At 39.2% G+C, this 102500-nt stretch overlaps 7 protein-coding genes across 9 annotated transcripts; 3 read left to right on the plus strand and 4 right to left on the minus strand.

Annotated features, from left to right (window-relative positions):
• Positions 1-7691: 7691 nt before the first annotated feature.
• Positions 7692-21187, minus strand: taf4 (TATA-box binding protein associated factor 4). Of its 2 annotated transcripts, XM_022739267.1 has the most exons (16): positions 20963-21187; positions 19985-20800; positions 18578-18732; positions 17380-17499; positions 16061-16216; positions 15769-15891; positions 15489-15578; positions 14051-14287; positions 13789-13924; positions 13216-13333; positions 10711-10880; positions 10487-10617; positions 10253-10378; positions 9926-9982; positions 9704-9823; positions 7692-9584 (listed from the first exon to the last, which is right to left on the minus strand). In XM_022739267.1, exons 1-16 carry the CDS (start codon positions 20994-20996, stop codon positions 9417-9419), a joined length of 2757 nt encoding a protein of 918 aa, XP_022594988.1. In that variant the 5' UTR covers positions 20997-21187; the 3' UTR covers positions 7692-9416. The 2 variants fall into 2 exon arrangements, with proteins under 2 accessions (XP_022594988.1, XP_022594987.1); XM_022739266.1 differs by having other exon boundaries at positions 19985-21187.
• Positions 21188-22034: 847 nt separating this feature from the next.
• On the plus strand, positions 22035-22991 carry LOC111217274 (protein LSM14 homolog B-like). Its single transcript, XM_022739056.1, has 4 exons — positions 22035-22155; positions 22253-22416; positions 22521-22650; positions 22786-22991. Exons 1-4 carry the CDS (start codon positions 22035-22037, stop codon positions 22989-22991), a joined length of 621 nt encoding a protein of 206 aa, XP_022594777.1.
• A 2833-nt stretch (positions 22992-25824) lies between these two features.
• On the plus strand, positions 25825-32416 carry ss18l1 (SS18L1, nBAF chromatin remodeling complex subunit). The gene is made up of 11 exons (XM_022739278.1): positions 25825-25893; positions 26745-26821; positions 26922-27006; positions 27323-27455; positions 27928-28176; positions 28938-29102; positions 30575-30676; positions 31205-31297; positions 31403-31522; positions 31620-31747; positions 31918-32416. The coding sequence occupies exons 1-11, from the start codon at positions 25825-25827 to the stop codon at positions 31942-31944; spliced, it is 1248 nt and encodes a 415-aa protein (XP_022594999.1). The 3' UTR covers positions 31945-32416.
• A 3315-nt stretch (positions 32417-35731) lies between these two features.
• mtg2 (mitochondrial ribosome associated GTPase 2) lies at positions 35732-38357 on the plus strand. Its single transcript, XM_022739275.1, has 6 exons — positions 35732-36174; positions 36631-36778; positions 37042-37157; positions 37270-37488; positions 37590-37728; positions 37872-38357. The coding sequence occupies exons 1-6, from the start codon at positions 35953-35955 to the stop codon at positions 38264-38266; spliced, it is 1239 nt and encodes a 412-aa protein (XP_022594996.1). The 5' UTR covers positions 35732-35952; the 3' UTR covers positions 38267-38357.
• Positions 38358-42309: 3952 nt separating this feature from the next.
• LOC111217408 (cadherin-13-like) lies at positions 42310-50267 on the minus strand. The gene is made up of 19 exons (XM_022739265.1): positions 50177-50267; positions 49868-49987; positions 49618-49764; positions 49386-49530; positions 49059-49231; positions 48788-48919; positions 48496-48678; positions 47514-47851; positions 47258-47400; positions 46935-47159; positions 46574-46801; positions 46227-46345; positions 45977-46039; positions 45754-45855; positions 44865-44957; positions 44306-44398; positions 44085-44144; positions 43861-43941; positions 42310-43751 (listed from the first exon to the last, which is right to left on the minus strand). Exons 1-19 carry the CDS (start codon positions 50210-50212, stop codon positions 43452-43454), a joined length of 2781 nt encoding a protein of 926 aa, XP_022594986.1. The 5' UTR covers positions 50213-50267; the 3' UTR covers positions 42310-43451.
• Positions 50268-52901: 2634 nt separating this feature from the next.
• LOC111217410 (cadherin-like protein 26) lies at positions 52902-68350 on the minus strand. 2 transcript variants are annotated; one of them, XM_022739269.1, is made up of 19 exons: positions 68305-68350; positions 65063-65122; positions 64881-64973; positions 64608-64769; positions 64361-64508; positions 63963-64132; positions 63727-63855; positions 63450-63635; positions 62846-63111; positions 62098-62243; positions 61761-61991; positions 61453-61674; positions 60713-60837; positions 60498-60572; positions 59857-59922; positions 58920-58994; positions 56384-56422; positions 56155-56226; positions 52902-54883 (listed from the first exon to the last, which is right to left on the minus strand). In XM_022739269.1, exons 1-19 carry the CDS (start codon positions 68329-68331, stop codon positions 54665-54667), a joined length of 2511 nt encoding a protein of 836 aa, XP_022594990.1. In that variant the 5' UTR covers positions 68332-68350; the 3' UTR covers positions 52902-54664. The 2 variants fall into 2 exon arrangements, with proteins under 2 accessions (XP_022594990.1, XP_022594989.1); XM_022739268.1 differs by having other exon boundaries at positions 56155-56229.
• A 6130-nt stretch (positions 68351-74480) lies between these two features.
• On the minus strand, positions 74481-84071 carry LOC111217275 (dysbindin-like). Its single transcript, XM_022739057.1, has 4 exons — positions 83894-84071; positions 75989-76138; positions 75481-75630; positions 74481-74776 (listed from the first exon to the last, which is right to left on the minus strand). The coding sequence occupies exons 1-4, from the start codon at positions 83934-83936 to the stop codon at positions 74481-74483; spliced, it is 639 nt and encodes a 212-aa protein (XP_022594778.1). The 5' UTR covers positions 83937-84071.
• Between the last annotated feature and the right edge of the window lie 18429 nt (positions 84072-102500).

Below are 102500 nucleotides of genomic sequence, written 5' to 3' on the forward strand. Positions count from 1 at the left end.
GTCATAGTATAGTATGGCATAAAACCTCAAAAAACGTCACAGTATAGTAAGGCAAAAAATTGTCAAAAAGCTTCGTAGTATAGTATGGCATAAAAATGGCAAAAAACGTCATAGTATAGTATGGCAAAAAATATCATAGTATAGTAAGGCATAAAACCTCAAAAACGTCAAACTATAGTAAGGCAAAAAATTGTCAAAAAACGTCACAGTATAGTATGTCAAAAAACGTTATAATATAGTATGGCATGAAAATTGTCAAATAATGTCATAGTATCGTATGGCATAAAAATGGCAAAAAACGTCATAGTATAGTATGGCAAAAAATATCATAGTATAGTAAGGCATAAACCCTCAAAAACGTCAAACTATAGTAAGGCAAAAAATTGGCAAAAAACGTCACAGTATAGTATGTCAAAAAACGTTATAATATAGTATGGCATGAAAATTGTCAAATAATGTCATAGTATCGTATGGCATAAAAATGGCAAAAAACGTCATAGTATAGTATGGCAAAAAATATCATAGTATAGTAAGGCATAAACCCTCAAAAACGTCAAACTATAGTAAGGCAAAAAATTGGCAAAAAACGTCACAGTATAGTATGTCAAAAAACGTTATAATATAGTATGGCATGAAAATTGTCAAATAATGTCATAGTATCGTATGGCATAAAAATGGCAAAAAACGTCATAGTATAGTATGGCAAAAAATATCATAGTATAGTAAGGCATAAACCCTCAAAAACGTCAAACTATAGTAAGGCAAAAAATTGGCAAAAAACGTCACAGTATAGTATGTCAAAAAACGTTATAATATAGTATGGCATGAAAATTGTCAAATAATGTCATAGTATCGTATGGCATAAAAATGGCAAAAAACGTCATAGTATAGTATGGCAAAAAATATCATAGTATAGTAAGGCATAAACCCTCAAAAACGTCAAACTATAGTAAGGCAAAAAATTGGCAAAAAACGTCACAGTATAGTATGTCAAAAAACGTTATAATATAGTATGGCATGAAAATTGTCAAATAATGTCATAGTATCGTATGGCATAAAAATGGCAAAAAACGTCATAGTATAGTATGGCAAAAAATATCATAGTATAGTAAGGCATAAACCCTCAAAAACGTCAAACTATAGTAAGGCAAAAAATTGGCAAAAAACGTCACAGTATAGTATGTCAAAAAACGTTATAATATAGTATGGCATGAAAATTGTCAAATAATGTCATAGTATCGTATGGCATAAAAATGGCAAAAAACGTCATAGTATAGTATGGCAAAAAATATCATAGTATAGTAAGGCATAAACCCTCAAAAACGTCAAACTATAGTAAGGCAAAAAATTGGCAAAAAACGTCACAGTATAGTATGTCAAAAAACGTTATAATATAGTATGGCATGAAAATTGTCAAATAATGTCATAGTATCGTATGGCATAAAAATGGCAAAAAACGTCATAGTATAGTATGGCAAAAAATATCATAGTATAGTAAGGCATAAACCCTCAAAAACGTCAAACTATAGTAAGGCAAAAAATTGGCAAAAAACGTCACAGTATAGTATGTCAAAAAACGTTATAATATAGTATGGCATGAAAATTGTCAAATAATGTCATAGTATCGTATGGCATAAAAATGGCAAAAAACGTCATAGTATAGTATGGCAAAAAATTGTCAATTAACGTCTTAGCATAGTATGGATTAAAACGTCATAGTACAGTATGGCAAAAAATGGCAAAAAAACGTCATAGTATAGTATGGCAAAAAATGTCATAGTATAGTATGGCATAAATCCTCAAAAAACGTCATAGTATAGTAAGGCAAAAAATTGTCAAAAAGCTTCGTAGTATAGTATGGCATAAAAATGGCAAAAAACGTCATAGTATAGTATGGCAAAAAATGTCATAGTATAGTATGGCATAAATCCTCAAAAAACGTCATAGTATAGTAAGGCAAAAAATCGTCAAAAAACGTCACAGTATAGTATGTCAAAAAACGTTATAATATAGTATGGCATGAAAATTGTCAAATAATGACATAGTATAGTATGGCATAAAAATGGCAAAAAATGTCAAAGTATAGTATGGCAAAAAATTGCCAATAAACGTCATAGTATAGTATGGCATAAAAATGGCAAAAAACATGATATTATAGTATGGCATAAAAATTGCCAAATAATGTCATAGTATAGTAAGGCATAAAAATGGCAAAAAACATGATATTATAGTATGGCATAAAAATTGCCAAATAATGTCATAGTATAGTAAGGCATAAATTTGTCAAAAAACATCATAGTATAGTTTGGAAAAAATTATAGTATAGTAAGGCATAAAAATGGCAAAAAACATGATATTATAGTATGGCATAAAAATTGCCAAATAATGTCATAGTATAGTAAGGCATAAATTTGTCAAAAAACATCATAGTATAGTTTGGAAAAAATTATAGTATAGTAAGGCATAAAAATGGCAAAAAACATGATATTATAGTATGGCATAAAAATTGCCAAATAATGTCATAGTATAGTAAGGCATAAATTTGTCAAAAAACATCATAGTATAGTTTGGAAAAAATTATAGTATAGTAAGGCATAAAAATGGCAAAAAACATGATATTATAGTATGGCATAAAAATTGCCAAATAATGTCATAGTATAGTAAGGCATAAATTTGTCAAAAAACATCATAGTATAGTTTGGAAAAAATTATAGTATAGTAAGGCATAAAAATGGCAAAAAACATGATATTATAGTATGGCATAAAAATTGCCAAATAATGTCATAGTATAGTAAGGCATAAATTTGTCAAAAAACATCATAGTATAGTTTGGAAAAAATTATAGTATAGTAAGGCATAAAAATGGCAAAAAACATGATATTATAGTATGGCATAAAAATTGCCAAATAATGTCATAGTATAGTAAGGCATAAATTTGTCAAAAAACATCATAGTATAGTTTGGAAAAAATTATAGTATAGTAAGGCATAAAAATGGCAAAAAACATGATATTATAGTATGGCATAAAAATTGCCAAATAATGTCATAGTATAGTAAGGCATAAATTTGTCAAAAAACATCATAGTATAGTTTGGAAAAAATTATAGTATAGTAAGGCATAAAAATGGCAAAAAACATGATATTATAGTATGGCATAAAAATTGCCAAATAATGTCATAGTATAGTAAGGCATAAATTTGTCAAAAAACATCATAGTATAGTTTGGAAAAAATTATAGTATAGTAAGGCATAAAAATGGCAAAAAACATGATATTATAGTATGGCATAAAAATTGCCAAATAATGTCATAGTATAGTAAGGCATAAATTTGTCAAAAAACATCATAGTATAGTTTGGAAAAAATTATAGTATAGTAAGGCATAAAAATGGCAAAAAACATGATATTATAGTATGGCATAAAAATTGCCAAATAATGTCATAGTATAGTAAGGCATAAATTTGTCAAAAAACATCATAGTATAGTTTGGAAAAAATTATAGTATAGTAAGGCATAAAAATGGCAAAAAACATGATATTATAGTATGGCATAAAAATTGCCAAATAATGTCATAGTATAGTAAGGCATAAATTTGTCAAAAAACATCATAGTATAGTTTGGAAAAAATTATAGTATAGTAAGGCATAAAAATGGCAAAAAACATGATATTATAGTATGGCATAAAAATTGCCAAATAATGTCATAGTATAGTAAGGCATAAATTTGTCAAAAAACATCATAGTATAGTTTGGAAAAAATTATAGTATAGTAAGGCATAAAAATGGCAAAAAACATGATATTATAGTATGGCATAAAAATTGCCAAATAATGTCATAGTATAGTAAGGCATAAATTTGTCAAAAAACATCATAGTATAGTTTGGAAAAAATTATAGTATAGTAAGGCATAAAAATGGCAAAAAACATCATATTATAGTATGGCATAAAAATTGCCAAATAATGTCATAGTATAGTAAGGCATAAATTTGTCAAAAAACATCATAGTATAGTGTGTCATAAAAATGGCAAAAAACGTCATAGTACAGTATGGCAAAAAATTGTCACAAAACGTCACAGTATAGTATGGATTAAAACGTCATAGTATAGGAAGGCATGAAAATGGCAAAAAACGTCATAGTATAGTAAGGCATAAATTTGTCAAAAAACATCATAGTATAGTTTGGAAAAAATTATAGTATAGTAAGGCATAAATTTGTCAAAAAACATCATAGTATAGTTTGGAAAAAATTATAGTATAGTAAGGCATAAATTTGTCAAAAAACATCATAGTATAGTTTGGAAAAAATTATAGTATAGTAAGGCATAAATTTGTCAAAAAACATCATAGTATAGTTTGGAAAAAATTATAGTATAGTAAGGCATAAATTTGTCAAAAAACATCATAGTATAGTTTGGAAAAAATTATAGTATAGTAAGGCATAAATTTGTCAAAAAACATCATAGTATAGTTTGGAAAAAATTATAGTATAGTAAGGCATAAATTTGTCAAAAAACATCATAGTATAGTTTGGAAAAAATTATAGTATAGTAAGGCATAAATTTGTCAAAAAACATCATAGTATAGTTTGGAAAAAATTATAGTATAGTAAGGCATAAATTTGTCAAAAAACATCATAGTATAGTTTGGAAAAAATTATAGTATAGTAAGGCATAAAAATGGCAAAAAACATCATATTATAGTTTGTCATAAAAATGGCCTAAAACGTCATAGTACAGTATGGCAAAAAACTGTCACAAAACGTCACAGTATAGTATGGATTAAAACGTCATAGTATAGTAAGGCATTAAACGTACGTCATAGTATAGTATGGCATAAAAATTGCCAAATAATGTCATAGTATAGTAAGGCCTAAAACGTCAAAAAACGTCATAGTATAGTAAGGCATAAAATTGTTGAAAATCGTCATAGTATAGAATGGCAAAAAATGTCATAGTATAGTAAGGCACAAAACCTCAAAAAATGTCATAGTATAGTGTGGCATAAAATTGTGAAAAAAGTCATAGTATAGTGAGCCATAAAAATGTGATAAAACATCATAGTATAGTAAGGCATAAAAGAGTCAAGAACGTCATAGTGTAACATGGCATAAAAAGTCCTATAAACCACATAGGATATTACGGCATAAGAACGTCATGGTATAGCATGTCATCAAAATTTGAAAAAAGTCACAGTACAGTATGGCATAAAAATATCCAAAAAGTCATGGTATAGTATCGCACAAAAATGTGAAAAAGAAGTCATAGTAAAGCATTGCATAAAAAAGTAGAATAACATTCTAGTATGTTAAGGCATAAAACATCATAGTATAGCATAAAAATTAAGCTTAGTGAAAGTTAAGTCAGAAAGACTATCTCCTTGCGAATGCCTTCCAAGTGAGTAGCACAATTCCCGCTATATAAAATCTCCACCCACTAATTCACATCTTCACCCAATCACAACCTTACATGTCGGCCTTCAGCCAATCACCTGTAAGCTTACAAACTCTAAAATTGTCTCTCTCTCTGCTGTCATTCAACTGTCATTTCAGCACAGCGAATAATCTGCAACCCACCTCCACCCCTTCTCCACTTCAACCATGGACACCACACCATCTCCAATCAAACCATCCAATCAGAAGTTCCCACATCAAGACATTCCCATTCCCAAGCTCCATTCCTCATCACCAGCACCAGTGTCTAGACTCCAGGGGAAGATTCCTCTTATTGGAAGGACCTTAAACCTATAGATCTTGTTCATAGTGATCCACTTCCTGCCGGGGTTTAAGCGCCAAACTCTGTTCCTTCTGTTCACAATAAATTTCATTTTACTTTAATTCTCATACTCTCTTGTTCTTCTTATTAGTCTTTCCTGAAATGTGAAAAAACATAGTATAGTATGTCAAAGAAAACTCATTGTATAGTAAGGCATAAATATGTCAAAAAACATCATAGTATAATAAGCCATAAAATTTCAAAAAACGTCGTAGTATACTATGGCATAAAAATGTGAAAAAAAAGTCATAGGATAGTATGGTATATAAACGTCATAGTATAGTAAGGCATAAAATGTAATGAAAATATCATAGTATCTTAAGGCATAAAAACATCATAAAAATGCCATAGTATAGTAAGGCATAAAAATGTCAGAGTATAGTAAGGCATTAGAGTCACCAATAAACCTAATGTGCATGTCTTTGGACTGCCATTAGAAGCCAGAGTACCTAGAGGGAACCCACACAGACACAGGGAGAACATGGAAACTCAACACAGAAAGGCCACAGCCTGGGGTTTGAACCCAGAACCTTTTCACTGTGAGGCAACAGTTCTTAACACTGTATCACCAAGCCATCCCATGAATAAATCATCGTATAGTAAGGCATAAAAACGTCATAGTATAGTAAGGCATTAAACGTCATAGTAAGTCATAAAAAAGTCATTAAGGCATTAAAATGACAATATTAAAATTAATTAAAATGAGGCATAAAAACATATTTGTCATCTTTTTTCAACATTAGCCAGGGTTTGGTGTGCTTCTGAATTCCTCTGCTGGTAACAGAAATGTTTGGGGTGAAATATTTGAAAAGAAAAAGTCAACAAAAATTCAAAATGTTAAGTTTAGATTGTCAGAGCATTTACCATGAAAAAGTATCTGTTTCAGTATGGATTGTCCAATTAAAATCTACCTCTGAGATGTATGATAATGTCAATGTCAAATGAAATAGCTTAAAAATAACCATAAGGTGTAAACCTGAAAATAGGAATACTTTCAAATCTGCAAACATAACAAGGTATGAATTACTGGCTGGTAGTGAGACACAGCCCAAAACACAGCCCTCAAAGTGTTAACAAACCATAAGAGATACATAACCTTTAGCATATTTCTGCTGCTTGTTTCTACTCAGACATCTTTGTATATCATGAAGGTGTTTTACTGTTCACTTCACTTTCATGAGATGATCATCATCGCTACCAGTGAGCAACCCATACCACCTCCTGAATGTTTCCTTTTAATCGACAAGAAGCTACAGTAATGTCTGCATTCTAACCTTTAAGGACAAATCTTAAAAAGAAATACCACTGAAGTCTAAAAGTTAAGAAAGAAAAAAGAAAGATCAAAGCATTGCCCAGTTTTAATGTGCTTCAAGACTAGAGTTGTTTGAACTACTTTAGCCCATTTCCCATTACAATGGATTCATTGTAAACAGTAGAAAAAATTATTTAATCAATTATGTCTTCGTCTCTCTCTATTTGGGCCATCTGATACAGTCCTCTTTCTAACTCAATTTGACTATGTCAGTTTGTTCACAAACGCTGCTGAAAGGTGGCAGAAAATACAGGACAAAGCCTCAGTGAAGATAGTGCTGACATCACTTGCTTGACTTCTTAGTATTTTAGGCTGAACTTGGAAGACCTGCAAGACCAGATCTGCCACAATAATTAAGACAATCAAAATAGAGATATTTGTTTTAATAGAGATCATTCTCTGTCAATCCATTATAAAATAGCAATTAAAAACTTTTAAATTCAGATATTTACATATAAACAAGTGGCTGTGCAAAATTTACAAGATATTGGCAAAAAGCATCATATTTTGACATATTTATATACATGAAAAATAAGACAAATTTTCTCAATTTGAACTTGTCAATTGATAAATCTACAAATAGCAAACTTAAGTATATACAGTAATAAAATTTGTCCATAAACATTCTTTCATAAAATGACAAAAGGTATAAAGACCAAATTAGTATGTGCACTAAAAATACAAAAAGTTATAAAGTGGGTATGTTCATATGATCGACTAGTTTTAGAAAACTGATCTGTCAAAGTGCAATCCTTGTTCTGCATTTCATGCCCATGTTTTCCAAACATGACCAACATCATTTATTAAAATGTAAAAATGTGGATGCACAACTTAAAAATGCGTGATTCACTTAAAGGACTGGGTTTCATTTCTCCATATTCCCATTTCTTAAAATTCACATTATAGCACATATGTGACACAGCATGAAGACTTTACATCACTAAGAGCAACTTCAGTTCCAATTTAGACCATATTGATATATTTTTATTTGTTGAAGTAACATTAGGCAGCCACCTATGTCCATTCTTCTTTTTTTTTTCTTTTTAAAATGGTACAAAAAGCAAAGAACAAATGTGTTTGAGATGGACGATCCATCACAGAAAATGTCCTGCCCAAATACATTTTAACCAGAAGTTACTTCAACATCTTAATTGAAACAAGTCTTTGTCTGACATTTGTAAAAGGCAGGAAAATGACTTGATAGCGTGGCTTCTTGGTAACATTATGCAAGAAGCACAGAGCCAAATCCAGATAATTATTTTCATAATGTGAATGTTTCATTATTCTTGGATTTTCTAAATAACAATATCAGATAGCTTGCCACCAGGATATTGACAGAAAGCCAGTTGAATTTTTTACCATTGCTGAAGAAATTACTGGAAACAGAACAAAATGATTTAAAAATGTTTGATAGGGATGTAAAGTATACTAAGTCTGTGTAGCAAATGTGCTAGAACCTGAATAACAGCCTGTGTCAGGAGCTCTCACTGTTCAAATACCAACACCTGCTATAACACCATGCACAACACATATAAATAATAATTTTTGTTTCCAATCAAGCAAAGACAAAAAAAAAAGAAAAAAAAAACACACATCCTACAAATCTGGAGAGAACTGTTGGATAGATGAAGTTACTTAAAATGAACAACACATTCTAATCCATATGGCTTAATCTGAAGAAGGCAACTGATCAGAAGACAAGACTTGTCAAGATTAATCTCTGTAAAACAATCCACAGGCATTGAAACGGTGCTCTAATATAGTAGAAATGTGTGATAAATTAAAATCTCTGTTAAAAACTTAAATAAACAGAGTGTTTACGTTAACATGGTCAAGAAAATTAGCATTACTGCAGTTTTGTAAAATCAGGCTGCACCTGAATGTTGCACATTAATCTAACATGGAACCAATTCGCAGAGATTTGCTGCTACAACCCAGATATCAGTGCAAGGACACTGACAAGGTTTTCAAATCTGAAGTGCCCAGTTCAGTTAGAGATTTTTCTTCTGTGCAGCATGAGGCAGTGCATGAGGGAAGTGTGGTTGAGTGCAACTGGTCTCTGAAGAGCAAACTGAGCTGAGAGGCACACTGAAATCAGGGCCAAGTTCCAATATTTGCTCCATTTCTGCGCTGAAAATACAAAAGGCTTGTGCTCGAAGAGGCTTTTAGAAGCTGACGTCCCTTCAGTGTTCCACATAATTCTCTTCCCATAGACAAACGTCTCTTCATTCAGCAGTGGGCAATCAAAGAATGTACCGGTAGAGAGGATCTGAGCTGACAGTCAACTCTGCTTCCTTAATGCCACTGAGTGAGGTTAGTCATTTTAATGTGGATGTTATTTCAGGAAGCCTTTATAGAGCAGGTGTGAGTGACTGGTCCCTCTTTCATTCTCCAGGCAGAAGAGCAGGTCCCTGAGGTTGACTCTGGTGATACGCTGTCGCATAAACTGTCTGGACCCTGCTCCACCAGAGACTCCAGGCTGGGAGGGCCCTGACCCTGAGCCCTGGACGGTGAATTGAAGCAAACACAAGATAGATATTTAGTCTTTTATTGAGCTTTGAGAATTTGAAAAAAAAAAAAAAAGCACAACTTGTCTGTGTCCAAAGGTTCCATATTCCTCACCTCTGCACTGTCACCTCTAACAGGAGAGTACATTTTCCGTTTTTTCCTGGGGCCAATTGCTGCCAATGCCGTTAGGTTGGCTTCTCTCTGCCTGATCTGAGCCAGCTCCTGCTGCTGCATCTGGAGCACAGGTAATAACATAGATGAGTCTCACAGTCCACCTCATCATAATACTTCACAACGAAAGCAATCACACAGTGACTCATGGCAGCATATGTTTACCTCTTTGGCCTTCTGTTTAAGTCGGAGCTGCTCGGGGTCCTCTTGCCGAGACCGAGACTGCAATAATGTAGAGGACATTTTAATATTTCAAGACGGATATGTTCAATTCATTCAATCAATTGTTTTATTTATTCACTCACTCAAAGTTAGCATACCTGCTCTCTAGCAGGTGAGGAAATGTATACTAATGACACTGTCCTGAGATCACTCGCCCACCTTCTCTATGCAGTTATGATAGTACGTCAGTGATATTGCATGTCCTTGCCTATAGACAGTGGGGACTTTACGCAACACTACTTAAAGTCTAGGCTAGCCTAGGATTGTTACCTTGGCAGCCTTCAACAGGATCTCTCTCTCCTGCTCTTCCTTCCTTTGCTTCTCCATCTGATCCAGCTGCTCGAAGAATTTGAGCTGGGCTCGCACATCGCTCACCTGCTCACACCGCTCATCCTCCTGAATGTTGAATGAAGTTAAGGACAGAAAGATACAATAAGAGACGCTGGAACAGAGTAAATTTCAATGGGTCTTGCCAACTCTAAAATTACAGTGATTAATTATCACCTTGAAGGTTAAGTTCTTCTGCTGTGCCACTTGTGACACCTTTTCTAGCAGGTTTTGTAGTCGATGCTGTGTAGCATGGGAAATGAAGTTGATCACATCTGTTCCCAATTCGCTGACACCAAACTTCTTTCCTGTAACAACAGGAGTGTGGGTAAAGATTTAGTGAGTGAGACAGTGTCAACCTTTAAAACCAAGAACATGCTGTACGTGTTCACGTGTCTCACCAATCTCAAGAGCTCTCCGAGTGAGTGAAGAGGTGGACAGGAAGGCCTCATCCTTACAGGAACGAGTCATTGTGCCAACAAGCTCAGAGTTGGTTGCTAAGATACGGGCACTCTCCTCTGACAAGTTGACTCCTGCCATGGAGGCCACATCATTGATATCATCATCATCCCTGGATGAAATGGAAAGTGATGAGAGACATAGTAACATGAACACAATTTGCACCTTTTTTTTGTCTGACATTTCTGAGATACTGAGATCTCTTTTTTGTTTCTGTACATTTATACAAAATGATCTCAACAGGTTTGTTCAGTTGCAGCTGTGTCCTATAACTACAAAAATTCCAAAACAGCTAGAAAAATGTAAATACTGAGATAATTCATCACGCACCCTAAAAACTGTCTGACCAAAAAACTGCACTTATAAAAACATCAGTGCAGTTCATATATCAAAGCAAGACACACAAATGCTAAGTGCCCTCTAGTCATAACATAAAAAATATATTGGACAAAAGGATTGTACCATGGGACATGAATGTAATGAAAGCAACAAGGACTGCACCAATTTAAGACCATCTACTTTTTCTGAAGATCCTAGAATCAAGTATGTGCACACAGTGGTTTTAAAGTGGAACAAAACGTCCATATCAACAGTCATCTGGTGAGACGAAGAATTGAAAGAAAACATCTTTCAGAGAGACGCTGTGGTCACTCTGATTTGTCTCAGCAGTTTAAAAGTCTGTGCCGTGACACTTCCTGTTTTTTTTCAGTATATCCAAACACACAATAAAATTGTTCTCATATATATTTACATGCTACCATCCTGGGCACCTCGATCACATCATAATGTTATGCTCACATTTTTGTCTGACTGTATAAACTAGTTTTTTAGTTACACCTGTACAATCTAGTGCAATCCACAAAACTGCCCTATAATAAATCCAATCTGTGTCTGTATTTATTATTAGTGATTTCTCTCTGGGACATTAATGCTTTACTCTGTCTTTGTAAATGCAGAAATATGTTCAGTTTTTCTTGACAGAGAGGAGTAACTACCACAATATATTACGCATAACCGCTTATGTTTAAGAAGTCATTATTTAAGAGAATTGCTGCATTAATTAGCAAATGTGACTACAAACACAAGGGTGGCAAAATAGGAACAAAAACCACGACAATAAACTGACATACTGAAATTGACCAAAGACAGTTTTCAAGTACAGTTTTTAAACTGACTGATTTACATTACAGCCTACATCAGTAGTTAAAGCTGTACTGCTGAATGAATTCAGGACACAAATGTACAAATGTTTGGCTCAACACTCAAGAAAATCACAAGGACTTCTGGTTTTCAGTGAACAGGTTGTAGAATATTCAGATTATATTACAATGTTTGATTGAGAAAACCTTGAACCTGGTTAGATCATGTTACACAGCTCCTGAAAATGCAACACTTCATGTTGGTTTTCCATTTCTTTTAGCACTATATGGCTGAGGCTGGATGCTTTCTTCTAATTTCCAATTTTACTGTCTCAGTTTTACATTGTGCACAGTGAATCTGTTTGTGCAGTTGCTTGAACAGCTTTCTGCTGCGTTTTTGTTATCTTTTCTCCCCATGCCAATGCACAAGGCCCTACCAGGGTGACTTTATCATATCACTGTGTAATTTTTATTGCAAGAAAATGGGTTTTGCCTCAACATGAAAATTTATGCAGCAAGGTTAACCAAAATCGAATGTCATCTTCCGCTGTGTGGAGGTGTCTGTGGTATGTTTGTAGTACATGTGTTTCTGCTGTTCAGATGTTATGTTAAAAAAAAATGAATCCAGACACACAAAACAGATGAGAGTAGGATGACATGTTGATTGTATAAAGTGTACCATGATGGTGAGAGTGATATGACTGTAAATGTAAATCTGACTCTTGCTCTGGTATTGATAAATAAAGCATGACTACCTATGCTTTATAAGAAAAACAACTTCTTTTGATATCCCTGAAAATACAAGGGATACAACTCATAATTACTTCAGTTCTTTATTAATCTGATTAAACAATTTATAGTTTGGGCTATAAAATGTCAGAAATTACTGGAAAAAAATCTGATATTTTATAATGTTCACAATCATATAAGATAAATACATGCTGCAAATCTTCACAATTTCTAACTGTGAAGTAGTGAATGTTGAAAAATGACTCAATGACTTAATTATCAAAATGCTTGTCGATTAATTTTCTGTTCTGTTTGAAAAACCAATAACACTAATCATTCCAGTTCTAAAACACGTGCCAAATTTATGTTGTACAATGTAGAAAAGTGTAGGTTTGCAATTGCTAACCACTGGATGATAGTTCCAACGTCAAATATAATAATAAGATAATTATGTAAATTCTCAGTTGGTTTTGAAAATGTAAAGTACTGAAAATATGTTACTAAACCTCTAAAACTCCTTCAATACAGACTATCTGGACACTGATATTTACGCAACATTTATCTGAATGTGTCACAGACCTGAAGGTTCCCCCTCCTGCTTCCTTCAGCTTGTTCTTCTGAGCAGCAGTGAGAGGGGCCTGACTGACTACTTGTACTCCTTTGGCCCCTGGAGCCAACGTCTGCTTCACTGCTGAAACTAACAGTGACAGAAGCAAGTTCAGATTTTTGCAGCTATCTGAGCAGAACACAATGTAATTGCAGTTAAAATTGTAAGTATGCAGTTTAAAACATGCACTGTAGCATTAATGAAATTTGTCTTGTTTTCAGAATCAATTTTGGCATCTTTGTACAAGTGTAGAGTCCTGCAATTACATACAGTATCCAGAAGGTGGCAGCACTTCCATACTGTATATAGTGAATGTGTGAAAGACCAAATACAGACATGCTGAGGTGGAACCATTGTATTTTTGTGTTGTTCAGTGACTTTCTTCAATGGATTTGTTTAGCATCTAGGTCTGTCCACCAATTCTCACTGGACACTGTATGATGCACCAAATAAAGAAAATAACAATATACAACATTAAGAGCATTAGTATTGATTTTCCAAGCCCACTGAGATACAATGGAAGCTGGAAACTGTTGAACACACACCTGTCTGCAGCTGTTTGACCACCTGTGGCTGGCCCACAATGATGCGGCTGTGCGGTTGTCCTCTGAGTGTTACCATTGGAGACTGAGCCAGCGTCACCTGTGGCCTCACCATCGCCCCCTGTTGTTGTGGCACAATCTGTGCACATTCAGTGACAAAGAATGAGAAACAAAATCATAGCACAAACAAAAATAAGAGATTAAACTCATGCCAATTGCTGAAGTCAGACACAGGTAAAAAAAAAAAAAAAAAAACACATATTACCAGTCCTGGTTTACTGTGAGGTGCCTGAGTGAGGCTGATGACTGTGGTTTTGGTCACGGCAGTGCTGGTGGCTGTGGTGGTGGCAGTGGAGAGAGGAGGTCGCAGTACCACAGCGGTGAGGGCCGTGGAAGCTGCTGCAGCTGCTGCAGCAGGCTGAGTGCTGGGCTGAGGCAGCAGGCTCTGCTGAATGAAGGCCTCGGAGTCTGGGGTCATCTGACGCAGCGCTGGGAGACTTCTCTGAGGACAGAAAGAAAAAACATACAATACTTGGATTAAGTCATTGACTCATTTCCACACATAATAGATTTGGTTATTATAAAACAAAAGTAGCAGCATTTCATGACATGTGGTGCAGTCTCTATGATATACTGTACTCTGAAAAAACACACAATGTACTGGTTGAACTCCCTGTGTGTTTGGATGAGGCCATGCAGAGCGGATTGTTGGACCAGGAGGTCCTAAGAACTTTGGGTGATGGAGAGAAAAAATTCCTGAGGATATCACCATATGTGCACATATGCTCAGTTTAGTGTGAACAATAGCATTGATGTGTGTTCACATATTTTTCAAAAGCAGACACAAAATACCTCTTTTTATAAAGAGGAGTTTCAGGAAGCAATAGCATTAGTTTGTAGACAACATGCAGACTTCTGTGTGGATAAAGAGAAAAAGCTCCTTTTCTCCCTCTTTGAAACCTTTGGGTGCCTACTAGCTCTTCACAATAGCTTCCAAAACAGTTTCAGCATGTTGGTGTTATACCACCTTAACACATAAACCTCGTATTTGATGTAGGATAATAAACCCATTGTTGAACCCATTCATAACACACTGCTGTCACAGTTTAATTCCCTGGTTATAACCGTTTAAAAGAGACCTGGTCGGCAACTTCAGTTCCACGCACAGCTATTAAAACCACACGATTATATTAGTCCGTGTTTGCTAGATGGAGTCGTTGACTTTCAGTTACTGCCCCAGTGTTTACACTGAAGGAGAAACAGTGTCATTTTACAGGATTTTATCATCTTATGGAAAGTAAATGCAACAACCTACACTCTTTAACAATGATGATGTTCATGTGCTGAATCTCTGACATTAAAGAGGGTAGATTATGTGGTTTAGATGACAAGAGGTGTGCAAACCTATATTCATTTAATAGTATCGCTATAGAAACCAACACTTTTTATAAAAATGTATTGATTTGAGCAGTCTTTGTGAGCACTGGTTAGAAGCAGAGTTGTGAAGCCATGTCATCATGTCAGTCTAAACGAGGTACAAGTTGCCTTCAGTTTGCATGTAGCAAAAGTGCAAAATATCACTAGAGCTTGTGCCTTGTCCTAACACAAGCTGTGAGTCCTGCACTCACCTGCATATCTACAATGTGGACCATGCTGCATCAGCCATTATATTTGGATATAAACTGGTTTATTGCTGATCTCACCTTCAGGAAAGGCACAAGGTACGGCTGTGGTGAGGAGTTGAGCTCCCGGTATAACCTGCTGGTGAAATCTTCAGGCTCTATCTTTGCTTCCTGTTGTACAATAGACACAGAGGATGAATCAGAACAGAAAAAATGTAAGTTAATAAAACAGACTGAATGAATGGAAAGAGAGGTATGAAAATGAAGACAGACAGATTTTTAACAGAGATGGTGAGAGAGAGAGAGATGAAGGATAAGATGGAAAAGCAAGAAAAAGAAGACACGAAGGAGAGAAATGTACCAGCAAGTTCTTGACCAGTTCCTTAACGCTGGCTGTAGTCTCAGAGGACTGTTTCCCGCTGGATGCCAGCTTGATCAGCGTGGACAGAAAGTTTCTACACTTTTTTACATTCTCCAGTGTCTCCTGCGAGCACAGACAAACAACACTTTTCTTAAATATACACATTGGATTTACAGTAGAAATGTAGAGCAGAACACAAAATACCCTAAAATCAAATGTCTGTGTAGTTCATTATTTTATTTGAGACAGATTACTCAGACAAAAGCATTCGAGGTTAGTACTTCTCTCTTACAGCTGTGACAGCTGTCGGAGTGACAGGGGTCCCAGTGGCTCCAAGGGGCCCTACCCTCTGTGTTACTGCTGTGGCTGCAGATCCAGGCTGTACTGTGGTGGGCGTTCCTAGTGGCTGACCCGGGGTGGTGGCAGTTCCCCCCAGCATGATGGTGTTCTATATGAGTCAGTGAATTTGCAGTCATGAGATGAGACGTAGGAAAATGACAAGGTCAGATTAACAGTTTTGACAAGTCTGTTTCCAGGGCACAGTACATTCAATTTTACTAGGACATAATTAATTGTTATTCTGCCAAGAAAGAGCAAGACATTGTGTTTGCTGTCACAGATATCTGTATACTTTGTAAACAACATTCACTTTTCAGAGCTTCACAATTCTCTTCTTCCACCCCTAAATTAGAGCATGTTATAAAAATGTGATGTACAAATCAGACAATGAAAACGAATGATGTTTAGTAAAAATGTATTAACCTTTAAGGGGACTTCCATGGCAACCAGAACAATCATAATTCACAAGAAAGAGTAATACAACCAGCAGTGTTCTCGAAGTGAGCAAACAAAAGGCCAAGCAGAGAAGACAGAGAAATTAAAACGAATGTGCCTGCCTTGACGCAAAAACCTAGCCCTTCATAGCAGTTATTTAGCAGAACAAGATGACCGTACAATCTATGAAACAGGTCGGAGCCTGTTTTTTTAACAAGCATTCAGATTAGGAAATCCATCCTATCTGTTCAAAGAGGCATGGATTTAACCCTATTTTAGGCATGGGAGTAAAAGCATTATATTAACTTTCCCATTCAAGGAAACTTCTCCTATCTTCTCCAAGATTTATGAGAGCTAGAGAGCTGTTCCCAGGAGGTGGACAGTTACGGACAAACGTGCATGTTAAATGAGAAATGCAAACGTGAAGAACAATTTATCTAAAACAAGAAGCTTCCCCAAACACACAGACTGCATTCAATCCTCCTCCTGATTTTGTTCATGGAATAATCTTTTTTTTTTTTTTATACTGTTGGCAGTCCTAACCCAAGCAACACCAAACCACGATGAGGGAAGCAACATTGGTGGGCTATCTGTGGGAGTTTAGTGGACACAGGGCAAATAGAGCAAATGGTTTGCTTTAACTCAATCATCCAATAGTTACAGAGTGTTCAGTGTCGGCAGAAACAAGGTTTGGTGTAACAGAACTGAGTCGTTATTAGTTAACATTCTTTGTGGTGAATGAGCCTGACAGATGGATTTTTAATGACATTTGGTGTTTCATAACTTTATACCCTACGCTGGGAAATAAATACCTAAAGGGATGTGTGGTGGAGTTACCTGCAGCACAGGAGGCCTCTGCAGTTTGGTGGCGGCCGTCACAGTAGTCTGGACTGTGGGACCTTGTTTAATAATAGTGGTGGGGGTAACCGAACGAGCCAGCAGTGACGCACCTGGAGCCTGCAGAGCAGCAGGGGATTTGAAAGGAGGTGTCACACATGACACTTTATGTAAAAGTTAAGCAATCCTGAGAAAAATAACATTGCGCTAGTGTCTCGAATAAACAGTGCAAAAACATTTTTTTCAGTTACATAATTTCACTGTGCATATGCTACTTTAAACTTCCACAGCTCCCTCAAGAAAGATTCTTGCTTTGCTCCATGTCATCTTTTTTAAAGCAAAATATTTTCAAACAGCAGCTGCAGCATTTTTTCCACTCACAATTCTCTTTTTTGAGCATCCTTTCTGTTTCTTTACTTATTTTGAAGTTGGATGCAAAACTCGTCACACACTAAATAAAAGCAGTCCATTTTGACTGGTCATTTACCATTCAGCCACAGCGTGCATATGAAAGCAGCACCCAAAACGTAATTAAATAAGACTGCAATACAAAATACATAAAATCGCCTTTAGGTTTTGCTGTTTACAATATGTAACAAAAAAGACAAAGTTGGTTAGCTTTTTCTATCAAACAGTGAAATTGTATGTACTGTATAACACAATGTGCCTAACTTTACCTATGACACTGAAATATTTGCAGGATGACTATTGAAAATGTGTTCATTATTGTGATTGCATACACTGTTGTTGTGACGGGATGCAAATGACATATTGTTCAGGCCTGGTATTATGGATGCAGAGATCCCACCTTTTCTTTCTTGACACCTAAACTCAGGGTATCAGCCAATGTTGACAACACATCTAATATGCCTGCTCTTTTTTACTGTTTCAGTTTAAAATCTGCATACTTCACAGTGTGGAACTGATTGGTTATCATCCCTCTGTAGCTACACATCATTTCCTAACTGATACTAAGTTCATTTTAACTTTAATTATATTGTTCTTGAAGGTTTACAGAATTGTGCCATTACAGTTATATAATAACAGTGACAAAGAAAGTATTTAAATTGAATCAGTCACATCTGGCTGATACTCAGCCTACTCAATAAGGTCAGTATCTGCGGTATCTGCGTAAAGATCATGTATGAGTCACATTTTCTGTTTGTGAGTGTGGCCTTGTGTCCAGCAGTCCCGGTACCTGTAGAGATGTGATCTGGACAGGTGGAGTGCTTGTGGGGGCTGCAGGTCGCGGAGTCATGGCGCTTTGGGACTGCGACTGAGCCTGCATCTGAGCCAAGGTCTGCTGGTGAATCACCAGCAGCTGCCCACTCTCACTGCGAACCAAGACCATGCCTGCAAGAGGCAAATGTCAAGGTGGTTAAGATGTCAAATGTCAGGGCTTTTCTATCCTGATAAACCTCATCAATATACTGTATATATGTATGTATACACTTTCTGACATGAGGGTGTATGAATTACTCATCTGTAGGTCTATTAATGCACAGATATTACCTTGGCTGGGAGGTTTATGTAGAGAGATTTCCAGCCATTCACAATCAGAACAAAATGAGCCATAAACATGATATTAATCAAGAGCATCTCAAGCCACAACACAATGTGTAATTATAGGTTGTTCAGCATCCTCAACACAGCACAACTCAAAGTAAAATTTTTTTACTTGCTTTCCAGACTTTATTGGAGGCCACTGCATTACAGTGCACTGGTGTTTTGCCTGCCCATTCAGTGAAAAAGCTTGGCTCCAGTGCACAGTAATACACTGATCTACAAGTTGCAGCGAGGACATTCAGGAGAATTAAGCATCAAGAGAAAAAAATGTTTTGCTTAGATGTAGGGGGGTACATGTCACTAAATGTTGTGGCTGAAATGTTGTTGTTCAGTGATGATGTTTGCTGTGGCTTATTGGTCTGTCCGGCCATTCTCTGGTTGAAATAGCTCTATACACAGGACTCTCACCCACAGAAAATTTCCATGCATTGGCCTTTCTATATTTGAGCAATTCATACTGCTTTATGTAAAAAGAATCTAAATTATCCCATTAATACCCTGAAGTTTAAATCAAAATCTGCCAGTACAAAACATTAGCGTATTATATGAGGTCAGAGACTAGTCTAACCATTAGCCTTTGCAAACTGTTTAAAACACACACAGGGGATAGATACTTAGTTATGCAACAGATAGCTGCTTCTATAAGAACAGTTTGCTAGTGTCTCCGACAAGGCAAAGTAAAAAGAATCAATAGATTGCAACAGAATGCTACTTCGATATACTGTGGGAGGAATATGAGTGCTGACTGCCCTCAAGGCTTTTCATCTGGTCTGCAGTTAGTACCTTGACCATCTCTAATCTGATGTCTGTGGCCCCAGAAGACAATCAACTGTGTCCTCTCTGGTAAATTACTACAAAACGCGTCAAACCATTTCTTGTCTGTTCACACAAGAGCAGCTAAAACAAAGTAGGGTTTGCGTTTGATAGCAACAACTTTCTGACTTTTCAACTTTCTCTCTGCATGAAGAGTTAATATTGCCACATCTAACTTGTTGGAGAAAACTGCCTGATGCTCTTAAACTAAACTAAACTAAATTACCTGGTGGGAGCTGAATGTTTTGGATATTTGGTGCGTTTTGCTGAGGCTGGGTGAGTCGAGGGGCCAACACCTGTGGAGCAATAGTTCGTATTCCACCGGGAGTAGTGGCAGCGATCGTTGACGGCACTGAAGTCCTCAAGTTTTGCAAAACAGTAGGACTCCTCATGGTTGCGGTTGTCCCTGTCGCAACAGTTGAAGCCACGACACCAGTCTGCATTATAGTCTTTGTGAAGTCGACTTTGTTGACGAGAGGGCCAGCCGTGCTGGTGACACTGACGGCTGGTGATGTTGAGACTGTGGCAGAGTTGCCTCCGCTTTGTGAGGTGTTAGTTGGAGTTTGCATAGGTGGCCTCACAAGCGTGACCGTGGGTACACTTTTCACAGAGGGTTGAGACGAAATCACAGGCGAAGTCACGGCATTGTGTACACTAGCCGATGTAGTCCGAATAATAGTACTTGGTGCAGCAGACAAAACTGCCGTGTTTCCTTTGCTCACAGATATAGGTCCGTTGTTTACAAACGTGACAGCGGGCTGGGAGTTGCTGCCGCTGCTGTCAGCAGACGCACCTCCGGGGATATGACAGTTCATCACCACAGAACTTCCATTTAAAGTTTGAACACCAGTTTTTCCAGCTTTCCCGGCACAAGACGTTGCATCTGATACTACCGTAACGACTCCGCTAGCTGTCCCCGACTTGGACTGACTCTGAGCGGCTGTCATGCTCGCTCCAGCCGCCGATGTGGTCCCTGCTGCTCCATCCATGCTCGAACCGAGGGATCCCGTACTGTTAATGATACCTCCTTGCACTCCTGTCCCTACAGCAGCGGAAACACGTGAAAACAAGGGGGTGTCGAACAACTCTCCGATTCGCATTAGTTTCGGGAAACACACAAGTGAAGCTAAGTTAGCTATAATCAGTTTAACAACGTGACCAAAATAAGCTAATGTTAGCTAACCGGAGTGGGCAGCTATCTTACCTGCTTTAGCAAGCTCTTGTTGTGAAAGTCCCATTTTGCTGCCCTGAACATTGGAATTACTACCTACAGCTGAATTGCCGACGTGATTTGCTGCAGACTGGATCTTTGCTTTTGTGTTGATGTGACTTGCTCCTATCAGCTTAGACTCCAGAGACCCGACCAGATCACTAACTACTTTTTCGTCTACCTCTGTGTTGAAGAAAACATCATCCAGCAAATCGGAGCCCGCCGCCATCTTTGCACAGCTACGCTCGTTCTTGAGACGCATGCGCCGATTGGATGCACCCTGGGTGACGCAACCTCACCGGGTGCTGTGATTGGTTCGTCGAAGAAAATAAAATCTGGAACAAATGGTTGCGAGCCGCAGTTTGGAGTGCCAGCGGTGGGTCTTAGCTCCACGGGAAAACAAAGCCTACCTCTCACAGAGGTGTTCCTGGTGGGACTTTATCACATTGAAGAAACTGTCTGGGAAAGTTTCTGTGTAGTTTAACATTTCTTTGTAGATTCACGCACAGTATCGAAGCATTTTGTATCCATTTGACTTTATCGTAGACGACTCAAAATGGCTGCGTTGTTGCTATTTTTCCAGGAGACCCACAGAAGCTACCGTAGCGCTCTCAGACACACAGCAGTGTTGTTTGGCTATCTGGATGTCTAACTCCTGAGAGCGCCGATGAGCAATTACTAGAGAGAGTATGTTCAGGTTTCTTGACGCCACAGGAGTACATATATGTGGCTTGTACGTTGAGAAACATGAGAAATGTTGCCAGAACAAGTAACAATATCACACCACACACCCTCCAAATAAATGTTCCAAATAATCACAACTGTAAATTATGCCACATATCAGACAAAATGAGTCACATATTAAAAGTTAAGCGGCTAAAGGGGACTGACAGTGGATAAGTGCATGTTTCATTGCCAGGTGCGTTTCAGCCAATCAGTGGGCGTAGTTTCACGTCACCTGTGGACGCCTATAAATTGTTTCTGGTTGCTCCATGGTTTGGGTTGTGGCATGTGATGTGCGTTCTTGTGGACATTTGTAAGGAGCTGGCCTGGATATTGTGTAACCATGAGTTCAGCAAAGCCGTACATTGGATGTAAAATAGGGTTAATTTCAAAAGCCCAAAATCGTTATGAGGGGATTTTGTACACAATTGATAAAGTAAACTCTACAGTAGTGCTGGCAAAAGGTGAGTGATCTAGGCCCATGCACATGGGGATGATAGCAGTGCTATTGAAACATGGATGTCACTTTGTTTGTTTTCTCAAACATTGTCTTTTTACTAGTGAAGTGTTTTGGAACGGAGGGGCGACCCACTGACAGACCAACACCACCCAAAGATGATATCTATGAGTACATCACTTTCCGGGGAAGTGATATTAAAGATATCACACTGTGTGAACCTCCAAGATCTCACCATGGCCTGCCCCCAGATCCTGCAATAGTACAGGTATATTAGAACTGCATGGCTCACAACCCACAGTAAGAGAATCTTAAAGTGGGAAAAAAAATCCAGATAATGTGAGTTCAATTGTTTTAATGTATTTTGTTCAGTCCTCCAGTGCAGGGGCTTCAGGTGTCTACTCAGCTCTTGGCCCATTCAGCCCCCTAAGGATGCCTGCCTATAACCAGCTTTCTGCCTCCTCTCTACTTAATCAACAGTATGCTGCAGCTCTAGGCCTTGGTAAGCAAATGAGCATAAATTAATTCATAGTAAACTGACCACAGACTCACACCCTTAGTCTAGCTGTATGCTTTTAAGTAAGTTGTTTACATGCTACAGTATTTAGTTGTGTTCATGCAGGATCTGTGCTTCCAGGGTTACATGTTAGAAGGGGTCCCATGGTGGAAAAGGCTGTTCAAACCCTCCAAATGGAAAGGTCTAGGCAGTGGAGAGGCTTGAATCCATCCCAAGAGCAGGAGCAGAGGTGGGAGAGGAGGCGGCTCCAGAGGACAAGAGGAGACAGTTCCCAGACCAGAAGGGGCTCTGGAACCATCAGTAAGCATGTAGAGTTCCAGGGATGAAAGGCAATATAAACTACTGTCCTCTAATTAATTTTGAACAGTCCTAAAACATTTTACAATTGTGTGCCAGCTTATGGAAATTCTGCATATCTATCTGTGCAATCGCAAGCAAGCTTAAAAGTGAGCGTGAATGTTTTTTTTTTTTTTTATTTTTTTTTTTATTTAAGTGAAGTCAGGCCCAGTTGTGCCCAAAGCTCAGCAGGAAGCTCGACAGCAGAATGATGAAAACAGGCCACCACCCCGAAGAAGACAAGGTAATTGGTACCATACAGGTTTGTTGTGATTATTTATTTTTTTGACACAAATAACAGGAGAAACTGCTATTAACAATCAATGCATTTTTTTTTTGTTTTGTTATGTTTTAATTATTCCCAGGAGCTCGGAGGCGCAGGAACCGTAGTAGAGGCCAGTTGATGGTGGCTAATGCTCCATCTGCCACCCTTAAGTTTGACACAGACTTTGATTTCGATTCCTCAAATGCACAGTTTATTAAGGAGGAACTGGAGAGGGAAGGGCAGGACAGGATGAATATGAAAGGTTGGTTCATCAGCTCAAGTGATCACAAATGCATCACTGCATTTTCATCTTTTGCTTTATCATTATTATTATTATTATTATTATTATTATTTTTATTAATTTTTTTTTTTTTTTTTTACACTCAATTCTTGTTGAGGGGTCAGCTTAACCCTTACTGTGTCATACTATGATGTACAGTTATGAATGCTCTGTCTTGCAGGTCAGCTCTAAATCCCTTTTTTAAATTGTAGGTAGTAGCTTAGCATCAGCAGCAAGGCAGATTCTGGTGCTCAACATAGTGGCAGTGATTATAGCACTTTAATGATGATTATCTTCTCTTTCCATGTGTGCAAATATTTTTCCATTTTGATGTTACCCTTGTGAGGTTTTCCAGAGCATATCCCTCCAGGTTACATAAAGTGCATGTTTCTGTCTGTAGATGGAAATCATGAGGTAGAAAAGAAAGAAAAAGAGAAATTGCACTCGACTGCTGAGGATGATCATTTTGGACCAAAATGCTACTATAACAAAGCAAAGTCCTTCTTTGACAACATCTCGTCTGATAATAAATTCAGGTAAACTAGTGGCATTTTTTATTTATTATTTTTTTATCCCCAATAGTCAAACATTAATGTCTCCAGTATGTAGAGCTACAAGCTTCTGCCTCTTTTGCTTTCAACCAACTGTTTCAGACTAACATGGGCAGAGGAGCGGAAGCGCAATCTGGAGACTTTTGGGGTCCCTGGACGGTTTCTGCGGGGCCAGGGCTTCAGAGGTGGATATACTGGACGAAGAGGACGGGGCGCTGCTCAGAGTCTACCTTCTTTCAGAACCAGGAGTGGACAGCTGTAAAGGTCAGCATTTGATACAGGGCACTAAAGCAACCCCTGTCCCTGCAAACTCCACTGATTATTTCCCTTATGTATATAACAAATGGGGTTGTGTTACCCATTTACCTGTCTCTGTGTCTTTTGTCATGGTGATGAGCAAAAGCAGCTCTGTTGGTGCTGTAGGAAGGATCTTTTTTGTTTTTCTCCCCTAGGCAGTAACCCTGCACCCATATAGCCAGGATTTTATTTTTTATTTTTATTTTCTTTTTTTTTCTCATTTAGCTTCATTTTTTGATTATGGATGCATGGCACACTAAATGGTCCATTTGTGTGATAATTTTCTTTTTCCTTGGGATATTTGCCTGAAGAGTATTATTCTTTTTTTCTATTAGATGGCAGTGAATATTGAAGTTTGGTGTCTTCTACTTGAGAAATTTCACTCCTAATGTTTGTTTCATGTTCAGTATTTGGCTGTGCAGCTTGGGAGTATCATAATTTGTATTTATATTTAATTAACAAATGTTGTAAACTAATGAACTAAAATGTATTTAAATGTTAAATCTTGTGCATTGCTTTATTCTATCATATTGAAGCAACAAGTGAGAATAATGGAAATAAACTGGAAATTGCTCATGCACTTGACTCATGTTCTCTGTCGCTACCACACATTGTATTGTGTTCTTATATAGTCTTTGACATGTGTTAGAGTGATCAAAATATATGGAAACCTTGGGTGGAACCATCCAACTCACACATAGGTGATCACACATCCTAGTGTCGGTGTGTTAACAGGGAGACTGCTTCCTTGTATTTTTAATATGGAACTAGTGTTTTTATTCTTCAGCATATTTATGGGGGGCGGTGTCAAATTCTAAGGCAACAAAAGTCTTAGATGGGTCGCTTGATTTATGAAGACTGCAGCCATCCCTGATTTTAACAATAGCCTAACCATGGAGCTGGTCTATATGCGTGTCAGGTGCATGGTGGTATGCTCACATATGTGAGCAGGAGACTGTGGTATCATAATGTGGAGTTTTTCTCAGTTTGCCTAAAACAACTTTTGCAATCACACTTCTCAATTGCTCCTGGGGGTTTTGGGGCACTCAGCAGCGTGTACAACGTGGACTGATTGGCTTTCATGAATCAAAGGATACCTCGTCTACAGTGAGGGAAAGTGGTAGGCTACTCACTGCCTGGGCTGTACCAAAAGATGAGGGAGAGGGATTTTCCCCTATCATGTAAGAGTTTATTATACGTGTCGTCATTTGCATGCAAACTATAAATAATACATTCAGCAAAATCGCATGTTTAATCACGCTCAGAGATATCCAGTGTTTTCTAATTTGGCTTCCTTGGCGACAGCGCGCTGGCTTTGTCAATACCCCTATTTCCTAGTAATGGAGAAACTATGGAACCAAATAGAGGGCAGCGCTCAAGATAATAAATATTAGAATAAAAGAAGCGCTTTTTATTTCACATATGACAAAATGTCTGTGGCATTTTCATCGGCGCGCCCCAGGAGTAAAGGGGAGGTGACACAGCAAACGATTCAAAAGGTAAAAAAAAATCTTGATGCGTCGCTGCGTTTGTTATTAAATATTCTAGTCTGGATGGGAGTGTGCGGTCCGCCGCTAGTGCAGGGAAAGTAGCCTGTGGTGAATATCAGAAGAAATGGCAACTGGTATTGTAACGGTACAGTCAGTTGAAGGTGCGAACCAAACAAAGCCATGGCGGTGATGTAGGCGACCGCTGTTACACGCGCAACACTGGCAGAGTCCCTGTGTCCTTGTGATGCTCTTCTTCTCGTTTCTTTTTCCCGACTAACAATGAATGTTGCTTTTTTTTGTATGTGAAACAGATCAGCTTTAGATTTTCTGACTTGTTTCCACGAATTTTAAAGCACAACACCTTCTCTGGGTTTTATTAGTTAGAGGTGCCGGTTCCTTGGCAGACAGTGTCCCATTAGGTTTGAATGGTTGTTGTGGACAGCCGCTTTGTTGCAAAAAAGAAAAACAACACATATAGGCTATATAGACACTGAAAAGGACAGGGTGGTGTAGGATGGAGGGAAACTGAGCAGCAGGACAGTTATCTGCTGCTGCTTTTATCCTTGACTGAACCGTTTATACGAATGTTAAACGCACTACTCATCTTTAAAACAGGGACTTTCCAGCGATGTCCTAAATAAACTGAGAAGCTGTGCTGCTTCATTTGGCTCCAGAATAAAAGAAAGAAGAAGAAGAAAAAAAACAAGATAAAACTGACCCAGAAAAAAAAGGTTCCAGGCTTGAAGTTCTGAGAATCCAGGACAACATAATGTCTTAATGGGACATATTATTGTGCATAATTTACCATGCACTGTGATTTGAGATCCTGTGAAATGAGATTGTTCTGTTGTCTCCCAAAGATGTTGGATGAAAATCATCATTTAATACAATGTATAATGGATTACCAAAGCAAAGGGAAGACAGCCGAATGCACACAGTAAGTCTTTTTTTTTCTTCCTGACCAATGCCTTGTACATGTTATATCAAAGCAATTGTGATAAAGTAAAGCTGTGTTTAATTTCCCCCTTTTTTGACAGGTATCAGCAGATCCTGCACAGAAATCTTGTTTACTTGGCCACAATAGCAGATTCAAATCAGAACATGCAGTCACTACTTCCTGCGGTGAGTCCCTCTTGAGGTTTCAGGAAAATGTAGTAGATTTCCCATCATTCTGCTCCTGCCATCCAACCAATTCCATCATCTTCAACCCTTTCTGTCGGGGGTGTTTTTGAGTACCAAAAGAGGATACGTTTGTATGGCACAAAAATTTGCTTTCCGTTCTGCATGTAATTTTCCACTGATCAAACTATATCAAAATGTTGTCTTTTATTTCAATCAGTGCACCATATGAGATTATGTCAATATGAAGTACGGGGATCAGCAGCAAATATAGATCATGTATAGTCTGAAAAGAAATCTTCTGCGTCTCACCTTTTAGCCTCCCACTCCCAATATGTCAATGGGCTCTGGAGGGATGGGTCAGAGTGGAGGACATGCTCCAAGCAACCTCAGTGACACCATGGCACCTGGATTGCCCCCCACATCGATGATGCAGAGCCAAATGAACAATGGTGAGAGTGCATCAAAAATGTGCATTTTATAGATCACCAGAGAACTCTGGTCCATGTGAACATAATTTACTGCACAAACCCAGACTTGGTACAGCTCCATTTTGTCGTCTGTCCTCTGTCTTGAGTGCTTGTCTGATTGTGACTTTGCTGCATGTTTGTCTGCAGATATGATACCATGTCCTGTCTGTCACAGTGCCTCTCTTTTCTGTCTTATTGCCTGCAAGTGTCTGTGCTCTTATGCTCAGCTAATAGTCCCATAGTCCACATTTGTTTGCAGCTATAGCAACTTTTGTTTTTTTAATTTATTTTCCTGATCCATTTATACACACATCATTATCACTCATGACTCTATCCTTGTATAACCACGCAAGCTTCCTGTAGAGATGAACTGAATGTGGGTCCATGATTAACATGACATGGTAGCACATGGGAATGTGTGCTGGCTGCTCTGACTGTGCGTGTGTGTCGTCAGGCCCCAGCCATGCCCCCATGCAGCAGCAGTCTGTTCAGGTGCAGTCGGCTATTCCCTCCACATCCCTCAGCCTGCCAGCCAGCAGCTACGGTAGCTCAGCCTCAGCCTCCGGCTACAGCCATGCTGCACCTTCCTCCCAGGGCAGCATGATCCAGGGCCCTGGTCCTGGTTATGGCTCTTCCTCTTCCTCCACATCCTCCTCTTCCTCCTCCTCCTCCCGCAGCAACCTCAACATGCAGTCCAACCAAGGTGAGCCAGAAGAGCCCGGTGAAACAGAAATCTGAATTTTTTTGGAAAGGAATACTTTCAGGGTTATGGAATTAACACTCCAAAACCATACTCGGTGCAAGATGCCTAATATGTTTTTTACTTTGTTACTTGGGTATAATGCCTTTCAAGTGTTCAGGGTAAGGTAGAAACCACATGGTAAAACAGTTGGATGATTTCTGAAATATCTCTGAATGTGTTCCTGACAATCTCCGCCTTGATCTTGCTTAAAAGAATTTACTTACATGCATATCTGCATTCATCGATATGTAAATTCCCTCCTTGTCCAGTGTAACTGTGCGAATAACCAGACACATTCAGTTCATCAGAGGGGGGTCCTGCCTCCTCCATTCTTTCTTCTGCTGCAGGCTTTACCTCTCCTAATCTCTGACCCCTGACCCTGAGATGCAGCCCTTCTCTCCCTGGATGTCTGTTCGTATTTACTGTACCTCTGTTTATGCAATGACTTCACTGGCTTTGTTTGCATTTATACTTCAGAGCGGCATCTTGAAAGAGTCTTGTCAAATAGATTTTTCTTTATGAGACCCCTGACTGCTGTGGACCCGTTTTGGCTTTTTCGTGTGCCCTTATCGCTATGGACCTCCCTTTACATTTGTTTATTTGTCAGTTTGATTATGTACATTTCTTATGCTGCTGAATGCTGATACTGATGCATGCCTAGAGTTTATCTGTGTATATTAATGTATGAGATCTCTCCCTCCATAATCCCACCTCCTCCCTAGTCTCCATGATGCACCAACAATCTGCCACTCCGCACTACTCCTCAGCCCAGGCTGGGGGCCAACACTATCAGGGACAGCAGGCCATGGGCATGATGGGTCAGGGCAGTCAAGGAAACAGTATGATGTCTCAGAGGCCCATTGGGTCCTACCGCTCTTCACAGCAAGGTAGGTGGTAAGACTTCTCCATGCTACTTTGGTTTAGCAGTGAGCTCAGTGAGTTTGTTTGTGGTGTGTTTGAGTGCTAAAGTGCATAGATGGATGTGTGAGTGTGTGCATGCGTGCGTGTGTGTGTGTGTGTGTGTGTGTGTGTGTGTGTGTGTGTGTGTGTGGGGGACTGCTTGGACTGTCTACCAGTTTCCAAGTGTTCCAAGTGTGGTTCTTGATGCCAGTCTCTTAAGTTTCCAGATTGTTAGAGCTGCTAAGTTTGCTGTGGAAGCCCCTGATAAGTACTTTCATGGCACCATAGTATTAACTAATGATCATAAAGTGAGAGTGATATTTAAAATATGCAAATGAATCCGGGTTGCCTTCCTGCAACTTTAAGAGGCAGACTGGAGATGTATCACTCCAGTCACATTAGGTTCCTGTCTCTGTAAATCACTTAACTTGTGCTGTGTCAGCATGTGCCTAATAATAGTTCCACCCTGTCTGTTATGTCTTTTGAAGACTAGGCACCCAGTAACTCTGATATATAAAAAGGATGGGATACTGTTTCCAGGGCAACAGGCCATGGTTGTAAGTCCTCATTCAACCTGGTACACTATTATCCTTGCATGACTGGGTGAAGTATTTCCAGATAGAACAGCGTTATGGAATTGTTGTGTCCATAGTTAAGCCGGGTGACTCGCCCAGCGACTCCTTGATTGGCTGTGGGGCTGTTGCTAGGGCTCCTCTATCATCTGGATGTCCTTTTTCATACTGGGAAATATGTGATATGTTGCAATGAGATTGTTTTGAAATTGTTCGCAGAAGTGAAGATGAAAATGTTCTCCATGCTAGAGCTCATTTCTGTATTTGGAAACTTTTGGGTCTATTGTGGTTTGAAAAGAAGATTAGACTGTTCACGGTTCTTCGATGCATCTTCCAGAGAGTTTTTGTTCTGTTGGTCCTGTAGATAATGTTCGATAAAACTGAAAGGGAAAGGGAAGGAGTGGAATCTGGAGTTTCTGCACACCACCATCAAGCAGAGATCAGATTCTCCCTGATAACTGGCTTTCTGTAATCCTCATTTTCTCTTCAAAATTACATCTCGTGTATTTGTTGGAATTGCTCCACTTTAAATAGTGTTTCTAAAATTTGAGTTGGCCTGAAATAGCTTTCTTCATATTATTTCTCCCCCTTGGAAAATCATCACCACTAAAATGCTACATTATCCAATTATAATTATAAACATCTAATATTAATTCACTTTATCAAATGTTTTTTTTTCTTTCTTTTTGCCTCACAGCTTAAAGATGACTTCCATGAAGGTTGTCTATAACACTGTCTGTTATAGTCTTTACTCTCTGTCTTTTATTATTCTTAATATACACGTATGCTCACACACCCCTTCAGACTGCCTAAATCGCCCAAGTGTTCTGGCGCAGCCCCATTAGTCTCCAACTGTTTAACCAATCGTGGTGTCGCCTGTCTTGCAGGATCTGCACAGCAGTACATGGGACAAGACGAGTTCTACGGAGAGCAGTATGGACACACTCAGAGCTCCAGCGAGCCCATAAACCAGCAGTATTACCCTGATGGTAATCATGCACGTCCATAAACTTTATACACACAGCTCTCAAACACACAAATCCCCATTACAGGTCATGCCATTTCCTTTTAGCACTATCCCACAGGCCTGAGCCATATTTACTGGAGTGCTGAAGCTTCAGCTCTTCTGCCCAGTCACTGTCTTTTTACCTAAGTGTGGGAGATGAAAAGTATTGAAAGAAATTGCAAAAGACTAACATTGGTCTCAATTCTCCTTCCTCCCACTGTGTCTGTGTCCATACTGTCCCCTTTGGTGTGCCGAAATTTCAGATTTCAGAGAGTGCTATAGCAGTGTGTTGAGGAGAGAGCGCAAACCTCTTCCAGGGTGTTTCTTTGTGCTTTGTGCATAATGTTGAAGTGAGAAGCCTTGAAAGTGTTTGTGCTTGTAATTTTGCTGTTCCACATGTATTATGAATGTTTCAGCTTCAAACTATGAATAATAATTTCTCTGCTGTATCTAAGTCTGTTTCGCCTTTTGGAGAGGAGTTTTTGCATGTGTTGAATCGTGTTCTCCACAGGTCATGGGGAGTACTCTTATCAACAGTCCTCATATGGTGAGCAAGGCTACGACAGGTCCTTTGACGAATCTTCACAGCATTATTATGAAGGAGGTAACAGTTATTCACTTTGCAGTATCAAACCATGTGTTTTAGGTATAGTTTCCTAACTCACAGACGTAATAGCTGACAGATCCATCTGTGCATGTATGCCTCCAGGTAACTCTCAGTACAGTCAACAGCAGGCCCAGTATCAGCAGAGCTCTGGCCAGCAGCAGCCCTTCAGCCAGCAGCAGTACTCCTCTCAACAAGGCTACACAGGGCAGCCACAGGGATATGGTTAGAACAATCCCTAACCTACAGTACTGTATGCATTCACACAAACATACGCATAACACAATGAACAAATATATTAAGTGAAACCTCTCTACCACAGGACCTGGCCAGGGTGGATCATCCCAGTATTCTCAGTATCAACAGGGTCAAAGCCAACAGTATGGCTCCTACCGCTCCTCCCAGGTAGGCCCTGGAGCACAGACGCAGAGGCCCTATGCCTATGAACAGGTACCTGACTAATGCCTTTAAAATATTCATGGAAATATGTATATAATTTGTGTAAATAGGTTCAAAAAGTCCAAGTGTACACTAGCACACATTACACTTTACAAAAAGGTATGGTACACAGTCTATGGGCTCCAGTCCAACCTCTCGGTGTAAATCTTTTCACATTGCAGGGTCAGTATGGAAATTATCAGCAATAAAGTACCACATCGTTCTCCTGTTGGAAGAAAATGAGATGTGCTGGGCTCAGCTGTGGATTAGAAGATCTGGCTGCATTTGATTTATCATCCTTTCATAAATCATTAATCATCATTTTTGCTGAGAAAAAAAAAGTCAGATGTGATGCTTTTTTAAAAAAAAAATTGTACCTGATAGATGAAGTGCTACTGGTCACCCTGCGAACAGTCAAGGTGCTTGTAGAATCAAGGCAGTTGATGTAAACCTTCCATATGGATTAAATAACGTACTGAAAAAGGAGCAGTAAAGCCTCAGCAACCTGCCTATATCCTGATCTTTTTCTGTCTTTGCCTTTCTCTTGTCTTTGTCCTATCCCCTGCTTTTATTGTTTACTTTACTTTACAAGCCTCTTTTTTATTCTTCCTTATTTTTTGGTGCACAGAGAATGTCTGTGGTTTGTGAGACCAGGGCTATAAAAAGCAAATTGGCCTTGAGGGAAATGCTCCTTGATATTTATCTAATAGACAAGGTCCAGCTTTTGCTTTAATTGCTAGTAGAGACACTGTTATATCTCACAATAATAGAAATTCATTTTATGAAGGTGAAAATGTTGGTCCTTAAACCTGACTTGATCAGGGAGGTTTGTCTGTGTTAGTCAAACTGTGATGTGTTGCTGTGTGGTCTAACATTATGTGTTTTCACTCTCTACATATGTCTACACAATAGATAGCTGACTGATCAGGATTTAAAAGTGTTTATCATTGTCCATGATAATCATACATTGTGGTAGTATTTTTGACACTATATTTTCAGTGGCATTGCTCCGCACAGACATACAGCATAGTTATTGTGCAGAGCCAAGAGGAGTTACACTGCTCTGATGCCATTCAGTGAGGTTTCTACATAAAAAGACATTGCCACTTTGTCTGCACTTTATTTTGCAGTGACAGTATATGTATTGTTTGATATTTCATATTGTAGTGCAATTCAGGCTGTTTTTTTTTTTTTTTACAAATGATCCTCAAAAAGCCAAAGTAACACAGGAACAGAACAGTATCGTGTCCTGCACCTCTACTTCAATAAGTGCAATACACTCAGTCAGTCATGTTGAGGTTGGTTCTTATGGTGAACTTACATTTTATGTCATTATTTGTAGTTTCTTGACATATAATGATGGCAAAGACTATGGCTGGTTTGTCTTATGTTATCAAATGTTATGTTGTGGGTTTCAGCTGACATATCATATTTAAGAAAATTATTTTATGTATTTATGTGACATGAACAGATTATTCGAAGTCTTTCGTCACAAACATAAAGTGTACTACTTCATTTTTTTCAGTGCAGATTTTATTATCAACTATCTGTATTGTATTAGATGAATGAAATAATGTTAAAAATAAGACAAAGGGTATAGAAGGTTTGTTTTTAATTGGTATACAAGCACACTTGCCTTATTTTTACATATTTATTTGTTAGTTCATTATCTATCTATCTATCTATCTATCTATCTATCTATCTATCTATCTATCTATCTATCTATCTATAATAGGTCAGACACACCTCTGGTCATTTCATTTATCACTGTTTCTTACAGTTTGATCAGTAATAAGGATTATCAGTGTGACTGTGAGGGTTCAGCTTTGCAGTATATCCTGTTGTAACTCAACTTACCTCAGAGGGGTAACTTAACACAATAGTTGCAGTCATGTTGCAGGGTTAATCAGGAATGGGAGATATCTGGCTGTCAAACAGCTAAATAACTATGTACCACTCAACAGTGACAATCAGTGACAGGCTTCTCTATACTACAATGAATCTGTGTCAGTGTTTCATTTTACTGTGACCTGAACATGTATGGCAATTCTTTTCCAGTTCTCTGTAGTGTGTAATCACTGATGTGAGTGGTACGCCTTGTTTGTTTGTGCGCGTGCGTGCGTGCGTGCGTGTGCGCGTGTGTGTGTGTGTGTGTTTGTGTATGTATGTTTGCAGGTATGCCAGGGAGAGCGAAAGAGAGACAGTGAGCAAGAGGAAGTTAAGCTTGCTGTGTATAGTCCAAATATGAATGTTATCTACTCATCTATTGTAAGACTGCATTGCCTGATCTTTTCTGCTGTCTTTTGTTACTGTTTGTTATATAAAAATAAACTGACATTCACCTTTTGTATGTTTGCATTTTGTGTATCTATTATTGAAAACATCCTTACAAAGGTTTCCCACTTACCAATTTTGCTAACACCTTCAGCAAACGCTGGCTAGTGCTGAAAATACGATTTCCACAAAAACTAAATATGACATTCTGCATTCTTATTTTATAATGTTGTAACGGCTGGCGAACTTATATTTGCTTAAAAGCACTTTTCGGCAGGTCCAGTTCATTTGCCTGTTCACTTTCCCTGAACACGTCATCCACCTTCCCTTTGACTTTCAACCACATCCACAATGATGATGGCTGACTACCGAGTGACAGGCAGTGTTGTGGCACGATTTCAGGATAAATACAAATTGGTTCCCATAAAACAAGGCAATACATAAATGTCCCACTTTTTCTAAACCCAGGTCAGTTATTATAATGTTTATTGAGACTGCATTTAAAAAGGTCTTCAGGTCTTACCTCAAAAACATTAACCCTCCTGTTATGTTCGTTTCTCAGGAACAGCAATGATGTTCCTGGGTCAATTTGACCCGGGGCATGTTTAATTATCCAGAAGTGTCAGAAACCAAAAAATCCCAATAAACATTGTTTATATCTCATCATTAACTCCATTACTAACCATTTCAATCAATATTTAGTGTAATGGTGTTCTTTACCTCTCACAGATCATGATTCAATGAGGATAATTCACTCGTTTTTCATTAAAAAATGCATCTTAAAACTTTTTTTTAATGTAGTTTGGAAAGACCTACATATAAAATACAAGACTTTTACATGACATTAATTTTTTTTAAATTTTATTTTACATTTTGAAATTTTTTTATGGAGTGATGTTGATAAATTAACACGAGACACCTCTTCTGTTCATCCAGTGTGACATTAGGGCCTGGGTTATAGAGTAGTGGAAGTTGCTCTACCCACTTGTCCTACACTGTCCTGATAGCTGCCAGCTTGTCTCTTGTCTCTCTCCCATCTGACAGCCCTTGTCTCTCGATTATCAAATCAGATTACTCTGGAGAAAATATGAAAAGTCTCCGGAGACATTGTGGCACGAAATATAGCCCTGCCTGTCTCTGCATCCCACGGACTGGCTGTTAACTCATCCTTTGATTTATAGACGCCAGCCAGGATGAGGACCCCCAGATATGCATGTAAATGCATTTTATCCTGCTCCTTCCGCTTCTCCCCTAAAACACACCTTCCTTCTAGATTAGCCATTTCGATAATGATTTTCTGTATTGAGTTGGGCATGACCAGCTCAAAAGCTGACTTGATGTCTGTCACACTAGTCACTGCCATCCTAGTGGGCCCTGGCACTGTCTTTATTATGTTTTCTGCAGACAGGTTGCAAATATTCGAAATTAACCATTTTAATTTTACATGTTGATTACACTTATTAAGCCAAGCAGAAGACGTTTCATACCCAAACAATACTTTTAACTATTTTTTTTAGATTTTTTAATTTTAAAATGGGTCAATTTGACCCGGAACATAACAGGAGGGTTAAATCATTGAAACGTTCTTTATATTTTCTTTTCTTTATATTTCATGCTGCCCAACTCTCCCTGCAGGACAGGGGGGGCTAGAGGACCAAAAGTATACCGTAATTAACAATCGCGTATACAAACTGTCCTTTCACGGATTCCGTAGCTGCTAGGGGTAGCTGTGGCATTTGTACATGAGAGCTAAGCAAATATAACGTGTTATTGGGTTTTCTTTTATTATTCTATTTAAAGAAATGTATGTCCATCCGGAATTGACAGTATTAATAACAGTATTTTTCAGACAGTATACTGTTTTGCTCTCTACTCGTGATGTGTAAAAACGGTCGAGGTCACATTGTTAAACAGTTTGCCAACCAACTTGTTACCTTAGAATAATGTTGGCCACGTTGTCGAGAGTTAAAACCCCTCGGTGGCTTTCTCCGGACATACTTTCAGGGTACATACCAAGAGGAAACGAACTGAGCTTGTTCAGTCGCAGTAGTTCTCCAGTATCAGCGGCGTGGAGACTGAGAGTCAGAGATGTCAGCACCTCCTCCTCGCTGTGCGCCAAAGTCCGAGGAAACCAGAAGAAGGGAGAGCTGTCAGAAAAGAAGCTGGTATGTATTTGGGCTACTTGTAACTTATTTGTTTTCTTCAACCTGGTGTTTTTTAAAACGGATTTATAAAAGGGATATAGTCAGAGAGTGTGAAAGAGTAAATTAATATAAATACTAAAGAACGACGTTACATCATTTGTAATTGTGGGGCCATATTCAGTGTTCAAAGTTAGGTTTGGAGTCAGTTCTCTGCTTTTGATGCATGTATGTATGTAATGTGGAACTACCTCATTATTTTTTCCACCTCACTGCCTCGATGATAAAGAAAAATGTCTTCATATAGATGGATCATTTTCTCAATCTGTCTCCTTATAAAATGCTCAAATTATACCCTTGATATTCTTATATGAATGGAAATCAAATATATCTACAGCTGATCCACCATCGGTAGTACACCTCTTGGCTTTGAAATGTGTGTCACCCAACTGTCTAATTATTTCTTGATGTTGCCCATAGACCCGTCACTTTGTAGACCAGCGCCGTGTGAAGCTGGTGGCTGGTTCAGGCGGTAAAGGTGCCTGCTGCTTTCACAGTGAGCCCCGAAAAGAGTGGGGTGGACCGGATGGAGGGAATGGAGGTGATGGAGGAAGCGTCATTATCAAGGGTAAGTGGGGCCTTCATCTGGTCTATGGAATGTGAACTCACATTGGTGTGTTTGCCATCCTGTCTTTACACACCATGTATTAATTACATTTAAAGGACTAGCCATCCTACTGTCTACTGTCCATGTTTTGTCAAGAATCACAAACATTAAGGAATTTTCCTCTCTAAGAATTTCTTTAAAAAAGGTGCCAAGTTAACACACTCTCCATTCTACATAATGTCAAAATGTGCTTCCTTCTATATTCTTTATTTGTGCGTTTTCAGCTGATCGGTTTGTCAAATCATTGGCACAAATAATTCCGATTTACAAGGGAGAGGATGGGCAATCAGGGGGCAGTAAAAACTGTTACGGCCGGAACGGCAGCCCAACTTATGTTTGTGTAAGTTTATGCATTTGATCATAAATAACATGTAATTTATGAACACTTTTGTCATATTCGTGTCATTAACCTACTGCCTAACCACGCCTGTTTTATTTTTCCATTTGTAAAGGTACCATTAGGCACCGCTGTGAAGGAAGAGGGCAAAACTATAGTGGACCTTTCTGAGCATGGTCAAGAGTATCTGGCTGCATTTGGAGGAGCTGGAGGAAAAGGGAATCGATTCTTTCTGTCCAATGAGAACCGTGCCCCCATGACAGCAACCTCAGGAATGCTGGGCGAGGAGAGGGTCCTTCAGCTGGAGCTACGCACCATGGCCCATGCTGGACTGGTGAGAAAAAGCTGTTTAAAATTGGAAATAACTCCTTTGCATTACTGCTTTTTAACAGCACAAATATAATGAACAGATTTTTAAAATCTATATCCCATCAGGTAGGGTTTCCTAATGCTGGAAAATCATCATTATTGAGAGCCATCTCCAATGCCAGGCCTGCTGTTGCTGCTTACCCTTTTACAACACTCAACCCACATGTAGGAATTGTCAATTACAGGGATCATGAGCAAGTTGCAGGTAGTTGGTTTTAAGCAAACCATTAATATATTATTTCTTATTTTACAACAGAATAATAAAGTTTTAATAGGAACTTGCTTTGGATTATGTTTACAACATACAGTATAACGTGTATTTTCCTCTTTTACTCTTGCTCTTTTTAGTTGCTGACATCCCAGGCATTATTCGAGGAGCCCATCTAAATCGAGGCCTGGGCATCTCTTTCCTGCGTCACATAGAGCGCTGTCGTTTCATCCTCTTTGTTCTGGACCTGTCGACTCCGGAGCCCTGGACTCAGCTCCAACACTTGCGTTATGAACTGGACCAGTATGAGCCTGGTTTGTCCCAGCGCCCTCAGGCCATCATAGCCAACAAAATGGACCTGCCTGAGGCCCAGGAGAAGCTTGAGACTCTCAGGAGCCAGGTCATTGAGCGGATCATCCCTGTGTCAGCTCTCACTGGACAGAACACAGAGGAGCTCATCCTCCACCTCAGAGAGCTGTATGATGGCTACCGCCAAGGACAAGGTAGTGGGAAAGGTAAACCCACCAGGTCATAGTGAAAACTATTTCCTCTTGCTCTGTTGATATCCCTACATTGTATATTTATACTGGAAGATATAAAATGTATTTAATAAATATGAATATATAAACAAGACAATTTTAAACGTTTGTGTTTTATTGACTTTCAGTATATTGCTCAATACACTGAAATATTTTTTTTTTGGATATGTTGAAATCTTTTAATGTAGTTTATAACAGCTTTATGCCTCACAGCATGTAGGCCTACAGATTTTGACAATGGTGACATACAGTACCAGTCAAAAGTTTGGACACACTTTCCCATTCATGTCAAACTTTTGACTAGTACTGTACATACTACATGTAAAATATAGATGGTATACTTTTACACTCTTAAATTGAGGGTCAGCCTATTAAGACAAATAAATCATAAAAATTCAGTCTATATAAAGATATTTGCGCAGATTAAGATATCATGGATGATTTTGAGAAAAAGTCTGGACATCAAAACTGTAGAGGCAGCAGGTTGACTGGGGAAAAGCCATATTTTTAAGTCCTAAATTAACCAGCAGAGGGCGTGCTCAATCAATCAGTGCCTAATTCAGCGACATCAGAAAATAAATGTTATTGGAGAAATAGTGGGGAGTAGCACACATTTCAATTCATATGCAAAGTTTGTAGATAAGCAGAGCAGGAGCATGCTGTTTTGTTTGTGCATTGTCATTCCAAATGGGTGGTATGTTCTGTTTGAGGTTGAAAACTAACAGGAGTTAGTGTGATGCACAACTGCCCTCTGACCCTGTGTTGTTGTTTTCTGTGTGCAGTAGGTTTTGGGTGTTTACTGCGCCCTGCTCTTAACTTTATTCCCTGCCTACACAAGCACAGTGACTCATATGTATTCATGGAGTGATTTGCCAGCAGCCCTTAATTGATGTGTGTCTAATGGCTTAAATCCTACATGCGTATATTGTGTTTATGGAGCTCTTGATTCAAAAAGGACCACTTAAGGCAAAGTTGCTTGGACGCTGATGTTGTATTATGAAGCAGTCCTTAAAAATGTCAGGAAAGGAGTAAAGGAGTACAGGAGCACTACAATCAGTAAAAGAATAATAACACCTTTGTGATTTTTGCATTTAGGTTAGAATTAGTATTAAACAACTGGAAGAAGAGATAGTTCATATATAAGAGTGGATGGATGAGCAGAGACAGATAAAAGAACCTGTTGCCCTTTAGACAATTGGAAGAGAAGGTTAATGAATGGGAACATTGGAGAATAAATGGCCTGCACTGCTGTTCTGTTATACTTAAGAGGTAAGAGCGTCAGTGGAAACCTACCACTGTTGTGGTTTCCTGTTCTTTTCATTGATGGCCTACGTCAGCCTCCTCCCCTGGGGCTGGTGTTGTTGTGGAGGCTGCTGTGGCACAAATTTGGTGTTAGTTGACCATTGAATAACTGATGTAAGTTGGCTTCACTGATATTATGACAAATGCTTTCTTTACACTTAAAACGTTAACCTGACAGCCAATAGGATGCAGCTTGTATTGGAGAGAGTTGTTGTGGCATCTTGTAGCTTGTTTGCTGAAAACAACTGTTGAACAGTTTGTCTCCATACAAAATGTTTACAAAAGACTAATATGGGCTAAAAGATCTGTATAGCTTCAGAGTGCATAATGCTCTGTGGGTAACCTTAAGCTACTACCTTTGCATTACATGTAGTCATTAGATTCATCGTTAATATACATATTTGATTAATGCACATTTAATATCCTTGATATGTGATTAAAATGTTTCAAACTGAGATTTTTTATTTGTTCACAGGGTGATGTGATAATTGGCTTGCTGGTTGGTGAGAGGTCAGCTGCTTTCTTCTTGGAAGGATGAGCTCCCAGGCTGCTCTTCACTGGCAACTTGGGCACAACAGACTGCAGGTCAGTGTTGGGTTAGCTGGGTACTTAGGTTTTCTTTCGTTCTTTTGTGTTGTATTGTATTGTATAGCGCTACCCACTGCAACATTTATAGCCAAAGCTAGTTTGCAATGCCCAAACAAATATTCACAACAGAAAAACACACAGGGCACAAATATCAATAGAAAAAAAGCATAAAAACATATCAAGAAGCATCTGATCATGACCAACATCTTCCTATTCTGAGCTCTGTAGGTAAGTTCCAAATATCGCTCCCCAGAACAGAGACGTTTATTCTTTCTTTCTTTTACACACATACCTACACACTCACATCTTTACTATATTATGTTCGTGATGAGCAGTGCACATTTCAGGTGTGTGGACCAGACAAGAAGCTAATGTGTTTTTTTGGTTTTTTTGTGTGAACCAATGAAGGTTCCTTGGAGGAACATGTTGTTGAAGACTGAGGCCATGAACAGTGGAGAGAATATTCACTTCTCCCACAAACTCTACCTCATCCCAGGTGGGAGCTCTCTAGCTGTGCCTGTAAATCATTGCTGTAGTGTTTTTCAAAACAAAAGGAACAGCAGAATATGACCACCTGGTATATACTGCACCTTTGTCTGAGTCTTGGAACTCAGTTCTCAGTTTCATCAGTTCCATTCATTTTTGTTGTTTTTTTTTTACCCTTTGCACAGCTTCCAGGGTGATCCTGGTGCAGCAGCCCTTCATGGAGCGTCGGGCGTATGCCGCCTTTCTGCGTCTGTTGCCCCAGGTGGAGCTCACACACGCTATCATGACCTCACCCCAGTCAGGCATCTTTGAATACCCTCCCCCAACTGTTGGCACAGCTTCTCTTGCATGCTTGGTACTATCATTTTATCTTTTATCGCTGTGTGTGATCACAACAACTGTTGTTTACTTTTACATGCTATTTCATGAATGTGATCTTATTATTTTGTTTTTTTTTATGGCCAGGTGTGGTAATGAGAATTCAGGACTATCCCCTTAAAGGCCTCCAAATGGAACAGCTACTCCCACGCATTCTGCACACTGGTTCCTCCAGGCTGGGTACAGCCTCAGGTAAACAACACACACCTTATTTGCTGGTGCAATTATTTAATGAATCATTGTTTTGGTGATTTCTCCAGTGACCACATGCAATTATGTTATTCTTTCCACTTTCAGTTCCATCTTTCAGTTGCCCTTTACATTTATTGTGTATTGAGCCCACACCATGAAAGAAACCTCACAATGTGTTTGTTATTATAGACACAGTATATGTTTAGGTACATGAATTCATACTCCCTGGTTTAAAAAAAAAAATCCTGTTACAGTTCATTTAGATCACTGCTTCCTGAAGGTTAAGATCATTTGCCTAATAAGGTATCGCCCCCAAATAAATTCAGCCTTGCTTTCAGCCATGAGACAGAATTAAAACCTTGTTTACATTTAGGAATCACAAAATGATATGAGTTAGTAAAGTCAAATCAGCCACGTAGTCACTATCCATACAGCAAATTACACCAGATTTGAATTCATTATATAGGTGACACTGCTATTTAGAGAGCATAAATATAAATACTACAGTAAATGGTGTGTTGAAAAGTATTATATAATGTTACTGTAATTTCTTCATGGCTAGTTAAGGCAATGATCATAGATTCAAGTAGTGTCATTTTTTGTATAACCACAAGAAGTCAGTATTTCATAGGAAACATTTATAACCTTGATAGTGTCAGATTGTTTTATGCTGAGAACATTAGGCATGGTGCGCATCAGGCGTATCGGTAGACAAGTATTTGCATATGTGAGTGTGTTTGAATATGTCTATGTGTGTACAGTAGCTGTGTGTATGTGAAAGTTTAGTTTAACAAAGACAATTGTTTGTAAAGTATCAAAGATGACTTCTGATCTTTGCTGAACCTGCACATAATATATTTCATATTCCATTCAGACATTTCCTATATGTAGAAGGAAATAACACAGCTTCACATCATCCTTTACATAATATAGACTACTTCATATGATTCTATAATTCATTTGATGTGTGGATATGTACCCACATTCAATTTCACGCATATACACACACACAAACACACAAATGCCTGACAGTGTAAAAGAACAAACACAAAACCAGCTTGAAAATGCTGATAGTGGCTGACTGGAATCACCATTCGTCCTTCAAAAGTATTTTATTTACATAGTGACATACCTGCATATTTTTGACAGTCATATTGAAAACAGTGAAAGCACGACAAACTTATACTGTTTTATGTGACCATAGCAAATGCTAAAACAACACATCAAAAAACATCCCAAAAAAGTGAAAGCAAAAACTTTGCCTAACATACATTTTTAAGAACCCCAAACACACTGAGACACCCATTTCCCTGTCATTACAATAGATCATCATTGTATGAATACTAAATGTAACCTGTAGTGAAAGAAACTTTTTTTCACTATACACCATATTGACTTGACTATTGAAAGTATATACTAAAATTCAATTTTTGATTTTTCTCAACTGTTCCCACAACCCGGCTTTCATTGTTAATACTGTGTTATGATAACCTATCTCGCCAAACCGTGTTCTCATGCCCCTGACTACATAACCATGGTTCTGTGTGGCTTGCATTTTATCATGCTAACGTTTGTATCAAGTGCTGCTGTGTAGAAAAAGGCCTTCCAACAGGAGAGTGTACTTTTTGTGAGCATTTAAGTGACACATTTGTTGCCTCTTGTTCCTGGAATTTTTTGTCTTAGATTTGTTTGACCTTCAGTAGGAATGACATTTTATCTTTCACGCACTGGACTTAAAAACAGGTCCAGTAACATTCTATGATGCAACATCTCAGTTGCTAACAACCGTCTCTGTAGCAATCCTGACTGAACTCTTCTTGCCTTGTCCTGTTACAACAGCAAAAGTTGTTTGTTTTTCATCTCAAAATTTCAGCACAGAAATCAGATGAATTATATGACCAACAAAGAGATAACGCAAAGTTAAATGGAATCAGTGCAGTTTTGATTAACAGACATATTCAGCTTTGTATGCGCAAGCTTCTTTCTTTCCAGAGAATATAGTCCCTTATCTTATAATGATAAACAAACATAACAACAACATAATTTCAGCATCTGACTTTGAACATGCATCAAAAATCCATATCTTAGAATTGCGATAACCTGTGCCTGGTATTATCTAAGTTCTAATGTTCAAATTTTCCCAGACAGTCATTCATGAAGCCAAATGTAGCTGAAGGTAGCATAAGAGTATGCTCAAAGCCCCTGTAACATTTAGAATTCAAAATTACCTACAACTCACAAATATGGTGGAGTGTTCATTTTAGTTTCATGGCTTTCAACTTGGATCAGAGTTCCTGTCTTAAGTTTTTCTGTTACATAAGAGGTTTTCGTACTGTAGACAGTGCTTTCATTAGGCATGCAGATTGAGGCCAGGGTACTAAACCTTAAATCCAGGTCCATGTCTGGGTCAAAGGAAATATCGGAGATGGAGATTGCATCAAGCTCAAAGTTGTGCCTTGTCTCTCCCTCCTCAGCATACACATGAGGAGTATAATCACACAGCTCCACTCCGGGTGCCTGGAGAGAGTACAGCCTCTACAGCACACACAGCAGAAAGAAAAGAAAAGGAGAACATTTTTAAAAATAAAAAGAGAAACAGAATTACCTCTAGGCTTTGTAGGATTGATGGAATTGTTGTCATTACCTTATTTAGTATTTGGAGCAGAATCTCACGTCTGATTTCAATATTCTCTTGAACTGAGTATTTACTGTGTCCTCCCCAAGTCTGGGAAATCAATAGCAGATATTTGTATGAATTCAGCTTTTTTAAATCTTATCAGAAGTCCAACATAAATTGTCACAGTTAAATTGTATGAATTTAAAAAAATAAAGTAATAAAATGAGGGATCATAGTGTAGATAACAGTACCTTATACATTAACTGTCCCTGCAGCTGTTTCATTCTCATGGTTGATGATGCACCCTTTGACTGGAAAATCAAACGTTACAATGGTCAGACTTCACATTACAACAGTTTTTGTAATATGATATAAATTTAAATAACTGCAGAATGTTGTGGATTAACAACAACAACAATAAAAATAATAATAATAATAATAATAATAATGATAAAAATCATAATTTCAGTACCCAACGCGCAGAGTTGTTGCGTGAAAAAGTTTGTTCCATTAAGTTCTGTCTCTGTGATAAATCTATACAGCCACCCCGTGATTCAGCCGTGACCTGGGGGACAAAAAGCATGTTGAGCCTTGACAACACTTAAAAAATGTTAAAGGATAAGGTTGGCAATTTATTTTACATTTTCCTAGCTGTCAACAAATCTCATGAAAAGACTACAAACCATCAGTGTGTTAGTTTGTCTGTTCAACTTTCTCAGCCAATCTTTGACTTTAACTCAAGCTAATTTGTTTCAATATATAACAAAATGCTTGAAACCTGTCACAAATATACATTTTTGTTTTTATAAAAGACTAAATTATTTATTTGGTTTGTTCATGGATGTATGTGTTGACAATAAAATAAAATTAGAAAAAAAAAAGATTATAACAAGATTCATCCCTTAATCTAGACTATGCTGCCACTTGTGACACAACAACAACAACAACAACAACAACAACAACAACAACAACAACAACAACAATAATAATAATAATAATAATAATAATAATAATAATAACAATAATAATACCCAATGCTTAGAGTTCTTGCGTGAAAAACTTTGTTCCATTAAGTTCTGGCTCTGGGATAAATCTATACAGCCCCCCCGTGATTCAGCCGTGACCTGGGGGACAAAAAGCATGTTGAGCCTTGACAACACTTATTATATTTACACCTTATATATTATTTGAATTGGTGTCCATTTATCACTATGCGACATTAAAAAATGTTAAAGGATAAGGTTGGCAATTTATTTTACATTTTCCTAGCTGTCAACAAATCTCATGAAAAGACTACAAACCATCAGTGTGTTAGTTTGTCTGTTCAACTTTCTCAGCCAATCTTTGACTTTAACTCAAGCTAATTTGTTTCAATATATAACAAAATGCTTGAAACCTGTCACAAATATACATTTTTGTTTTTATAAAAGACTAAATTATTTATTTGGTTTGTTCATGGATGTATTTGTTGACAATAAAAAAAAAAAAAAAAGAATAATAAAAGATCATCCCTTAAATCTAGACTCATGCTGCCATTTGTGAACAATAATAATAATAATAATAATTTAATAATAATAATAATAATAATAATAATACCCAATCCTCAGAGTTGTTGCATGATAAACTTTGTTCCATTAATCTTTGTCTCCGGAATAAATCTGTACAGCCACTAGTTTTAAAAAAGGGTAAATAATTTTTTTTTAATGGATGTATTTGTTGACAATTAAAAAAAATTGAATATCACAAGACCCTTAAATCAAGAGTATGCTGCCACTAGTGTAACAACAACAACAACAACAACAACAACAACAACTACACAAATAATAATAATAATAATGATAATAATAATAATCGTAATAGTAATACTAATACTAATACTGCTACTAATAATAATGATAATAATAATGATAACCTCCGTACCCAGTGTAAATTGTTCATTTGCTGTTGAATTTTAGCTTGGGACATGTCGTACCCTGAAGTGGAATGGTCAGTCACTGTTAGACCTGGTAGCTTAGGGATTGACTGCAAAACAAAAAACAAAAACATTTCAAGGCAAGTCATGACTGCACAAAAGTAAGAAATTGAATTACAGCACTTTTGTCATGATTCACGTTGAAGTAAATGTATACTTTACATGACTCACTTGCTTTGTTTCGATTTGTTCCACAGTCTGACTGTCTACTTCGTTTAATGCACCAATAGCCACCTGTTGAAAATGTGAAGACAGTCTTAAGCTTTTACAGCAACACATCATGGTTTTTTTACTTTATAACAACTACTTTTTAAACATGATTTTATAGGCACTAGCACATACAGTGTGTGTGTTAGCATGTATGCTAGAGTGAGTGAAAGAGAGCCTACAGTAATAATCAAGTACAAATAAAAGTATTTACTTTGCAGTCAGTTCCTGGCTCCTCAGTGTTACAGTTCTTCAGATATTGTCCCAAACCGTAATCTGGGCTTGGTTTGAATTGTTTCTTACATGTCACGAGACCAGCCAAAAGTAGCATAGCTGGTATATAAAGACCACACACACACAAATCAAATCATTGACCAAAGGAGGGGCTCAAAACAAAAATCTAAAACTGCTATTTCATATTGTATACTGTATGTAATACATGTAATTTAGAATATTTGAATGAAAATTGAAATGAAATATGTTGTATTTTTTTCAACTTTCAACATAAAAATAAGGCAATCTCATTAACAATAATCAAAGTATTTCAGACCTGTGACCTACCTGAAAGAAATAATATGCTGAAAATGATGATGAAAAATGCTCCTGGTCCTGCTGAGGAGGTAAAAGATTTGCGGTTGCGACAGTTTGGCTTCTCTGTGTCTAAGCAGTTACACACAGTAACTGACAGGTTGTGGACAGCGGCCTCGCCTTGAGCGTCAGAGACTTCTACCACCAACTCATGGTGTCCAGAATGAACTGTCATCTCTTTCACCAGGTTGACTGAATGCCCTGTATATCCAAAAGAAATTTTTGTGTTACTCAGAGTCATTGTGACAAACTTGATAAACTAGACTATTAGAAACTAGAGTTTGATTTGACAGCAGTGACGATGATCTTGGCTCCTGTCAGAATTAGAACTCCCCTTGCAAAGGGTCGATCTTCCATTTGCCATCAACATCTCCGTGGAGCTTGAAGCTGAAAGGCCCACTGTAGGGCTCTTCATCCAGGTCCAAGGCTGTGATTTTGGCCCATGAGGGTCGATCGGACTGGCACATTTCAATTATAGTTTCAGTCAGGGAAGGAACATTGTCATTCTCATCTTTAATGTGGATGGTGAGGGTTGCAGTGCCTGTCATTGGAGGTTTACCTGGTGACCAAACATATGTGTTGTAAATTTTCATTCATGTAATAAATAAATTGGAATCAATAACATAAACAGTATGTGAATAGTCCTCCAGATCATACCATCGTCAACGGCATATATGTTGACCACATAGATACTTTGATTCACAAAGACTGACTCTCGGTCTGTCATCTTTGATGTGGTTACTTTCCCAGTTTTGGGGTCCACTGTAACCCAGCCAGCGGGGTCCTCTCCTTTTATGTATCTGAAACACATATGTGTGTTGTGTTAGACATTTGCAAGTTCTCTAGTGGAATACTTATATAGAATATTGTTGTCCTGTAAGCTGGACATGTAGCTAGTATCTTCATGACTTACACAAATGTGTTTTTGCTGCTGACATCAGGGTCTTTAGCTGTAAATGTAACCAGATACTGTCCCCCCTCAATATTCTCAAACAATGGAACTTCTTTGTTGAATTCGTCGAAGATCGGAGACTCATTGACATCCTCCACAGACACTGTCAATTGGTATATGGATGATCCTTCTCTCAGCCCTGTCACAGCCCCACCACCACCACCACTAGCAGCACTAATAGTAGTGACTTTCCAAAGACCAGCGGCACTTTTACTCTCCACTCTGCACGAATAATAGGGGAGTTCATTCTCCACACTGATAGTCACATTCCATGCAGGACCATCCTCATAGTTCAGATGCTGTAAAAGAAGCAAAGATCGAATGCTGGTTTGAAGACAAAAATTGAAATTCATGCCATGATGTAATTTCACATCATACATCGAAGGACTTTTTAAGAGGCATAATGCTCATTATACAATAGTAGTCAGTGATTTCTGTGATACAATACTAAAATCCCTAGAAATATTATGTATTACAGCATGTCAAAGAGGCCCAAACATAAAAACATGTTTTAGCTTGTTTACAGTAAAATGGAAAAGAGGATGTTTTATGAGTATCTCAGATTTTTAGACAATAATGTCTGAAGGAAAAAAACAACGGTGGAAATGGTTGCATTAACATTTTAAATAAAAGGTACAGTGGAACACAGTTATTGTGGGTCAAGCATTTATCCCTGAGCAGGATGTAGCCATAATTGAGACTTCATGATAGCTAAAGGACAGACATCAACTGAGGTCATCTGTGGGTACAACAGCACACAGGAAATCAAGTCCACTGTAAAGTGCGATCCAAGGTGCTTTAGCATAAACCATAGTCCTTACTGTATCTGGTATAGTAAGCCTGGCACAATTTTTGTGGCGTCAGAGTTTGATATATTTTCACCAATAATCTGTATCTGACTGTAGCTTGAAAAGAATATGTAGTATGAACGCAGACCAAATACCTTCTTCACATAGAGTAGTCCCTCGTTTGTGTCAGGATCAGTACTGATTCTGAAGTAGTTGCCTGCCTCTCCTTGGATTTGATATTTCACTCTCCAGGCATCTGTACCTTTGCCGTCTTCATCTTTAACTTGCAGCCGTGAAACAAGGACATTTTTCTCTCCTTCTTTCACTTTCCCTGGACCCTAGAGTCAAAAAAATAAAAGAAACTTTAATTATTAAAAGAGGCTGTTGTACTGTAGGCAACAGCTGTCTTTTCCTTACTCAAGGTAATTGAATGAATGAATTGCTCACTCTTTGTCCTGTGATCTCAGGACTGTGGTTATTTCCATCTTCTATGTTGATTATGACAGTGCAGGAGCTGGAGAGCTGTAGTTTTTCTCCACGGTCTTTGGCCTCTACTATAATGATGTGTTTCTCTGCTTTCTGATGGGTTATAAAGAACAGTCACTTTCCAAAATGGAAAAAAAAATCACAACATATTTGACTTGGTCATGTTATTGAAATAAAAAGAAGGAAGAGGGAAATTCCAAGATCAACAGATATGATATTTTTTTCCTCTTACTTCATGGTCCAGACACCCTTTAAACGAAATGGTTCCAGTTTGAGTACCAGCCATCTGAGTTATGTAGAACTCCACTTCCTCTGATTTATAACTGGTGGAGACTATTCGTAAAGTAAATAGTTTGTTCTTCCCGTTGTCACTATCTGTTGCTTGAATAGTAATCAAGTTAGTGCCTGTCAGTATCAGAAGAAAAAGAGCAGTTTGTTTTTATTTTATGTTATTTTGGTCCTTGTGGCATTCACAACAACTTTGATTCATACAAATGATCACTTCATAATAATAGCCGTGAAGATTACATCCGGAAGTTGTTCAAAATGAGTAAGTTACCTTGTAACGTAGATTCTTTTATGTTGATCACATAGATTTCACGGTCAAACTTTGGAGGGTGATCATTTGCGTCAATAACTGATATCTCAATGCCCAGCCGTGTGTCTATTATTCTACTGTCTCTATCAAGAGCCAGAAACACCAGCTGTAATGCAAAGGCAAGAATTGTGAAATAATGAAACCACTGACCACGTCCCACACCCCAAGTGCACTCTCTTACACACACACTAACCTTAAGCTCCTGGTATGTCTCATAGTCAACAGGGCCGTGGACAGTAATCTCCCCTGTGCGGTTGTTGATATGTAATATGCCTTTGGGGTCCTCATCAACACCTTGACCATGTATCTGGAAGAGGGTGAGGGTCTTCTCAACTTTAACCTGTAGCGAGTCACAACAGCAGCACATTTGTAATGATCTTCCTTCAGCTTGTCATTTGTGCTGCTGTCATATCCATGTATTGTGACTCTCGGTAGATACTCACTGTGCCAAGTGAATATGGGTAACTTCCCCTATAGCCTTCGTCTATACTAAAGGAATCTATGATCCAGTTTCTTTTTTGTCGCTGCAAAATTTCTGAAGACGACCCGTCGATTCCCAGACACTGCAAAAACATTACATTACATCACTTATATAGTGGAAGTTAAATAATAAATCCTTATGTTACATGTTGCTATAGAGTCATTTGGATGATTCTAAAAATGTCAGTCGTATTGAGGCAGATGTATGTATTAAGTAAGCGCCATATTATTAATTTTTCATCCTTATGTCCAGACAAAAGATAAATTCTTACCAGTGCCATGAAAAGACAGAGTTGTATTGTCTCCATATTATATCCAGATGATGTGTTGTTTCAAAAGTTAATCCCTCAGATAATAGACTGTTCCCTGTATGAACCTGAATGAAGGCTGAGCTGCATGCCAGGGCTGCTTTATCTCTGTCTGTCAGAGTGGGAGGGATATAATAAAGGAGATTTCACATGAACCTGAAAGTTGGCAAAAGTCATAGCATCAGGGTGTAACACTTTCTGAGGAACATGGTGACAATGAAGGTGCTTATTTTACTGTTTGTTACAGAGCATATTATGTACTATTGTCTTTATTTCTCTAGAGCCTTTAATAACATGGTTACAAAGTGCTTCATATTGGTGCACAAACAAGAAATTGTACTCGTAAAAGAAAGCTTTAGTAAAACAGTTGTAAACAGCCAAAGTACATAAAATACATTAAAAACACAATGAATGAATGAAAGTTTTTTTAGGTTTTCAAAAGTGATTTAAAAGCAGGTAGCTTGTTTGATGAAATAATCTATTATAAATAAATATATGATATTGAGATTGGAAAATGATAATGTTGTAAAGTTTAATATTGTGAAATAATATTTAACCCTGCTTCTTTTCACTGTAACAGAGATTATGAAAGGTAATTTTTATTTAATTCCAGCATTTCTGATCCAATATATCCTTCTTGAAAATTTATTTTTATTCTTAAAAGTCCATTTTTCACAATTTTATTTTATAATGCCATGCTTCATGGTGGTACTTGTTACTCTTATCTTCCCTATATTCACCTCCAGTTTTTTTTTTTACACTTATAGGTAGCACTTATACTTAAAGTTTTGTTCAGTAACTGTTGCTGTTGTATTCCTTTTAGGGAAATTGAGACATGTACATGATAATGGATAAACAAATAACCTTGGGCAGACTTTAGTAATCAGTTTACTGGAATAATCAGATCTGGCAGAATTGAGAGGCCCACTTTGTAACTCCTTACAAACTTTTTTTCTGTCACTGACTTACACACAAATTATTTTGGCCCATTATTGCAATCCAATTAGAAATAACACATGTTGAATTTAGCAATTCAAAAATAAGATATGCAGTGAAAACTGGATTATTGCGTGCAGTTGGGCACAGCACATTCTTTATTAGACAAAGAGCAAAAAAATATTGGGTTCATGATCAAATATTGTGAACAAAACTTCAAATGTCATCGTAGCTCCAAACTAATACAGAAATGTTAAGACTTTTTATTCTCTGTTAGCTCATTTTAGAAAAAATCAACTCAAACTTTGTTTCATTGATGATAATTTAACAGTAGACTTAAAGCTACTTTGAATGCTTGCACATATTTCCTTTCTTCAGTTCATCAACCTAGTCTGATTCATTAAGTATCTCCTCCCTTTGATTGTGTGCTTTGTCTCTGTCATTATAGCACCTCTGTTACATCTTAAGCAATTCACAGCAGAAAAGATAACAGATTTGGTAACTAGAATAACATTGCAGGCCCCACGTTAGGACAGTAGAATTAGAACAATCTAATGGCTCAACACTGGCTTGCTTAACAAACCTAGCTTCTATAGAATGGGAAGATAAGGCACATGCTTTCGTAAGTCTTTACATGTTCCAGCTGGTACCGTATGAAAGCGCTTCAATCATTTTGCACTCAAGCGAGGCAGCTTTGAAGCTGTTTACCGGCAGCCCTGATGAATCGACTTCTCAGGAAAAATGATGTGAAGTGTAATTGCGTAGGTGATTAAAACCTGTTTGTCATGTCAAGGAACTGATAAATCTAGCTGCTGATGTCGTGGGCAATTAAGATGGGCACTTTGGCATTCATAGAATTAAACTAAAACATGACTTTCTATTACTTTGAATTACTGTCATGCTACCTTGTGTCCTTTGGTGTTCATCAGTCCTTTTTTTTAATTGTTTTTATTTCCTATTCCCTGCTGTAGCATGAAATAACGGCACTTTTAATGCCTTGAATTGTCTTATTTTGTTTTTACTGTGTTTGTGTTTCATGGTTTTGTATGTTTATGCAGGTAAAAAATGACGTGATATATCAGTATATTCAGATAGTTTTCGGGTTATGCGCGTATGTCAGGCAAGGTCACAGGTTCATATTTGCATATAAGCTATATGAGTCTGCGCCACACCTGAACAACCTCTGGCTCCTCTGCTGAGAACATATCTAGCTTAGTGCATTTACTATTTGAAAAACAAGCTTTACAGCATGTGCTGTACCAGAAAGGGACACAAAGCAAAACATCAAATGTCACCATGTGTCAAATAAAACTGCACAGGCTGATATTGTTTTTGCAGCAATACAGGGAGTTGATGACATGAAATGGTCATAGCACATCTTCAAACAAAACTGTAGACAGCTGCTGTCATTGGTTTTAAAAAACAGTGTTCAAAAATTGGCTACACTGTACACTACACAGCATTAGGAGGGATTATCACATGAATTATATGCAGGGTGGGACAACAGTCAAAACAAGTCAAACTTTTACCTTTTTGACATAATGCCAGCGACATTTCAGCCAGTGACCACTCCCTCGGTTACAACCTCTTTATCATCTACAATTAATGTCACAGTGTTTAGATTATAGGCTATTAGTGTGCAATTGTAAAAGTAATATAAGTAATTATAGTTGTTAAAAGCTGTCAACTTATAATATGCATAATCTTAACATTTGAACATAGTGGTACAGTTTGTTGCTAGTTTTGTATAATTTTATTATAATAACTTCAACAAATGAACATCTCTTTTTCCCCCCAACCCACGTAAAAAAATGTTTTTTTTAATTCCCCCAGAAATTGCTACCAACATATCATTTAGTAATGGCAAATGCATTTTTTTTTCTAAATACTACATTTGTTTTCGAAAAAGAATACATATTTAAGACAACAGATGCAAAAATGCACATAAGAAAACAACAAAAAGCAAGGATCATAAACAACAGCCCGCATACATTTACATTAGCACTGTCCAATTTCTGCAGGTACTTGTGAAGGATCTTTTACAAAAGGGCGCCCTTGGAGAAGTTGCTTGTTTTCTTCTTCTGTTAAGTTACAGTTTAAACCATCAAAAATAATTATATCCTTACAAAACCTCCACCTGACTTGGCAGCAATCACTCTTGTTGCAGCAAAGTACAAAATAAACAAACACACCCAGTCACTGCCAATATGCTAGATTTCACCATCACCAGAGCATGACAGTTTGTGCTGTGCATTAATTCCATCTTCAAGTAAGCAACATACAGCTGCTACACTTGGATGGATTCTGATTTGGGCACCCCTGGGCAAATTCTGTATTTTGTAGCATACAGACAGTAAAACATTAGCTTTTCTCCAAATGGCAGATATCACAGCTTGCAGTCTTGCAGCTTGAATCTCTCTGTTCTTGATTCAGATTGAACTCAGATTTTTCAAATGATATTCAAGTCAGGGGACTGTGACGGCCACTCTTCTCTTCTTTGGATAATTATCCTGCTGTATAACCAGCTTCTTTTCAGTTTCACTGTGTCAACTGACTGCATGACATCTGCATCCAGAATATTTAATGGGATCCATTTCTTTCTTCAGCCGTGCAGTGTTTCCTGTTGCACTAGCTGCCACTGTTTGTACAAACATTGCGCACCGTAGAAAGGCGCAACCCCACCCCTGTGTCAGGTAAACTTCCAGCAGCTCCTTTGCAGCCATATGGGGATTTTTGCTTTCCCTCTCTGCCCAGGAGACGTGCACTTTCATCTGAAAAATTTCTTGGTTTTCCAGATCTTGTTCCGACCTCCACGGTTCCACTAAATTGACATTTTGGACAGTTCTAAATTCTAAGCTGGAATCGCTTTGATATCTTTTATAGCCATCCCAGTTTTGTATGCATCAGTTCATTTCATTTTCAGATCCTCAGTCAGTTGCTAGGTGGCGGCTATGGTTGTTGAGTATTACCTCAAGGTTTGAAGAGTCAGAATTCATCAGCTCTGGAAATTTCTTCAGCTAACAATCCTTTAGGATAATTCCTGATCTGCCTTTCAAGTTGTAAAGAGTCAATTTAGGCCTTTACGAGTTCACTGCTTGTTTTACAAGTTGAAGGATTTCCAAATGTTTGCACATGCCACAATTACTGTCAATTTTTGATATGGTCATGAAATAATGAATGATGAAATAATAATGATAATGCACTGTTATGTGCATGCACTGTTATGTGTGTTATCATTTGAAGAAGGGCTAATCTTTTTTAATGTGTATTAACTGCAGGAGTTGCATTTTCTTCTTTTCACTTGAATCAATGTAATGTAATTTGCCCAGGAGTGCCAAAACTTTTGCATAAAGCTGTATGTAAGACATTTTAGTGCATATTGTACAAGTACAGAAGCCATCCATTATGGTATTTAATTGTGCGACATATCCAGTCAGATTAATCCATAATCGCAATCACAAAACACGAACAAAGAGCGACCTACTTGATATAAAAATCACATTCTAGCTGTCTCCCTCAAAGCTGCATGTTTTTTTCTTGAATATTCTGGTGACAGATGCCTCCCAAGGTCTTGAACTTTGGCTCCAAATCATTCAGAAACTGCAAATCATCTCCCAGGTTGCTGAGTGACAGCTTATCCAGGGACTGGCATATGCTTCCCTGTCCCTCATAGGCATACACATAGGGTTGGTACTCTGGGTGGTGTACATGGTTTCCATCAATCATGTACAGTCTCTGAAAAAGAAAAAGAAAAAACAGATTTCTGGGTCAAAAAGAGGTCATACCAAAACACCAAAAAGTATAATGTATAATGATATATTCATGGTACGTTCTTTCATTGCTTAAAGCAAAGGCAGACAACCCGAGGTGGACAAAGTACACAGCTCGATTACTTGAGTATAGTTGGTATAGATACGCCTGGTTAAATATTACTCCGATACAAGTGATAGTTGTTCAATCAAATTTTTACTGGAGTTATAATACTGGAGTACTTGCTTTTAAAAATACTTTATTATTCAAAAGTAAATTTTTTAAGTCAGCACATTGTTGTTTTGTTCCACATTTACAGAATCTCATGACTCTGAAACAACCTACTGAACTGACTGACTTACTGTAGAACCTGTAGTGTGTGTGTGCGTGTGTGTGTGCGTGTGTGTGCGCGTGTGTGTGTCTATCAAACAGACAGTGGAATTGCTGATATCTATATCTATCTTCTAATGTAAGCACAACATGACTGACAGTGTAGGAGTTGGCTGTGATTGTTTTTTTTTCCTGCGACGAACAAATTGAATGTTCTTCTGTGGCTCAGGAGGTAGAGTGGGTCGTCCACTTATTAGAAGGACCCCAGCTCCGGCAGTCCGCGTGTTGAAGTGTCCTTGGGCAAGATACCGACCCAAAATAATCCGTGATGGCTGTTCCATCAGTGTATGAGTGTGTGAACGGGTGTGATATATGAATGTGTGAGTCAAGTATTGCAAAGCACTCTGAGTGGTCGATAAGACTAGAAAAGCGCTATATAAGTGTAGTCCATTCACATTTATTTACCATTTATCTTATTTTTGTAAATAAAAGAAAATTAATTTTGCTGACTAACAGCTCTACTGCAAAGTAACAAGTACTTTATAGAAATGTAGTACAATCAAAAATAAAATATTTGTCTTGTAAGTGTTGTGGAATAAAAGTCATAAGTTTCCAATATATATACAGTATATATTTAAAAAAAAACGCAATTGAAGTACAGATATTTTGAAAATTCACTCAAGTACAGTACTGTCCACCCATGCAGACAACCTAATAGTAATTTTGTTCTCACCCATGTTTTGCACATGAGCTTTACTGAATTTTAATCTCATTCACTACATCAGAACTGTGGCCTATCCACCAGTCAGTGCTCTGCAGCCAGTACAGTTAATTGAAATAGAGCATCATTAAGACAAGTGCTTTATGAAGGCATTAACATACCATGCCTGGTGTTCAGCTCTATGTGATGTGACACAAACTCTTACCCTGTTGATGTGATCTGCAATGTGTTGATCCGAACTCAGGCTGAAAGAGCGCTGGTACCTCGACGAGCTGCCCTGCTGACAGAGAGGAGTGTGAGCTCTTATAGCAATAGATTATATGTAAATGCACAGGGTTCCCACTGTTGTATATGCATAAAAAAGTGTATAAAGTGCACTCGGGGAGGTTTATATTTATTAAAAATATATTAAATCAATGAACAGCAATAATTACCTGGTAGGTGTTCATCCTGTTTGTAGTCCATGTAGAGTACTGTAATTAAGAAAAGACACATACTGTATGTTCAGTCTTCTATCCTCATTTGAACTTATCTGACAGTCACCAGGATCCACTCATTTACTGTTTACTTATTTATGAGTTATTTATTAGTGAGGATAGACTAAATATACCTTTCAGTGCAAGGTAATAAACTTCAACACACCCAAACTATTTATGTATGCAGGTTTTGTCTATGCATGTGTATGCATGTGTGTGCATTCCCAAGGAGGAGAACGCAAGCAGTGTCAAACAATTCAGAGCAAATGCACTCATCAGTATGAAATTAACAACCTCCTTCAAGTTAATGGCCAATTGCCTCGTGGCATTTCTCCTAACCAAACACTAACATAAAAACCTCAGTGCAGACGGGAGTTGTCCCAGGTGTTCCAGGATGCATAGAACCCACAGGTGTGGGAAACTAAAATGAGCAGAGAGGAACAAGAAAGCTGGGGAAACCTGGCAGTGCTGTGGCTGCACCTTGCTCGTGCCTACAGATCAGTCCTGCCCAAGATGGTAGAATCAACCATGACCAAAAACCACTTCCCAGATCTCATCTCATCTCATCTCACGTCTCATCTCGTCAAGTCTCATCCTTCACCATTACAACAACTTTTGCCTGAGGGTGTTTTCTGGAACAGTTAATATATACAATTAATAAACTGACAGAAAAAAAACAACGTCAAACAACTAACAGTCTTCCTGCTGGCACTCAGTATATGTGGTGTTAAAATACTCTTGTGGCGCCCTCTTGTGGATTTAAGTATGTTGATCCTACACGAAACAGGACCAGGCCGAGACCTAATACATGGCTGGACCACGTATGGTCAATGTGCTAAATTGAGGACATATTTGAAAACTGTTGTGTCCTATTTGCATTCTGCTTGGTGTCAGATGGTTTCAGCCATTTATCCATTTGCTTCTCTCCTCCTCTCTGGGCTCACATACACAGTATTTTTAATGCAGCCGAATTCACAACAAAGCTGTTTCCGTTGACATATATATGTTGTCAGATCACTGAAAAAGTTTGAAACAGTTTAATACAAAAAATAGTAAACTCCAGGTGAATGCAAGGTGCTGTTGAAGTAGAACTCATTCATTGTAGACAACAGGAAGTCTCCGACTAGCTTCAGGCACACTTGCACAAAGCCAGTATATAATTAAAATGCCTTTATAATAAGCAAGTTCACAAAAAAAAAGGTTGGAGGCTATGTTGCAGAAAGTTCCTAAATTTTAAATCCTATTTTAAGAGTTTGGTAACCATGGTAATCCTGATTTAGGAAAAAGGCCATTACATATGAATAGTTCCCAACTCAATGTTCCTATCCTAACTTAAGGAAGGAAAAGTGTATGACACAAGCCTCCTAACTTCCCAAAATAACTTTCTCTCTCTCCTTTACCTCCTTAACTTTAGGATAACTGCTAAGCTGTCCTAAGTGTGAGTGAGTGAGTGGGTGAATATGGCAAGTATTGTAAAGCGCTTTGAGTGGTCAGTAAGACTAGAAAAGTTCTATATAAGTGCACGTCTATTTACCATATTTAATATTTCTTAACCTATAGGAAGATAAGATGTGATTCCAAAAGTTAGTTATAATTTGCTTCTTTAATACCAACTAGGGAAAACTCCTATCTTACACTCTTCCTATTTTGATTTAAGTTAACACAGGCCCTGAAATCTATTTCCTCATTAAAGACCTGGATAAATCAAATTTAAAAGTCCAATAAGTCTCTCTCTGAAGTAATTAGTAAGGCGATCTCCACTTCTGCTCCACAAATTCAATACCCTCCACTTTCATAAGGCTATGATTGCTGTTATGACAGTTGTGGAAGTGGCACACCAAAGCATGATTCACATTATTAGTTTTTATTGCACATTTGTGTTCTGAGGGTATTAAATGATATGCCAAAATATAATGATGGCATTTTAATTATATCCTGGGTGTAAGTGTATTGGAGCTAGACCAGAGGCTTGTCGTTGTCTAAAGTTTGAAATAGTGACTGAAGCTATTTCCAAGCTGCTGCTCTGCAGCTGCTAAAATCCAGATTTTACAACCATGCCGGCGTCTGACAAAATCACCATACACATAAATTAAAAACAAAGACTGCTGTGATTTCAGATATATACACTGTATAAAAGCCATCCAGTCAAAAAAAAAAAAACAACCAATAACAGTGGTGGAGCACACTGTCACCATGCAAACACTGCAAATTACTATTATTTTAATTATTGATAAATCTGATGATTAACTCTTAATTAATTGATTTATCTTTCTGTCTAAACAATGTCAGAAAACAGCGAAAAGTTAAATTTGTCATCATATATGACAAAAAAAGTGTCAACTCCTGACTTTTAAGAAGCTAGAACCAGCAAATGGCTTTTTTGGCATTTTGGCTTTTGGCATTACAATTATCAAATAATCGTTGCATCCCTACAGTCATCAGGAAGCACGTGCCAGCAGAGTCTGCTATTGTAATCACAGCCATGATCACTCACCATGGCCTGCCCTCCAAGGCCTCTGAGAGTGTCTTTATGATGCTGCATTCCCATTGAGGTCATATTAGAGTTAATCTGTAGGGGGAAATGCATTAAGGTTAAATCAGGGTGGAAGAGCATATAGGCCAGCAGCAAGTCCTACCTATGACCTACTATAGATTTCTCAGTCATGTATCTGCAATGACTTGTTTGTGAAAATCATCATTTAAACCAATCCTGCCACTGTAAAACATTCCTTTAAATCAGGGGTCTCCAACCTTTTTTTACTCTGAGAGCTAGAGTACTTTGACAAAATAGATAACAATACGCAGACTGATCTTCAAACCAAATCAATATCATGTCATATTGACATGTCAATTTTTGTGTCAAAAATCTGAGTCATGATTCAGTCAAACCTGAACACAAACCTGATAACACCATTGTAAATAAGCATCCATAAATCTGCTAAGAAAAATCAGAGAAATAAAAAGCTCCTGAGTAAGTAATCCAGTGATAGTTGTCAATATATCCAATTGTACATAACAAACGGGAACTTAAAATAGCTAATTCAGTACACTTAATTTTCCTAGGCTAAAAAAAAGGTTGAAGCCCACATCTTAACTCACTTTATCCATATTTGGATATTGGATATTTGGCAACATATTTTCTGTTTCTTGGAAAAGTTTAGTTTACATCTGTTCTGTTATCCGGAGAAGTTGCTATCACTGCATGTCGCCTACGGCATATCTGTGGTAAGCAAACTTGACAGTGTAACTCATTTGACTGACATCTGATAAATAATTATTTGTTGTTGAAGGGGGGGGGTAGTGTTGCTTAAAGTTTGTACTATGAATCCATGGTTTGTACTATAATCTCAGAACCTGAGCTGCTGGTAGCTCGTGTACCACCTGTTGGAGACCCCTGTTTTAAATCTTCTCTTTAAAGACCTTTTACTCACCATGGTGAGCCCTGAGCTGTTGTATGTATCCATGTCCTGGGCGATCGCTGGATCCATTTGAGAGAACTATAGTTGAGCAGAGTAAATTAACGAAGCAGAGGCCAGTAAGATTCATTTTATATCTTTATATCATTTTATATATAATTTTTTGTCAACAACATTTAACAGCATTTTTATTTATACAATCATTTTATCAAATGATAAAAGCACATGTAGTCACAATATCAGCTTGTCTGAACAGTTGTCTCCCTCCTTGCGTGTACTCCAGGCAAATAAGATATTGACTTTGTACCGTGTCAAGCTACTGTTAAAGTGATCTACAGCCCGTGTTAACCCTGTAATTTATCTCATAAATGCACCTATAACATTCCCCTAAACAAGTTCTTTCAATCACATACCTGCCTATCTGTCTCCATTTTACATGTACAAAGGAATGTACAAAGTAACAACATCATAGCTGTCAATAATGTCTAAACAGGATCAACTGTCATATTTTTTTGAAACACTGACAGCTTTCGTGTGACTTCTTTGTTTTGTTCACCGACGCCTTTTAGACTCTTGCCTTTTGACACACCCAAACTAACACTTAAGAACCTGTATGTAACAAAGTCAATCACAGAAAATGCGAATGAGAGGAGTACCTGCATGGTTGCCTGTTTCAAGCCATCCGTCACAGCCACACCATTTGTAGGCGTCAAGAGCAGAGTGGGCGACGCCTGGCAGAAAGGGAGAAAAAAGAATTATATTATTATATAAAAGACTCCCCCAAAATGTTTAACATGTTGTGATTGGTGGAGGAATGTAGTATACTGTCACAATCTCCATCCAAATTGCACACGCAACACAACCAACTCACTGTGCTGGCAGCGCCCCCTCCTTCTTGGTTGTAGTTGATCAGGGTCTGGTTGCCCTCATCCTGCACCATGGGGAGTTGATTTAACCCCTTTCTTCCACACTCACACATAAAGAGGAGTAGCAGTACTGCAGACACACATCAAAATAACACTAAGAACAGAGTGTACATGTCACCTTTTCAACAAACTACCACAAAATTTCCATGGGCAATGGTGGCCAAAATAGAGACAGTCCCCTTCTTTACCACCACTGGGGAGGTGTACTGAGGAGCTTCCAGGTGGGAATGTGTGTAACTGCTTGGTTTTTTAAAATTAATTTAATAATAAAAAATAATTCGGAGGGATAGCAAAATGCAGGTCAACACAGGAACTAGACCAGCACAAATTAAGTTATGGCATGTTTAACACCTGCACAGTAACCTCAATTGACAAATTTAGTTAAACCATTAGAGACAAAATCTTGAGGACAGAATTATTCTGATCTGAGATCTAGCAGTCATCAAGAAATGTTTAAGCTACTGGATTGTATTCAAACTATGAATCTTCACATTCCTCACCCCTCTCTTAACTATGTGATCAATCGATCTTAGTGTGAGCTAACAATCTCAAACAATTTCATTTCCACAGGTAAATTAATTTGCTTCTAACTGATTTGATACTAAAACACTCTGAGGGTCACTGCAGGTTTATTGAGCATGAACTTTATGGTTAAGGTAATGTTTCCACTGATTCTTGTACTCACACAAAAACAAGAGCAATCCTGCAAAAATCAGTCCGATAGCAGCCGGCCCAAGGCTTGATGAGAGCGGCGCTCTATCGAGGCAAACACGTGCTTCTCCACAGTCACACACCATCAGTTCCACAGTTTCATGTCCACTCATGCCCTGTTGGTCCTGAATCACCAGAGGCACTGAGTAGTTGCCGTAATAGAGTGTCTTCAGGCTAACAAGGCCAGCTTCCTCACCTGGGGAAGAATGTAAAGAGAGGTCATGTAGTAACTCTTCGGCTGGAATTTTTGAGTTCGAGGTGAGTGTAAAGATATGTACTAACCAAAGGCAGGTTGTAGTTTCCATTTCTGCTCTAAAGTTTGGTCGTCATCCCCCAGGGAGAAGGTGAAGGGTCCACTGTAAGGATGGATGTCTAGGTCCTTGGCAAGCAACATGACCTTGTTAGCCGTGTTTCCACACATAATGAGGCTCTTGTTGACCAGCTTAGGCACGTTGTCATTGATATCGCTCAGGTGGACCAGGACAGTGGATGTACCTGTAGCTGGAGGCTCACCTTGATACCCACAACAAAGAAAACACACTTTATTAATCTAGTTTACCAACTGACCATACTATATATCTTATATTTGATTACCATATACAGTAGAGCTTGTTCATACCATCATCTATGGCACCGACGAGGATTTTATAAATGTTGTCCTTATCAACAAAGGATGACTCTCTGTCCATTTTCTTAGTTGATTTGATTTGTCCTGTTTCCTTATCAATGGCCACCCAGTCAGCCAGATCTTGTAATAGCACATACCTGATCACAGGTAGGAGACATTGGAGAGTGGAGCAAACATATTGAGAGTATGCAATTAAATGTTAGTGTGTAACTTCTACACTAACATGTTAGATGTCTGTTTCCATTAGCACACAAAGGCAAGCACTATCAGAGATACTACATGATTACATGTTGATGAAAGTTTTATTGTACACAGGATGCCACATTATCAGGCAAGGTCCAATAGGAAGTGTGGTGTAATTAGGACCTGACCACGGCATGAGCAGCAGTTTGATTATTGCACATATATCAACATCAGGTTATGGTTATGTGCCTGCTAATACTAAAGAAATGCCAAAGATCTGTTTGTAGTAATTTAGAAAACAGTGGCACCATCACATAATTTGCCTGCCACAGAGCACTGACAACACATGTTAGTCACAACTATTTGATAACCAAATTTTATCAGAAATGTTTGTTTATGTTATGCATTTTTGACAAAACAAACATCAGATGACATATTACTATACTATTTTCTAAACTCTCAAATGTTGTCAACTGCCTGAAACACCCAGCATAGGTTGGGCTCCATACACAATGTGTCAATAAGGTCAGCTGGCATAGAGTATGTAGCCACAAACCTGATGCTGGTTGAGTCAACATCATGGACCTTTGGAGTGAACAGCACCTTTCCTGGCATGTCCTCTTCCTTCAGGTACACATCTGCTGTTTTTTTCTCAAACTCAGGTGGGTCATTGACATCAATAACTTTGATTGTGACACTGACTGAATTTGGAGGTGGAGGCGTGGCTTTGCCAGTTGATTTATCTTTACAAACAAATAAGGGCTCCTCGTTCTCTACTCCAATCTGCAGGTCGGTAAAAGTTGTCCGCTCAAAATCCTTCCCCTGGAGGAAACACACAAGTTCATGTCAGTGCTGGTGTAACTGCTATTTATAGATAGATAGATGGATAGATAGATAGATAGATAGATAGATAGATAGATACTTTATTTATCTCCTATGGGAAAAATCAGTAGTCCAACAGGCTTTAATTTCGTTAATAATAATAATAATAATAATAATAATAATAATAATAATAATAATAATAATAAATAATTAAATCAGTTCAATGGTATTAATGATGAGAAATTATATGATGAATGATAACGTTTTGTTGGGCTTTTACTAGCTTGGCCCACTGTGAATGAATGAAGTTTGTAAAAGAGTGAGAAGGGCAAAATTACCTTGATGACGCTCAGAATACCCTCATTTGTCTCTGGGTCAGTTTCAAGTTTGTAGTTTCCTTCCTCATTCCCTTTAATGAAGAAGTATTTGGCCCGCCAGCCTGGAGTGTTAGGAGTGTCTTTGTCCTCCACCGCAATTCTCAAAACATCATTTTGGATGGTTGACTCCAACACCTCACCTTGGTACTGGGCAGGTGGAACAGTTTCAACTTTAACATCATACATCACTCTAAAGAGCAACTATAATAATGAAAATAATAACAATAATAATCCTTACCGTAGTCTCCTTGAACATTGGTGGATGAGTGTTTGTGTCAACAATATTGAGAGTAACAACAGCAGTGGAGGAAAGGGGTTTTTCTCCTTCATCTGTTGCTTGAACAACAATTTGATACGTCTTTATTTTCTGGAACAGATACAAAAGATGATATTTGAGATATCATATTGAAACATCAGTATGTGTGTGTATGAATGTACATGCAGCTGTCCACTGTATATGACACTGAGCCTCACATCATAGTCAAAACACCCTTCAAATTTGAGCTGGGCCATCCTGTCATCAACCTGATCCACATCAAACTTGGGCTCTTGTGGCTGCTGTGAAATCACACTGAGAGTGACTTTAGACGCAGGTGTGTTCTTCTGATCTCTGTCCAAGGCTTGCAGCTGCACTGACAAGTACCCTTCAAGAAATTGAGGAAAGGAAGCACAAGAGAGTGAATGTGTTACAGAAGAGTGGGAAGTGGGGAGTAGCAGGAAAAAGAACGAAGGATGAAAGATGAAGCCCAGTTTTGAAATTATCATTTTCTCACATCTCTGTTTAAAACCCTTTAGACTTCATGAGAACTCCATACAATGATACAGAGAAAATGTGCATACCCTATGGGTCATTTACATGAGTGTATACTCACCCTCTGGCGTATTTTCCTTCACATCGGTTTGGATTTGAGGTTGGAAAAATGTTGGTGGGTTGTCATTGATGTCCTTTATTTGTATGTCAAAAGCTAGTTCCCTGTCTACTTTATCACCCGTTTCTCTGTCCAAGATGTCAAACTTGATCTGTGGGTAAAGATACTCATGTGAAATGACTCTGGTGGTTTAATATCATTATAAAGTGTATTTAATCAGAGGGACTAGTAATTAGCAGTATTAGCTCACATGGAAGAGTTCATATTCCTCTCTGTCGATAGGTTTATGGACAGAGACGACTCCATTACTTTCATCAATGGAGAACACTCCCAGCGGCTTCTCAGTCACTCCCATTCCACTTATACGGAACTTATGGTTTTTCGTCACATGATCGAACTTGTCATTGAACATCTAGGGTCAAAACATACACAATTTAGCTGCAAGTGTTTGCATGTTTGATCTGGCCAGGATGCTGAGTTGCAATATTGACTAGTAATTTCATTTACAAAATGAAGTTTGCACCTGCGAAAGTTTTTTTGGGTATGGACCGGGGTCCTCTTCTATTACTTCAAGCGTAGATAACACCCACCTTCTTTTCGAACGCACCAACAGCTCCTGTAAATCACATATGCAGTCGTTAGTATTTCTGCTAGAAGCAAAACATATTGGACAGGAGTTTGCAATTCCAAACAAGAAACAGTTACCCGCTTAGCACGGCTCTGAGAGTTCCCACTGCGAGACTCTGCCACAGCTGCTACTGCAACCTGCAATGACAGGAACATTGAATAGTATACCTATGACTAATACTCGTTCTTGTCATCATATAGAACTTTTAAAGAGCTTTTAAGCCAACATAACTTGACAGGTGCCTTTTATCACTCTACACAAATCATCTCCTTCAGGATTTGATTTGTTGTCTTACTGTGTGGCTGTATGTTCCTCTGACTTTCCCTCCATTTCCTTCACTGTATTCTGCTACTATAAGACAACATTTATACACATAGATGTTTCCATTCATCAGTTTTCTATCCCCACTCATCCGGTGCAGGGTCTTAGGGAGCAGGACCATGCATCAAGCATGCATTGGGCGAGAGGTTGGGTACACACTGGTTGCCCTTCTATCACAGAGCACAACACATAAAAAAACCTTCATACACACAGACAACTAAGAGTTTCCAATTCATCTACATGTCTTTAGACTGTGACAAGAGAGCAACGCAAAAGGAGTAGTCTTTGCACACATGCTGGAGAAAAAGTAATAGTATAAAACAAGGAAACTGAACTCACACACACAGTCAACCATTATTGTTAATTAATTAAATTGCTATGTTTTAGTCAAGTGACTTTCATATGATATTTCATCTAGGAAACCAAAACAACTGACCAATTTCTCTTCATTTACCTTTGAGCAGAGTGTTCTGAAGAGTGTATGGTATCATGATTAACAGCACTGAGAAAATAACAGCAACTTAGATTTTTAATGAGATCTTGTTGAAATCAGTCCTACAGACGAACAGTGAAAAGGTATTAAACGCTATTATAGCAATTAATATGGAAAAAATCTAACAAAACTTCTGTCAATAGTAAAGCATATGGTGCAGTGAACTTTTATTTTATGCCTTAATTAGATAGTGATGGTTGAGCAATGAGGAAATGAATGAGAGAGAGAAATGCAAGACAGGCTCCTGCCAGATGCAAAACAGTGATGTTGCCATTCATGGTAGCTATTGTGATCTGTAAGCCACCATGCAGCCATACGCAAATTTAATATATGTAGATATATTGAATTTATTATATATCTATAATGTATACGTATAGACACACATTATTATATACAGCGGGTCCAAAAGTCTGAGACCACTTTCCCAAAATGAGAACACAGACGTGTTTGAAATTAATGAGAAATTAATAAGTAAAATAAGCATATAGAATTTTTATATGTATGTTGTTTTGATAAACTTGCCTATAGAAATTGAATATTGTTAACATATATGCTTGCAACATAGTATTCCACAATACCATAAAATTCATAGATATTTTTAATGTATGTACATATGCCAATTTTACTATGGCAACTTCACTCTTGACATAGAGACATATATGTCATTTATTAGCCTACATTTCTGTTTGGATAAAGGTCACTACATACAGGCATCTAATGTTTTACTGACAGTAATATTAGAAACCAGTTTTCTTTAGGCTATTTTTTTTTTAAATAACCTTTCAACAGTGTTCCACGAACTCCATAGCCTGCAGCTTTAAGTTACAAATCATAAACAATAAGTGAAGCTTCAATTTAGAATGTGTATAGGCCATCATGTCATGCTTTTGTAATAGAGAGTGTCTCAGACCGCATCTTTCTGCCCGAAACCGAGCCGAGTCCGAGAGAGCAATAACCGAGTCCAACCCGAGCCCGACGCAGTTATAGTGTAAGCTGAAGCACTGAGTTTCTGTTTTGGTTACCAAGGAGGTTACAATACCAGTTTACCCTGAATAAACGTGTTGGCGCCTTGTTGGCTAAACAGTCAAAAGTGCTGTTTGAGAGGTATTTTAAAACACACACTATGCAATATCATTATGCCACATTATGCAGTTCATCTGCATAATGTGGCTATACACACGTATACACACATAAAGAGCCTGACACTGCATACAGTTTGCTGATGTAACTTGTCTGAAAACTGGACTTTTATCATGACTTATTCTGACTTCAAATTTTTTTTAAATCAGCAAAAATGTTAACATGATAGATTTTCAAGAAAATGTTGCATGCAAATAAATGTATCGATCTTCTTTAAAAAAGGACATGATGTCTTACTTCGCTTTGGGAGACATTTTCACCTCACAAATGATCTTAAATTAAATTTACAGTTAACCAATGCAATTTAAATGTAATATCAACTGCTGTTCCTTTTGTCTGATCAAGACATTTTAAATTATGTGACTTTTAAAACCTTTAAACTATAAATACCTCAAGTTCCAGATTCGCCACCTCCACTAGGTCTACCGCTGCTGCCGAGCTGTGACTGCTCAATAATGCCTAATGCGGTTTGAAATCCCACTCTTTAATTCTTTATCATAATAACCAACATTTTTGCAGAAAACAAACAAATTTAGCAACTCATGATTGCAGCATAGCTCTTACCGGTAACACAGAGGGGTTCAAATGAGATGGGCAAAAATACCGGGAGGGACAATTCTTCAACACTTCGACATTTTTAAGGACACGTCCCTGCTGTCCGTACCCAAAGCTATGCCCATGGTCCTGCATTGAACAATAACCGCACTTGACCGAACCCGACCCGAACCCGTGCATCAATTCTAAAGTTTCAGACAGGTGTTTCAAACACCGTGTTCAAAGGGCAACGAGAGCGGTTTTATTTGAATCTGCAACCAGGCAGATGCCAACTTTAGGGCTATGACCTCTTATCATTGATATCTGCCTGACAGCGAGGTTCTCTGGAATAGGTGTGTATTACGAAATTCTTTTGTAGTAGACGTGTTATTTTTATTAGTAAATGAAAACTCTGCAGTTGCACCGAAAAAAGTTTTGCAATGCCAGATTCAGAGGCTGCCAATAACTAAATAACAGGAGGGCTGAATTATTACTCAATCAATTCAATAACTGTAAAAATGCTGAAGCTACTCCATTGAATTGCAAAGCTCTCCATATGTTACCATGTCCACAACCTGTATTTCATAACATAGTGTGAAGAACAGTTTCAGACTGTTTATCCAATAGAATAGCAGACACTACATTATAGGACATGTAGACAATCTGAGTTTCATTTCCAAGTTTACAAGTAAAATCACAAGTAACACAACTCTCTCAAAATAAACATGTTGGCATAAAAATTCATAAACATTCACTTTGTTCTTCATGTTCAATGTTATCCTAATTTTTGCTTGTTTAAAGACAGGAGATAATTCAGAATGTCCTGCTTACCAACAGAAGCAGGGAGATGGTCCTCATCTTAGTCCACTCTCCTTGATACCCTGTGTGGGAGTGCTCTCTAAAGGAGTGAAGCACAGCTTGAATAAAAGTGCACAGGCGACAACCCACAACAGCTGCAAGCAGCAGATTGGCTGACTTTGCAGCTCACAAAAGACTATTTGTTCAAGCTCATAGTTATGTGTAATTCAATATGTTAATATGGTGTTTGTACCTACAATGTGCGCGTAAGATCAGTTGGAGTAGGCTACTACACAGGTATTTGCTTGTTTTTTAGTTCATTACGAAAATGCAAACTTGTTTGTGTGTGTGCTGGGAAACATAGCTCAGCTCAGGTGTACACCCCTCCAGCTCTATAGCTCAGGTTACCATGTCTTATTCATGTCTGGCCTACATCACATTCAAATGTAGTTCCATTTCATAGTTCCTGTAAGTATTAGATTAAGTGACTGCAGTAACAGTTTAAAACCCACTGGTACAGTATACATCACTCTCTCACTCATTACACCAGCAGTCAGTCATTAATATTAATATTGATATAGACATTAATATTATTTTTACCATACACATACTGTATTATTTTTTGTTGAGTTGCCGCAGTGACACAGTCAGTAAAATAGGATTAAATTACACATGACAAAAGTAGTGTTTGCTCTTCCAAAACCTGTGAGCATGACTCTGTCCATCTCACCTCAGGCAACATTAATTGGCAGGTTTTGGAGGCACTCCCTCTGTGTAATAGACCAATCACTCCCTTGTGCATGGATCGGGGATTATGAGATCATGTAGCACAAGGCTGCAGGTGGAACAGTTGCCATCAGTTAGTAGTTAGGCACGTGGCAATTACAGAATATTTACCTGTTTATTAAACGATTATATCTATATTTGAAAAGACTAGACCTTAACTGAAAAAAAAATATGGTTAGTGATGGATCGGTACAAAGCAAGCCCAAGTTATACATTCATTAAAATAGGATCAGAATACATTATAAATAACAAAACTATTATTTAATCTTCAAATAAAATGTGAGTATGATTTATAACATGACACATTAAGCCAATTAAAATGGGCAGATCTATTGCTCCAAGACAGAACTGTCAGGTTCACAGGTTCCCACCCAATTCCATTGGGTATTTAATTTAGTAAGAGGGCAGTTATGTTGTTTCTTTTTTACTGTACCCATCCAGCATGTCAAAGATGCTTCTTGCTTACATTGATGTGATGTCTGAGTAAAGACTCATACTCATAAAGGGCATTCACAAACAATATGTGGCTGAGTGGCTGGTATATTGCTGTTTCCAAAACCTCAAGGGAAGTCAAACAGGCTAAGCAATCAAACAGTGCAAATAAATTTGATAATTTTAACAATCTTTACTTGTTACTTGATGTATTCAAACCATTTATTTAAACCATCATTTATTAATTTCCCATATAGGGTCTTGGTGGCAAGGCAAATTTATTTCTATAGCACATTATCATACACAGAGGTCATTCAATGTGCTTAACAGAAACAAAAGAAGCATAAAAGTATAAGTAAAAAGTATAATAAGAAAACAGTGTCAAAACAGCATGAAAACACAGTTTATAAAACAGGTAATATCGAATTAAAATGCCAGATTAAAAGATTAAATGAAGGCAGTGGAGAATAGAACAGTTTTTTATCTTCCTTTTAAAGTCAGTTACAGCTGGAGCAGATTTGAGCTGGTTCCAGCAGTGGGCAGTATAGTGGGTGAAAGCCGATTTTGAACATTTCAGAAAGACCAGACCATTTAGTGAGTAAGTCAGTAAAGTTTATTTATATAGCACCTTTCACAGATAAACACCACAAAGTGCTTCACAATAGATGTAAAAGACATATAAACACAATGGGGATACATAAAATCAGACAGCAGTAAAAACCCTTGTCTAACTAAAAGTCTGTTTGAGTAACAGAGTCTTCAACTGCTTTTTAAAAGAATCAACAGGATTTAAGCGACATAAAAAGTGAGGCAGTGCATTCCACAGTCTGGGTGCCACTGCTTGAAAAGGCCCTCAGGTCTTAAAATGGGTATGGGGGATCACTAGCAGCCTCTGACCTGATAACCTAAGACTGCGGGTAGTGTGAGTGTGAAGTTTCAATTAAATATTTACATTTTTCTAGATGTTAAGAAGTTAAATTTTGTTTTTGAAAAATAACTAGCTAATTTCTAGTGTGATGCCTGCAAACCTCGCAACCTACTGGGATGCGGCAGACCAGCAGAAGCTAACACACAAGGCAGCTACAACCTCTTTGGTGGAGTTAATAATAATAATAAGACTAATAATAATAATCGTAGCAGATCTGGACTCAGTAAGATTTATAAGGTGTAAGCAGTCTGCAACAGTTTTATTCATGTTGAAAATAAGGCTAAACTTTTCATGACTACTTTCTTTTAAATGTGGAAATTTGAGTTGATCGTTAACATTTCATAGAACTTGACTTGTGATGTGCTTGATCTGAGCAATGACTTGAATTGTCTTGCTTTACATACAGCAGGGACTTGACTTGACAGGCTTGATTTCTCACCACAGTAACTTGAACTTCCTTGAGACTTGCTTGTGGCTTGGACATGTGTGATTTACTCCCACCTCTGTTATTAGTTCATGGAGAAAACACAGACTGACCCCTGTTGACCAACTAACTGCTTACAGGGAGAAACCACAGCCAGGTTGTAAAATTACCTGATGCATGCATCTTATATGTGTCAGATGTTAAAAATCCTTATCTGCCCTACAGCATGTTTGAGAGTTTAGTGGGTGCAGTTTCATAAACTCAGGCTTATGTATTAGGACATAGTTACAGTGGAATGCCAACATACATAGTTCAAAAAGCCTGGGACAAGATCCTATATGCAAATGCTGACATTCACTTTCATTCACACAGTCAGTCAAGTTGTCTGCTTACAGGGTTCATGTGTGTGTGTGTGTGTGCGTGTATGTGTGCGTGTGTGCGTGTGTACATGTGTGCGTGTGCGTGTGCGTGTGTGTGTGTGTGTGTGTGTGTGTGTCTGCATGCGCACGCTATGTGATATCTTCACCGCTGTGGCTCAGTGAGTCATTTTGCCCTCCAGTTCCTGCGTTTCTCACATTTGGATCTTTTACATTGCATAACACTCGTCGCGCTCTCTCACAGCAGCAGGTATGCGACATCAGTGGAGTGTAATGCTTTCACCCTGGCCATTCCGACTATGCTTGGAGCAGGAGAGGACCACGGCTCAGTTTATATTATTTTATCTTTAAACCAGTAAATAGCAAAGCTGTCCGTTTCACTACTTTATATTCATGTGATATATATATACAAATGTCACTTAGGTGGTAATCTGCATGAGAAATAAAAAAAAAGGAAAAAACAAAACAAAAAGCGGCTATCATCCGCTTATAGAGATCAATTTGACCCAGACAGGCGTGATTAAAGTCCACTTGTCACGCTTGCTACTAATATAAGGAGTTTATGCATGAATAAGTAATTACTGTGTATGATCTTAAAACCTAATAATCCCCAACATATGAATTTATCAGAAAGCTATTGTTGTCTTTCTGATAAAAAAAATTACCTGCAGATACCTGCCCTGCTAGTCAGCGTCTTGATGGTGTGGGAATATCATAAAATTTGATTTTTACTCAGCAGCTATCGTGAGAAGACTGAAATAGAATGAAACTCTTGCCAGAAAAAATGTACAAGAGAGCTCCACCCAACTGATCTGGCCTCTGTTCATCTTAAGGCTCCGTTGTTTTGCCATCCTACAGGATCACATTCCTCTGTAGGAAACCGTTATATGCTATGCATGTACTCAAACTTGTGGAAGGTTGTAGGGTTTTAAGGTGGTCTATAGGGATCCAGGTATAAGAAGATCCTTTCATCGATCAGATTACAGCCTTCATTTCACCTTTGATTACCTCAATGAGGGAGAGAGGGAGCTAATTTAGACAGTACCGTTGGATGAAAAATGGGAGATGACAAACTGGTGGAACTAGAAAAGAAGGATTAACTAATGTTGACTTTGGTTTAATGATGTCGTTGGACTGGTTTTTTTTGTTTCTGAACTACCTGAACTTTGGGGGGTCAGCACACAAAAAGATTGATGATGTAGCGGAAAGGGAGGGTTTTATTGTAATACATTAAAATATACATTGTTTTGGCAGAGGAAAAACAAACCAGCCAAAGACCACAATGGTATCTAAGGATGTGTCATCAAAGACAACTGAGAGTAAACTACAGGCCAACCTTGTAAAACTAGTAGAACTAGAATGCCCAGTGGACAAGAAAAGGCGAGAACAGCGTCCCATGTGCGTCAGTCAGTTCTGTAAATCCCTTAAGTCCTTGGCACACGATCATACAGGTAAACAGATGTTGATTCACAATTATTTGATTCTATTTTTAAAAAATCATCAGACCAGCGCCAGTAGGAAAACTGAAACAAAATTTGCATGCCGTGATAATGTTCCTCCTGTTTGTACTGGACCTGGATACGTGTAGACGCCTATACTTAAAGCGATTTCAGTGTAAATGCACACTCTTCGTTCTGTGCTTAAATGTGTGGGTCTCTTTGTGGTTATCTTACTGTCTTTCTGGTGTGATTTTCAGCCTGTCATTCAAACATACAGTAGACTATGCCAGGCCTCTTAAGCATCATAAAATTTGCTGCCAACATTTTTTGCATTTCTTTATTTGTTACATGTTGTTATTATTGACTGCTGAGTCAGAGGGAGGTTTAGAAACATCAGAGCCGTCTTTGTGTCTGAAGGGTGGCGAACCAATAGCAGAATGTGGCAGTATGAGAAAAACTGAAGGAGAGACCAAAAGCAAGTGAGGGAAAGAAAGACAACACAGATAAACACACCATGTGGTTTATTTTTTTTAGTTCATGACAAGATGTTCAGACAGGTTAGAGATATACATCATGACTGACACTGTAAAAAGGTTGTTTTGTAATGTTGACCATCAACATTCACACGCCCATATATTGACACACCCATATGAACAAACATGTTAGACACTGTATGTAAACGAACAAATCAATTCCTGCATGGATGAAAATGTTGCTTTCAGTACAGGTATCACCTGCATAGATCAGTAATGAAACACTTTTTAGTTACAGAGTTGAAATCAAATAACGTCGTCACTAACAAGAAGAAAATGGCATGCATTTACAAACACAGTTCCACTCATGATACTGTAAATAGTTTGCACATGCACATGGCAAATCGATAACTGATTACAGTGTTGGAGGAATGAAACCTTTTGTTGGGTTTTGCTCACTGTGCCTCATTTCTGCCTCATGTTGATCCTCACAACACAACACAAGATGAAGATGCACGATCCTGTCACATGTGGCCTTTAAAGCCGTGCAGTCAAGAGCTGTCAGTTTGAAGTCTTAACGTTTTGAATGCTCAAAGCAATTGTCACCGAGCAGACAAAAAAAAAAGTAAAAGCATAACCATGAAAAAATAGACTAAATAGCTCACCACAGTTTGATGTGGTGGTCTGGTATAGCTCTCAAGAGGCGGCTGCTCTCTGTTGTAATCTAAATGCCAATAAATCCATGGAAAATCCAAGGTATTCAAATTCAAGTGTAGTAAAAGTAAAAAAAAAAGTTTCATTATTTTTTATAAAGATGCCATGGATTTTCCTTTTCTTTGCACATGTCTGCATTTGTTTGGTGAATACAGTATGACTTCCCTCCGTTTTAGTTTTTTTTTTACTTTTGCTTTACCCAGAAAGTCTAAGCAAAGATTTAGTGCAACCGTCAGGCTCCATGTGGCTGCTCAGGACCTGTGCTTTCAGTTAGTTTCCCATTGGCACTGAGAGGAACAAAGGTTCAGCCAACAAATTATTTTATCTCAGCCACAACATGTTAGTGCATGGGGATGATATGCCTTATATGATTTGCCTGAAATGTCAGGACACTTTTACCAAGAGCTTCAAGAAACTAAATCGAGTATTTAACAGATACTAGGAAAAATAGAGTACATTTTAAGTTGTAAAGAAAAGGCCAAGTTACTCAAGAAAACAGTCAAAAAGAGAATCACAAAAGAAAATCACAGCCAGGTCAACCATGCTAGGGCTCTCCCCAAAAGAAAGGAATGCAAATGTGGAGCGAGAGAGAGATCTCTGACTCCTTTGCTCTCTCTGTGCAGTAAAATTCAGTGTTTATGAGGATTTAGTTGAAAGGCATCTTTCCTCCTCATCTTCCTCCTCTGTTTCTTCATCCCTGGTTTGGGGAACAGAGGTAAGCAGCAGAGTGTCAGCATGGACTTCTTCATCGTCCGACTGGATCACGGGTGTATCCACTCCAGCCCCGCTGGTGTCACTTGAGCCAGACGATGTAGAGGACATGCGAGACTTTGAGCCACGGCAAACTTCATTTTGCCGTTTCAAAGGTGCACGTTCCCTGTAGACAACCTCTGCATCTTCATCCTCCTCATCTTCGTCTTCGTCCTCACACTCTGTAAACAGAAGCTGTTAGAACATGTTGGTACCTGTCCTTTGAGTATGGTGCACCTGCATTACTCAGTGTTTCTCATGAATAAAATGTAGGTCTGTCACGCAAATAGTGTAGTTCTGACAACACCCCAAAAAATAACTTTGTGTTTCCAAGTCAAATTTGTGCATGTGCATGCAATGCAACTGAAAGTGTTTGAAAAATGTTGTCAATGTAAAAAGGTACATTTATGACTTTATGTAGAAATTACATTTTCTAATAAGTTGTTAAGTCTGTTTTGCAGCAGACTCTTGGGTGTTGATTTTATGAGTTTCTATATCACAAAAACTACAAATAAATTCTCAAGCTGTGGAAACATTTGTAATTTTCACATCAAAGCAGTCTTGGGAGTTTTCTCATGGCACAACCTACAACAGTTGTGAACCTAAAATATTTGTTGCTTAAGGAACAAACCTGAAGCTGTAAATCATATGACTCGTGACTCATGAGGAAACCAAAATAAAAACCTAGGTTGTTTTTTCATTGGCCAGTAGAATGTAGAGATCACTAGAAGAGTTCATAGTTTCAGTGTTTGCACACTATTCCACCATAATGTCCCATAATGTGTCAATTTTAAATGAGGCAAATGACTTCAGTCTTAGATATTTACTCCATATTCAAACCACTAATGGCAGAAGGTCGTTTGTAACTTAGAGGCAGTCAGTGCACCTGGTAGTGGGGATGCCAGCGCTCCCTCGTCTGCTCCAGAGCCTGAGTTAAGAAACACGTCGAGAGCCTCCTGGTCAGATATGTCCATCAGGTCCATCTGCTCTAGGACATCCACATTTACCTCCATAGATGAGATGCTGCCCATGGGAGCTGTGTTTATGGGCAGAGCAGCATTTATAACATCAATATACACTGTACATATCTAAAGTGATACATATCATTTGACAACATGCATGATGCAGTATTTGACTTATGAGTCATTGTCACCTGGATAGTTTTGCTAATGTCTTAATCCGTTTAAATTATGTTCATAAACAGCGTCCATTATGGCTATGAATGTATTTTAAACATGTAAATAATTTGCTAAATCTTGTTCTTTCAGAGCAAAATTGGGCAAAAGTGAAACAGCTGCCCATCAGCAAATAACATTTTATATCCACTTGTCATTTAATCATTTAAGTAGTTATGCCCCCAGGACAGAAAACCATGTAAGACGACAGTTACTCACGTTTCCTGCAGTCGATCTGCAGGTGAGCAGAGGGCAAGTAGTTGTCTACATCATGCTGGTAGACCTCTTCAAAAAAGCGCTGTCTCTCCCGCATCTTCAGGTGCTGGGCAGAATCATTGTCTAACACCCTCTGAGTGTTGTCTGTCTCCGCTGACCAACAAAAAACACACAAAAAACATATCAATATATTAACTTCAACTGCCTTTTAATGTGTGGCGTATTGTCTTTTTTTTCAAATGCAAAAAAATGGCTTTCTCTTGATAGCAGATGGAATATTTATGACCTGTCTTATTCTGCCCGACACATGACGACCTGTTACTTAACTGTGAGCCCAATCTCTCAGTTGCCTGATTTGTGTCTTTGTTACGGTTGTGAAACTGCTACAAAAGGTGGTCACATACTTGATTTATAGCTTGCCAAGTCACAACTGAAATTGTTGGAAGCTATTGCAATTTAAATTTGAAGTAATTTGGAGCAAGTCCTGTCATATCTCACACTTAACACATACACAAAACAACTCAGGTTTTGACATGTTGTCAGTGTTTAAAAGAAGTTGCCGTCAATAGAAAATATTTTTCTAAAATAAAAAAAAAGCACAAAAAAAGCTATGTTTTCAATGTAAAGACAGAGTTGTTTTAGTAACCTGCTATTATACTATTGATCCAAATGTTTCTTGTTTACGTTACTCCGGTCCTTTCTTGTGCATCCTCCTCTTACTTGCCATCCACTCAGCCCTGTCTGTGACTTTTCTCAAGGCAAAGAAAAAAGTTCTGATGAGATTAGTCTGACCTCTGGCGGTCATGATCAGACATGCAGTTTGAATTTAATGGCATCACATTAGCTATGTGATTATTCTGCTGCATCTATATTTTTTAAAGTAATAATTTGTGGGAAAATGTAGCTTTTGCTTTTCCTTATTCTGTGCAAACCGTGCTCCCGATGGCACATTGCACAGATGTATCCAATCGGGGATTGCAGTCTCTGATAAATGGATGAGTTGACAGAAATTGGTCATCATGCCAAAACAGTGTTAGTCGGACAGGGTGGCTTTTTATTTACCTTTCAAGATGTTGGAATTGGTTTGGAGTGTGGTTAGAATAAGCAATTTAAACATATTCCTTATGCAAGCACTATTTTTGAGCTGCAGTTACTCCTTTCTCTGTCTTTGCAGACTCACACTGCAAACCTTGCAAATCTCTGAAAATGCACTAGCTAGCTGCATGTTGCTTTACTGGGCTCTTTTTTTTTTATGGATTTGAGTATGTGAAAATAGAGGCACGAAAATCAAGCAAGCATCTGTCCATAGGTCTGCCTCCAGCATCGACCTCTGCCCAGCTGACCAGCAGTGGTTGTGTAACCACGCTGCATCCTCAGCACACACTGTGCCTTCTCCCACTGGGCTCCATGAGCTGACACTTTGACTCATGTCACCAGTGTTTTTTATGGTTGTGTGTGTGTGTGTGCTTGCATATGTATGAATCAGTAAGTGTGTGCATGATCACAAAGACTGTATGTGTGCTTATGCATTCATGCTTTTGCTATTTAGTTTATGCTCATTTTGTCACCCAGTGTGTGTAATGTGTAACAATCTTCCATGACTAACATGTTTACAGGATGCCGGCAGATGGATCCAGCATGCACAGTAACAACATTCACTTCACTTCATCTACATGCAGACCTTGTGAATGCTGCTTTTCTCCTGTTTGAAAACAAACACAGCAACGCATCTGGTGTCACCCAACCTTCCTCTTCAGACAGCTCCCCCTCTGGAGACCCATTCCTAGTCAACCTATCAATCACTCTTCCTCAGCGCTGGAGGGGTGTGTGTGTGTCCACTGTCATGCACTAACAACAACCCTTTAGTCTGTCAGTCAAGCTGTCTGTGGAGGCAGGAAACCACTCTGTGGTTCACAGTCTCTCTGACGGATATTTGGTGATAACAGCTGGTGAAGTAACTGGGAACACAGTCAATGATATAAAGCTTACAGTGTTGTTACATATAAACCATTATCCAGATATGAATGCAAACAATTCAAATCTTGCTAATATATCTAACTATTCATTTTTTCCTGCTCTAATTATAATAACATGGAGTGGATGAGTAATATCCTATTGCCGTATCTAAGTAATTCCCACAACTGCCCCACACGTAGGCGCTGTTCCACACACTATGTGTTATACATACTGTACTGCAAACACTGCAGTGTGCTATGTCAAGGGTGACAGATTACTGTAAAGGAAAGACAGATATAAGTGAGAGGCAACATAGGTTTGACCTCAATAACTTAATAAGATAATACATTTTTATCAGATGCCAAAATATGTCATGCAGCAGTTTACGACTCAAGTTTACAACTCTGGAAAGTTACCAAGACTGCAGTTATTTTATCTTTCACGATTGCAACATAAGACAAGTATTATCCGCTAGCAACTCTTCTCCATCATCATCGTCATAATGATCAAAACACCATCTGAAGGCTTGTGTTGGCCCAGCACCTTACTCTTTGATGGGTTTTTTGCTTTCAATTTCCCTGCAATGGGTGTGTCTTTGTAAACACACCTGAAATAATCAAATATAGAAAATGGATTCGATTGACCCCCGCCACCCTCAGCCCAGGCCCCAAGAAACGTAGACACGCCAGTGGCCCAGCCATTTCCCATCAGTCCAGCAAGACAACACACAGCAAGAACAGTGTGAGTTACTCATGAGACCTATGGCCTCAACCTGACATTGTTGCCCCCTGCTAGTGTCCATGGTTCCTCAGCAGTCAACATTTTACAGCAGCGGGAAGCTTTAGACAAATAAAGCAGTTACTACAGGCTGTTTCAGCAATGACGAGGCTTCCTAATGATGATGATGAATCTACACAGCTTACATAAACTTCAGTTTTCCCTGGTGGCTGCATGGGTCTCTCTCTTTCTGTCCCTCTCTCTGAGCATGTCTCTCTCCTTTTTTTTTTTTTCTTTGTCTCTTCATCTAAAAATCACATTTCACTACTGAGGTTGAGATAGCCAGTGGACATGTCCAACCCACGCACAGGCTCAGCTTCATATCTCCATCTGTCTGCCCTTGCGTGGGAGAAGACCATGTATGTAAAAGGCTGACTCATTCAGATAACCTGAGAGTTTTCTACCACCCTGCTGTGGAAGACATGTAGGAGGTCTCCATGCAAACTGGCTACAGTTACTCTACTACCATGCTCTGCGAGAGACCCAGAAAGTGTTCATAGCCTCTGCTGGGGAATCCCTTGCTTTTGACAGGGGTCATTAGCTGCCAATGATCATTCGCTGTTTTTTTTTTTTTCCACTTTAAATCTTGAGTCCGATGTTATTTGCTCTTTACTTATACGTAAGTTCAAGTCTCTCAGAGGCAATCCAAAGGAAAAAAAAATCATATTGTGGGAAAATGAGCAGTTATTGCATAATGAATAACAGTATGTTTGATCAGTGACTGCCAGCACAAGAGCGACAATGATGTTCGAGACAAGTTTGTAGCAAGGGTCAGTAAGCACAAAGTGATAAAGTAGTCTTGGTGTTAAACAGGGTAACCCATTCAGTTCTTTGGTTCTGCTGCCTCACCCTTATCTAGGCTGTGAAACGCAGGTCACATGGAAAGGATTTACTATGGGCGGGTCAATGAACAGAGAACAGCTGTGATGGCTGACTGCTGCTTTGTTAGAGAAGTGTTGGCCTCAGGATATTAGGAGACAGAACTTATAAAGGAAGAAGATGGAGAGGATATAAGGAGGGCACCAGGCCTCAAATCTGCTGGTTCCACAGTGATTCACCAGATATAGTGTGTGACTATGACTACTGACACTGCACTAAACCACATTATGAATTTGTTACAACCACTGATGGACAGCAAAAACAATATTATCTGAAAAGAAAGCCAGAATTAATAATTCAGTACGACTGCTCTGTGCAAAAACTGGTTCTGGCAGTGTCTCCCATCTCAAACTCATTTTGCTGATGATTACCCTGGGACAGAGTAGCAGTGTTTTATCCTTAGCACTGCATAACAGGATCCAGGAATTAGAACTGGAGTCTCAGTCCAGGGACCACCTCCTTTTATGGGTGCATGCAGCCCATGAAGGTATAGTCTTTGGACGACTGAAGGCTTCTGCGGTGAACCTGCATTTTCTCTGCAGATTAGATTCTCTTCTGATGTTTTACCATGGCACGTTTGCATCAGCACCAACCTTTGAGAATATTCTCCCTGTGTTTGCTTCAGTGAATGTGTGACTGGCAGAATGACAAGTCATGGCTTTTGTTCAACCTTAGTGGGGGAAAATTTGGCCAATAGAAACAGTCAGATACAGTTACTTTTTCTGGACTGACTGTGGTCTGTGTGTGTAGTTTATCACAAGCCCCTGGCCTTGGGAAACAACACTAGCTTACTGCTGCAGGTACGAAGCTAGTTCAGGCAGACATGCTAACCTTTGTGGCTTACATCAAAGTAATCCATTCTTTACATCTTTGCTGTTGTGGTTTTGGTTTTGTAAAGGCTACAAAGGCCTCTTCAGTCACAGAGTATCACATACAGCCTCATTCGCAGGTTTCAACATGTGGAGAAATCCAGAGCTTGACAGACCCACTGTGCCAAGTTCCCAGTTGTTAAGCTGTGATTGGATGATCTCTATTAGGGGACAGCATTTAACAGACAATCAGTTTTATTGTAGGGTTGATGTGACTGTACTCAGAGAGACCAAAACTTAATGACTCCGGAAGTTGGCAAGATTCAAGAAGTTGGCGTATGAGTGGCAAATATTGGGAATATTTCCAGGAAAATGAGCTGCCATCATTGGAGCCTTTGGAAAGGAAATGTTTTGACATTTTTGAGATAAAATACAGACTTCAAAGGAGGTGGTGGTGGTGGTGGTGGTGATGATGGCCTCTGTACACAGTAATACTGAAGTCTATACAGTAGCTCCCTCAACAGAGTTCATTTAGAAAAACATTAGAGGGTTAGCTTCAGTCTGCGTGGAGACAGAAAGATAAATGTTGTGTAGGCCACTAACCGAGTTAAGCCTCACAGTATTTAAAGAGCTACCCTACTGAAATTCCATGACACTTGTGATCTGTGACAGGACCTATGCCCCCTACCCACAAATCCATGCTCCATCTCAGCCCACACTGAGCCATAATTACCTGGGGCTTACTGTTATACAATACCGGTACAATCCCTCAACTGCACACCCTATAACACAGGACTACTGCATTGTAGAGCATAACCCAACAGCTTAAAGCCTTGATTGTAGTGTATGTGCATGCATGCATGTAGGATGTGGGCTCACTTTGTAAGTGAGAAAGAAAGAAAGAAAGAAAGAAAGAAAGAAAGTGGAGTGTGGTGTTATGCAACCTGAGCATGCTGTGCATTATTCCTGGTATAACGTAACTGTAGTGTCAGTGATTTGAGGCAAAGCTTAACTGGGTCTGCTTGCCTCAGATTAACCCCATACTGAAAAATTCAAAGGTGCAATGATGCCATACAATTTTGTGCATTTGTTGTTTTTTTGTCCTGATTTTTAATACTCTTTTGATGTTGATCAGATCATAAGCAGTTCTTTATGTCTGGGAGTCTAACACAGGATGTAGAGATGCTTGTGCGTGCAGAAGGAGGGGGTGGGTGGTGAAGGGTCAGAGGTGACGGTTTAGCTGAAGCACATGATTTTTTCATCCTTCTGGTTATTCTGCAGGGTCTGATCCTTTTACCACTTCCACTGCAGTGCTCCTGATAACACACACTACTAGTCTTTTTTACCAAGTATGATAAATGACACATCAGTCTCTCTGGTTGTTTCATTTTGCCCCAGCATGCAATGTGTATTTGTTTCTCTCTGTTGTCTTCTTTATGGCTACATTACCAGCACCTTTTCTACGAGGAAAACATTCAACTCTGAATAAATGCGTCATCAGTCGCTCTGTATCATTTTAATGGTGCAGTCATACATCAAGAGTCCTGGGAACTGCACCGAAAGCAGGGAACAAATGTTCCTATTGAACCAAAGAGTCACATGGTGTAGCATTCAATCCCCTTGTGGCAAGTGGAAAGAAATCCCATGATCATCTTTCTGTTTCCAGTGAACAGAGAGACCAGGTGTTTACGTGTGTGAGACAGAGCTAGTGGGGCTATTGCGCTGCATGGCCAGTCACATTTGACAGCCCATCTATCTCAAACTCCACCCCTCCTCTCCTGCAGCCCCCCACCCCACCCCCACCCCAGGACTGATGATGGTGTCACCCAGCTCCCAGCAGCATACAGCCACATCATTTTTAGGTATTACTGTTGTTATTTACCGAGCCGCTCACTCTTCTCTGCCGGCCTCGTAGCCACAGCAGTCCATCAAGCATAAATCATTTATGAGTGAGATCACTGCACCACAACAGCCACCTCCCCCACCGTGCCTCCCGACTCCCCTGACTGCACACACACACACACACACACAAACATACACACACACAAACACACACACACAAACACACATGCCTATCCATAAACACACAACCACGTAGTAGAAAGTAAATCCAGACAGGTCATTTATGATACCACGTCCCGCCTCTTTCCACAGCACCCACCGCCATCATCGTCATACTACGTCATACTGCAGGAAGCTCAACCTGAGGCCTGGAGCAATAAATACTTACATGGACTCTCTTATCTTCTCCACCCCTCTCTGTCTTGAAGTCTAAAACCATTCCATTAGTTCATTCTCATTTTCAGGGTCTTATGATCCCAACGCTGTGATGATATCTTGAACCTTGTCTGTCCACCCGCTCTCTAAGTGTCTGATCAGATTGTGTACTCCCAGGCCATTCCCATTCCCGAAGCCATTAAGGCACTTCACTCAGGGCTAAATGCAAAGATGACCTCCTGCCATGCCCACTACTCCCTATTAAGGTCAATCAAAACAGGGCTTTCAGTAGTCTGCGCAGAGCTCATATGCAGTGCTCTGGCTCTACTCTGTATACAGTAAGAAACACTCACCCACACACAAATTTATTCATTAAAGCAGCAAGTAGCATGAGAAAACAGCAAATTGTTCTCTCTACGCTCAAGTAGAGCAAACTGCTCTCATGGGGTCATTTGTTCAGTTAGATAGCAAGACAGTGTTTCCCTGGCAAGCAGGCAGCAACTCGCTTTGCTTCCCTGATTCTAAGTGAAGACTTTCTTCTTTTAGTTTGGTCAGACTCTAGGAGAAGTGTGTAGTAGTGGTTATGCCTTTGATGTAATTGAACGTCATCTGGATCAACAGCGTTGCACCACCATCAAGGACATCAGGCTAATTTGGTTAAAAAGGGATGGCCTTTGGCTGTTATTATTACTTTGGACAGATAGAGCTCCACTGCTAATGAGGGTTGGTTCAGAGCTGGGCCAGGATGTAAAAGGATTAAGTGAATATGTGTAATTATTAGTTGGTAATAATTTAATTAATCCTTTGGGGACAGTTTTCAGAGGAAACTTAGAAATAGCTTAGAGAATATTATGTAGCAGCCACACAGCACCTAATATACATACTGTATTGATCCTTAAGTAAACTAACTAATGCTCGAACACTGAACACGTCTCATGAAGGAGTTGACTGTTTTGTTGTCAGGCTCTGAATGCTCAGTTGTGAGTCGTCAGGAATTTATCCCCCACTACTTGTTTTATATCAAAGCTTATCTAGCTAATGAAATGCTAACATTTTCAATTAGAAACTGAAGAGACTATGCTCTAGAAATGAATGTGATAAATGACTGCCCGTAACTGAGAGAAGAGCACGTCACATGTGAAATTACAGCAACAATGCAGAGTAATTCCCTGTACACGACATAAAGTTACAATGTGCTGCAAGTCTTCTTCTTAGTGCCACATTCTCTTCAGCTGCATTTCTGTCAACTCATACACTGTTGGTTACTTACATGCCAGTCGCTTGTTGTGGTAGGTTGACCCAGTAGACGACATGATCCAGTGGATGTGGGATTGTTTGAAGAGAGTGTTTTGCCTTTGAGTGTGTGGGGATTTTTCTTGTCCCCTCCTGTCAAGGCTCCAGGACAGGATGCTGGTGTGTGTAGTGGCTGGTCATCTAGTCATTGCCAGTCTCTTGACTTTGGTGCCAGAACCATCAAACACAGTAGACTCACATTACCCTTTATCTCCCTCCCCTCTTCTCTTGTCCTCTCTTTTATTCTAATCTGCTCTGCCTTTTTTTTCTTCTTTTTTTTTTGGCTGTGCTGGCTGACGTCCTCCCCCCTTTCTGACTGCCTTTGCTGTTCTTTCTAGGTTTTCCCTCTCACTGCTTCACACTCTCATCTCGGATGCCTCTCTATGTCTCACACACACACACATGGACACACACACACACGCTGTCTTGCTCTCTCTGTCAGACAGGCTCAGTTGAGTTGTAAGGAGCTGTGCGGCTTAGGGGGGGGGGGGGGGGGGTGAAATAGTGGGCTACGGCACTGTGGCCTGTACCAACTGATGACAACGAGGGGGTCAGCTGGATCAGGAGGAGCACAGGCTTTTTACATAATATTGAGGAATATACCAGGATTAAACCCCTCCCATCTCAACCCTCAGGCTTCTCTTTATATTATTTATTTATTCACTTTGTTGTAGGATAAAAGCGAGAAGTGAATCAATAAGTCACTACAGTCTCTCTCAGTATAACAGGAAAACAACGACAATGTACATGACTGACTGTTATCACCTACTATATGTTACACTGTACAAAACCTATGAAATACTGTGAATTTTTTGTTGTTGTATTACATCATCTCATGTTGTTTTTTGTTAATTATTTCTCTATGTTTGTTTATTCATCTTTTCTTTAATTTTCATTATATTTACTATCACATTTTAATAAGACAGAAAAGGTTTATAGGCTCTAACTAACAGATTTATTGAAAGAGTATTCTAAGAATCTATTATTGCATTTCCACAAAGTTCAGGAAGAAAAAGTAAGAAAAAAAAAGGTTGGCAAACAAAAATCAAAAGTAAAAAAAAAATCAATGCAGCAGAAGTGCAGATTGTTTAGTCCCCCAGGGGTCGACAGCCATGCTGGCATATCTGTGAGGTTGTACGATGCAGTGGTGCGTTGAGCTAAATGCTAACATGCTCACAGTGACAATGCTAATGCTAAACAATGTTTAGCAGCTAACATTTACCATGATGACAAATTAAACATTTGAACTAAACACAGAGTACAGCTGAGGTTAGTGAGAATTTCATTAGTATAATGTCTTAGTCCAAATTATTGGACTAATCAGTATTTTGACCTGATACAAAAGTTAAGGAATGGTCGAAGTAGTGTAAATCTGTCCTCTACAGAACTTGAAGTACACCCACACACAGTTGTCAGTATATTACTCAAAATCAAAAATGTCAACCTCATGGTGACACGAGAGGAAATGTCATCCTGTCTAGAAAATGCCCACAACTTTAAAATTCGACATATCCCAAACTTTCTGTTAAACATGTATATCCTTTAAGCCTAAACTGAGATAATCCTGATGACATCATGAGGGACTATTATCTCAGACGTGACGAATCTCCTCCAGAGCCTCAGAAGACATTATACAACTCTTTTCACAGGCTGAGCACAACTCTCTCCGTAAATAGATTGATGTTTAATATCGGTCTTTTCCCCTTTAATTGTTTACAAATCACTTATTAATTATTTATGAATTAATAAAAAGCAATTCATTCTTTTGAGATCACAGGAAGTGCATTTGGCTGCTGTAAATTCTCCTCCAGCGTTGCTGTGTCTAATGGACAGTTTGACTGCTTACCCTCTGGAAAAGAATAGCAGAGCATCTGCAATACTTACTAACATTTACATCTACAGACTTGATATTATTAAAAGGTGAGAAACCCATTGCCCTTTTTAATGGCCTGATAACATTAAGGCTTATTAGAAAGTAAGGCATTAATTATGTATTAATAGCAACAGAAGGTACCTCTGTCTCTGATATTTTCACCCATGGTCCTTTGTAGTATTTAGTAAGTTTGCAGAGATTTGTGGTTCAGTTAATTTTTTTGTTTGCATATTGGAAAGTTCAATAAAGAAAATTATATCAATTCAATAAAGAGAATTACATGAATTCTTTACACTGATTTGATTTACTGCAAATCAAATCAGATTCTTTTTGTGGCCTTTGTTCAAGAGGTTTCTTCATGCAAGCCTGAACAACAGCATACATATGCATTTACTAACATGCAATTGAGCACACGCGCACAGACACATACGAACACATCATTAAAAACACACGTATTCCCACAACTACACACACTGGGGCAAACACACACTGTAACTGTCACACGTGGGGGGTTAATAGGCACTTAGCATCATGGATTCTTGCAGGTCCTGACTCCCCCTTCCCTAATAAGAGGCTTCTAACAGCCAATTACATCACCCTTCAGCTGGAAGATACTGCTCCAGTCTAACCACTAATGTCAGGGAAAACTCATTGCAGGATACATAAGGAGATAGAGATGTACAACAAGATATGCTGTTGCTATATTTTGATGCCGTGGTCACCTCTGAACTCTGAGATGCTTAATATATTCTTTCAGCAGCACCATTTCACACTCAGTCTGTTTTGACATCTGATCTGCAACAGACATTATACCTGTGTTAAAAACTGGAGGCACTACAAGTCAGCTGTGTTCCTTTTATAGTTTAACACTATGATTTGACAACAACTCATATAAGTGTTAACATTTCTCAAAGATGTGAGAGAAGACTTTCCCTGTCACTGCATATGCCAACACCTCAGCTACTGTAGGGATCATTACAGTAACTCTCAGCGGTTCATTAGCTGAACTTCACTGGTGAGTCAACATTGGCATCTGCTGGTGAAGAGTGTGTATTACATTTTAGCGCAAACTTTGTCACCATACAGTATGTGACCTTTTTTTTTTTTCTCAAATACAAAGATGGATTCTGAAACTTCCGTGAAATAAAATTTCATGAATATGAATCACTAATACTTGGCGTCAATATCAGGAAGCTCATATTTTTTAGATTTGTTGTTATCTGGACTGGCAGCAAATCACATGTGTCTAGTTGCTTTTGATTAGATGTTAATTTGGAAAATGAATCACATTTCAAATTTGTATTTCAGGATTCAGATGCTCCCAGGTTTAATTCATTCAGGTGAACAAAGGGGGATTTCCAGTGACTGTATGAGTGAGTATGCATACGTGTTTGTGTGTGTGTATACGTGTGTGTGTGTGTGTGTGTGTGTGTGTGTGTGTTGTGCCTGTTGCTCTTTCAGCTCTTTCAGTGCTGGCTTCCTCTTTGAAACTGTGTTGTCTCAATTTTCTGCTGCATAGTCTCTGATGTGGCTTGTGAGTCATACTGTGGTAAATATACACATTTGCGCATGTACACATGGATGCACACACACATAAAGACAGATTCACAGACACATATATTCACATACACACGCACTATTCATGGTCACTATAGTTACTATTCCCTCTGCATTCATGTTAAACATTGTTGTGCATTACACAGTAATCCTGCTGAGATATGCTGCTGGATTTTCTCAGGTGAACCACACAGCTGAGCCTCAGCAACAGACAGAAAAAAAAAAAAAGTTGACATCTTCACTTCACATTTTCTCAGCTGCACCAGACAGTAAAGTCAAAGCCCTCAAACTTTATTAAAAATATCACATTGCGCTGTGTGGGGATATTCTGGGGGTCACCATGGCAACAGACATCCAAGTGCCACATGCACGAATGTGCACACCTGCCTGCCAGTATTCCAACTTGTGCCTCTGAGCCTCCCTGTTAGACAGTATCTAGGTGCTGTTTGCTAAATGTGGCAGGACGGAGAGGCGACAGTTGCAATGCCTTTGTTCTCAGAGAGAGGAGCACGCAGCTCTGTCGAGGTGTTAATTAGCCTTTGTGAGAGTAGAAAGTTGTTAGGAATGTGTTTGCTTCAGCTGTGAGATGCACAACCTTTTGTGTGAAGCAGAGCTTTGTCTTGCCAGACATTGTAAAGAATTCAACATAGTGAGTGACAGCTTCTTTTAAAGCAGCAGTGTTTTATAAATACAACCACCACATTCAATGCTCCCTGTTTGTCCTTGCCAGCAGTGGATCTGACAGTTACAGTATACAACGAGCAGCCACAACATTACAAGCTGTGCAACATCTAATGCTGTGGCTGATTGGTGTATCTACCTGTTATATTATCAAAACTTTCTGACGGCACAAAGTTCAGTATGATATGCCATGTCTCCGTTGTAACGTATAGAGACCTTCACTCAGTAAGGTCAAATTTGAAATTGTCACAGCTCTTTGATTGTGTGATGTGTCTCTAGACACGAGCTGTGAAGTTGTACGCATGGACGGATCACTTTTGGGTTAACATGATGGTTTGTGATGTCAGTTTTGCAAGTGTGTGCAATGTTTTTCGGTGTCTAAATGAGATCTAGTGACTCATGTGGAGAAAACAGGCTGCTCGGACTAGGGGACTGACAGTATCGGTTTGACTCGTCATGCTGAGCCTTGCCACTGATATACAGCACTGAACTTAGTATTTTCTTGTGGATCTTAGTCATTGCCAGATAAAAAAGCAAACCACACAGTAACATGGTTTTGGTGACCTGTAAATATAAAGGCCAACTCTATATTTTTTGTTTCCTGTCAGATCATGTTTTGTGTTGTGAGATCATGTTACGTATTTTGTGAGTCAACACAACAAAAAACGCAGGAAAGTCTATTATATGAAGATAAGTGCGAATGTAACATAACAGTGATTTAATCTGTGAATGCTGAATGTCACCATAAAGCAATTTCCTGAAAATATTTGAATCTTGTATAGGAATTTGTTGGCGGTACTGTGATAAAAAGGCACACACACACAAACAAACATAAGAAAGGTGTCAATATGTCACACTTTTCAAATGGCTTTATTATTTATACCTCAGATTGTCTCCCTGGGGTTTGTGTGTGTAATGGTTCATGTTCAGGAATAAAATAGCATTTAGATGTTTCTCATAGCAGAGCATACACAGAGTCTGTGTGCATGTGTATATGTGTGTGTGTGTGTGTGTGTGTGTGTGTGTGTGTGTGTGTGCGTGAATGTATGCATGAGTATGTGAGTCACGCACCACTATCCAGCCCCCTGGGCTTTGAGTTCTGATGCCCATCTTTCAGCTTCTCTACTGCACACTGAACCCAGTGAACCTTCTGCTGTTTACACTCTCCCCCTCCTCCTGCTCGCTCTGTCTCTATTTATCTCTCTCACACTCTCTCATGCTCATCTATTCTCCCTCCGTCTCTCTCTCTCTTGCTTTCTCTCTCCATCTCCCTCCAGCTCCCTACAGTACATCTCTCATTCTCACGCACTCACGCTCTCTTGTTTTCTTAGTCTTTTCACTCGCAACCCTTCCTCCGTCTCTCTTTATAACTGCGCCTCTGTGTATCTACCTCTGCAGATCAAGACTTATTCAGAGTCAGACAGCCTCTATCTGGGTAGAGTTCAGGCACACACCCAGGGTCTCTCTGAGTGTAGATGTGTGGCCAGAGAAAGAGAAGGACAGACAGAGAGTGGGGGGTGGGGGGGTGACAGAGGAAGGGGCGGAAGCTGACGATGGAATCTCCATAGATATCATCCTCATTCCCAACCTCCACCGTCTCTTCACTGCCGTCTTCCTCTTTCACATCCTCATCATCTCATTGCCACCGCGGCCATCGCCATGGCTGTCCTTCAAAACGCAAACACACACTCATTCCATCAGGTTGCAGAAAGTCGAACAGCTGCTGTGTTGTTACTACTTTCTCCAACGGCAGACTGGTAACAGCGTGGCTCTTTTATCTGTTTCTGTGCTTGTACTTTTTTTTTTTCATGAATGAGGATATGTGTGTGTATGTGTGTGTGTGTGTGTGTGTGTGTGTGTGCGTGCGTGTGCGTGTGCATGTGTGTGTGTGTGTGTGGGTATGTGTGTGGGATACTAAGGGACGAAGGTACAGGTGGGAGGATTGGGGGCATGCCACCCATGTCAGCTTTTCCAGGACATGTGAGACGCTGTTTTGAGCCACTGGTTGACGTAACTTTACCCCCCGACAAAAAATAACGTCATCCTCCAGCCCCTGAGTTCTAAATTGCTTTGCTTGCAATTCTGCAGCACATTGTTGAACTGAAACACGCTATTAATGAACCCGGTGAGTTGAGTGTGAGAGAGTGAATGTGCGTGTTGGACACAGCTTGAAAGTCCATTGAGCTGCATGGAGGAGGTAAGTGGAATGTGCATCACATGACATGAACCTCAAAGGAGCACATCTCACTGCGGCAGAGTACCAGTACGTGTCTGTGCGTGTGGGTTCGCGTGTGTATTTGAAAGTGTGTGTGACTGTGCGCAAGGTACAGTATGTAGCATGTGCACCCATGTGTGTGTGTGAGACTGCTATAATGGGAATAATACATCCACCATAAGTCACAGGGTTCATTCCATGCAACAGTCCAGCTGGTTCACCGCCTCACAAGCTTCAATCATGTATTAAAACAACATGCTTGTCGCTCTAGCACAGGGCTGTTGCTTGGTCATAAGTGATGCTTGTTTCTTGGTCTTAAATAACACTAATCAATGGGATTGATTTTATTTATTTCTTTCACGCTGTCATGCCTTTTCTCCCTGAGGCGGAGCAGCCTTCTTAGCAGCGTTTCTTCACTTGGTGGCACACGTTGGGAACCCCGGGCCTGGTCACGGATAGCATAGATACACTGTAAACGGCTAATCGGGTATCAAAACCAGCGGAGAGGAAAAAGCGCCTCCACTCCGTGTCTCATTCATTATTCACAGCCAGCAAATGAAGTTGGTACAGTGGGAGCAATCAATTATAGATGAGAGAAGGTAGGAGGGAAAGAGAGAGAGAGAGAGATGAAGGGGATAAAGAGAGGCCTACCTTGCATGCAGCAGAGCTTTAGCATGCCAGTGATCATCACAGTGACATTCTGCAACCTGCATGCACAGAGCTATACTCAGGTAATGGACTCTGGAGGCCCAGGATCCTGCGTAGAAAGGCCCAGAGAGAGAACTCCAAGGTGTGCATGCACCTTTCACACCACACCAATAGCATTTATTTGATAATGACTCAGTGTGCTAAGTTTGAAGTCTCTTGGTTCACATGTGTGTGTGCACTTGTGTTTTTCTCTGGCTGGCTGCACTGACACAGTCATAGTGAAACTGCATTTGGTCTTTTCACAAATGTCGAGCAACAGTCATAGCGTCCCCACAGTAGGTTACAGCTTGCTCCGAAACCAAGATATAAAATTGGTCCAGATGCAGCATTTTAGAATTAACAGACTCAAAAGTCTTCGATCTCTTTTGTGTTTTACTCACACCAGCCTTTTCTCTGTCCTCTTCACTCCTCGTAACTACAGTATATGTTACACATACCAGACCACAAACATTTTCTGAGATAAATTTAATAATGATTCTAGGAATTCAAAATAACATAAGCATTAACAGGAAAAAAATATGTAATTCATTATTAAGTGTCACATCTTTAGTAAATGCGATTACTTGTAGAAATTTATCATTGGGCCACCTTCAGTGCTCTCTAACTGATCACTGTTTCTTTTTCCAGACGGTGCTCTTTCACATTCAGTGATTTTATCTTGTTGAAACTAAAAGTAAAGCAATAACTTTGATCACATATTCAATTTTGGGACTTTCCTGGACAATTAAGCAGTCTGGTAACTCAAGTTGAGGTTCATCTTCTTCTGTGCCAGTGAGCCATAGATGCAGTTTCACAACTCCAACCTGTGGCACTTCTACGGCCATTTGCATGCATTGTGGGGCCGTCCCATACACATATATTTGCACACACTCACACACACACACACACGTTTGACATGACACACCTCACTGAGATTGACATTAGTCACAGAGGCCACTACTATTTGTGCTTGCTTTTCAGCTGTCCACAGCTTTACATGCAGCTGTTTTGAATGAGCCTCCGTTGTTGTGATTGGAAATTCTAACTGTGAAGCATCTGTTGAAATTTTTGTCTCAATCCCTCTGTCATTTCACTATTCGTTAAATGTCAGATATTCGCTTCTGGAAACTGCTCTATTTGTGCTGTCTGTATTTGGTGTTTGTGTGTGTGTGTGTGTGTGTGTGTGTGTGTGTGTGTGTGTGTGTGTGTGTGTGTGTGTGTGTGTGTGTGTGTGTGTGGGCAGAGAGGCTGTTTGATGTGAGTCAGATCCAAACCCAGGCTGGTTTCTCTCACATGTGTGTGGGACGCATCCAGATGGCTCCACAGGACTGCACAAATGTCACTCTGATAATGAGACAACACGGCCTGTTGAAATACAGGTAGCAGGGCTGTGTTAGTGTGGTAGTTCGTGCTTTTACATACACACACACACACACACACACACACACACACACACACACACACACACACACACACACACACACACACATTGAGAGGGATGGAGAGATTGTATGAAAGAAAGAAAGACAGAAGAAATAGGGAGGCCTCCCTGAGTGCAAGAAACCACGCAATTATCACATGTAACAAACACAATGAAAACATAATATTGACACATATGTATGACGATTACAAACATGACACATGAATGGTAGTACACAGGTTCATGTGCTGCGTTGCTTAAAGATCATTTCCTCCGTAGAGAAACATCTGTCTTTATCATCCTCGACTTCACCATGGTGACCTGCGAGGTATGATGAATGCAATAATATTTATCCACTGACCTGTGCTAACTGACAACTTCACCTCCGCCCCTCTCCAGTCCTCGGGGGTCACCACAGGTCACAGCTCAGTTGCCATGGGAACAGGCAACATGAAGGAAAATTCTCCTGAGCACTAAACAGTGACACCTTATACGCCGTCTCTGACAGACTCGGCTGAGTTGCACATCAAGTGTGAAAGCAGGAGTGAGAAGTTGTTGTTTATTTAATTTTCCTACGAGTCACAAGAGTGGCCTGTCAACCCCACTCTTTTTCGCACTCTCCCTGTCTCTCTTTCTCTCTCCTGCATAAAAACCCATTTTCACACGTACCCTTGGATATTTGCTCACACATATTTTCTTTGTCTGCATCACTCCACTCAGTAGTTCTCTCACACAATATATTCCTGTTATTTTGAACAGCAAAGCACAGGTGCAACCCTGTCTGTGTGTGTGTGTGTGTGTGTGTGTGTGTGTGTGTGTGTGTGTGTGTGTGTGTGTGTGTAAGTGAGATAGTATCTGTTATTCCAGCTCTCCAACTGCTGTGACCTAATGTAACTATTGCACCTACGTTGTCAACCCTCCAACAGCTCAGTCAGCCTCATGAGGTTCCTGCACCTGTTTGCCTAACACGCACACAAACACACTTTATATATCAGCCCACAGTCACAAATACTAATCCACTGACACCATTATGATCCAAGTCTCATGGTATGTGTGTGTTCAGTGTGTGTGTGTGTGTGTGTGTGTGTCTGGAGTGGGTGGTGTTGCTGCTGTATCAAACGCTGTCCACTGCTGGCAGCGAATTTCCTCTCTGAGGTGATCTGTTATAGTGACAGGGCAGCAAGTATTTTTAGCCAGAGAGAAAGGACAAATAATGAAGCAGGAAAGACAGAGGGAGACAACAAGGGGACGAGTGTGGGAGAGAGAGGAACAAGAGAGGAAGGATAGAGAGAGAGAGAGAGAGAGAAAAGGGGGAAGTGAAATCTGAGGGTAAAACAAAACCACCTGGATGTTGCTGACTCGCTCCTCTTCTGTTTAGAGCACAGTCTATATACATCACATTACACATCCACACTCACATACCCACACACACCTCACGTTCATGCGCACACACATCTAAACGTGTATAAAGACTCACCGATTCTGACAGTTTGGATGCAGGCAAAACAGATCGTTTCGCTTTGTTACAATTATTTTTATAGTTTAGGTCATCATTTCTATCGGTTGTGATAACATTGTACTCGCCAAAATAACAGCTGAGATCTGCATACATGGGAAACAGTGCTACAGCAAAATTAGATCAGGCAAGAAACACCAGAGGTCAGACAATCAAGAGCCTGACCATTTTTTTGAAAGTAAAACCAAAAGTGAGTGTACAAAAAATGTCAGCAATAATCTCTCAAGGTAGATTTTAGATTTCAGGGGTCAGGAGTATAGGCAGGTAACTGGCTAGGGTTAGGGTAAGGTTGGAGTCAAGTTGAGCATCATACAGATGACTGGTTGAGGTTAGGAATAAAGTTGGCCTCAGGTTAAGATGAGGGGGAACACATACCGATGGGGAAACAGACTTTTCTTCCGCCAGAATCTACACCCAAACCTTTGAATCTAGTGCCAACCACTGCCCTCATTATACTGGAAAACTCTGTCCAAGTACAGTGGATCAAATTGAACTAGCAAGTTATCTGTTGTTTACCACTAAATTTGAAATGGTATTTTGATATTTGATAGTCGCTTCATTTTTTCAAGAATGTCTTGTTTAAGGTTTTTCTATATGAGGTCTTGATACTTTCTTTGTCCTATACTGTATGTTTTGGACTTTTTGGTCAAACAAAACAAGACATTTGAAGACATCACTTTGGGTTTTGGGAAGTTATGATGGACATTTTTCACAATTTTATAACATTTCATAATCAAAGCAATTATTTCATCCCAAAAATGATTGGCAGATTAATCATCTATGAAATTAATTGCAACCCTATTTACAGTTTCACCATTCACCTTCTTTTTCTCTTCTACATAAATTTGGTTAATTTGGGATTGGTTTAAAATCTGTCTGGTGTTCTGCGTTCTCATGATTTTTGCTACATCCAATTTATTTTTAGCAACATCACTGCTTTCCCAAATCTCTGCAGTTAACTTGGCCAGTACATTATTTTTCATGAAAGAAAGACATAGTTGAATCTATAAGTTTCAAGTTCTACTAAACCAGATTCAGCTTTGGCAGATTAAGTGCAGTGGAATGGGTGTCACAGCACTGACAAAGCAGTTACTCAGAAAAACAACTGAGGAGTGAAATAATACAACCAAAAGGCAAAAGATAAAGACTGAAATAGACTTCTTCTTTTTACTTCTCCTTTTTCTCAATGGAATTCTTACAAGAGTAGGACTTTGGTTTTTGCTTCCGTTGTCAGAGCAGCAAGCAGCTTTGGCCTTAACCTCAAAGTGGTGGGTAAAACAATATAAAGTGCTCAGAGAGGTGGTCAGGACATTATGGTTTGCACACGCAAGTCGTGAGGCCTCTGTGTAGCACAATGTCCCCCCCTCTCTCTCTCTCTCTCTCTCTCTCTCTCACACACACACACACACACACTCTCTCTCACTGGTTTGTTCCCTGAGTCAGCACTCTGCCTCAGCTCCAGTTTCTCTACCCTGGCCCGCCTCTGCCCGCCTCCCTGCAGGACACTATTAGGACATCTCTCTCTCAGTGTGTGTGTGTGTGTGTGTGTGTGTGTGTGTGTGTGTGTGTGTGTGCGCCTTTGTGGGAGAAAGCTACTGTTGCATTTACGTGGTCAGGTCCTTTCACCATCTTATGCAATACGATATTTTTCACTTTGCGAGTAACCCTGGATATTTCTGTCTGCTCCATCGAATCAGCTATTGTGCCAGTGCACCATGAAAGATGCACGTCTCCTCCCGCTCTTCCAAAACACTCCCAATGGGTTTTGCATGTTGTAGCGTGTGTGTGTGTGTGTGTGTGTGTGTGAGAGAGAGAGCGATCTGCTGGATACTACTAGTTCTGCTAACATGGCCCAAAAATAGCAAACTGGAGAGGTGTGAAGTAAAAAAGGAAAGGACACTTTAGTAGAGGAGTAACTGACACGGGGTGAGTCACTTTCACACACACACTCACTCACACATGCACGCACACACACACACACACACACACACACACACACACAAACACACACATGCATTTACAAAGGCACGTAACACACACACACAGTTGTGAAATTGTCTCACGTTGGCTTTGTCACTGCTGACTATGAGTGTGTGTGTGCGTGTGTGTTGGCAGGAATCACGGGTTTGTGTCTTACTGCCATGTGATTGGCTCTTTTTCACAGTTTTTGTAATTCCATTTGCCCAGAAAAAATACTGACAAAGATTCCCCATCCTTGGCTTTCCTCGTTATGCTTTTATAAAGCTCAGTACCTTTTTTTTTTGAATGGATTAGCAGAGTTTACACACTTTCTCTCAGCGCACTGGGCCTCCTTAGCATCAGAAACTATAAAGTTATGATGGCGAGAAGCTGAATTGTCCTCCAGACACCCGGTTTAAGGGACATTTGTGTCAGGTTTCACCCGGCGAGACCCTGACACCCCTGCTTGAAAATCCCTGATTGATCGCTTTTCCACAACTTACAACACCCTACATCACACTGTTCACACATCCATCACTGATACTGACACGCCTTGCTTTGTTAAGCATGTAGTGGATATTACAGATTCTGCTGGAATTTTATTTGATCAGTTTGTGCGTTTTTGAGTTGGAGCATCACTGAGTTGGAGGTATCATCAATGCACTGAAGAAACAGTTTTAAAATGTCTAACCTCAAGTTAAAGTGAAAATATGACTGATGGCTTTTTTTTTCTTCTTCATAATTCTCACTTTTTGAACGTTTTCTCAGTGAACAGAGTCGTGTTGTTTCCCAGTTCTATTTACATGTGTTTATAGGATGCTGTAGTGTGAATGCAGAAGTGAGAATGGGAGAGACAGAAGGAGAGAGGAAATGATACTAAGACGTTTGGCCTGAACAGTGCCTAATGATCACAAGAGCAAAAGATACATGCATGTGAACGCACACACAGACACACACACGCACCATGTGATCTCTCGATTAGTGCTGTATAGTCACACCCTCCCACGCTCTCTTGGTGTTTGATCACAATCTCCCTCCTACTCCTGGGCTCCAGTCAAACAGAAACTTTCAACAGATAATGTTTGTTTGAAACAAAATCAGTGATGACCTTTGTTGAAATTCACTTAGATATTTATTTTTTTTTATGTTCAGTGAAAATGTTTGGCTGAACATATACATTTATTCTTATATCTATAAAGTGCTTTGAAGTATCTGAAGACATCCAAAGCTTGTGTTTGAGATGAGTCAAAGTTTAGTTTTGATCTGATAGCTTACAATAGCTCTGACTATTATGAGGCTGATTAAAAGAGAATATGATCTGTGAAGGTTATAATGCACTGATGTAGCTGAAATCTATTTGGATGAAATGGCTTTGAGTCACCAAACTGGTCCCTGTGAAAATATTATAAGCTTTAAACTGTGCTGCTTAGAGCTGGCTGTTACTTTTTGAAGGCCCTGGCCAGAGGTTCACTTTGACTTGAAATCTTTGGCCTTTGTTCTTCCTTTCTGTCTTTGCCCTTTATTATGTTTAATAAATATTTATTATATATTATATTTTATTGTCAAAGGGGTGCCATCATGTCAACACTGCGTTTTGTTGAGTGGTATAAATCTGTCATAAGGCATCAGTTTGTTGACAATTGACAGGGGCTTGCCCTCCTATAAATTTCATAATTTTGATTTATGGTCAACAGCATGTAATGTATGCAATTAGAACTTAATTTATTAATCTTAAAAAAAAAAAAACACACAAAAAAAAATCATTATCGTTATAATTATGTGTATATGATTTTCTGGTCAGTCACCTACTTCATGTGCCCCTAATGAGAAAACCTTTTATTTTCTATACACTTGTGATTATTTATTCATGTATTTATAAATAATAGCCAAGGATAAATGATAAAAAAGACAATAAAACAAATGGAGGAAAATCAATTTTCATAGTAAAAATGGATAATTGCTCCATCCATCAGGAAAATAAAGAGTCTCAGATAAGCTCTTACTTCACTTTTGACTCATCAGGTGCACGTCATAGATTTCAACTCCCCTTCACATTGTGTTGTAGAGAGATTCCAGCCATGTAAGCTGCTCTTGACCCATGACCCGGCCTGTTCTGACAGCCCCAGGTCTGGACCTGAGTCATATGTTTTTCCACTGATGAAAAAAAAATGAAGTGTGAAAGCATTCAGCCAGGTGTAATTTAATGCATAAAAGTTAAAAGTTTTTTTCAAGTTAGACGGTTGAGCTTTTAATCATTAAGAGTACAGGCCATTTCCGCCAAGATTAAATATAGTTCAACTGTAATAAACACTCTAGTAATAATCTGTCAGTCTCTTTCCTGTGCGCTAGTTGTCTCAGTGAGGTGAAGAAAGTCTCCCTTGAGGGTTTACACCAGGTCATATGTGATGGAAAGTGAGGCATGCTGTACAGTAAAGAGAGCATATGACTTATTAGTACATTACACAGGACATTCCCATACCTCCCATAGGCATTGGTTTCACAATAAGATGTGTGAGTGGTCTTTTGTGGTTTCATGCTTGAAAGAAAAGCACATGATGCCAGCGCACACAGATCATGAACAAGTGATTAATCTAAAAAGAGAACTGACTCGTTATGACTATGATGAAATCCTCAGTGTGTCAGATTTTGACCAGCTGGCAATTACACTTCCCCTGCCGTAACATGTCAATACCGAGTGCAAGCACACCTTGCTCATCATCCCCGTGGGCTGCGATTGGCTGATGGACTAAGAGGCTGAGGTGTTGCAGCAAATAGCATGAGCTGTGGGCTGGTCTATTCTGCTGCTCGAGGGAGGTTAATGAGTGAAGGCACTGGGCTATCAGCCAAACATGAGCAGCAATGCTAAGGCTCCCACAATGAGCCTGACTGTATTACCACTGAGCTCTGTCTAATTATACACTCCCAGAGAGGGAGAGAGAGAGGGAGAGAGAGAGAGAGAGCATATTAGGCACGGGGAAGAAAAAGTTATCAAGTATCACCGTGTGTCAGAGAGACTTACTGAGAGGGATGACTGTAGATTGAAGTTGTAAGGGTGAGATAGAAGGTGTGTGTCAGTTAGAGAGAAGGAGAGCGAGAGAGAGAGAGGGAGGGAGGGGGTTGGAAAGATCAAGCAAGCTGGGTAGAGAGAAAGAGAGCGCACTCACAGGGAGATAGAGAGAGCAAAGAGGCGTTTAGAGAGTGAGAAGGAGGAGAGGCAGGAATAGGATGAAGGGAGGGAAGGCTGAGCAGTAGAGAGGAGGAAGAGACTCAGTCTCAAAACTGGATATTCCTACGTGCCTGCTACTGCCTGATCCAATGAGTAAACTCTCTGCTACCTGCTACACAAAGGCACCCGGCGAGGTATGTGACCACACCGTTTCCTCCTCTCACTGTGTGTGTGTGTGTGTGTGTGTGTGTGTGTGTGTAGGAGAGAGGGAGCGCAGGTGTGATAGCAACTTTGAATGAAGGGGTAAACAGACTGTGCTGTGTGATTTGAATGGTTTGAGGAGACCAGTTTAGTTAGGAGTTACTGTAGGTGCATGTCATCCTGAGAGTGAGCCGGGTTAATTATAGGGAGGAAATATGTTTGAAATGTGTGTGTGTGTGTGTGTGTGTGTGTGTGTGTGTGTGTGTGTGTGTGTGTGTGTGTGTGTGTGTGTGTGTGTGTGTGTGTGTGTGTGAATGTGTGAATGAGCCGCTCGTGGCATACACTCATATAAGTCAGCACCTGTATGTATGTGGGGGTGTTTGTGCGCGTGGAAGAGAATGACAGAAAGAGTGTGAACAACAGAGAGAGTGTGACTGATCCAGAGAGAAGGAGTGTGTGAGGAAGGCAGAGACAGACAGAGAGAGAGAGAGAGAGAGAGAGAGAGAGGTGGAGGTTCATCACTCAGCCTGATGGCAGATCAGGACTTTCAAAATTAGAGCAGTGGGCTTAAATAGCCCTGGTCCAGAGATAGCCAGGGGCCCTGGAGGAGACCGCTTAAACTGGGAGGGACGGATATGAGATTGGTGAGGGTGGGGTCAGTCGAGTCGGGGAAAATTTGGAAAGAGACAGAATGAGGGAGGAGGAGAAAGAAGAGAGAGAAAATAGAAGGCGCAGATGTTTGGGGCAACTCTGGGAAAGATCTCCTGCAATTAGAGGGAGGATGTTCAGGTGTGCAGGTGCATCAGGCATCTAACTTCATATTCAATCAGAGTACAGGATAAATGATAAATCATTCACTGAAAGAACCTCCAATGCCACCTTTAATTTTTTAATTTGAACTTTGTAACTCTACTCACTCAGAGACTTTAAATTGGTGTGTTTCTGCATCCCTCTACTGGGATCACAGAGCTGTGTTCTTGCCTCTCTTTCTGACTCCACTCAAATCCCTCCACATTTCTCGCCATTCTCGATGGAGAAATACTACGCCAGTGTGCACGATTATGATTTCTGTATGTCTATTTCTGCTACAGCATGCTCTGTCCTTCTGCTGCAGTGATACCCCATATGCTGCATATAGGAACACTTCACAGGTTCATACAGTTCTCTGCTATACGAGACATACAACATTTGTCCCTGCTGACTTAATTCACTTATTTCAATTATGAGGATGATCTGTGGAGCGTACAGGAAGTCTTCGGTCACTGAGAGATTGCTTCTAGAAAAGCATGTTTTGAGTGCACAGTTACAAAGTGTGTTTCATCTGCTGGGAGCAATTTTTTTGTTCTGGTAGTTTTCAGAGTTGGACTTGTCACTTGCATGCTGGTGTATCAGTGGGAGTTTGTGTCATGGTGGGGCTCTAGTTGTAGTCAGGTGGCTTCAAAAACCAGATCTCCTTTGTTTATTTTGTGTTTCACAGTAACTTACCAAGACAAAGCCCCAAGCATCATTTCATACCCCTGCTATGTAGCTATGTAGCAGAGAAGTGGCCTCATGAATGATGTAAGGATGACAAAGAGAAGCTGACTCTACGTATGTTTCAATATCTTTTGGGAAAAAGAAAAACGACTTGTCTCTGTGGGCTGAATGAGAAATACAGCATGTTCTCCCATCCCATGTTTCTTAGAGTACTGTCACCCTGAGCAGAACAGGCCTCTTGTGGGAGAAGGTTGAGTGGCTGCTGGCCCTTTAAGAGGTCTATTTTTACAGGGGCACACTCATGCAAGGAGCAAGGCGCACAGAGGAGGCAGCAGCACATGGAGACTCTATCTGCTCTGCCTCTCTTCTGTGACTCCACACAACACATCCTATAGGACCATAACCTTGTGACTGAGTGGTTGTGAGAGAGAGAGAGCTGCAAAACTTGTTTGGTCCAAAGAGGAGCATGTGCTCTTTGAATGCAAGCTCTAACACGAAAATCATCCAAACTGGAAGTTACAAGGTTTGCGCCCAATAAGGAGAATCAGCCCTTTTAAAGTGGATCTCTCTGAAGTCTAAAAGTGATAATGAGTGGGAGCTTATGCACACTGTACACAAATGTGCCAACATTCCCACATACTTGTTTTGATATGCAGATAGCTATGAAAGAAATCTGAAAACATTCATGCCCCCTTCTTACAAACACATAATACACTTTAGTTGTCTTACACCCACACACTCCTCGAAAGAAACCACGAAAATGAACACATTTCAGAACATTTTTATACAAATGCACATCCGTGCACTTAGAGGTGCGCATAATGCTGAACACCCACGTAAAAAAAATTACTTATACATCCTCAATATCTGGACCTAAAATAATCTTCTCCTTATGCAATCTGCATGTTATATAATGCATGGCCTGTCATTATCACAGCGCTCCTTCACGCCCTGCTGTGCCTCTCCACCTACAGCACCACACAGATAGTCAGACACACACACACACGCACACACACACACCCTGCACCATGTGTTGACAGTCATATACTCTACTCTAGCACTCTCACCCACGTTGAGTGTGTGCTCTCAAACAGCCAAGCCAGATGAGTGAGAGGGAAAGACAAGAGAGGAAGACGGAGAGTGGGTGGGGGGGGGCTGAAAGTGAAAGAGACATAGAGGGAAAACTTAGATAGTGAAGTGTACATTCATGCAGAGACTACACATTTGCATGTTTGTATGAATCCGGGCATCTGTGTTGCATGTGTGACTCTCAGGGCTGTGTTTTATGTGTTTGCTCTGAGAAAATTCCCGTCTTTCACCTGTTGAAACCTTTTGTGGGTGACACAGATTAGCAGGTACTTGAGGCTACACCACAACCCCTCATAACATTATTTGTGTAATCATTTTCTTACGCCCCCCCCCCCCCTTCAGAGTTTCAGAGAGCAGGAAACACTCACCAGTTTATTGCAGGATGTGTGAGGGATAATAACTCTCGCTGTCACCCACAGTCACACCTCCGGTCAGACACAGACTTGCATGTCTTTGCATGTCTTGCATGTCATCTTCTCACACAATGGAAAGGGAGTCCCCACACGGTCCTTCTTGATCTGTGGAAATATATTTCTAAAGACTTCATTTAATTAAAAACATATATTGAAAAGAGATGTTCACAGATTTTTTGGATTATAGAGGGAACTGACAAATCAAGCAATATGTGCACATCTCTCAACTCAGGCATGTTGAGCTCCACATCCACAATGGACTTAACTCAAGTCATTCAGAAAACATAATTTTTCTAAATAACTAACTCAATGGAAGTGCACAAATTTCTTC

The sequence above is a fragment of the Seriola dumerili genome, unplaced genomic scaffold (assembly GCF_002260705.1).
Source record: "Seriola dumerili isolate Sdu_G_001 unplaced genomic scaffold, Sdu_1.0 BDQW01000043.1, whole genome shotgun sequence".
NCBI classification, from domain to species: domain Eukaryota; kingdom Metazoa; phylum Chordata; class Actinopteri; order Carangiformes; family Carangidae; genus Seriola; species Seriola dumerili.

Coding starts and splice junctions, on each gene's coding strand:
- ss18l1 (XM_022739278.1), top strand. CDS start 25,825: ATGTCTGTGGCATTTTCATCGGCGCGCCCCAGGAGTAAAGGGGAGGTG. Junction 29,103..30,574: donor CTACCGCTCTTCACAGCAAG/GTAGGTGGTAAG, acceptor CCTGTCTTGCAG/GATCTGCACAGCAGTACATG. Junction 31,523..31,619: donor AGGGCAGCCACAGGGATATG/GTTAGAACAATC, acceptor TCTCTACCACAG/GACCTGGCCAGGGTGGATCA.
- LOC111217410 (XM_022739268.1), bottom strand. CDS start 68,331: ATGAGGACCATCTCCCTGCTTCTGTTG. Junction 61,992..62,097: donor CGTCGGTGCCATAGATGATG/GTATGAACAAGC, acceptor GTGGGTATCAAG/GTGAGCCTCCAGCTACAGGT. Junction 60,573..60,712: donor GAGGGGGCGCTGCCAGCACA/GTGAGTTGGTTG, acceptor CCTTTCTGCCAG/GCGTCGCCCACTCTGCTCTT.
- taf4 (XM_022739266.1), bottom strand. CDS start 20,858: ATGCGAATCGGAGAGTTGTTCGACACCCCCTTGTTTTCACGTGTTTCC. Junction 15,892..16,060: donor CTCCGACAGCTGTCACAGCT/GTAAGAGAGAAG, acceptor CTGTGCTCGCAG/GAGACACTGGAGAATGTAAA. Junction 13,925..14,050: donor CTCACAGTAAACCAGGACTG/GTAATATGTGTT, acceptor GAATGTGCACAG/ATTGTGCCACAACAACAGGG.
- LOC111217275 (XM_022739057.1), bottom strand. CDS start 83,936: ATGTCGTCTACTGGGTCAACCTACCACAACAAGCGACTGGCAT. Junction 76,139..83,893: donor CCACAACAAGCGACTGGCAT/GTAAGTAACCAA, acceptor TTTGTTGGTCAG/CGGAGACAGACAACACTCAG. Junction 74,777..75,480: donor GCTGGCATCCCCACTACCAG/GTGCACTGACTG, acceptor TTCTGTTTACAG/AGTGTGAGGACGAAGACGAA.
- LOC111217408 (XM_022739265.1), bottom strand. CDS start 50,212: ATGGAGACAATACAACTCTGTCTTTTCATGGCACTG. Junction 49,531..49,617: donor AGACATACCAGGAGCTTAAG/GTTAGTGTGTGT, acceptor TTTGCATTACAG/CTGGTGTTTCTGGCTCTTGA. Junction 43,752..43,860: donor TGCTCCAAATACTAAATAAG/GTAATGACAACA, acceptor TGTGTGCTGTAG/AGGCTGTACTCTCTCCAGGC.
- mtg2 (XM_022739275.1), top strand. CDS start 35,953: ATGTTGGCCACGTTGTCGAGAGTTAAAACCCCTCGGTGGCTTTCTCCG. Junction 36,175..36,630: donor AGCTGTCAGAAAAGAAGCTG/GTATGTATTTGG, acceptor TGTTGCCCATAG/ACCCGTCACTTTGTAGACCA. Junction 36,779..37,041: donor AGGAAGCGTCATTATCAAGG/GTAAGTGGGGCC, acceptor GTGCGTTTTCAG/CTGATCGGTTTGTCAAATCA.
- LOC111217274 (XM_022739056.1), top strand. CDS start 22,035: ATGAGTTCAGCAAAGCCGTACATTGGATGTAAAATAGGGTTAATTTCA. Junction 22,156..22,252: donor TACAGTAGTGCTGGCAAAAG/GTGAGTGATCTA, acceptor TCTTTTTACTAG/TGAAGTGTTTTGGAACGGAG. Junction 22,417..22,520: donor CAGATCCTGCAATAGTACAG/GTATATTAGAAC, acceptor TATTTTGTTCAG/TCCTCCAGTGCAGGGGCTTC.